General features: G+C 41.2%; 3 protein-coding genes across 3 annotated transcripts; all 3 read right to left on the reverse strand.

The window, feature by feature from the left end:
• Positions 1-18,627: 18,627 nt before the first annotated feature.
• LOC134395307 (transmembrane protease serine 9-like) lies at positions 18,628-53,361 on the reverse strand. The gene is made up of 11 exons (XM_063121460.1): positions 53,271-53,361; positions 49,420-49,608; positions 47,948-47,957; positions 37,305-37,570; positions 33,034-33,176; positions 32,044-32,255; positions 27,622-27,743; positions 25,731-25,935; positions 20,944-21,209; positions 20,036-20,178; positions 18,628-18,867 (listed from the first exon to the last, which is right to left on the reverse strand). The coding sequence occupies exons 1-11, from the start codon at positions 53,359-53,361 to the stop codon at positions 18,628-18,630; spliced, it is 1,887 nt and encodes a 628-aa protein (XP_062977530.1).
• Positions 53,362-69,065: 15,704 nt separating this feature from the next.
• Positions 69,066-109,261, reverse strand: LOC134395308 (transmembrane protease serine 12-like). The gene is made up of 5 exons (XM_063121461.1): positions 109,186-109,261; positions 102,831-103,032; positions 96,981-97,246; positions 89,429-89,571; positions 69,066-69,335 (listed from the first exon to the last, which is right to left on the reverse strand). Exons 1-5 carry the CDS (start codon positions 109,259-109,261, stop codon positions 69,093-69,095), a joined length of 930 nt encoding a protein of 309 aa, XP_062977531.1. The 3' UTR covers positions 69,066-69,092.
• A 253-nt stretch (positions 109,262-109,514) lies between these two features.
• LOC134395309 (transmembrane protease serine 12-like) lies at positions 109,515-120,079 on the reverse strand. Its single transcript, XM_063121462.1, has 6 exons — positions 119,977-120,079; positions 118,381-118,588; positions 114,033-114,298; positions 111,524-111,660; positions 110,176-110,355; positions 109,515-109,601 (listed from the first exon to the last, which is right to left on the reverse strand). Exons 1-6 carry the CDS (start codon positions 120,077-120,079, stop codon positions 109,515-109,517), a joined length of 981 nt encoding a protein of 326 aa, XP_062977532.1.
• Between the last annotated feature and the right edge of the window lie 1,163 nt (positions 120,080-121,242).

Raw genomic sequence — 121,242 nt, forward strand, 5'->3', positions numbered from 1 at the left:
TCTGGAGGGCCACAGGTTTTCTTTCCCTGGCATAGATATTTTGATTCCAATGAACCTAACTTATAAATAAATTTTAGAACTGTTACTCACAATTTATTCAACTACTGACATCAGTTAAGTCTTGTGAGAAGCGGGACATACTAAAACAAATGACAGTACTTACCCGTAGAGAAACATAGGATAGTAATTGTCCATAGGAAAACACAGGGCAGAGAAATCATACTTGCCCATAGGGAAACCTAGGACATTACTTGCCCATAGGGAAACCTAGGACAGTACTTGCCCATAGGGAAACCTAGGACAGTACTTGCTCATAGGGAAACCTAGGACAGTACTTGCTCATAGGGAAACCTAGGACAGTACTTGCCCATCTAGCTGGCTTTGCTCCCATCTCCCTTTCTCTTGGGTCCTATTTCTTCGCTCTCAGGCCCAGTGCTCCTCCATCCTTCTTTCTCTTAGCTCAGGGATGGGGAATACTGGGGGCTCTGGGGACCACTTTTGCTTTCCCCCCCAACTCCCCCATGGGCTGCACGGCTACTCATGCCTCACCATTGAATCCTGGTGTGTGTGTGGCAAAATAAATTGGCAACTTGCCATCAAATTTCAGCAACATACTGCTACTGAGTACAAAAAACATGAACTTCAGTTTGTTCCTCAGCTAAATTTCACCTTTTTAGCACTCCAGCAAACCATCAACTTTTTTTTGTTTCCCACAACCATTCCTTCTCAATTGTCATTTTAGATGCCTTCTCCCAGGTAAAAGGTAGCAATGCCAAAAACATCGGCTATAATGTACTTTTCCTGCTATAATGTACTTTTCCAGCCTTGCCTAACAAATAAATTCAGGACAAGATGGATTCACTAACATACGTACAAACATTGAGTACTTAAGATTTCCAAATTCAGCAAATACATAGTTATCAATGTTTTCTTTCACCTAAATTGGGGAAAGGATTTAAAATTGTAAGATACTTACTTCCATTTTTTAATGCAGTGTGCTGCTGTCAACACTGAGTTGTGATTAATTAAAGTTCCACCACATACATGGAGATATCCTACTCCAAAGCGGTAAACTTGAAGACTGACTTGCCATGGCCATGCCCCAACCTGAGCATTATGCCCACCTATAATCCGAGACCCTGGTGGTATCTCATCCACTACAGGTCTTGTGCCACATTCTAGAAATCAAAACAACAGTTCTACTGGTGAGATGCAACGCTTGTAGGTGGTTCATAAAATACAGCCTGCATTCAATAACACAGTATTTGAGAAAGATATTAAAAGCTATTCACTAAACAAACCGTAGTTTCACGTTATACACGAACCCAACTGGGTTCGTATATAACGTGAAACTATGGTTTGATTATCTATCTATCTATCTATCTATCTATCTATCTATCTATCAGGGGCTGGAATCCCCCCCCCCACTTCCTTTAGTGGCAGTCTGTCAGGACCCACATGCCAGTGGTTGGTGGGGCTGATGCCAAGGGTGGGCAATACCAAAGTCAAAGCTGGGAGTGAAAACAATGCTAACCGATCCATCCAAATATAAAATATCGCCCCTTTCCTGAAACGGTTTTGCAGTTTTAAGCAAACCAAATTTCCTTTCCCCCCCCCTCCTTTTCCATTACAGTATCCCCTTCTAGTAAAATAAGTTCACTTCCACAAAAAATTATCCCTGTCCATCTCTCACAACACCCAGCATCTCTCAACGAAGTCCCGGGCCTCCAGCTTGCCTGGAAGCTGCGCTCGGTCACGCATAATGCGGCTCAATTAGCAGGGTTGCTGCACACGGGTCTTTCCTTTGGGATTCAGCTCCACCACTTGTTGTGGTTGACCCGAGCCGTTCCCTCGGAAAGGAGGCAGCGTGGCCCCCTCTGCCGACACGGATTTTCATAGGAGACCCATCTACGTGCCTCGATATCCAGGGGGAACAGCTGGCGGCCGGGCGGAAAGGATGCCGACGCCCCCTTACTTGAGAGTAAAGCCCCACAATGTCGCTGGGATGGAATTCCAAGCCAGTCCTCCACCCCGCCCGGGATTTAGTTATCACCCCTATGGCTCCTTGGTCGAGGGGGAGCGTGCTTGACGCACTTGCGTGGCCGCGTCATCCGCTTGTATTTGAAGGTGCCGGGATTAGTAGTGTCGGCGAAGCGTGTCCCCAGTCTCTCCCCGGGAAGCCGCCTGCACTTCGTGCCGCGGCCTTGACGGCGTGCCGGCGCTTAACGAGTGAGGGAACCTGCCCGGTGCCCGGCCCACGGCGGGGGGCGGGGGGAGCCGTGCTCACCGTCTTTGGGTATCACAGAATTCAGCGTTTGCAGTGGGGAGTCACTCAGCAGCACAAGCAGCGCTAAAAAGGAAGGCGCGGCGGGGAGGAAACTACGCCGCATCGTCTGCCGCGGAAACAAAATGGCAGCCAACTTTTCCCTTTCTCCCGCCGTTTACCTCCTCGGCCAGATTGACGTTCGGCGTCACTTAACGATGGGGTCAAGAGGGTGCGTGGGTGGAGAGGGCGCGTGCGAAGGTTTCTCGTTGCGGACGTTGTCTCCCGCCTTCCCCTTTTACAGCTTTTGCTATGGGTAGCAAATTACCTGCCTTTGTTTCCCTTGGCCAAGGCGAGGCCTGGAATAGAGACGAGAATTAGATCCGCCGTGAAGCAAGCGGGAGGCGCTCTACCTCCTTCAAGTTCTCTCTGGTTGAAACCTCCCTTTTTGGGTAGCTGGTGCTGTCAACATTTTTATTAATGATTTGGACGAGGACGTGCAGGGAACGCTTGTCAAATTTGTAGATGACACAAAATTGAGTGGGATGGCTAATACCCTGGAAGACTGAAACAAACTTCAAAGTGATCTTGATAGGCTGGAGCACTGGGCTGAAAACAACAGAATGAAATTTAATAGGGATATATGCCAAGTTCTACACCTAGGAAAAAGAAACCAAATGCACAGTTACAAGATGGGGGATACTTGGCTCAGCAATACTACAAAGTAGAAGGATCTTGGAATTGTAGATCACAAGCTGAATATGAGTCAACAGTGTGCTGAGGCATCAAAAAAAGCAAATGCTATTTTGGGTTGCATTAATAGCACTGGTTCCCCTCTATTCAGCACTGTTTAGGCCTCATCTTGAGTATTGCATCCAGTTCTGGGCTCCTCACCAAGGATGCAGACAAGCTGGAGCGTGTTCAGAGGAGGGAAACCAGGATGATCGGGGGTCTGAAGCAACTGGGCATGTTTAGCCTGGAGAAGAGAAGATTGAGGGGAGACATGGGGGGGGTTCTACACTATTGCTTTTAAAGCGCTTTAAAGCACTTTGAAAACGTTTTGAAACCTGTATATGCTGTGCGTCCTGGGCCCCAACAGTTGTCAAAACTGTTATACAGCGCTTTAAAGCAATAGTGTAGATCCCCCCATGATAGCACTCTTCAAATACTTGAAAGGTCACACAGAGGAGGGCCAGGATCTCTTCTCAATCCTCCCAGAGTGCAGGACGTGGAATAATGGGCTCAACTTACAGGAAGCCAGATTCCAGCTGGACATCAGGAAAAAATTCTTGTTAGAGCAATACAACAATGGAACCAATTACCTAGGGAGGTTGTGGCCTCTCCCACATTAGGGGCATTCAAGAGTCAGCTGGACAACCATCTGTCAGGTATGCTTTAAGGTGGATTCCTGCATTGAGCATTGGACTCGATGGCTTTATAGGTCCCTTCCAGCTCTACTATTCTATGACAATGACATAGGACAACTTAACGACAGAGGTGGATGAGGGGAATAAGAGTTGGAAAATAATTTTTATCCCATTTTAATGCCATTAAGGGGGCACTGATGGAATGTAATTTCAACCTTCAGAAAAGGATTTGGGGGTATTTTTAAGTAATATGTCATACTTACGCTTCCAGATAATTTTTTTGTTCCTCGTCGTTCTTTTTCACACATTCACCCCTCTTTGTTTTTTCTTCATCATACCTAGTTCATTAAATCTTCACATACCTTTCTTTCCTCCTTTTTAATGCTGAATTTTATTCAGTACACACAGGAAATCATATTTAACAAATACAATTAAAGTGAACAGATGCAAAAGAAGGGCCTTCAGTGCCTTTTAATAGTGCTATTGAAGAGGAAATAGCTAAGCCTGGTCAAATTTCTTCGATCTACACAGCGATTATGACTGCAGCCAAATCTGCACCAGGGACTGACATGGGATCCAGTCTCTGCCAATTTCAGCTACAACAACCAACAGATCAAGAACCAGTGAAGTCAAGACAGAGCAAAATATTGAACATCTTTTCATCTCATTTGAAAAGCCCTTCCAGTATTTACTGCTGAATTGCACAACTGGCAGCACACATATTCCTGGATTAAGTCCTTTTGACTTTGATTTTTTTAAAAATAAAAATTACGCATAAATGCAACTAAAAATTTTACATCAAAGTCATCCAGTTGCAAACCCAGTCATATAACAAACAGTATTATTATCATCACATATTAGATAAGGGAGCAATCCTATGGTCCCTTAGACAGTGTCTATGGGGCCATAGGTTATTTAAGATTCCAGGTTCCAAGGTCAGAGATAGTACTCCAACCTTGGGTCTGGAAATCCGTGCTCCCTGGCCCCTCGCAGCTGGCAGGGAGAGTACTACACTGGCTGCCTCTCTGAAGTTGCAAAACTATCCTCAGAGAAGGGGGAGGGGAGAGGCCAGGTTATGTGAAGGCCTGGAAAAATTAGGGGGAAAACATTTTCTCCCGTTTTTTTCTGAAAAATTGAAAAAATGGATTATAGAATGTTTTATTTTAGCAATAACATGTTTAAGACAAGCAGAGATTTACTTCTCCAAATTATTTCTAAAAACTATGTACAGTATCAGATTATTACAATTTCTGTGCACCAAGGACAAGCAAGTCCTAGGTTGCAAACTGAGTCTACAACTCAAATGCAAGAGCAAGATGCACTTCTGCCTCTAGGGGGCACTGCCATTGAAGCAGAGACTGAAACTGATAGCTCAGAAAATGAGTCTCATTAAATGTCATGCATATTCATTGAATCTTGGTACCCCCTTTTTCTCAGTTCTTTTTATGGAAATGGGTGCTTTATGTCTGCTTGACACTGTGGAGGACTAGCGGAGACATAAATAATTGTCTTTGTTATGAATGTTGATGTTTTTTTCTGCAATTTTTTAAAAATTATTTTTTTGCCTGCTTCTCATAAACTGGCAAAACCAAAGAGGTTCCCTACAGTTCAGGAGCTTGTTGCTCCATTTATTACCAAAAAAAGTAAAAAATTTAAAAAGTAAATTCAATTTGTAATAATTGTTTGAATACACTGTACTTTTAATATACCAAACATAGTAATTTTATGCCAAACCACCTTGGACATAATTACATTTTATGTTCCTAACGTAACAAAGTAACTTTTAATCTGTAAAAAATGCTAATATTGCATTTACCCCCAATTTTTCCTAAAATTTCCATTTCCCCCCCGAACCCCCCTCCCCAGGAAAAAAAGTTTTTTTCCCCATGGGTTCAAAATTTCTGGAAATTTTACATGTCTAGTTATATCCTTAATCTTCAGCCTTTTTCCCTCCCCTTCTGCAGCACCCCTGCTAGATGGGCAAAAAAGCCTGTTTAGCAAAAATGCAGTGGGAGGAGCAGCGGAAGCAATGATGGCCTCTGCCACTCCTTCTGCTCTGCGGTGGATGCTTGCAATCTCTCTCAGCTTTGCCCACCAGGGTTCTCTGTCCAACAGCCAAGACCTGGGGGGCGGGGAGGTGGAGTGGCAGTGTTCTATAAGGATTCCATCCCCCTGACCAGGTGCCCTGTCCCACAGTCTGCGGGGTTCGAATGTGTGTATCTGAAGGTGGGTGCCCAGGACAGAATAGGGATTCTGTTGGTGGCACTGTTCAACAGTCTCCCTTCCTGACCTAGTCAGGGTAGTCTTGGGTTTGGTGTTGGAGTCCCCTCGGCTTGTTGTGCTGGGGGATTTCAACATCCATGGTGAGGCTGCCCTGTCGGGAGTGGCTCAGGACTTCATGTCTGCCATGACAACCATGGGGCTGTCCCAAATAGTACCTGACCCCACCCATGCTGCTGGGCACACTTTGGACCTCGTTTTCTGTGCTGGGTGAGGTGACAGTGATCTGATAGTGGAGGAACTTTCCACAGTTCCATTGTCATGGACAGATCACTCCTGTGGTATTTAGACTTGCTGGCATTCAGAACCTCTGCAGGTTCCTGATGACTCTTGGGGATTCCCGTTGCCTCAGCAGGCGATTCTGTTGAAGCTCTGGTTGATCTCTGGAATGGAAAAATTATCAGGGCAGTGGACACAATTGCTCCCGAGCGTCCTCTCACGAAATGGAGCTACAACAGCTCCCTGGTTTTCATCGCTGGTGGCGATGAAACAAGTGATGGAGACTACAGTGACGTTGGTGGAGAAGTCAAGAGTGAATACGACTGAACATGGGCTAAAGCCTATTTGAAGGCCTACTCTGTGGCAATATGGCCAGGAAAGAAATTATTTTGTCACTATTGCATCTGCGAAGAGCCATCCAGCAGAACTGTTTTGAGTGGTCAGGGGCCTGTTACATACTGGCCCCCAAGAGGAGTATTCAGACCTTTCAATAGCCAGCTGTGACCAATTTGCCCAGCACTTTGCAGATAAAATCGCTCTGACTTGGATGATATAGTTGATGCAGACCCAGTGGACAGGCACCTGCTTGTCCTGTATTACTGGATACTTTTCAATTTGTACAACCTGATGATGTGGACAGGATCCTTGGAGAGGTGAGAGCCACCACATGTATGCTAGATCCTTGCCCTTCCTGGCTTATAAAAGCAGCCAGAGGATTTGATGAGTGGGTAAGTGGAGTAGTCAATGCCTCCCTTCTCCAAAGCAGGGTGCCAACCTGCTTGAAGGAGGCAGTAGTAAGACTTACATTGAAAAAGCCCTCCTTGAATCCCACCATACTGGAGAATTACCAGCCAGTCTCCAATATTCAGTTTTTGGGATATTGCAGTGTATGGTAGCCTCTCAACTTCAGGGATTCCTGGATGAGACATTATCTAGATCCATTTCAATCTGGTTTCAGACCTGGTTATAGAAGAGAAACAGCTCTGGTTGCCTTGCTGGATGCCCTACGCTGGGAACTGGACAGGGGGAGTGTGTCCCTGTTGGTTCTGCTGGACTTCTCAGCAGCGTTCGATACCATCGACCATGGTAGACTTCTGGGCTGCCTTGCTGGGATGGGATTTGGAGGCACTGTTTTACAGTGGCTCCATTCATTTCTGGAGGGGCAGACCCAAAAGGTGGTGCTTGGGGACTCCTGTTCAACTTTTTTTGCTTGCTGCCAGCCTGCTTTGGTATGCCAATTTCACCAAGCACTACATGCCAGATCCTGAAAAGCAGCTCTTAGTAAATCTAGATGAAAAATTTTCATTGTTTTTGTTGCAACAAACATGGTGATCCCTCCAGAATTCGTAACTAATATGTACTGGGACAAGGAAAATACAGTGTTTACTTCTTGTTGGAGAACCAGCAAAGGGAATAATTATTAAGGATGCAATCCTATGCATGTTTAGACAAAAAAGAGTCATACAACATAGCTGACTGGGAAATGCTGGGAGTTGTAGGGCTTTTTTCTATCTAAAAATGCATAGGATAGCACCCCAAAACTTTCCCCCAGATCACTTAAGCCTCCAAGTTTTCAACCACTGTGGAACTACTTGCAGGATTGATGCTTGAAAAATTAACTCTTACTTTTAGCTACTCATACTACTTTTCCTAAGTGTGATCAATTTGGAGACAGGGACTGAAGTAAAATTGCACTGGAATTTTAAAGCACTACCTCCATATTCAACTGCAAAATGTTTTAATTTTTAATTTTTTTATTAAAAATAGGATAATAAGGTAAATTTTGCCATTTCTTATGTACATTGCTTTTCCATATCCTATAACATCAAAATACATATTTAGGACAGCATCATTTGACTTCTGTAAAACATCAGTCTTCTGTCTTGAGGAAAAACATTTCTATCATTTGCCAGATAACTGTTTTTAAGTTAATGTTTCTTTTCTTTTTAAAAAAAGCAAAAATTGTTCTATCTCTTGTTTGAGCACATTTTTAAAAATATGACCTACACTGTCATTTACAGCCTATAAAATGTAACTGAAAAGCACCTGTTGGTGTTTTTACATTTTTAAATTACAGCTGAAATGTATTTTTAATCAATTTGTATGTATAAAACAATAGATACAAAGTCTACTGGTTGTTAAAGTAATGAATTGATAAAGATACTTGTTTGCAAGAGAAAGCAATTAATTTGAAAAACAATCTGAGAACATATCAGTTCAATATGAGAGTTTACCTCTTCACAAAAAGTGAATAGCTGCCAACCCCACAATCAAAAAGATGAAAACACATTGATTGCTCACAGTGGTGTTTTTGTCTACAAAAGCAAGTGAATTTAACCACCCTCTGTAATTAGCTGTACGTACATAGATTCCTGGACGTTTTGGTTGGCCACAACTAAAACCAAAGCTGGCGATTCCTATCAAATAGTATTTGAAGACACCTGGAAAAGAGCACATCAGAGGTCCACCGCTATCACCCTGGAACATGAAAAATATAGAATGGCAATTTGAGTGTTGCTCATGGTATTCTGAAGTTTGATTTTGGTTGCTACAACATTGGATATAAGCTATATTTTTCTCTTTTCCCTTCAACTCCCCTCTTCTTTTGTCTATTTTTTTTTTAGATGGCAAGCTTGTAGACAGAAATTTGTATTTCTGTCTGTACAGTTCCTTGTGCATAATAGGCACTTTTATAAACAATAAATGAGAAATATAAAATTATAGTATCACTTGAATCTTACATAGATATCTCTAATGTTAATTTTATCACATGAAGTGATGTCATCTAATTTCTATTTTCCAAATTTACTAAGTATTTTGCTGCTACTTGGACATACTACTGGATCACACAATTTGGCTACGAAATCACATGGCAGCTTGTTTTGGCAGTATGCTTTAAAGTGGAAGTATTTAAACTTTACCTGGCAGATATCTATCTGGCTACCTGTAGAGAGAGCACAAAGCATATTCCATGATACTGCCCCTGAATACCAATCAACTTTGTTACAGGTGGATAGTGGAATAATATTGATTTCAGCTTGCTGTAAAATATGTTTTCCTCTACCTGTAAAGAAAATGCAAATACAATACAAATATTGCTGATATTGACAAGACTTGGCCCAGTCCATCCCTCTTGAGTGTATTGCCACGTGTTGAGTTTTCCATCACCACACCAAGGAGTTTTCCAGTGGGAGACCTCCTCTGCCTATGGACCTCCCTTTCCAACAGCCCATCAGTTGCCTTCTCCAGGAGCTTAGGATTTCTCCTTTAAAGTATGTCTCATTCTGTGTGATTAAAAACAGCAAAACCTTTGAACACAGGAAAACTGCCCAGTTTGCTCATGTTTAGCCAATAATGAGCCTAGAAGCCAGGATGAATGGTATTTACACCACTGAAGCAGAGCACAAAAATGGATCCTAGTTATATAGGGCAGGATACAAATGTTTTAAATAAATAAAATTAAATAAATATGTTTGACAATAAATATGCTATCTTTTAAAGTTCAGTGCTCATAAAAGTAATGAGAGAGATGTTTTGTACATTTTGGGTTGGATCCAAACTAAGGGCAGTATCCAAAACTCCATTCTGCAAGCTCCACTGACATGCTCCATTCCAGAAATGAGTGTTTTGGCTCATTTCTGGTTGTTTTAGGAAGTGTTAGTTTCCCATTGCACCAGTGGTGGAGTCCAGTGAGACATGGGCAGCATTGGATACTGCTCTAAGTTAGTCATACTTAGTTCCCGCTGAAATCAATAAACTTAAATTAGTCATTACTAACTGTGCACATTGATTTTAATGGGAACTAATTGTAATGAACATAGTCTGGATCTAACTACATTTTTAGGTGTATAAGCAAAACATTTCAGTGTACATCTAAAGATCTAAAGTGTGAGTGCAATAAACAAGTATATTACTTTGGTAAATACATTAGAGAGCCATGACTGGCAGCAGCCCCCTGACAATTGCCCATTCCATGGCAAAGCTGTGTTTTCTTCTGTAGTAAAGTGTGAAACAGCCCTAAAAATACTTTCAAGAAAGAAGTTTTCTGATATTGCTAAACTAATTCCCACTCTTAATAATAGATTCGTTTAAAGAAAAAATGAAAAAAAATTACCTTTCTTCTTTATGAATCCCCATCGACTTATGTAGCATTGCGTATTAGTCATGGGAAGATTAACATCAGGTAAGCAGATGGGTTGGATATAGTCATTGAATTTGATAAAGTCCATTAGTTTGAACAAGGCAACATCATTTTCATGTGTGTTATCTTTGTAATTAGAATGGAACAAGATAGCCCTGACTCGGCACTTTACAGATTGGCGCTGTTCTCGATAAAGATCATGCAAGCCAAGCACAGCCCTCCAAAAGTCTGGGTTTCTAGGACAAAATAAATTCCATACAGAATCAGTATTCAGAGATGTTTTGCCTCTTGCATCATACCCTGATGAAAACCAATAAGCATGGAGCCATACTCACAGAATTGATGGGAGTCTGGCAAAGATGGCTTTAGATAATAAAAGCTATATAATGGGATAAGAACATTTACAGTTGTGTGAAAAATAAAGTACACCCTCTTGGAATTGTATGATTTTACATATCAGGACATAATAACAATCATCTGTTCCTTAGCAGGTCTAAAAATTAGGTAAATACAACCTCAAATGAACAACAACACATGACATATTACACTGTCATGATTTATTTAACAGAAATAAAGCCAAAATGGAGAAGCCATGTGTGAAAAAGTAAATACGCTCTTACTGCTTCCATAGGAATTAAGATGCTAAGTAGCAGAAAGGTGCTGCTAACCAAATGCCCATAATTAATTGATCATCAGCAAGTATGACCACCTCTATAAAAGCCAAAGTTTTTTCAGTTTGCTGGTCTGGAGCATCCAGGTGTGTGTTAACACAATGCCAGGGAGGAAAGACATCAGCAATGATGTCCGTGATGTCACTCAGGTGACCTCAGTGGCACGGAGTGCCTTCTACAAACTCCGGTTGGTGGCCCAGCTACGCCCCTATCTAGACAGGGATAACCTGGCTTCAGTTGTCCATGCTCTGGTAACCTCCAAGTTAGATTACTGCAATGCACTCTATGTAGGGCTGCCTTTGAAGACGGTTCAGAAGCTGCAGCTCGTGCAAAATGCAGCGGCCAGATTGATTTCGGGAACCAGAAAGTTCGACCATATAACACCTGCTCTGGTCCGCTTGCACTGCCTGCCTGTATGTTTCCGAGCCCAATTCAAGGTGCTGGTTTTGACCTATAAAGCCTTACACGGCTTGGGACCACAATACCTGATGGAACGCCTCTCCCGACGTGAATATACCCTGTCACTACATTATTATTATTATTATTATTTATTTATTTATATAGCACCATCAATGTACATGGTGCTGTACAGATTACACAGTAAATAGCAAGACCCTGCCGCATAGGCTTACAATCTAATAAAGTTGTAGTTCAACATCTAAGGTCCTCCTCCGGGTGCTACTCCGAGAGAGGCTTGGAGTGTAGCAACAAAGGGACAGGGCCTTTTCGGTGGTGGCCCCCCGACTGTGGAATGATCTCCCTGACGAGGCTCACCTGGCACCAACACTGCTATCTTTCCGGCGCCAGGTTAAGACTTTCCTCTTTGCCCAGGCATATGGTGGCACAACTTAATCACCCACATGTTTAGTTTTTTTAACGGTTTTTAATGCTTTATGTGTGTATGTTCTGTGTTTTAGAATTTTAAATTTTGTATACTCGTTTTTATCTCAATTTTAGAATTTCTGTAAACCGCCCAGAGAGCCCTGGCTATGGGAGCAGTATATAAGATTTTATATACCTTTTAGATTGTAAGCCTGTGGGCAGGGACTGTCAAGAAATACTTTTGTAAGCCGCCGTGAGAGCCTTTTTTGGCTGAATGGCGGCATAAAAATCCTTAAATAAATAAAAATAAATAAATAAGTGCAATCAATCAATCAATCATAATAATAATGATCTTAGAGAAGCAATTGCTGCTTCCCATCAATCTGGGAAGGGTTATAAGGCCATTTCCAAACAATTTAAAGTCCATCATTCTACAGTGAGAAAGATGATTCAAAAGTGGAAAACATTCAAGACTGTTGCCAATCTTTCCAGGAGAGGACGTCCCAGCAAAATCACCCGAAGGTCAGACCGTGCAATGCTCAGAGAAATTGCAAAAACCCCAAGAGTTACATCTCAGATTCTACAGGCCTCAGTGAGCATGTTAAATGTTAAAGTTCATGACAGTACAATTAGAAAAAGACGGAACAAGTATGGTTTGTTTGGAAGGGTTGCCAGGAGAAAGCCTCTTCTCTCTAAAAAGAATGTGGCAGCACGGTTTAGGTTTGCAAAATTGCATCTGAACAAACCACAAGACTTCTGGAACAATGTCCTTTGGACAGACGAGACCAAAGTGGAGATGTTTGGCCATAATGCACAGCGCCACGTTTGGCGAAAACCAAACACAGCATATCAGCACAAACACCTCATACCAACTGTCAAGCACAGTGGTGAAGGGATGATGATTTGGGCTTGTTTTGCAGCCACAGGACCTGGGAACCTTGCAGTCATTGAGTCGATCATGAACTCCTCTGCATACCAAAGTATTCTAGAGTCAAATGTGAGGCCATCTGTCCGACAGCTAAAGCTTGGCCGAAATTGGGTCATGCAACAGGACAATGATCCCAAGCACACTGGCAAATCTACAACGGAATGGCTGAAAAGGAAAAGAATCAAGGTGTTGCAATGGCCCAGTCAAAGTCCAGACCTCAACCCGATTGAAATGCTGTGGCGGGACCTTAAGAGAGCTGTGCATAAACAAATGCCCTCAAACCTCAATGAACTGAAGCAACATTGTAAGAGTGGGCCAAATTTCCTCCACAACGATGTGAGAGACTGATAAAGTCATACAGAAAACGATTACTTCAAGTTATTGCTGCTAAAGATGGTTCTACAAGCTACTGAATCATAAGGTGCACTTACTTTTTCACACATGGCTTCTCCATTTTGGCTTTATTTCTGTTAAATAAATCATGACACGGTGTAATATGTCATGTGTTGTTGTTCATCTGAGGTTGTATTTACCTAATTTTTAGACCTGCTAAGGAACAGATGATTGTTATTATGTCCTGATATGTAAAATCATAAAATTCCAAGAGGGTGTACTTTCTTTTTCACCTGACTGTATGTCCAGATAGATACAGAGAAGTAATACTTATCAAAGCATACTCAAAATGTGCAATTATCATTCCACTTCAAGAATTCCCTTCAAACAACAAATCTGAAATTATACAATGGCACACTTCTTTAAAGTTTTTAAAGTAATTTTCTTACATGTGCCATTCAGTGGTAGAGGACACTATTTATTCCCAGAGGAAATTCTGTTCAGAATACAGGAAAGCTGTTCTTGTCAGAAAATAAAATAGGAACAGCAAGACAGATGATAGTGTAGAAAGTTGTCCACTAAAACAGCACTAGAAATACCAAGGCCAGGAACCAAAGAACTGCAGAAATAATTCTAGGCTTTGGGCTTGTTTCTTGAGCAGCTGTCCCAACTTGCATTTATTTAAGAGTCAGTTTGGTTGGGGGTTGGGGAGGAAAAAGGAGACAGAAAGAAAATTGGACTGCTGAACCCCTTTATAGCTTATAATACATGTCCTGGAAGCGCAGATTGGGGTTGGTGAAATGGATGCCATGAGGTTAAAAATGTCTATACAGGGAGATTTCAGGCTGGAGGAAGGGAAAAAGGACACCTCATGTCACTCCAACTGCCCAGAAACCACATTCTGTTATATATTAATGGCAGCTCAGAACTTGATCTCTTTAGTGCAAGATAGGACAACAGGAGAAGGTTTCAGGATGGTGGGAAAGGTGTCCTTTTTCCTTTCCCCTCTCCAGAAACTATTATCATTAACACTACTCAGTAAGTCCCGGTTAGCACTGCACCAGACTGGCTGAAGCTCTAAACAAGGATAGCCAAGCTAGGGGATGAGAATACACTGCAACATGTATATAGAGATTTCCAAAATCTGTGCATTTTTATCAACACACTTTTCTCACATCTAAAACTGATAGGAAAATATTTAAAATGGAAAGATACATACTTCCATGTTTTAAGGCAGTGTGCTGCTGTCACCACTGAGTCGTTAGCAATTAAAGATCCACTACATACATGGTGATATCCCATACCATTTTGGTAAACTTGAAGACTAACATGCCATGGCCATGCCCCAATCGGAGCATCATCGCCACCTAAAATGTGAGCCCCTTTTACGTTCTCATCCATAAGAGGTCTTCTTCCACATTCTAGAATTCAAAACACAGTTAAACCGTTGAGATACAATGTAAGTGTCCCATAGACAGCCAGCACTCAGCAACAATACATTTAAAGTAGACTATCATTGTTTGAAACAGATCAGTTTGGTATAGCAGTTCTGTTACTAGACCAAATAATGCAAACCTGAAGGACTCTGTGGACCTCTAAAACTGCAATCCTAAACACACTTTCCTGGGAGTAAAACTCAGTGAACTCAATGGACTTACTTCTGAGTAAACATGAATAAAATTGTACTTTCAATCAACAACCTATCCTATTGTTACTAGCAACCAGGGGCAGTTGAAGCAGATGTCTTCAGCCTTAGAGGGACTGGGGGGACATCGCCTAACCCAGGAGGTCATAATGCTTCTGGACGGAACTTTTATTGTGTAATCTCCTTGCCTCATTTGGGAATTTTATGGGTTATCCAAAATGTCTTCTTTGCCTTCCATTTGTAACCCTCTTGTACTTTCCCACTGCTTCTTCTATCAGAATAGCTGTACAATGTTACTCCACTTCTGAATTCTCTTCATTGGCTTCCAATTCACCTCAGAATCCAATATAAGCTTCTCCTGTTGACATTCAAAGCTTGTCACAGTCTAGCTCCTTCCTATCTTTCTTCTCTCATCTCACACTATTGCCCTGCTCGTGCTCTTTGCTCATCGGCAGGGTCTTGCTATGTACTGTGTTATCTGTACAGCACCATGTACATTGATGGTGCTATATAAATAAATAATAATAATAATAATAATAATAATAATAATAATTGAATGCCATGTTTCTTACCCGCCCAAGGGCCTACTTGTCTTGCTCAGCTTCGTCCATTTTCTCTCGCTGCCCCTTATGCCTTGAATTCTCTTCCAGAGCATTTGTGGATCATGAGTTCAATTACTGTTTTTAAAGCTCAATTGAAAACTTTTTTTTTCCTACAGCTTTTAGAACTTGACTTTGTTCTTACTTTCACACTGTTAGTTTTATTGTCCCCTGTGCCTATTTGGTGCATTCTCTTCCCTTTCTTATTGTTTTAATATGATTTTATTAGAATGTAAGCCTATGTGGCAGGGTGTTGCTGTTTTATTCTTCTACTATGTACATTGATGGTGCTATATAAATAAATAAATAAATAAAAAGTTCACTGCATCCCTCTTGCAAGCTGGGACTGTGCTGAGACTGCTTTCAACAGTCCTGCCATGTAGTCCGCTGTTAATATTGTTTTTAGTTGTCTAAATTGTTTTCAGTTTTGGATATTTAAATGTTTATGCTGTATTTTTAATGCTGTATTTTATTATCTTATGAATTTACTATAAACTGCCCCAAGAGGTATAGAAATTTAAATAATGATGATGGTGATGATGCAAAGGCTGGGCTAATGCTGAGATAGTACAGTTTTCCACTCAAAAATCCCTCCACACAAAACACATCTCAGATTGCAGCATAAGTCAATCTAAATTAAAAAAAAAAACCTCAGACTTTCTTACAGCCCAAAAGGAAGAGATCAGTTGCATGAAGTTTGAGTTCCAATGCCTTACATGCAACTAGTGTATTTAAATGTTCAGAAACTTTTTAAAAATCACAAAGTAAAGCATATGTTAGAAAGAGCAGGGCCAATATATTTGCTGCTACTTTTGGAGTGTAGAGACACCAGCAGTGTTTCCAGATGACTTTTTATTGTACCATCAGCCTGCTTTGTTCAAGGAATTTTATGGAAACCCAGACAATGTTGCCTTCCACTCATAACTTTCCCATGTTTCCTCATCCTTCCACCCCCATTTTTTTTAACTACTGAAAGTCCATTAACGGGAAAAATTGACTAAATAGCCTCAGTGTCTCTAAATAGAAGACATCCGTCTGGAAGCACCTCCACTTGCCCAGTTAAATTGTTAGGATTCTCCATTGACTTCTATGGGGAAGATATGTGTAAATCAGAATTTCAATGGAATTTATTATCTTTGCTGCCTAACCAGCAGCTTTGTTCAGGATGTTACTTGTTCTGCAAGAGACAATTAAACGAACATTCTAATAGGCTGAGCATCCACTAATTCTCTTTGAATGATGATTTTTCCCACCCCACCCCATCCCCGCAAGCTCGTTCGTGAGAGCCTATAGAAAATAACAGAGAAATCGAGGAATGTAGTATAGCCGTCACTGGACTGCAGTACGTCCACGCAGAAAAAAAAGTTACCAGCACAGGCGGTTTTAAAAAGCAGAACAGTACAATCCTATGAATGTCTTCTCAGAAGTATGTCGTACTAAGTTTAATGGACATTTCCAGGTGAAGGGGAAAACTATACTAACCCTATAAACTTGACTGCTGCCTTGATACGAGAAATACCATTTTCTACACGCAACAAGGCTTCCTTAGAAACAGCACGATTGCGGGTCGAGTCCCAACCCCCCAAATAGGAGAGGGGCTGGGAAGCTTTAGCTCTCCGATGGAAATGTTTCTTCGCTGCTTTAGCCCCTCAAACACCGCTTCTAATAGCACAGAGCACCCTGGGACACCGAGGAGGGCGGCGGCGAGCAGGGCTTACCGTCTTGGGGGAGCGGAGCGGATAGGGCGTTGGACGGGACTGCAGCCGGCAGCACTAACAGCGCCAAAAAGGCTGCGGGACAAAAACTCTGCTCCCGATGCATCGTCCGTCGAGGAACCAAAATGGCGGCCGGCTATATTCCTCTCCGTGTCGCGCCAAAGGACGGCGGGCGGAAAATGGTGGTTGGAAGAGCGCGCGCGAGAGAGAAACACGCTCTGGCGCTCGCGCTTTCCTGTTTCCAGCCTTTGGACAAGGCAGGGGGCAAGGAAGACGAGTAAGGACACCGAATGAGGGGCAAATCTGAGAAGCGGAATGGGCGCGACCTCCTCCGAAACTTTCTCTTTTGGACACCATGGTCTGGGCAGCCCAGGACAAAGCCAAAAAAAAAAAAAAAGCCTCTGGAAGTTTCAAAAATACAAGTGAGATTAAATGAGCTAAACAGTAGTTGGAAACAAAATAGTCCCCCCCCCCCAACAGTGGAATACTATTAAGTACACATTCACTGAATGCAATTGTAATCTTTGGTGTACTTTTAAATGTTAAGAGTGGGAAACGGCACTGAGCAATTAAGATCAAACTGTTGGAAAAGTGCCCTCCCTGAGGCAGAGTTGCTACGGTAGTTGCTAATGAAATGTTGCAAAATGTCTATGAGAAGCCATTCCAAAGATAAGCAAAATCAAGTGAATGTTTTCTTGAAGAACATTCAGTACCTATCTCTTTGTGTTGATGCTTGCCAAAAGAATATGCCATGTATTCTTTTTCAGCTAGAAATTTCCTGTTGTTTGGTGTCTACGCATGTTACACCAGAGAAGACAGTGTATAAAACCTAGCTACCTCCCTTGTGAGGTAGGCACATGCTTTGCAACAATTAGTTCTTTGTGTCCCTTTATTCTGCAGAATAAACGTTTGACCCATACTTCATCTCCTCTCCTCGTGTGCTGAATTGGACTTGTACACCACGGAACAAGCAATTTTTGTAACAAAACTATCTAAACTCCAATTCTTCAAGCACTGTGGAACACTAGTGGATCTATCCTCAAGGCATTTTGCTTGCAGGAATGATACCTGGGGGAAAATAAACTCTTACAGGTCCTCCCTCTCCTCTCCAAGACACAATCGAGAGTTAAGAAATATAACACTGGAATTTCAGAAAATTTATTTACGTTTAATTGTTTAATATTTTTTTATATAGTTTGGATCCATCATAAGCCCATAGGCTGATGCTCTCCTTTAGTTTGTGGGAGGCTTCTGAATCCTACTGGCTGAAGGAGAGGAGATTTTTGACAATTACCTCCACCCCTATACTTTCCTGTCTCCCCCCTCCCACTCCCCCTCCCAACACACACACACACACACACACACACACACACACACACACACACACACAAACACACACACACACACCCTGCTAGGAAAGACTGGAACCCCCTCCAGAACAGTGGGAAAGATGGTGCTGGGGTGGGTACTTTAAATTCACAGATGAAATATATTGTTGAATGAAACTAGGAGGTGTAAAGCAATAGATAGCAAGTTTATTGACTGTTAAATGGACTTTATTAAATATCCTTGTTTGCTGGAAAAAGCACTAAGTTTAAAAAGCAATCTAAGAGCATTCTAGTACAGAAGAAGAAGCGTTTTCCCCTATAGAAGAGGGTGAAAGATTATGCACTCTACAGTCAAAAATATAAGGACACGGCAAAGGCTCAAAGTGGTGGTTGTAGCATGTAGATGTGAATATATCCAATCTCTGTAATTATCTGTACGAAGGTAGATTCCTGGATACTTTGGTAGGCCACAGCCAGCACCAGAGCTGGCGATTCCTACCAGATAATATTGGGAGGTATTTTGGAAGTAACACATGAGAGGACCACCGCTGTCACCCTGGAACATGAAAAATACAGAATGACAAGTTCAGTATTGTACATAATGGATTGTGGACCTATAAGTCTTGAGTTATACCTCTCATATCAAATGTAAACACTGCTTTCTAGGAAATGTGGATGAATTTGGAAAGATTGAATTAGGTAATCTTACAGTGCCTCCAAAAGGTTGCTTGTAATACTCGATCAAAGGTGTTCTGGGAATTCCACCTGTTTCCATGTTGCCTGTTTTGGGTGGAACAGAGTGGCCCAAGTGTTCTGAATAGAAATAAACACCCTTACTTTGGAGTAAAGTTTTTTTGTTTTTACTCCTACCTCCAACTCCCAGTTACTTCTAAATTATCACCAGTGAAAACATGGGTATTAAAAATAATTGTGACAGTATAAATCTCAACTGGAATTATGATTTAACTGCATTTTTTTCAAAACTGTACTAGAAATAGAGCTTTCTGTTATCTGTAGCACTTTTTCTTTTTTTAAATTGCAAGCCTACTGTGAAAGACATATTTTCTAATTTGTAGACATTTTTATAAGCAAAAAATTGTATTAAAAAACATTAATTATGGGGTTGGATCCAAGATCTGCCTTCCCTGATCAGGCTCTGTTCACGGAGGGATCCTTTACTCCACCTGCACTACAGTTCACCCCATTTAGCAGGTTCCCCCAACAGTAGCATTTTCAGGGGTCTGAAAAGGTTGCTGTGGGGAGAAAATGGTGGAGAAGCCCACTTCCACCAGCCCAGGTGCACACACACCTAAATCATCAGTGTTCTTGAATTTTACTTTGAAACTACTAATGAAGTGATAACTATTACCCCTACAGAGGGAGATGCAAGGGGAAGGAAGGTAATTCCACCAGCTCTGCTGAAAGATACCCCTCAACTGTAACCATCAGTCATTACAACAGGCTGTTCAGAGGGAGATAAGAGGGGAAGTGTGGTCATTCCACCAGATTTTTCCTCTTCCTTTCCCTTGTGTGTCATGCCTTTTAGACTAAGTCTGCAGGCAGAGACTGTCTGCTGTAGTGATTGCATGTCAGCAACTCTGGGACCCTATTTGGCTGAGAAGATTGATAAAAATTCTTTAAATATAGATGAAAAGCATGCCCAAGCAACTATATGAGAGAATGTTGTTGCAAAATATTTTAAAATGGAATGATTTAAATTTTACCTCGCAGCTATCTACATGACCACTTTCAGAGCCAGCACAAATCATATGACTTGATATTCTCCCTTTATACCAGTCACGTCCATTACAGATATATAATGGAATGATGTTTACTTTCGCTTCTTGTAATATATTTTGAAATTTACCTATAGGAGAACACAAAAGGTTGTGGTAAGTATGTTTGTGTTCACGATTCTCTAACAAAGTGAGCTATCTGCAAAAAAGCAGATAGGTCCAATACAATTTTCTAAAAAAATCTATGTCTGTTAACAAATACCAAGGGTGCTTTTAATCAGCTTCAGCTGATTCACAAGTTGTGTCCTTAATTCCTATCTAGAGAAAGTGCACATTGCTACAGTCATACATGCCATGATTACATATAGACTAGACTACTGTAACATGTTCTATGTGGGGCTGCTTTTAAAGATAGTTCAGAAGCTTCAGCTGGTGCACAATGCAACCACCTGGTTGCTTTTAGGGGCAACATGATCAGAGTATCAAACTCCCAATTCTGTCCTAGTGTGTTTCTGAGTGCTGGTGAATTCCTTAAAAACCCTATACAGCTTGACCAGGTCCTGCTCATAAGCTTGCTGGTAGTCTATTGGATTGGTGGCACAAAAGAGAAGCTGTTCTGGATCCAATATTTTTAAATAACCATACAATCTAAATACATGAAGCCATCTATCTTTTTCATGTTCTGGCTATAAGAGATGCAATAGAAAACTTTACTTTGCAGTCAAAATTTTAAAGGTACAATTACCAACGATATAAATCCATGTGTGGGTTGATAAACATAATGCGGATGCAAATCAGCCCAATTCAAAAAATTCCATCACTATGTGAAATAAACATGAACCTCAGCAAAAATGTTTTCTGACATCAATAAATTAACAGAAAAATGAAATATTTACCTTTCAGCTCTTTCTTTCCCCATCCACTTATGTAACATGAGTTATCATCAGTCAGTAGATAAGAAATGGCAGGTAAGCAGATGGGCTGAATGTATTCATTGTACTTGACAAACTTCAGTAGTATAAACAAGGCAATGTCATTTTCATAGCTGCCCCACTTGAAATCAGAATGGATCACGATATTTCGCACCCGGCGATTTATAGTATGAATGTTCTGTTTATCAAGCTGATGCAAGCCAATTAAAACTCTCCAATACTCTGGGTTCCTAGAACAATAAGACCCCTTGCAGAATGAATTAGTACCCCTGAATTGCTATTTCAGAGAAATTTTAGACCTGAGAGCAACACCAAAGCAAGCTAAAATATGCAATAAAAATTCCACTTCAATATAATAAATTCCCTCAAACAACCTGGAGTCCATTATAAAATCAATATCCATAGAGTTATCTTCAACAAAAATAACAATGTTGTAAGTAGTTTTCCTATAAGGAGATTCCTATTATTGAGATGACTATGGATATTGATTTTATGGCAGCATTTATTCCTCATGAAAATTCTATTGAGAATCTGAGAATGTTGTTCTTTTTGGAAACTGGGATATGGATATCAAGTTGAGATAATATAGAAGATGATTCTCTGAAACAGCATCACAAATATTAAGGCAAGGAACCAAAGAACTGCAGAAATAATGTATACTCAACAGGGCCTTTGATCTTGTGTTTCTTGAACAGCAACTGACCCATGTTGCATGATGAAAGCTTTTGAATTTCAGTGGAAACGTTTGCATGAACACCTTCTGTATAAAGTTAAGGATTCCATTGAACTACAGTGTTAACATTCAACATGGTGGAACCCACCACTACTGTTTGCATTTCTTCTAAATTTGGACCAACAGCGTTCAAAAGAGAAGTGCTACGTGAAGCAGCTGTAGTCACCAACATCTTTATCTCCTCAGAATGCATCTGGGCCCTGACATAGGGCCGTGGGGCCATTCCTGGAAAATTGAGATGGCAATGTCTGCTACAGCTGCTTAACACAGCACTCCTTTTTGTAGTTACTCTTATTCGCTTGAAAATCCAAACACCCACTCCAAATTTCAATTCCTGGGGAAAACACTGTCCAAAACACTACCTTCTCCAATATAATAAGCACTTAGCAGGAAGCATTATGCATTTACAGATTTGTCTGACCTTGGTATTAACTGCAGGTATGAATGACCAGAGTAATTTTGTGGATTACGTAACAAATTTGTAAAGACCAAAGAAACACATTATCTGTAGTTCCCCTATAATCCTAGAGCTTTGAGCCCTTGATTTAAATATAGTTTATGCCTCAGTAGGTTTTTAGAACTAGTGTTCATAAAGAGATGCTATTGCTAACATTGAGAGGCCCACCAGAAGAGTGTGCACAGAACATTGTTATCAAGGTAGGCTGTAGTTGAGGAGGCAGGTGAATGCTAAATCAAGCTTCCCTTCTTAGTAGCTAGCTGCCTTTGCCACATCTTCCTTTCCATGATATCCACTTCATCCAGTCCTTCCCTCTCAGACGCCATGCTCCTCAGTCTCTCTTTCTTTTAAAGTGCTTCCAGACAGACAGCTCCTAGTACTACCTGTCAAAATACATTGTGCAGCTATTCCATATTTCCTTCTTTAATGTATTTTCTGTGGTAGGGTGATGTGAAAACATGGGTTATAAATGGAAGATGACATTGCCTGGACCTCCTGTAAAATGCTATGAATGAAACCGTGTGATCGCATAATAAAAGCTTCACCTGGAAGCATCTCGCTTCCTAATCAGTTCTTTTCTTTAGACCATTTCTGCCCACTCCTTCTTCCTTACCCCCTTCTTTCTACCTTCTTAGTCTGCCCCAGGGGTCCTGAAATAGCTTTCCTTTCCTCCTGCTCCCTCCACATGTCCTTCTCTCATGATCTGCCAGTTTTACTAAGCTGAAGTAATTTACAATAAATCCATTTGGTCTGGATAGAAGGAGGGGCTTGATCTACTGGCTTGAGATGATAAAAGCACAGAGACTGCAGTCAGATAATCTTTCTATGTCCCCCCCACCCCCACACAGCTGTTCCTAAAGGCAATGTCATTTTGAGGGCTTTATCCAAAACAAAAGAATAGCAGATATCCAAAATAGCTAGTAAACTCTCAACTTTTTAATGTTTCTAATTTCCAATTCTCTTGTACATGACCTGGAAAAGACACACTGAAGACAATGTGAAATTACAAACAGATGTAAGCATTCCTCAGCATAATTCCCTCTAATAGCAAACAAGGATGACTGAGTTCCACCTGAAGTAAAGATAAAGTCATACTTTCTACATATTTAATATGAAAAACTAAGAACATCAACATATTTAAATTTCTACTTATTTAAATCTGCCTCTCATTTTCATCTAAATATGGAGGCTATTTTAGAGTAGATGAGGGCAAACAAGATGAAGCAGGATCTAGACAAGACAGAGGTACTGTGGATTGGAAAACCAGCTGCTCTGGATGGAGGTTTACAATTGGTCTTAGGTGGGGTTGCACTGCCCCTAAAAGACCATAGACAGGAGTGCATTTTAACAGCTTAGACTGGTATGCCAACTACACTAGTGACATCCAGAATGGCCTACTGTAATGTGATGTACATTTGGCTTCAGCTGGTACAGAATGAGACTGCCTGACGGGGATTATTTGATTTCACCATATAATGCTTATACTGCACCAGGTTACTGGTGTGTTTCTGAGCCCAATTTAAGTTGATGGTTTTGACTTTAAAGCCTTGAAGAGTTTGAGATAATATTGTTTGAAAGACCACCTTCACCCATATCACCTTGCCCACACTTTAAGATCAGCAAGAGTGGCCCTCCTCATTTGCCCATCTGTAAGAGAAACCAAATGAAAGAGGGTTTTTTCTGCAGTGGCTCCACATCTAGAATGTATCCTATGTAAACCACCCAGAGAGCCTCGGATATGGGGCGGTATACAAATGTAATAAAAAACAATAATAATAATATGCCATCAGGGGTTTGCCAGACCCCTTCATTGCAAGCTTTTAAGAAGGCCCTAAAAAAAAAACCATTTAACTTTGGCTGATGTGTGTGCTGTTGTTGCTGTTTTTATCATTGTTTTCATTGTGTTTTTGCTGTTTTACTTTTTTTTTTACTGCTATTTAAGACTATCTGTTTTTATTGTGGGTTACCAAAAAAAGAGAAAGTCACCACGGTGATTGCCTTGAGCCTCACCCTATAATTGAACTTCCCACCCCACATTTTAAAAGCTGCCACCACCAGAGCAGTCCCATTTCTTTAATGTTGAAGCTCTGCATCCCATTAATGCAGGGACAGGAGGATGTGGGATGGCAGGACCTGACCTGACTGTTCCAAGGAGGTCATCTTCTCTCTCTCCAGTGCAAGTGAGTCTCCCCACTGTTATCTTAGATCAGAGATAACAGCAGTTCTTCTGCTGGTGCACACTAGCAGGGGTATCCCCATTGTCATCCCCAATAAGAAATCAGAGATAACAGCCGGGGGGGGGGGGGGGAGGGCTCTGAGGAAAGAAGCAGTTCTGCCCTCTGAAGGAATCCCAGAAGGTGCTGCATGTTGCATTGGGGTGCCTGACAGACTGGATCCAACCTGTGCTCTGGAGGTTAGACATCCCTGCTGTATGGCCCTTTGTCTGAAGGACATGTTGGTCAACACATATTTGCTGATCTTGTAAAGTGGAGGGACTGACACCAGTGGGGATTGCTGCATAGGTCTTTTGAGGATTGTGCTGGTTTCCCTGGCAGCTGAGTGTACAGTGATGCCTAGCTGGAGGGCATCCCTGGAAATGCTAGGCTTGGGCAATATGAACAGACTGTCCAAATTCCTGCTCAAACTCCTAACAACTTATAATAAATATCGAAGAGGTATGTATTAAGGTTTAGTAACTCCTGTTCCTGAATTATACTGGAAAGTAGTGGGGGTGGGGAGTGATCCCTTTTCTTATCTCCAGGTAACTCATCCCACTGAGACCTTTAGTTCTAAATAGCACAATAGGGATAGATTTCAGAAGGATGGAAAAGACGGCTCCCCCCCCCTTGAAAAATCCCCTCTTTGAACAAGGCTGGCTGAAGACCTGGGGGCTGTCTATACATGGGGAAAGCCCCAGGGTGGCTCCACAGTGGTGCTGTGTTGTTTATATGATGCAGAAGCCACTGCAGAGCCATGCCAGGGCTTTCCCCCAAAGCTCCGAAATAAAGAAGTTGGGGACTTACCCCGTTTTTCTCTGGACCGAGGCCATCAGTCTGGAGTCGCAGTTGGGCAGATGGTGACCCCCTAATTGGTCACCATTTGCCCAGACGGGGGGAAGGGGGTGGGCCAGTGAGCCGCTGGAATGCCTCCGCGATTCCTCCAACGTGGGGAGAAGGAAACGCTTGGCAGGAAAAGCCCCAAAAGGTAAGGTGAAAAAAACCTGGGGTGGGACGCGCAGACATGCAATGGTGCTTGTGCAGCAATGCGCGGCAGAGCATGGAGCAGCAGTGAACAGGGCAGCAGCTCCTCTTCCAATTGATGGATGCAAACCCTGTGCTCGTGCCTTCGAGCACAAGTGCAGGGTTTTGGGGGCTCATGGGGCCAATGTGAAAGAGCCCCCTGAATAAGAACATGCCATTTAGGGCTAAGGATACATTGAATCAATTTGTTTCAAACTACCACCTGAAAATCAAAATTCAGCCAATGTTTTCTTAATCACTGCACTTTTTTTCACAGCTAAAATGCCCCCCCTCAAAAGATTAAGAATTCAAAGATACATACACCCATTTTTTAATGCAGTGTGCTGCTGTCAGCACTGAGTTGTCAGCAATTAAAGATCCACCACATTCATGGCGAAATCCACCTAATTCAACGCGGTAAATTTGAAGACTAACTTGCCACGGCCATGCACCGAGCCCAGCATCATGTCCACCTACAATCCGCATGCCTGTTCGTACCTCATCCATAGCAGGCCTTGTTCCACATTCTAGAAATCAAAACACCAGTGTGAGAAGCAGCATTTGTATGTATCATAAAAAACAAAGCCAGCATTCAACAACAACGTATTTAAAGTAGGCGCTTGAAGTTTTTGTTTTGAACTGATTAGTTTGGCATAGCAGTTCTCTTACTGAGCCACTGTCTGTTGGAGAGATGAAGCAAACATGAATGATTCTGAATCACCAACCCTCGCTATCAGAAGTTGCTCCAAAAGAATTCACAGCTTATTTGATTTAGGGGGATAATACAAGATATGTTTTAAAGATGATGCCCTAACTTAAAACAGTGTGCATATTAACTGGGACTTGTTTTCATCTTGCCCTGCCTCCATGAACAAGACCCCATTATCCTTACAACAACCTCTCAGGCTGAAAGAGGTGCACAAAGTCACAGCGAGCTTGCAGATTTCAATCCATCCCATCCCAATCACTGTCCAACACAAACTTAATCACTACACCACATTAATTTGCACATGCTTTGTTTTTGCCTCATTGTTCACATTATGTTGAAGTCCCTAATAATGCCCAATATCAACAGCACCTACTTTGCTGCAAATCTGCATGAGAGGACAACCTGCTGAATTACCTGACATACAAAAGACTTCCTCCTTCTAGTTTAAGTGACTGTACTGAATGCTTTCCCTCATTGGGACTCACTGGATTCAACAATATCAAGTATTAATTACAAGACGGATGAGTAGAATAGATGTCACTCACCACTAAGAATCTATCAGCACACGCTTTTTGGTATCACATATGAGAACTATTAACTTCACCTGGAAATTCTATATCTGGCAACTGCGGTTGTACAAATAGCAGTGTCCATCTGAGTAGCCTCCACCTGGAAGCACCGCAGGAAATGGCACCTCTAAGTGAGTGCTGCTGGTGCCATCCTGAGATGCTGCCTTAAGGGGCTGCTGTTAGTTTGAACTGTGCAAAATGGAGAGCTAAGCAATGTCCATACATGATAATGTATACTATTTACTTTTCTATACAAAACACGTGCATGCCTGAACATTAGCGTAAAACAACTCTAATGACAGAGCTACTTTCCGCTTGGTAGGGCGCAGCTTCCAGGCAGCCTTGAGCTCCAGGACCTTTCCTTTCAGACCTAAACTCCACATGCTGTGGTTAACCAGAGCCCATCTGCTCACTGAGGTCATCCGAGGGCCTGCTCCTGGTGGTTCCACATAGATCCATCCTCCAATTGGAATCCACCAGGGGAAGAGCCTTCAGCGTGATGAACCCCTCCTGTGGAATTCCCTGCCTCTGGAGGTCAGGCAGGCTCCAACCTTGTACTCCTTTCGGCGCCTCCTGAAAACATCTTTATTCCAAGAAGCCTTTCTTTAACATGCAGCCTTGGATTTCTGTTTTTGCTTCTTTTAAATTTTGTTTTAACTGTTTTATTCTGTTTTTATTTTCATTTTATCTTGTACACCGCTCCAAAATTTTTCAATGGGGAGCGGTATATAAATATTCTAAATAAATAAATAATAAATAAATCTGCTGGGAGAGAGTCAGAGGCACAGGTAAGAAGCTACACCACGATGATTTTGCAAATATATAGTTAACACTCGGCGTCGTAACGGAAGTGGGGTTGTGTCTTACACAACTGCATGCCCAAAACATCATCTGCTTGTATTAAAGTCTGCCAGGATGTGGTTTTGTGAGATTACCATGCACAGCACTGCGTTTCGTGCTGCAGGGAGGTGTGCTGGTGTTTAATGAATGAGGGAACCTGTCCAGGTTGGGCTCCTTCGACACTGTCCGTCGGTGCAGAGCGCCCAGACCCAGCACACTGCAAGGGGCGTGGGAAGGGAAGCCATACTCACTGGCTGAGTTCGGGCGACACACTGATCAACCAGGGGTGGGTGGGTAATAGGAACAAAATGGAAAACAACCATTGATTAGCGTGTCGTCCGAACTCAGCCACTGTCTGTAAGGATCAGAGACATCAGGACGTCAGATGGGGTTCCCCCGAAAACCACAAGTAGCACCCAAATGGAAGCAGGTGCAGGGCAAAAATATTGCAGCAGCATCCTCCAAGGAAACAAAATGGCGGCCAGTTTCTTCCACTCTCCCCTGGCTTTGACGACATAGATGAACACATGTCTGGGCAGGACAGGAGCGTGTGCGCAGCAAAGGTTCAAGTTTCGTCAGGCTCAAGTTTCCTGTTTACATCTCATAATGGTCTCGTTAGATCAACACACTGAGGCTGGGTAGAAATAGGTAAGATGGGCGCAACATACAAATTCTCTCAGGGCAAAACTTCCTTTACTGAATACCTTAGTTTGGGTAGCTCTAACAGAAGCGACAGCTGCAGGTGAAGACAAGCAAGGGCTCAATGACGCACAGCTAATATATATAAGGGAGTCACATACATTTAAGGCTGAAACAAGGGGAACAGCTGGAGATGATAATGACAAACTGAAGGATTTCTGTGCTGTTTCCTTCCTGAGGAAGGGCTCAAGGTAGCTCAAATCAGTAATAAAATTCCCATGGACAGCTGGTTAGCCACTGAATGCACAGAATTCTGGACTAAATGGACCTTTGATCTGATACAACATGGTGCTTATGTTCTTAATTAACCAATCAAGTATAAACAACATTACGAAATATTAAACCAGCGGAGATCAATTGTTAGGATTCTCCATTTTATTGTACCATCAGCTTGCTTTGTACAAGGAATTTTACGGAAACCCAGACGATGTTGTCTTCCATTCAACTTTCCCGTTTCCTCATCCTTCCACTCCCCCCCCCCCTTTGTTTAACCACTGAAAGTCCATTAACGGGAAAAATTGACTAAATAGCTGCAGTGTCTCTAAATAGTAGCACTAGGAGACCTCCGTTTGGAAGCGCCTCCACTTGCCCAATCACTTAAATTGTTAGGATTCTCCATTGACTTCTGTGGGAAAGATATGTGTAAATCAGAATTTCAATGGAATTTATTATCTTTGCTGCCTAACCAGCAGCTTTGTTCAGGATGTTACTTGTTCTGCAAGAGACAATTAAACGAACATTCTAATAGGCTGAGCATCTACTTAATTCTCTTTGAATGCTTATTATGATTTCTCCCACCCCACCCCAACTCCGCGCCCGCAAGCTAGTTCGTGAGAGCAGCCTATAGAAAATAACAGAGAAATCGAGGAATTTAGTATAGCGGTCACTGGACTGCAGTACGTCCACGCAGAAAAAACCAAAGTTACCAGCACAGGCGGTTTTAAAAAGCAGAACAGTACAATCCTATGCATGTCTTCTCAGAAGTACGTCGTATTAAGTTTAATGGACATTTCCAGGTGAAGGGAAAAAGTATACTAACCCTATAAAGTCGACTGCTGCCTTGATACGTGAAATACCATTTTGTACACGCAACAAGGCTTCCTAAGAAACAGCATGCTTGCGAGTCCCGCCCCCCACAAAATAGGAGGGGGGCTGGGAAGCTTTAGCTTTCCGATGGAAATGTTTCTTCGCTGCTTTCTTTAGCCCCTCAAAAGGCTATGGCTCCAAAACGCTTCTAATAGCACAGAGCACCCTGGGACACCGAGGAGGGCGGCGGCGGCGGCGAGCAGGGCTTACCGTCCTGGGGGATCAGAGCGGATAGGGCGTTGGACGGGACTGCACCCAGCAGCACCCAAAAGAGAAAGGCTGCGGAGCAAAAACTCTGCTCCCGATGCATCGTCCGTCGAGGAACCAAAATGGCGGCCGGCTATATTCCTCTCCGTGTCGCGCCAAAGGACGGCGGGCGGAAAATGGTGGTTGGAAGAGCGCGCGCGCGAGAGAAACACGCTCTGGCGCTCGCGCTTTCCTGTTTCCAGCCTTTGGACAAGGCAGGGGGCAAGGAAGACGAGCAAGGACACCGAATGAGGGGCAAATCTGAGAAGCGGAATGGGCGCGACCTCCTCCGAAACCTTCTCTTTTGGACAAAGCAAAAAAAGAAGCCTCTGGAAGTAATACTTGATCAAAGGTGTTCTGGGAATTCCACCGGTTTCTAAATTGCCTGTTTTGAGTGGAACAGAGTGACCCTGATAGACCCAGGGAGAGATTTCATCTCTCTGATTAATGTAATGTGCCAAGGGTTAAAGATGGCTTCTCTGCCAAAGGGTAGCTACAGGTGGCTACATGTCAGGTTTGCCTTCCTTAATGGTGGACATCATGTGCTAGCAGACAAAGGGAAAAACTTTCAGCCAATAGAGCATCTAATGTAACCTATGACTCATTGAGATTGTGAACCTTACCTGAAAATTGAATGTAATTTAATTTGCTAATCCAGAACTGACCAATAGAAAGGTTAGAAAAAGACTAACACCCTCTTGTAGTCAGGGCCTATATATACTGTGAGATTCATTTGTTCTTGGTGCCTCCATTTTGTAGAACAGGAGAGCACCTCCATACTGCAGTATCGGAAGTAAATGGATTAAGTGTATTCTTTAGCCTCGTGTGTTTGATTGACTACTAACACGCTGGGGTAGCGAGCCTTTAACCCCTGATTTTGAGAGACAACAACCCAAGTGTTCTGAATGGAAATAAACACCCTTACTTTGGGGTAAAGTTTTCCCCCCTGTTTTTACTCCTACCTCCTCCTCCTCCTCTCCGCTACTTCTAAATTATCACCAATGAAAACATGGGTATTAAAAATAATGGTGACATTTTAAGAGCTCCATCAGACAAGCGTTTTATTGTACGCTGGTTGCTGGCACTCATGGATTTTTGCGGGGCCCTCTCACAAGGTTGTCTGCGCCCCATGCACCTCCCAACCCTTCAATTGAAAAGCTGACTACCCTAGACTCACTGTAATGAAAAGGCTTAATTCTAGTTTATTTACTTTACTATTCACATCAGTAGTTGCAGAAAGTAATGAATGGCTAGTTTTTAAACAAATACGTAGCTGTTTCAAGTTACCTCATTTATTTATGGGCAGGTCTAAAGTTATTGTTAGTACGTAGATACAGTCTATGCACGTTTACTCAATAGTAAGTCTGTGTTTGGTGACGTGTGTGTGTGTATCTCACAAATCTTTACTGCTGCTTAGAAGGAAATGTGTGTTTTCCTTTTTACAGAAGAATCAGCAGAGTGTGGTATAGTGGCTAAAGTGTTGGACTGGGAGTCTGGAGATCAGGGTTCTAGTCCCCACTCGACCATGGAAGCTCACTGGGTGATTTTGGGCCCAGTCACAGACCCTCAGATCAACCTACCTCACAGGGTTGTTGTTATGAGGATAAAATGGAGTGGAAGAGGATTATGTACACCGCCTTGGGTTCTTTGGAGGAAAAAAGACGGAATATAAATGCAATTAAATAAAAAATAAAATAAATAAAAATAGCATTTAACTTTGTAATACTTAAAGCCCCAATTCTTACTAATGTGTAAATGCTTGCAGGAGTGATACTTGGAAAATCCTCTTATTTACAGGTCCTCACAGTTTTTTCCTCTAAGATACAATCAATTGAGAGTGAAGGATTGAAGAAATATTACACTGGAGTTCCATACATGATATCTGTATACAACTGTAATACAATAAAAATGAAAAATGCCATGTAAAGTATGGAAACATTTAGCAGCTATCGTGTATATAGTCTTTATAACCTAAAATAAAGTAATAAATATTTTTTGTTTGAATTCAATCAATTATCAGTACTGTACTTGTAGTACAACCATTTTCAATGTGTGTGTTTTTAAATGTTCATTCTCATATTTTAGCCTACTTTAAATTTTGTATACTTGTTTTTAGCTCATTTTAGAATTTCTGTAAACCGCCCAGAGAGCTCTAGCTATGGGGACAGTATATAAATGTAATAAATAAATATAAATACTTTGCAGAAGACGGTTGGCATTACATGATTTACAGCCCATAAAAAATACCTATGTAAATGATCAGTTCCTGTTGGGTTTAGATTTTAAATTACAGATGAAATGTATTTTTTAGATGCAGTGGGGCCTGGGACAGGATAAATTCTTTTGATAGTTAAAGATAATGAATTCTAGTAAAGATACTTCATTTCAAAACAGAAAGAAATACAGTATAAAAACAATGAAAAACCGTTCTGGTACAATGAAAGAAGAATTTGCCTTTTTATAGAACAATATGGAAGGTTACCCACCCCACAGTCAAAAGGATCAGGAAAAATTGAAACTCCACAGTGGTAGTTTTAGCAAGAAGATGTGCATCTATCCAACTTCTGTAATTAGCTGAACGAACATAGATTCCTGGATTTCTTGGTCGGCCACAGCCATATCCAAAGCTAGTGATTCCTATGAGATAAAACCTGGCAATATTTGGGAAATAGCACATCAAGGGTCCACCGCTGTCTCCCTGGAAGTTGAAAAATATAATACTGCCATGTTCATGATATTCTGAAATTTCAGGATGCTGAAGGATTGTAATCCAATAAATCTGAGTTATGTTCACATGAATTGACAAAAGAAAATAGGAAACAGATAAATCTGGAAAACCTGAATTGGGTAATGTTGCAATAATAATGATGATGATAATATACAAATTATTTCTTACCCGCCTCTCCATTCTGATCGAGGCGGGGAACAACACTTGGATTGCTGCACCTAGTAGTAGTTAGTTTACAAAATTTGATCATTGCTGTTCTGGAAATAACAGCTAGTTCATTATGCTTACCCTGCAAATAATACGACAGACCCCATGTATGTTGATCCATCCATTCTTAGCTATCAGAACAAGGCATTATATATATAGGTGTTGAGAAGAAGAGCCCTCACCCTTTATTTCTAAGTCATCAGTTTGGATTGAAGCAAAGTGCTCCAGATGTTCTGAATAGAAACAAAAGAAATCCCGACTTTTATATAACACTCCTCTGATTTCACCTCCTACTTCCATCCGTCAGTCACTACTAAGATCTTAATTTATGCAAACAATTAAAAATATTTGTGACTATTTAGAAAATTAGTGTTTCCCTATTTCTGCAACAGATTTTGTTACATAAAGCAATAACCACAATTTTTTGCTTCCCAAATTTAAAAGCTACTTTTGACATCCACAGGTAAAACAGTTTCCCCAAACAATTGCATGAGAGGGGGTTCTAGTGACATGTTCTAAAATGGAGTTATCTCCATTTTACCTGACAGCTATCGACATGTCCACTTGCTGAGCCGGCACAAACCATATTCTTCGTTAGTTGTCCTCCATACCAGTCAATGTCATTACACACGTCTTGTGGAATAATTTTTACTTGAGCTTCTTGTAATATAAATTTGCCTGTACCTGTAGAGAAAACAAAATACTGCTGGAAGTATGCTGATAACATTTGGGAACAAGGCAATATGCAAAAATGCAGGATAGAGGCAGCACTTGAACCACTGTTAACTCTCCTACGCCAAACGCATTAGACTTGCATCCTATCTGTAATCTAGAAAATCTATGCACAATCCTATGCACATTTTGACAGACAAAAAGTCCTATAACTCCCAGCATCCCACGCCCAGCATGGCTGATTGGGGCATGCTGGAAGTTACTAGCGTGCATAGGAATACAACCTGTGGCTCAAGAATCTTTCCACTCTCTTGGAGCTGTGGCACATTGTTTTGCAGCCAATACAGACCCCTGGTGCATATGACGAGGCCATTTGCTCTGTGCGCGCGGGCAGTTCTTATTACTTTATTTGTATTGTAGTCAACTACTGTATGTTTTTAGAGTCTATTTGTGCTTTTTGTATTGTTTGTAACCAAAGGAACTATTCAGATTACCTGCTTCAGGAGCATTCCACTGAAACAGCGACAAAACACATGAAATTTCAAAATGAAAAATTAGTTAATATTTTGTATTGTATTAGTTGTATATAGTGGAAAGAGGGTGTTTTGATGATGAAAGATAATTTTTTTGCTATTATTATTGCGCAACCTGGTTTTCAAAATGGCTACCATTGTCAAGATCAGTCACATGCTAAATGAGGTTACATTTGATTAAGTGTTAACATTGTATTGTACAGTGAATTAAGTGTTGTTTTCATTCTGATAGCAAAGGTAAGGTCCTAAAGGAGCTGCCTACATGTTAAAACATTAGAAACTGTGTGTTTATTAGCAGATATATAGCTAATTACGCATATAGTTTTGCTGTCCCATACGTGACATGAAAAAGTGCACTTTTTAGGTTATATATGTTATTTGTAGCATTTAAAATGTAGTAAAGCAGATTTAAAACAAAGATAATGTTGTCTACAATGAAATATTTTCTTAATGTTAATTTTTTATTTTAAACAGTTTATACGTCCCTTTATTTATTGTCCCATACGTGACACTTATTATGCAGATAATGCATAATGAATGTGTCAACTGAAAATAAAAAGAGCACTAGTGCTGAAAGAATGAAGAAAATGAGACTAAAGAAGAAGAGGGAGAATCCAAAATTTCAAAAAAAGGAAAATGAAAGGTTAAAAGAACTGAGAAAGAAAAATATGTCTATGAGTATCAGAGATGAGTTGCAGAGGAAGAAGTATGAAAGAGATCGAAAGAGGTTGCAGAGAGCATGCAAGAAAAAAACTATTGCTGACAGTAATGCAGAAAAATATATAATAGTAAGTCCTTACCAAAGCAGATGGAGCTATGGAAAAGCTATGAATAGAATATTTATTTAGGCTGTCGTTTTAGGATCTACCTTTGTAAATTTGCCAAAATCACCAAGAAAACAGAGAGCTGTAGTCAGTGGTTTAGCACAAACAGTAGATATTAAACTAGTTAATCAAATGCATAGTTCCTTCTCACAAGGGTGTGGCATGTTAAAGAAAGACATAAACATTGTTAAGAGCTTCTTTTTTCGCAATGATATTTTATATACAGCTCCTGGATTGAAGGACTGCATGACTGTTTGGGAAGAAGGAAAGAAACTTAGACTTCAAAAACATTTTCTCACTATGTTTTTAAGAGAGGCAATTTTTGTGTTTAAAAACGGCCACCCTGAAGTTAAAATGAGTTTTGTAAAATTTTGTACTCTACATCCAAAAAAATGTTCTTCTACTGAAGGATACTCCAGTGGATCAGTGTCGATGTAAAATACATGAAAATTTTAAACTCAAGTTAAAGGGCCTTAGAATTGGAGGGGATTTTTAAAGTCTGTTTTATGTGATGACAAATTAATTTCCAACTGTTGGAAATGTGAATTCCAGTGGAAAAAAAATATTCCATTTCCTGAAGAGCCAACAAAGCACGTCACATGGAAGCAGTGGGAAAAGGATGCTGACGGAGGACTAGTGTTAAGCATGAAAGATGGTTGTGCTGGTGAATTACACAAAGATATTGTTTCAAGTTATGAAAACTTTCTGGGTCATGTTCACATAAAAAGAATACAAGCAAATGCTTTCTTAAGTGATCAAAACCTGGAAAATGTAAGAGTGCTGCAAATTGATTTTGCTATGTCTTATAGCTGTGAGTATCAGAACAAGATTCAGAGTGCCCTTTGGTCTCGAGCAACTGTAACGCTTTTCACTGCAGCTGTTTTCTTAAATGGATCTTGTAGAAACTTCCTCTTGTGCTCAGATATAACAGAGAAGGACAAACACACTGTGTATGTAATGCTGATGAAACTCTATGAGATAATGAGTGAAGAAACTGGTGTTACTCAGGACATCATTTGGAGCGATGGAGTTCAAGAACAAATACATGGTGCACGTGCTGAAGCTTCTAGCAAAAAAATACCAAAGAAAGTTCAGTTGGAAATATTTTGCCACCTCACATGGCAAAGGAATAGTTGATGGTGTGGGAGGCAATGTGAAAAGGCTTGTACGACAAAAGACCATGAGCCAAGGCAACGTCAGTGTCGTATAGAATGCAGTGGAGTTTGCACAGTTAGCAAATTAACTTGCTCCCTCAACATGCACTCTGTACATTTCCCAGAGTGAAATACATTCCCAAGTAGAGAAAGACAAGCCTTGGGAAGGAACTATCACTGTGCCTGGGATAGCATCATATCATATTGTGCAGGCTAAACCAAACGGTCTAGTTTCCTTCAAACACCATGCCCTGGAGAGTGAAGAATCTGTTCCTGTTACTAGGCCTACTTCAAATGTGAAACTCAGTATAGGTGCTTGGTTAGTTATAATAAGGTGGCCTACCAAGGCAGTGTTATGGAAGTCTGTGGCATGGATGGAGTTAAAGTGAGTGTAATGGTTCCTACCAACAAACATCATTATAAGTGGCCCTACACTCCTGATTGTATTACATATTCCTTTAAGGATGTGTTTAGGAAGATTGACCCACCAACTGTGGCTTTGAAGTCTTGTCGCAGCACCATGTATAAATTTTCAGAATTATTCTAATGTAAAGGGACTTTTCAAATATTAATGCTTAAATGCTCTAACTACATTATTTGTTGATGCTAGTGTCTTAAATCAATTAAGAATTCATATTTAGTAGTCCTAAGTGAGTTTTTTATGTTGTAATGCAGACAGTGTCCCATACGTGACAGAGAATGTCCCATACGTGACATCAAAAAAACTTTTTTTGATTGAGCTAAAATGTAAAAATTGAGTCTAACATGGATATAAATGTGAGGTGATATCTCAGGAATTATCAGAAAAAAGTTGAATTAGTTTCAAGTTCACAGTTCACAGAAATGTTTAATTGAAGATAACCATGTCCACAAAGATGGAAATTCTTGTGTCCCATACGTGACAAAATATTAATAGTATCTCAAATAATTGTTTCTTGCTGAATTTAAAATTACTAACCCTGTTCTGCTAGTAATGACCATTGTATTCATATGCTGCAAAATAAATTGTTCACTTTAAACATTAGTAGTATATGCAAAAGATTCTTTGTCCTGAACTTGAGTATAAATGTCCCATACGTGACAATGGAATGCTCCTTCAGCCATTACCGTAACAAAATTGTTTTCAAAAAGTTTATAATTCAAAATACAGTTTTATACAGGTGTACAATAAAGTTCACACAAAAGCCAAACCCTTTTGTAGATTTGACAATTATAGTATGAGTATGGCACTTAGCTTGAACTGAACCTACAATAATTTTTAGTAATGATATGCAAGGTTAGATTGCAGATTGATTTTTCCCAGATGAATTCTGACACATATGAGGCAAATATCACAATTAAATTTCTAATCTGTTGAGGTAAAGTTGTAATGTGTTTCACTATTTCCCATAATGAATGCAAAATATTTTTAGTGTCTATCTAGTAATATGAAGTGTGAGTGCCCTCCACACAAAAATGTGTCAGAATGACACTCCCTCTTAAGTGTACACTCAGTGACAGACCCAGATTTCCTCCCATGTAATGTGTGAAAAAGCCATGAAAGTAGTCATGGCAAAGAAACTGCCTGAAATCACTAAACTATTTCTTACTCTTGACTATAGTTTCATTTAAAGGATAAATAAAAGATACCTTTCTCCTTTGCTTTTCCCCATCCTGTTATGTAACATGGGTACTCATCTTCAACGGAAAAATTAGTGTCCGGTAGGCAGATGGGCTGAATATAGTCATTGTATTTGATAGATCTTACTAGCGTAAACAAAGCAACATCATTGTCATAGGTTTCCGAAGAATAATTAGCATGTACCGTGATAGCTCTGACCCGGCGCGTTACAGTAAGATAGGTGCTTTTATGAAGATGATGCAAGCCAAGCACAACCCTCCAGAAGGCTGGGTTCCTAGGACAGAATAAAATTCCCTATAGGCTCATTTATTATTTTACAATTGCTATTTCACAAACTTGAGACTTGAGAGTCGTCTTGCTTTACATTATGTAAAACAAATAAGTATGGACTCAGATTCTGATTAACTAGAGAGTGAATACCAAAGATTTCTGCAGCTACCCTTAATTATGCTTAACCCTGTTAATTCTGCTCAATCTCTCATTGGCTTTTGATATATCAATCACGGTATCCTCCTGGATTGAGTCCATGGGATGGGCATTAGACACATTATATCACTGTGGTTCCAGTTCTACCTGCAGGGTTGATTTCAGAGAGTAACATTGGGTGACCATTCCTCAGAGCTTTGGCAATTGAGCTATGTGATTCCACAGGATACCATCTTGTGCTGATGACACACAGCTTTATCTCCCTGTGACATCTGAATCAGGAGAGGTTCTGCAAGTCCTGGATCAATGGGCTGGTGATAGTACTGAGGTGATAGTCATTAAAACGTAGCTCAGACCTCAACCATGAACACTGCAAGTAGTCTGTGACCAGTCTCAGCCTCAGTCCACCAGCCTCTCCTGTAGCTGTACTAAAATATGGGGTTGATAACCTGCCTTACAGACTTGTTTTAAGGACTAATGAGGTATAAGAAGCACTCTGAAGCACTCCATCAGTGCTAAATAGGTCATACCACCTCTCCTGCTTGGTTCAAAAGTTTCTTTCCAATACCAATGATTCTATCAAGCCCTTCATACCCTTAACTGTATTGTAACTAACCCTAAATACATGTAACTAAGACAGCAATCCTATGTGGATGGGTGGCAGCATCCAAATTCAGAGGCTGCTGACTATCCAATGCAGAATGGGAGGAGAGCAGTGGCTCTGGGCTCCAGCCGCCCTGCATTTCTGCTAGATGGATGAAATCACCATCTAGCAGTAATGTCTCAGAGAGGGAGAGGCAGCTGAAGTGGCCATATGAAAAGGTACAAGGGGACAGAAGAGGGTGTGGGGAGTGCAGTTTCCTGGCTCCCAGGTCAGAGCCCTGTCTCCAACCTTGTAGCTAGGAAACTGAACAATCTTATGTCCCCCTCCCAACACTGTTTGGTGCCATAGGATTGCTCTCTAAAATTATCTCATATCCTTCTCCAGTTTACCCCCAAATACATTTCCCTCTTAAACAAGCTCCCTTTAAGCCTTGACAGAATTTTGGAACCTGCCGAGTGATAGCAGAACAAAATAAACAAATAATTTAAAAAATAGAATGAAAACTAAAGTCAGTAATCGAAGTCAGATCTTTTCTGACTACCCAGTCAAATTTTAAGATGTTTGGTTGTTATTTTAATAATGTATTCATTTTATATGTTTTTAATCAGTTTTATGTATTTTTGTATTCAATGTTGTCCTCTGCCTCAATCCAGAGGGAGAGGTGGGTAAGAAATAAATTTATTATTATTTTCAACAGTAGCTGGGGGAGCTAAATAATATCCTCATCCTGGCATTCAACATCTTCTCTCCATGACTGCAGTTTTCAGCCAACTTTTAAGTTATCTATCTATCTGTCTCTCTAGAGGAGCCTTCCCAACCTGGCATCCTCCAAATGTTCTGGACCAATTCACACCCACACCAACCAGCATGGCCGATGGCCAGGAATACTTAATATTGCAATCCCAGACATCTTGAGGGCACCATGTTAGGCAGTTTGGGTAGAGCAACAACACTGGGCTAAAGCTCCGGTATCAGAGGCAGTAAGTTTATGTACACCAGTTGCTGGAGAACATGGATGGGATGTTGCTGTTGCACTCACGTCCTGCCTGTGGGTTCCTGGTCAACAACAGGTTGGCCACTGTGTGAACAGAGTACTGGACTAGATGGCTCTTTGGTCTCATCCAGCAGGGCTCTTCCTATGTTCTTGTTCTTCTATAACAGGGTTGTCAAATCTCTTTCAGCCCAATGGCCAAATTCAAAGCAGATGGGCCAAAAATACCAGCCTACTTTAGCTTAAAGCTCTTACTACCAGTAACTAAGACTTAGGAGAAGCATTTCAACCATTTAAAATGGGGGGGGGGGAGAGAGAGAGGAAAGCCAGTGTGGTGTAGTGGCTAAAGCGTTTGGATGGGTAGCTTTATCACACCTGTGTTATACTGTGCAATCACTGTGAATTGCGTGCAAAGGACTCCAAAGTTTTCCAGTTCATAATCTGCTTTGACTGTGAAGTGCTCCCATGCATCCTGCTTTAATTGTTCTATAAAGCCAAAAGACCCGCCCTATTTTGCTACTAGTTTTGGAGCAAATCATTTGTTTTCCAAGTGGTCACTGGGGGCGCAGGAGCAAGATTTGATATTCTTAAGCTTCAAATTAAATAAATGCTTACATCTGCGTAAGTTTTAAAGATAAAGACATCAAAATTGGCACAGTAATAGATATTAAGGAGACCTTTAAGCATACCAAATTTGAATCGGATTGGGTCATCCATTGATTTTTTTATATTCCCCCCCCCAAAAAAAACCTCTTTTCCTGGTATGCAAAGGATCTTAGGAGCACTGCCACCCGGGGTGTGATTAGCTAGCAACAACGACAACAGCTTAGCGCTGTAGGGGATAATTCGAGGGAAAGAGGTACGTGGGATGAAGCTTTGGGAGTCGGGAGACATCCAGCTAGATAAAACTTTTCAAACCTAGTAATTTTCCATGTCACTTTAACTGTAGAGTAGCAGTGTTTACTAGGTACTGGATTTGAAACCACTGCATGCAACCAGAGAACAAGGTGCTCTGGTTTAGATTGTTACTCTGCTTTTGAAATCAGCTTCTTCAGGTGCATCACATACTCATATCATGTTAGCTTAACTGCTCTCTCCTCACCAAAGGCCATTGGATCAGCCCCCAGGCCAAATTCTTTGTCCCAAGAGTGTTGAAACAAGTGAAATGGGAAGTGTTGAAGTTTATCCTCCATGCATCTCAGATTACCAGAGTTGAGGACAACAAGGGATTCTCTTGAACGTCTGTTGCCATGCTATTTCTTTTAAAGTAAAATTCATTTGAAAGCTCTGTTCAAAACATATCCACATATTCAGGAAGGAGGCGGAAGGAGAACAGAATCAGAACTAAATGTAATTGAGATGCCACATAATAAAGGTAAGTAATAAAAGCATAGGTACACTCCTGCAGTTCTTGCCTAATTTTAATGAATAATGGTTTACAAATTTGTCCAAAATAAATAAAATTTAGCTTTCCACAGCTTCTAAAGGGTGGCAGTAGGGATATGACCTTTTTTCTTCTTTTTGCCTGCCTTGCATATTAGAAACAGGTATTAAAACTGAGATTTGAAAGAGAATTTCTTGGGAGTGTTTCTGGAGTCACACCACCAAGTTCAGGTTCAGTGCTTTCCATGGCATAGGATCCCTTTATAAGAGTCAAATAGTTTCACATAATTATAATTAAGGCGGTCCATATGAAACTATGACAATCTCCAACTTCTGATATAGCTCAACAGTGCGAACTACAGCAGGAGTAGACAAACCTTTTGGAGTCAGGGGCTACACTGGCTCCTGAAGAACTCTTTGGAGTCTACATGAATGGGTAGGCCTGTTTTTTGGGGGGGGGGCGTGGTGTGTGGGGCCACGATACATGTACACAAACATTAAAATCCCATACCTATTCATTCACAAACATCCCAATTCATTCATACACCCTTTCTCTTTCTCACACATTCATTCATTCACACACACATCATCCCCACCTCGCCAATCAGGATTGTGTGGGAGTGTGCTGTGTTAAAGGCTCTAACTAGTTAATAACAGCAAGGTAAAAGTGATATCGAAATGACATAAGTTTACTGTCATTAAAATAGTGGGCCCAGCTCTTAAGTAATGTTTTTGTCCATCTCCACCAAAGGGATAGCTTTCCCATAAGTATGTGAGACTCCTATATCACTTTGTATCTTTGAATCACTTACATCCAAAGGAATCCAAGAATACTCTCACCTCCATAATGAACTCTGGATGTGTTCTGCAACCTAAGATGTAGGTTGGTGCTATATAAATAAATAATAATAATAAGATTCTGTTTGAATAAGTTAGATTGACTTTGGATTTTTATTTGGCATTCTATGTGTGATTGCTGCCAATTTTTGTTTTTCCTTTTTCCCTCCCACCCCAATAAGCTTCCAAAGCAGAAATATGATTTTGTTTTAAAAAGATAATTTCTCACAATAACCTTCCTTGTGTGCAGCACTGCATGGTTGGTAAGCTACCTTTTGTATTGTTAGAATATTTCTCTCTTACCTCTGATAAAAGATAAGAGCTTTTGCCTGTCTGGAGAGAGGGCAGAGTATGGGGAAGAAGTTTACAGGTTGAATGGAGAAACCCCGGTGAGTCATATCCAACCTGCAGGCTCCTCATGCCTGCTTTAACAGCTCATTGTTTTCTGGAGGTAAGCATTAAATTTGGAGGATGTGTGTGTGTGTGTGTGTGACACAAAATCCTCTCCTGCCCATAGCTATATAGCAACGAAGTACTCAGGTTCAATGCTATTAGCCAGCCATAAACCTCAGCCTTTTAACATTGTACAATACTATAGTGCAGGAGCGGGGGAAATATTGGTTTTTTTAGTCAACGGGCTGCATTCTCTCATTGGAAACTTTCCAAAGGCAATATTCCAGCAGTGGGCAAGACTGGAGCCAAAAGTAGGTGGGGCCATGGTTCAGAGACTCTTACCTCCATTGAGTGTATTCACTCTAGCTGCGATAGAGAAAGATGCGAAGTTTGCTGATATTTTTTTGCAAACAAAAGGTGTTATCACAGTTTAAGGACACATTCCAGGCAGGCAACAGCAAGTATTTCTCTGGCCTGCACTTTTGCATCACTTTTAAATAGGGTGACCATATTTGGGAAACCAAAAAAGAGGACACCTAGTGTGTGTGTGGGGAAGCAGCTTTCTGAGTCCTGCAGAAAGTACTTTATTCCCCCGCTACCTTAAAGAACCCGATTGGAGTGGAGGAGGGGAAAGGATTTCATTCTGCACCACCACCATCCGCTCCAATTGGGGCCTTTTCTATAATGTCCACGAATGACCCACTTTCCCCTTTAAGACCTCAATTGGAGCTCGGGGTGGGGGAATGATGTGCCTCAAGAAAGCATGTCATTCACTCCTGCCATGCTAATGGCAGCCTTAAAGGGGAGGGTGTGTCATTCCAGGACATTATTGAAAATTATAGAAAATCCCCCCTGACACCATGGAAAGAACAAAAACCAGGACAAATCCGGGGAAATCCTGACAGTTGGTCACCCTACTTTTAAAGCACTCTTCACTTCCAACCCATTCTGTGCATCCAGCTTTCTCCACTTGCCATTTGAATACTTTAGGAATTCTCAGCCGGACTACCCATCCCTGCTACTAACCACAATGAAAAGTTGTACAACGTTCCTTCCCTCATCTATCCAACCTCTATCCAGGGGGGAAAAAAACAGGAAAAAAAAAGGAAATGGTCCATCTCTCTATCCCCAAAATATGTTACCTTCCTCAGTGCTTGCCGCCAATACCATGGTGGCCCCCATCAGCCTCAACATTTATATTAGGTGTGACAGAACAGGACTTTGAACTTTTTCAAGTTGGCAGAAGGGTTTGCAAGTCTGCTTCCAAAAATGCAAAAGTGAAGCCAATAAGCAAGGGAACTACTGACCAACCATGAGCATTTTGGAAAATGCCTGAGCAGAGATGGTACTGAAGTGCACTTTTGACCACTTCCAAAAATGACCACCTCAGAATGTGACAAAACACTTCCTAAGCTGTTGCAAATTGCAGCCCTACAAGGACTACTAGCAAGGTTGATTGTCTGTGGCAGGGCACAAGGGAAGGGGTGGAGTTGGGGCACAATAGAGAGAGGGTGTGGCCTGAGAACAAGTCAGGGCCCACAATAAAATGTAGCATTGTAGTCAGCTGAGGGGCAGGCAGGGATGAAAATGGAGAAAGGAAGAGGGAATTAGCACGATTTGTTAAGGTCAAACACAATATACTAGAAGTAACGTAAAAAGTTCGCAACATTGTCCAAGAGGCGGCAACAAAAAATGTCCCAAAGAAAAAGAAAACCAAGAAGGCAAGATGGCTGTCTGCTGAGACACTGGAAGTAGCCCAAGAAAGAAGGAAAGCAAAAGGCAACAGTGATAGGGGGAGATATGCAAAATTCCAGAGGTTAGCCAGAAGAGATAAGGAATTATTTCTAAACAAGCAATGTGCGGAAGTGGAAGAAGACAATAGAATAGGAAGGACAAGAGACCTCTTCCAGAAAATTAGAAACATTGGAGGTAAATTCCAGGCAAAAACGGGTATGATCAAAAACAAAGATGGCAAGGACCTAACAGAAACAGAAGAGATCAAGAAAAGGTGGCAAGAATATACGGAAGATCTGTATAGGAAGGATAATAATATCGGGGATAGCTCAGACGGTGTGGTCAGTGAGTTAGAGCCAGACATCCTGAAGAGTGAGGTTGAACGGGCCTTAAGAAGCATTGCTAATAACAAGGCAGCAGGAGACGACGGTATCCCAGCTGAACTGTTTAAAATATTGCAAGATGATGCTGTCAAGGTGATGCATGCCATATGCCAGCAAATTTGGAAAACACAAGAATGGCCATCAGACTGGAAAAAAATCAACTTATATCCCCATACCAAAAAAGGGAAACACTAAAGAATGTTCCAACTATCAGACAGTGGCACTTATTTCACATGCCAGCAAGGTAATGCTCAAGATCCTGCAAGGTAGACTCCAGCAATTCATGGAGCGAGAATTGCCAGATGTACAAGCTGGGTTTAGAAAAGGCAGAGGAACTAGAGACCAAATTGCCAATATCCGCTGGATAATGGAGAAAGCCAGGGAGTTCCAGAAAAACATCTATTTCTGTTTTATTGACTACTCTAAAGCCTTTGACTGTGTGGATCATAACAAACTGTGGCAAGTTCTTGGTGGTATGGGGATACCAAGTCATCTTGTCTGCCTCCTAAGGAATCTGTATAACGAACAAGTAGCAACGGTAAGAACAGACCACGGAACAACGGATTGGTTTAAGATTGGGAAAGGAGTACGGCAGGGTTGTATACTCTCACCTTACCTATTCAACTTGTATGCAGAACACATCATGTGATGTGCTGGGCTTGACGAATCCAAGGCTGGAGTTAAAATCGCAGGAAGAAACATTAACAATCTCAGATATGCAGATGACACCACTTTGATGGCTGAAAGCGAGGAGGAGCTGAGGAGCCTTATGACAAAGGTGAAAGAAGAAAGTGCAAAAGCTGGGTTTCAGTTAAACCTCAAAAAAACCAAGATTATGGCAACCAGCTTGATTGATAACTGGCAAATAGAGGGAGAAAACGTGGAAGCAGTGACAAACTTTGTATTTCTGGGCGCAAAGATTACTGCAGATGCTGACTGCAGCCAGGAAATCAGATGACGTTTACTTCTTGGGAGGAGAGCAATGACAAATCTTGATAAAGTAGTTAAGAGCAGAGACACCACACTGACAACAAAGGTCCGCATAGTTAAAGCAATGGTATTCCCCGTAGTAACCTATGGCTGCGAGAGCTGGACCATAAGGAAAGCTGAGCGAAGGAAGATAGATGCTTTTGAACTGTGGTGTTGGAGGAAAATTCTGAGAGTGCCTTGGACTGCAAGAAGATCAAACCAGCCCATACTCCAGGAAATAAAGCCAGACTGCTCACTTGAGGGAATGGTATTAAAGGCAGAACTGAAGTACTTTGGCCACATAATGAGAAGACAGGATACCCTGGAGAAGAGGCTGATGCTAGGGAAAGTGGAAGGCAAAAGGAAAAGGGCCGACCAAGGGCAAGATGGATGGATGATATTCTGGAGGTGACAGGCTTGACCTTGGGGGAGCTGGGGGTGGCGACAGCCGACAGAAAGCTCTGGCATGGGCTGGTCCATGAAGTCACGAAGAATCGGAAGCGACTGAATGAATAAACAACAACAAACAACGTTAAAATAGGAGAGATACACACCATGAGGTTAAAAAACCTTTCTTTTCACCCTATACTACCCATCCAGCTATATCGCACTAAGACGTTTAGGGTTAAGGTTAGCAGTCAGCCCTGAATCTGAGCCCTTTATTGCTATGTAGTTGGACAGAAAAAAGTTTCAGAAGGATCAAAAAGGGGGGGGGGTGTTTTCTGCAACCACCAAAGGGTCCTTTTGCCTCTCCCAGCACCCCACCCCTGGCTCCTGAAACACTATTCCCTGTTGTGAGTTCTTTTGAGCAGCACTATAAGGCTGCTCAAAGTGAACATAAGAAGTGCCATGCTGGATCAGACCAACCAGCCATCGGCCAGGGATGAACAAGCAGGACATGGTGCAACAGCACCCTCCGACCCATGTTCCCCAGCAACTGGTGCACAAAGGCTTACTGCCTCGAATACTGGAGATAGCATACAACCATCAGGGCTAGTAGCCATTCATAGCCTTCGCCTCCAGGAATTTATCCAACCCCCTTTTAAAGCCATCCAAATTGATGGCCATCACTGCATCCTGTGGTAGTGCATTGCATAATTTAACTACGCGCTGTTTGAAGTTTTTCCTTTTATTGGTCCTGGATCTCCCACCAATCAGCTTCATGGGATGACCCCAGATTCTAGTATTTTGAGAAAGAGAGAAAAAGGTCTCCCTATCCACATTCTCCATACCATGCAAAATTTTGTACACCTCTATCATGTCTCCCCTTAGTCTCCTTTTTTCCAAGCTAAACAATCCCAGTTGATGTAACCTTCCCTCATAGGGGAGATGCTTCAGCCCCTTAAATCATTTTAGTTGTTCTTTTTCCAGCTCTGTAATATCCTTTTTTTTTTAGGTGTGGTGACCAGAACTGGTGTGGTTGCACCATAGATTTATATAAGGGCAGCATGATACTGGCTGTTTTATTCTCAATTCCTTTTCTTATAATGCCTAACTTGCGAGTTTGCCTTCTTTACAGCAGCCACACACTAGGTGGACATTTTCATCAAGCTGTCCACCACAATTCCAAGATCTCTTTCTTATTCGGTCACCACCAGCTCAGATCCCATTAGGTTATACTTAAAGTTGTTGTTTTTTTACCCCAACGTGCATCACCTTACACTTGCTTACATTGAACCACATCTACAATTTGGATACCCACTCTCCTAGCTTGGAGAGATCCCTTTGGAGCTCTTCACAATCCCTTTGCTTTAACAACCTTAAATAATTTGGTGTTGTCGGCAAACTTGGCCACTTCACTGCTCACTCCTAATTCCAGATCATTTATGAACATGTAGAAAAGAATTGGTCCCACTACCGATCCCTGTGGGACCCCACTATTTACTTCCCTCCATCGGAAGAATTGACCATTTATTCCTATTCTCTGCTTTCTGTTCTTTAACCAGTTACTGATCCATAAGAGGACCTCTCCTCTTATTCCATGACTACTAAGTTTATTCAGGAGTCTTTGGTGTGGGACTTTATCAAAAGCCTTTTGGAAGTCCAAGTAAACAACGTCTACCAGATCTCCCCTGTCTACATGTTCGTTGACACTTTTAATAATGCTTTCAACCAATTCACCTGAAACAGATGTCAAGCTAACTGGCATATAATTTCCCGGATCCCCCCACCCCCCCAAATCCATTTTTCAAAATTGGTATTACATCGGCCATTTTCCAGCCCTCTGGTTCAGAGGCTGAGCTTAGGGACATATTGCATATTTTGGTTAGAAGATCTGCAATTTCATATTTGAGTTCTTTGAGAACTCTAGATGGATAACATCCAGGCCTGGTGATTTATTTGCATTCAATTTGTCAATAAGGTCGAGAACGTCATCTTTTGTCACCATTATTTGCAGCAGTTCTTCAGACTCCCTTCCTGAAAACATCAGTTCAGGCACAGGCATCTGTCTTGCATCTTCTGCAGTGAACACCGATGCGAAGAATTCATTCAGCTTCTCTGCAAGTTCCCTGTCCTACTTTGGTACTGCTTTAACTCCATTGTCATCCAATGGTCCAACTGCTTCCCTAGCTGGTTTCCTGCTTCCGATATATTTAAAGAATTCTTTATTGTTGGATTTGATATTATTAGCAATGCGCTCTTCAAAATGCTTTTTTTGTATCTCTTATTGTTTGCTTGCATCTCCTTTGCACCAGCTTGTGCTCCCTTTTATTTTCCTCACTTGGGCAAGACTTTCATCTTTTGAAGGAAGTCTTCTTTTCCACAATAGCTTCCTTGACATTGCTTTTTAGCTATTGTGGAGACCTCTTAGACTTGGTGCTACCTTTCCTAACCTGTGGAATACATTTTAGCTGAGCTTCTATTATTGTGCTTTTGAGTAAGCTCCATGCATTTTCCAAGGATTTAACCCTCTTGATTCCCCCTTTCAACTTTCTTTTCACTAGTTCCCTCATTTAAGAGAAGTTTCCTCTTTTGAAGTCGTGTGAATGTGTTGGAATTCCTGGGCAATTTCCCACTTAAGTATATGTAAAATCTGATAGCACTGTGGTCACTGTTACCGATTGGTTCTACAATATTTACATCTCATATTAGGTTCTGGGCAGCACTACTTAGGATTAAGTCCAGGGTTGCCTCTCCTCTGGTCAGTTCCATGACCAACTGTTCCAGGGCACAATCATTTAGGACATCAAGAAATTGAAACTCTTTGTCATGACTGGAATATGAATTTATCTAGTTAATGTGAGGATAATGAAGTCACATGTTATTACAATAATTCTTCGTTTGGAGGCCTCCCTGATTCAATTCTCCATCTCAAGGTCACTCTGAGCATTTTGCTCTGGGGGACGATAGCACATTCCTAGCACTACATTAGTTTTGACACCTTGCATTGTCACCCACAGCACTTCTGTGGAAAAGTCTTCCCCGTTTAGGTGCTCTAGTCTACTTGACACAATGCCCTCTTTGACATAGAGAGCAAAACCGCCCCCAGTATGCCCTTCCCTGACCTTCCTGTAAAGTTTGTATTCAGGGATGACCGTATTCCACTGGTTCTCTCCATTCTACCAGGTTTCTGTAATGCCCACTATGTCCAGGTTCTCCTTTGAAACCAAGTGTTCCAATTCTCCCATTTTGGTTCAGAGGCTTCTAGCATTTGCATAGAAACACCTATACACAGTGTCCCTCCCTAGATGTCTCTGCCGTGTCCCTTTTTCCCATTGCACTTTAGCCTCTTTGATTGGCTATCATGTTCTATGCTGTACTCATGGCCTATTTGCTCCCTTTCAACATTGGGACAATCAAAAACATGTTCAGATTTATCTCCTTCAGATGATTTAACCCAAACCAGATGATTCCCAGCTCCTGTCGGCTTTCTCCCAGGATTTTTCTGAACTGCCCAGGGAGCTTCAGCTATTGGGCGGTATAAAATGCAATAAATAAATAAATAAGTTTAAAAGCTGCTCTGCTACCTTTTTAATGTTTAGCGCCAGCAGTCTGGTTCCATTTTGGTTTAAGTGCAGCCTGTCGCTCTTGTACAGGCCTGGCTTGTCCCAAAATGTTCCCCAGTGCCTAACAAATCTGAACCCCTCCTCTCTACACTGTTGTCTCATCCATGCATTGAGATTTCTCAACTGGGCCTATTTAGCTGGGCCTGTGCGTGGAACTGGTAGAATTTCAGAGGAAGCTACCTTGGTGGTCCTGGATGCTTCTCTATAAGGCTGCTCCAAGTGGTTCAAAGCCCTGAAGAACACTCCTGCATGCTGCAACAGTTTGCTCCAGGCCCCCACTTTCAATATACATTTTAAAATTAAGCAAATGTTTGTTTGATCAATACACCTTTCTCAAACCTAAAATTGAAAAAAAAAAGATTTGAGAACAGAAAAATACATACATAGATATTTTACCGCAGTGTGCTGCTGTCACCACTGAGTTGTTATTAATTAAAGATCCACCACATATATGGAAGAAGCCTAGACCAATTTCATAAATCTGAAGACTAATTTGCCATGGCCATGCCCCAAGTTCAGCATTATGTCCACCTACAATCCGCATCCCTGCAGGTATCTTAGCCATATGAGGCCTTGTTCCACATTCTAGAAATAATAAAATATATACTGGTGAGGTGTAAAGTTTGTAACAGTGAAATCCTATACATGTTTACACAAAAGTAAGTTCCACTGAGTTCAATGGGACTTACTGTCAAGCCAGTGGCTACAGGATTACAGCATAACACAGCCTGCATTCAGCAACAACACATTTGAAGTAAATGCTAAATACTTGCTTATTGTTTTATACTGAAAAGTTTGCCATAGCAGAAATGTTGCAAGTCTTAATTATCTGTTGTAGAAATGAAGCAACTCTTAATTATTTTGTAAACCTATAAATTCATTATCAGATGCTGGTCCAAAAGAACTGAGCTTGTTTGGTTGAGGGATTGATAGGGTGAATGCTCTAAGAACATTGCTATAGCATAAAACAGACTGAGTAATCATTGGGATTTTTACATATTTCATTTTGGGTTGATGATCCACATTTTTTGGAACCCGAACTAATACCTAATATAATTGGAAATTGCTTCTCTGTAAAGATGCTTAAGGTCACATCATGTTAAATCAAGATTGACAATACATGCATGTCCTAAAAAGATGGCAAATAAGTTTAAATAATAACTGAAAAATAAATGTCTTAAACCCTAGACCCAGGATTTTAGAAGCCATCTTTTTACTGTCAGAAAACTGGTACTGGTTTAACAGTGGCTCCCTGAAAGCTATGCTGTGCAAATTATGAACCTGCTTACAGCTATACAGTTATATTTTATTCTTTAAGTGCACCATAGATGTGAGGATAAATATTTTCACTTTGGAATCCAATTTAAGGAAGTTTCTCTGGGCAAATTACTCTTGATTCATCCCTTATCTCTTAATGTTTGCAATGTTTGTGATACTATATTTTGACTACACGTGTATTTATACTTAGAATTGTTTCTGTTATCTTATAGCAACTGATGGATACCTTAATTAAACAAAGCAGTATCCAGCATCCAATTAAAGAGAAACAATTTCCTACCCTGCAAGTACTCAGTTCCCTATGGATTCCAAAGTGAAAATATATGTATATTTATCCTCACATCTATGGTGCACTTAAAGAATAAAATAATTTTCGTTGCATATTTCATACTACTGATGAAGATCAGAAACAGAATACACAATCTAGAGTTACCGTTTAGCCATTATTATGTCAAGATTTTATTAAGACCTGCAGCCATTATTTATTCTTTATACTGTCTTAAGATTTCATTAAGACCTGAACATTAGCAACTGATCTCAAGATTTGAAAACAAGCAACTGCATGAAGGATTTAAACACTAGCAATTACATGTTACAATTTATTATTATATAACTTATAATCAGTTACTGCTTGTTCAAAAATATATTAGCAATTGCATGTTTTAAAAGAGCAACTGTGTTCAAAACAATACATCAGCAATTGCATGGCAAAGAAACCAACTGTCTATTAAAGATTTACTATTGCTTGTTAAATACAGCAACTGCATGTTAAACTTTATTACACTTTACTACAAATTAAATATTAGCAATTGCTTGTTAAAAACTGTACAGTTGCAATTGCATTTTCAAATCAACAACCACTTTGTTAAAAATTGCAACCGCATTCTCTGTAAGCTATTACATTTGCATGATAAATTTGCATGCATGGATCTCATCACAATTACCCACACAGACATTGTTTGTTGAATGGGCACTGATGTTTTTTGTTTGTTTTAAAGAAGAGGATAACATTAATGCAATCGGAACTGTACAAGTCAGTGTTGCCAGGTTTACAACTGAAGACAAAATGGTTTTACTATTTTTTTCAACTGCTGAGTGGATAAGAGAGTAATGCATTTAGATTTCAGCACTCTTACTTTGCTGCTAGTTTGACCTTAGTTTTTATGTTTTATGTAGTGTTTTACTTATTGTGACAGTTTTTATCTTGCTTTTATTATTTATTTGCAGAAGTTGGGTTATTAGATGGTTTATAAGAGCAATAAATAAGATACCCTACTCCTGAATAGCCTCCCTGGAAATCTGGACTTAGGAGGGGAGAAAAGAGATCTGGAAAAAGGAGAAGGAAGAATGTATTCCCTGAATGCTGGCATCCAATTTGTGAAGTACGATTTGCTGGAAATCAATGTTATATCTGATTGTACCATAAAGTTGGGAAAGTCTCATCAGAAGTAACTCAGAAGTAAGTTCTAGTACTCAATGGGCTTTCTCCTAAATAAGTATGCAGATGGTTGAAATTGATTTCCACACTGAGCTGCTCAAATGAAAAGGACCATAAACCAAAATACATTCATCTTGGTGCATTTCAACTCAGAAGCAAATGTCCCATTTACTGGTAATTAGCATCACAATATATAGGTAGGATTTTTTTTCTCCTGTGGTCAATGTTATAGACAAATTCCTGAAAACATAACAGCAGTTATGACTGGAAACACAACAACAAACATGCAAAGGTTACCGTGATTAGCTTTTAAACCTGTTGTACTGTGCCAATTAATATAAAATACAATCCCCCATCCCCATCTGATAAAGCATACCTAACGCCATAAAATCAGTCTTCCCCAACCTCATGCCCTTCAAATGTGCTGGGTTCCAACTCCCATCATTTCCTGCCAGCCAGGCTATTGGCCAGGAAGCCTGGGGATGGAGTCATATTCCAACACACCCAGGGGACACAGGTTGGAGTGCACTGCCTTATACCTTAATTTGTTTCTTAGTTTTGAACATGCTAGAAGATGCTTTATTGTTTCTATTTAAATGTTAAATTTTAAAAGTAAAATAAATAAATCACATTTCCTTTGTGACCTAAAACATGAGTGCAAGGTAGCAAATACTACTGTCTTTGTTGCTGTCTTGTTTCCAGGTGAACATTGTACACCCCATTCACTTCTTGTTGTTTCCTTTTGGACTCTGTGGTGAATCTATTGGCAATCTATAGTTCTTACAGTGCTTCTGATTAGCCCAAATAAATTTCACAATTCATACACCTAAATGAGAATTTTCTCTCCCTCCTTGTAGACCAGACTAACCCAGCTGGAACCCCAAATCAACTCATATGAACCCGCCTTCCCTAAGCAGGCACTCTTCAGCTGTGTAGGACTACAACACATAATATCCCCAGCACATGGGCAATAAGTATGCTGGCTGAGTGATGGGAGCTGTAGTCCAACACAGCTGGGCAGCACTTCCTTTGGGAAGGCTGCACTAATTATATACACTCACCCCAGGTATGCTTGAGTTAAGTTGTCCCACAGCACTCAGTCAGAAAGAACTGTTTGTGAGAACAGCATCGCTCTGACTTGTAGTCAAGATGGCCTTTTACCCACCGCCCTTGCACAATTACAGAGGCCATCTGGAAGCCCCACTGAAGCAGCACCTCCACGTGAGTGCTGCTGTACCCGCCCTGAGCTGTTTCCTTAAGGCCTGCTGTTCGTCGGCTGGGGCATTCTGGGAGTTGTAGTCCAACACATCTGGAGCGCTCCAGGTTGAGGAAGGCTGTACTAGAGGGTGCCGAACTTAGCAGTTCTGGCGAGCGTTCCCCCCGCCCCATCATGCAGAGACCTCCATGCGCAGGCGCGCTTAGTTCCACGTCCTGCGCTTAACGGCCCTACTCAGTCTGGGCTCCTACGACGCTTTCCGCAGGTGCAGAACGCCCAACGCACCGCGGAGAGCGGGGGAGAAACCGTGCTCACCGTCTTTAGGTATCAAAGAGGGCCGGGCTTCACCCAGCAGCATAAGCAGTGCCAAAAGGGAAGCATCTGCGGGGCGAAAACGTTTCTGCATCGTCCGTCGAAGGAACAAAATGGCGGCCGCTTGTCCTCGCTTCTCGCATTTTCCACTGCCTGAGTGCGCTGAGTTTTACGTCACGACCGAGGAGGAGGGGGAGGGGAATGATTCCACGTTTTCGCGCGCGGCCGCCGGCCCGCCTTCGTCTTCTCCCGTCAGTCCGCTGAACAGTCGCTTTCACTTTGCCAAGGAACTGGAGCTAATGCAATGCTCGGGAGAAGATCGGTGAGGCGGGCAGAAGGGATACGAGGCTCAACCTTCCTCTGTTGAACGCCGTAGGTAGGGCAGCCCAGTGTTGACATTAATCAAAGCAATGACTTCAGTTCCCCCTGCGTTTACTGTCAAACGGGACCTAGAACGCCACTGATTGGGGAGCCTAATGTGCAATACCAGGAGAAAACATACTCTTGTCCATACGTTTATCAAAAAGTCAGTCTTGCTGTGTTCAGTTAGGCTCATTTTCTAGTAAGTATGTTGAGGATTCAGGTTGTATCAGGTTAAAAAAAAAAAACTAATTTACTGCTGCTTTGTTTTGTCTGTGTTGATTCCTGAAAAATTATTTATAGGTCCTCACTCTTTTTAATCTAAGATGCAATCATTTGAGAGTGAAGGAATATTACATTTGTTTTAAGCATGGTATCTATACAAATGTAAAATGTTTTATTTGAAAAATGTTGTGTAACGTCTAGCAGCCTGTGGTATCTAGCATGTACACAGGTCCTTTATGTTCTGAAATAAATATTTAAGATAGTTTTGTGTGACTTCTGTAAATCATCAGTCCTATACTAGGAGGTCAACCATTTCTATCATATATTAATAGATCATTTCCATTTTTTTTAAAAAAAGTTCATTCTCATAATGTAGCCTGTTTTGAAGAATGATTGTCATTATATAATTTACGGCCCCTAAAACATGTCTGTTGGGTTTATATATTTAAACTACAGATTAAATATATATTTAATATAATTGATGTGCGAGAAGGGGGAGAGGTTAAAGTCTATTGCAGGCGGGACATACTAAAACAAAGGACAATGCTTGCCCATAGGGAAACCATACTTGCCCATAGGGATGCATTGAAAAGGGCTTGTCCATAGGGAAACATAGGCCAGAATTCTCCATAGAGAAACCATACTTGCCCATAGGGATTCATTGCAAATCCCTTGCCCATAGAGAAACATAGGAAAGAACTCTCCATAGAGAAACCATACTTGCCCATAGGGATTCATTGCAAATCACTTGCCCATAGAGAAACATAGGAAAGAATTCTCCATAGAAAAAACATACTTGCCCATAGGGATTCATTGCAAATCCCTTGCCCATAGGGATCCATGGGACAGAATTCTCCATAGAAAAATCATACTTGCCCATAGGAATTCATTGCAAATCCCTTGCCCATAGGGATCCATGGGACAGAATTCTCCATAGAAAAACCGTACTTGCCCATAGGGATTCATTGCAAATTGCTTGTCCATAGAGAAACATAGGAAAGAATTCTCCATAGAGAAACCATACTTGCCCATAGGGATTCATTGAAAATCGCTTGCCCATAGAGAAACATAGGAAAGAATTCTCCATAGAAAAACCATACTTGCCCATAGGGATTCATTGCAAATCCCTTGCCCATAGGGATCCATGGGACAGAATTCTCCATAGAAAAACCATACTTGCCCATAGGGATTCATTGCAAATCGCTTGTCCACAGAGAAACATAGGAAAGAATTCTCCATAGAAAAACCATACTTGCCGATAGGGATTCATTGCAAATTGCTTGTCCATAGAGAAACATAGGAAAGAATTCTCCATAGAAAATCCATACTTGCCCATAGGGATTCATTGCAAATCGCTTGTCCATAGAGAAACATAGGAAAGAATTCTCCATAGAAAAACCATACTTGCCCATAGGGATCCAATGCAAACCGCTTGCCCATAGAAAACAATGGGGCAGAATTAGCCATAGAGAAACCATACTTGCCCATAGGGATTCATTGCAAATCGCTTGTCCATAGAGAAACATAGGAAATAATTCTCCATAGAGAAACCATACTTGCCCATAGGGATTCATTGAAAATCGCTTGCCCATAGAGAAACATAGGAAAGAATTCTCCATAGAAAAACCATACTTGCCCATAGGGATTCATTGCAAATCCCTTGCCCATAGGGATCCATGGGACAGAATTCTCCATAGAAAAACCATACTTGTCCATAGGGATCCAATGCAAACCGCTTGCCCATAGAAAACAATGGGACAGAATTCTCCATAGAGAAACCATACTTGCCCATAGGATTCATTGCAAATCGCTTGTCCATAGAGAAACATAGGAAAGAATTCTCCATAGAGAAACCATACTTGCCCATAGGGATTCATTGCAAATCTCTTGCCCATAGAGAAACATAGGAAAGAATTCTCCATAGAAAAACCATACTTGCCCATAGGGATTCAATGCAAACCGCTTGCCCATAGAAAACAATGGGACAGAATTAGCCATAGAGAAACCATACTTGCCCATAGGGATTCATTGCAAATCGCTTGTCCATAAAGAAACATAGGAAAGAATTCTCCATAGAGAAACCATACTTGCCCATAGGGATTCATTGTAAATCGCTTGCCCATAGGGAAACATAGGAAAGAATTCTCCATAGAAAAACCATACTTGCCCATAGGGATTCATTGCAAATCGCTTGTCCATAGAGAAACATAGGAAAGAATTCTCCATAGGGAAACCATTCTTGCCTTTAGGGATATATAGGACAGGATTTAATATTTTCAATAATTGTTTCTATAGTATAAAATGGAGGGAATTCTACCTCCTGGGGTGATTTCTGTAGGTGTGAGAATTGCTGCTTTAGAGAATAGTTTCCCAGACCACAATATTATTATTATTATTTATTTATTTATTTATTTATATAGCACCATCAATGTACATGGTGCTGTACAGAGTAAAACAGTAAATAGCAATACCCTGCCGCATAGGTTTTCTCTCCTGAGAATAGCTAGCACTTCTTCCATTGGAAGATCTCTTGTCCGACCAGTCATATATGGGTTGTTGCATGAATCCATACCAGTATCATGACTGTCTCTCATCTCTGTACTTGTTGGCATGCTCTCACAGTGATAATGAGAAGGTCCAAGAATGATGTTAGGTGCTGATAGTTGAAAGGATGGTAGGAGGTTGAGAAGAGTAAGATCAGAGGTTCTGCAATGAAGTAGAAACTGCAAACAAGCCTCCAAAGTTTACATTAAGTCTCATCCTGGGTTCCAGAAACTGGTATGATGAAGACTGACTCCACCCAGTAGGGGGAGTAGCACTATGAGTCTGTCTAAAGCTTTGCCTTGTACTGTTAATATGTTTTTTGTTGTTGTTGTTGTTTTAACATTTTTATACTGCCCAATAGCCGAAGCTCTCTGGGTGGTTCACAAAAATGTGTTACTGCCTCTTTAAGAGAAACCAACTGGAACTCTGGGGAAACAAGGTGTGGTTGCCTGTTTAGATCTCTGTTAAGCTGTTGGAGGGGCTTTAGTGTAATAAACATTTGATTTGTTTGTATAACCCTGGATTATTATTATTATTATTATTTATTTATTTATTTATATAGCATCATCAATGTACATGGTGCTGTACAGAGTAAACAGTAAATAGCAAGACCCTGCCTCATAGGCTTACAATCTAATAAAATAAAATCATAGTAAAACATAGTAAAACAATACGGAATGTAGCACAATCTATGGAACAATCCAATAAACAACTCTCCATTGCTCTGCAGTTTCCCAGGATGCCTTCACTTCCGTGTTACAAAGTAGCTCTCTTGCGACTCCATATTATACTGACTCCATTTTTAGGCAGCAAAAAAAATAAAGGTGTCTTCATTCCCCCATCTCAAGCAAAGATGGGATAAAGACAAAGGAATAGGGGTTGAGGACAATACAAATGTTACATGGCAAGAATGATACCTGGTAATGCACCTGATAATGGACATGCAATGCGGTCCTATTGTTGAACTCCACCCTGCACCCCTGTTTTTAAAAACAGTAATTAGTATGTAAGGTCATCTTTTGTTAACAGAATGTTTCTGGCAAGTACAGCCATCATCCCCAAATACCTTCTTGTGTTCTGTGTTTCTCACAAGAGAGGCAGCATCACTTCGACTTTTAATGAGCGGTGATGTCAATGCTTTTCTCTAAATTTCTCCCAAAGATTTGAGAGTCAGTCTCCACCTCTTCCCAGGGGTATGGGGCAAAAAGTTTGCAATGGATCCCTATGGGCAACTATGGTTTCTCTATGGAGAATTCCGTCCTATCATTCCCTATGGACAAGCGCTTTGAAATGGATCCGTATGGGCAAGTATGGTTTATGGAGAATTCTGTCCTATATTTCTCTATGGACAAGCGATTTGCAATGAATCTCTATGGGCAAGCGATTTGCAATGAATCCCTATGGGCAAGTATGGTTTCTCTATGGAGAATTCTTTCCTATGTTTCTCTATGGACAAGCGATTTGCAATGAATCCCTATGGGCAAGTATGGTTTTTCTATGGAGAATTCTGTCCCATGGATCCCTATGGGCAAGGGATTTGCAATGAATCCCTATGGGCAAGTATGGTTTTTCTATGGAGAATTCTGTCCCATGGATCCCTATGGGCAAGGGATTTGCAATGAATCCCTATGGGCAAGTATGGTTTTTCTATGGAGAATTTTTCCTATGTTTCTCTATGGGCAAGCGATTTTCAATGAATCCCTATGGGCAAGTATAGTTTCTCTATGGTTAATTCTGTCCCATTGTTTTCTATGGGCAAGCGGTTTGCATTGGATCCCTATGGGCAAGTATGGTTTTTCTATGGAGAATTCTTTCCTATGTTTCTCTATGGGCAAGCGATTTGCAATGAATCCCTATGGGCAAGTATGGTTTCTCTATGGAGAATTCTTTCCTATGTTTCTCTATGGACAAGCGATTTGCAATGCATCCCTATGGGCAAGTATGGTTTTTCTATGGAGAATTCTTTCCTATGTTTTCCTATGGGCAAGCGATTTGCAATGAATCCCTATGGGCAAGTATGGTTTTTCTATGGAGAATTCTTTCCTATGTTTCTCTATGGACAAGCGATTTGCAATGAATGCCTATGGGCAAGTATGGTTTTTCTATGGAGAATTCTGTCCCATGGATCCCTATGGGCAAGGGATTTGCAATGAATCCCTATGGGCAAGTATGGTTTTTCTATGGAGAATTCTTTCCTATGTTTCTCTATGGACAAGCGATTTGCAATGAATCCCTATGGGCAAGTATGGATTTTCTATGGAGAATTCTTTCCTATGTTTCTCTATGGACAAGCGATTTGCAATGAATCCCTATGGGCAAGTATGGTTTCTCTATGGAGAATTCTTTCCTATGTTTCTTTATGGACAAGCGATTTGCAATGAATCCCTATGGGCAAGTATGGTTTCTCTATGGCTAATTCTGTCCCATTGTTTTCTATGGGCAAGCGGTTTGCATTGGATCCCTATGGGCAAGTATGGTTTTTCTATGGAGAATTCTTTCCTATGTTTCTCTATGGGCAAGCGATTTGCAATGAATCCCTATGGGCAAGTATGGTTTCTCTATGGAGAATTCTTTCCTATGTTTCTCTATGGACAAGCGATTTGCAATGAATCCCTATGGGCAAGTATGGTTTTTCTATGGAGAATTCTTTCCTATGTTTTCCTATGGGCAAGCGATTTGCAATGAATCCCTATGGGCAAGTATGGTTTTTCTATGGAGAATTCTTTCCTATGTTTCTCTATGGACAAGCGATTTGCAATGAATGCCTATGGGCAAGTATGGTTTTTCTATGGAGAATTCTGTCCCATGGATCCCTATGGGCAAGGGATTTGCAATGAATCCCTATGGGCAAGTATGGTTTTTCTATGGAGAATTCTTTCCTATGTTTCTCTATGGACAAGCGATTTGCAATGAATCCCTATGGGCAAGTATGGATTTTCTATGGAGAATTCTTTCCTATGTTTCTCTATGGACAAGCGATTTGCAATGAATCCCTATGGGCAAGTATGGTTTCTCTATGGAGAATTCTTTCCTATGTTTCTTTATGGACAAGCGATTTGCAATGAATCCCTATGGGCAAGTATGGTTTCTCTATGGCTAATTCTGTCCCATTGTTTTCTATGGGCAAGCGGTTTGCATTGGATCCCTATGGGCAAGTATGGTTTTTCTATGGAGAATTCTTTCCTATGTTTCTCTATGGACAAGCGATTTGCAATGAATCCCTATGGGCAAGTATGGTTTTTCTATGGAGAATTCTTTCCTATGTTTTCCTATGGGCAAGCGATTTGCAATGAATCCCTATGGGCAAGTATGGTTTTTCTATGGAGAATTCTGTCCCATGGATCCCTATGGGCAAGGGATTTGCAATGAATCCCTATGGGCAAGTATGGTTTCTCTATGGAGAATTCTTTCCTATGTTTCTTTATGGACAAGCGATTTGCAATGAATCCTTATGGGCAAGTATGGTTTCTCTATGGCTAATTCTGTCCCATTGTTTTCTATGGGCAAGCGGTTTGCATTGGATCCCTATGGGCAAGTATGGTTTTTCTATGGAGAATTCTTTCCTATGTTTCTCTATGGGCAAGCAATTTGCAATGAATCCCTATGGGCAAGTATGGTTTCTCTATGGAGAATTCTTTCCTATGTTTCTCTATGGACAAGCGATTTGCAATGAATCCCTATGGGCAAGTATGGTTTTTCTATGGAGAATTCTTTCCTATGTTTCATAGAATCATAGAATCATAGAATAGCAGAGTTGGAAGGGGCCTACAAGGCCATCGAGTCCAACCCCCTGCTCAATGCAGGAATCCACCCTAAAGCATCCCTGACAGATGGTTGTCCAGCTGCCTCTTGAATGCCTCTAGTGTGGGAGAGCCCACAACCTCCCTAGGTAGCTGATTCCACTGTCGCACTGCTCTAACAGTCAGGAAGTTTTTTCTGATGTCCAGCCGGAATCTGGCTTCCTTTAACTTGAGCCCGTTATTCCGTGTCCTGAACTCTGGGAGGATCGAGAAGAGATCCTGGCCCTCCTCTGTGTGACAACCTTTTAAGTATTTGAAGAGTGCTATCATGTCTCCCCTCAATCTTCTCTTCTCCAGGCTAAACATGCCCAGTTCTTTCAGTCTCTCTTCATAGGGCTTTGTTTCTAGACCTCTGATCATCCTGGTTGCCCTCTTCTGAACACGCTCCAGCTTGTCTGCGTCCTTCTTGAATTGTGGAGCCCAGAACTGGACACAATACTCTAGATGAGGCCTAACCAGGGCCGAATAGAGAGGAACCAGTACCTCACGTGATTTGGAAGCTATACTTCTATTAATGCAGCCCAAAATAGCATTTGCCTTTCTTGCAGCCATATCGCACTGTTGGCTCATATTCAGCTTGTGATCTACAACAATTCCAAGATCTTTCTCGTTTGTAGTATTGCTGAGCCAAGTGTCCCCCATCTTGTAACTGTGCCTTTGGTTTCTATTCCCTAAATGTAGAACTTGGCATTTATCCCTATTAAATTTCATTCTGTTGTTTTCAGCCCAGCACTCCAGCCTATCAAGATCACTTTGAAGTTTGTTTCTGTCTTCCAGGGTATTAGCTATCTCACCCAATTTTGTGTCATCTGCAAATTTGATCAGCGTTCCCTGCACCTCCTCGTCCAAATCATTAATAAAAATGTTGAAGAGCACTGGGCCCAGGACTGAGCCCTGCGGCACCCCACTCGTTGCCTCCCCCCAGTTTGAGAAGGTTCCATTGATAAGTACTCTTTGAGTCCGATTCTGTAGCCAACTGTGAATCCACCTAATAGTTGTTCCATCTAGCCCACTTTTAGCTAGTTTGTTAATCAGAATGTCATGTGGTACTTTGTCAAAAGCTTTGCTGAAGTCAAGATATATGACATCCACAGCATTCCCACAGTCCCCAAGGGAGGTTATCCTATCAAAAAATGAGATCAAATTAGTCTGACAGGATTTGTTCCTGACAAATCCATTTTGGCTTCTAGTAATCACTGCATTGATTTCAAGGTGTTTACAGATTGACTTCTTTATAATCTGCTCCAGAATTTTCCCAGGGATGGATGTCAGACTGACTGGTCTGTAGTTCCCAGGTTCCTCCTTTTTGCCCTTTTTGAAGATAGGGACAACGTTAGCCCTCCTCCAGTCGTCCGGCACCTCACCCGTCTTCCATGATTTTGCAAAGATAATAGACAAAGGTTCTGAGAGTTCTTCCGCTAGCTCCTTCATTACTCTTGGATGCAGTTCATCGGGCCCTGGGGATTTGAACTCATTCAAGGAAATTAGGTGTTCTTGGACCATTTGTTTATCAATCTCAAACTGCAATCCTGCCCCCTCAACTTCTGCTTCACTTTTTCCAGGGGAGTCATAGACCCGCTTTTGGGAGAAGACCGAGGCAAAGTAGGAATTGAGCACTTCAGCCTTTTCTTTGTCGTCTGTTATCAATTTGCCATCCTCATTAAGCAGTTGAACCACCATTTCTTTCCTCTGTCTTTTACTACTCACGTATCTGAAGAAAGCCTTTTTATTGCTTTTAGCATCCCTCGCTAATCTCAGCTCATTCACAGCTTTAGCCTTCCTGACGCCATTTCGGCACTTCTGCGCCACTTGTCTGTACTCTTCTTTTGTAGCCTGGCCTTCCTTCCACTTCCTATATGTATCCCTTTTTGTTTTCAGTTCATCAATAAGCTTTTTGTGGAGCCACATTGGTTTCCTCTGTTGTCTTCTTTCTTTTCTCCTTGTTGGAATTGTTTGTAACTGTGCCTTTAAAATTTCATTTTTTAGATACTCCCACCCATCCTGCACTCCTTTTCTTTTTAGGCTCCCTTGCCACGGGACCTTACTTATTATAGTTCTGAGTTTATTAAAATCAGCTTTCCTAAAATCCAGAGTACGTGTATGGCTACGCTCGACTTTTGTCTCCTTCATAATCAAGAATTCAAGTATGACGTGGTCACTTTCCCCCAGAGTTCCCGTAACTGCCACTTTATCCACTAAGTCATCCCTATTGGTCAATAACAAGTCAAGGATTGCCGATCCTCTAGTTCCTTCCACCACTTTCTGTAGGAGAAAGTTATCACCCATACATGTCAGGAATTTCTTGGAAGGGCCGCTTTTGGCAGTAATGGTCTCCCAACAGATATCAGGGTAATTGAAGTCCCCCATCACTACTACATCACACTTCCTTGAAACACTGGCAATTTGTTTCTCAAAAGTTTCGTCCTCGTCTTCTCCTTGATTGGGTGGTCGGTAGTAGACTCCGATTATCATATTCTTTTTATTCCTAGCCCCATTTATTTTAATCCAGACGCTCTCGACGGGGCTCCCAATCTCATCCGCCTGTATTTCTGTGCAGGGATAGGTATTTTTAACATATAGTGCAACTCCACCTCCCTTTCTATTTCTTCTGTTCTTTTTGAACAAGTTATATCCTTCAATTGCTATATTCCAGTCATGGGAGTCATCCCACCAAGTTTCAGTTATACCTATCAAGTCGTATTTGCCTTCATGTAATAAGAGTTCAAGTTCATTCTGTTTGTTTCCCATGCTCTGGGCATTAGTATATAGACATCGAAGACCATGTGTTTTATAGTCTGGCTTTGTTCCTACCTTGTTGCAGACACTATTTTGGGACTCTGTTGGAGCTGTTCTCTGTACTGTGGTGCATTGGCCTTCATCCATTGTTGCCTCAAAATTTACGTCTCCCACCCCCGCAAGATTCAGTTTAAAGCCCTCCTGATGAAGTTCTTCATGCTGTGGCCGAACTCATTCTTCCCAGCCCTTGTGAGGTGCAACCCATCCCTTGCCAGCAGTCCATGTTCCAAGTAGCGTAGCCCGTGGTCCCAGAATCCAAAACTCTCACAACGGCACCACCTTCGAAGCCAGTCGTTCATCCGGAGTATTTTTCTTTCCCTTTCTAATCCTCTTCCAAGAACCGGGAGGATGGATGAGAAAACTACCTGTGCCCCAAAGTTCTTCAGTTTCCTTCACAGAACTTCAAAGTCTGAAATGATTTCTTCGTAGCTCTGCTTGGCGACATCATTTGTTCCCACATGGATGAGAAGAAAGGGGTATGTGTCCGTGGGCTTTATGAGCTTCGGTAACCCTTCAGTCACATCTCTAATCTGTGCTCCAGGGAGACAGCACACCTGGCGAGTCCATGGGTCTTCACGACATACTTGGGTTTCAATCCCACGCAGCAGGGAGTCTCCCACAACGACTACTCTTCGCTTCTTCTTGGTTGACCTACCTTCTGTCTCTTGGTCACTGTTGCATGGTGCCTCCTGTACTTCTTCCTCTGCAAACTGTCCTTCAGTCTCATTCCCCAGAAGCTGAAAGCGGTTGCTTAACTGCAATGGCTCCACCGGTGCAGAACGCCCTCTAATTCCTCCTCTCCTAACTGTCACTCTTTTCCAGGGAGTTTCCTCTTCATTGGCTTTCCTCCCCTGAGCATACTCCACTTCTGCTTCAGCTGGCTGTTGTTCTTCAATCTCATGTGCTTCTTGTTGCTGTTGCAGTTCCACCGTTCGGTCTAAGAACTCCTCGACTTCTCTTATTCCTTGGAGGGTGGACACTCGCTGCTCAAGTCCTCTCACTTTTTCTTCCAAAAGTGCCACCAGCTTGCACTTGTTGCAGGTATACGCCATGTTGAGCTCAGGCAGAAACACGAACATTGCACACCCTTTGCAGGTCACTACCTCTAGGGACTCCTTTCCATCCATAATGTCGATTTCTGCTTTGGTTTTTTTCCTTTTTGATTATAGTAGAATTGCCTTTGCTTTGTTGTGTCCTCTCTGGAGGTACACAACTATATGAGGATGTCTTAAGGGAAAGTAATCTTTTGGGGTTTTTTTTGCTTTTGTTTGGTGGTGGTTTTGTGGGTTTTTTTTCTCTTTATGCTTTTCTTTTTTTCCCCCCCACCTCTTTTTTTTATTTATTTATTTTTTAATTTTTTTTTTTTTTAGAGGCCTCCCCCTTGGTCTCCCCTTCCCCTACACTCCCCCTGTCAAACTCCTGTTTGCTCTTCCTGTTCGCTCGCTCCCTGGGAATCTGGCTTACTTTTCTAGCTCCTACTTGAGCTGGGCCAGCTGCTTTTCCCTGCTTCTGCTCAGCTCCAAGTCAGGAACCAGAATGAGGTCACTGAAAGGCCAACAACAATCAACAGCAATTAGGCACTGATTGCTGAGACCAACTGACAATCAGGCCACTCCCCCTTCAGCTCCTGCAGCAACTATAAACACCAACCTCTCACTCAGCACTCAGGAGCACACGGCCTCTTTGAGTTGGCAGCCTCCTGGGTTTCCTTGAGGCTTCTCTTGTTCCCCTTTCCTTGGTTTCCCTACGGGCAAGCGATTTGCAATGAATCCCTATGGGCAAGTATGGTTTTTCTATGGAGAATTCTGTCTCATGGATCCCTATGGGCAAGGGATTTGCAATGAATCCCTATGGGCAAGTATGGTTTCTCTATGGAGAATTCTTTCCTATGTTTCTCTATGGACAAGCGATTTGCAATGAATCCCTATGGGCAAGTATGGTTTTTCTATGGAGAATTCTGTCTCATGGATCCCTATGGGCAAGGGATTTGCAATGAATCCCTATGGGCAAGTATGGTTTTTCTATGGAGAATTCTGTCCCATGGATCCCTATGGGCAAGGGATTTGCAATGAATCCCTATGGGCAAGTATGGTTTCTCTATGGAGAATTCTTTCCTATGTTTCTCTATGGACAAGCGATTTGCAATGAATCCCTATGGGCAAGTATGGTTTTTCTATGGAGAATTCTTTCCTATGTTTCCCTATGGGCAAGCGATTTGCAATGAATCCCTATGGGCGAGTATGGTTTTTCTATGGAGAATTCTTTCCTATGTTTCCCTGTGGGCAAGCGATTTGCAATGAATCCCTATGGGCGAGTATGGTTTTTCTATGGAGAATTCTTTCCTATGTTTCTCTATGGACAAGCGATTTGCAATGAATCCCTATGGGCAAGTATGGTTTTTCTATGGAGAATTCTGTCCCATGGATCCCTATGGGCAAGGGATTTGCAATGAATCCCTATGGGCAAGTATGGTTTTTCTATGGAGAATTCTGTCCCATGGATCCCTATGGGCAAGGGATTTGCAATGAATCCCTATGGGCAAATATGGTTTCTCTATGGAGAATTCTTTCCTATGTTTCTCTATGGACAAGCGATTTGCAATGAATCCCTATGGGCAAGTATGGTTTCTCTATGGAGAATTCTGTCCCATTGTTTTCTATGGGCAAGCGGTTTGCATTGGATCCCTATGGGCAAGTATGGTTTCTCTATGGAGAATTCTGTCCTATGTTTCCCTATGGACAAGCCCTTTTCAATGCAACCCTATGGGCAAGTATGGTTTCTCTATGGGCAAGTATGGTTTCCCTATGGGCAAGCATTGTCCTTTGTTTTAGTACGTCCCATTGCAGGCAGCCTTTTTCAACCCGTTAAGTCAGATATTTTGGACTACAATTCCTAGAATTCCTGACCTTTAAAAAGAGTAGTATGACTGACAATACTTTGACTGGGTTCACACAATACACCAACCCATGAGAGTTGAAGTTTTTCTGAAGAATAAACCATCGTCAGCCTCAGGCAGCATGGCTAACAATCAGGAATTCTGGGAGTTGTCCAAAACATTGGGAGGGCACTAGGTTGGGGAAGGCTGTCTTACAGCACTGCAGAATCTCATTGCAATGGAAATTTTCACAGCCAAGTAGATGGGGAACTGGATATTTTAGGGGTCATGGGGCTAACTGGTCATGGCTATGGGTGTGTGAGGGCTGAGCCATGGGCAGCAATCAAGCTGACAACTGCGTGCCATACTGATGAGCCCTCAGGAACAAAGAGCAACCAGAAGGCAAAGACCAGCGAACAGACCAGGAGTTAGGACCAAAGAGTAATCAAGGATAAAGGACTGTTCTAGAGCTCAGAAATGCCATGTTTCTTGAGCAAGGCTCAATTGGAAAAGGAAGGTATTTCTACTCTTTCCTGCCCAGAAAGATCCAGTAGCCATCTTGGTAGACACAAATCAATCCAGAAAGTTCTTCACAGAAAAGCTGCACTGATGTGGCTAGCTACATGGGACAGCGGTCAGCTGTTTTAGACAACATGAAAAACATGGCCTGTGCTTTTAAAATAAAAATACTTTTTTCTTTCATCTTTTAGGAGTCTGATACAGAGACAACAGTTCAGCCAAATCTTAACACCATACAAAACTTTTTAGGACTGTAATTGATGAGAGGGATTACTTCTTAAATATTAAACTTGTTGAAAGTTATATGTAAAATCTGTTTTTCAGGTTTGCACTATTCACTTTAAAATGCTATTCAGTCAAGCTTGCAATCACATAGAGTATGGCAATTAAACCTGGTATCTGAATAGGAAGTGCCACAGCTTGGCTGAAATTTCTGCATGAATTGGAAAAAATAAAATATGAGTTGCTATTATGAATTATTTTATATCCAGAAAGTTTTTAAAAAACCCTCTTACATATGGGGCTAAATAGATTGGCAATAAAAAAGCAAATCTGCAAACTTGAGATTCCACCCAAACAGAAGTTAGGGTTGGTGACTATTAGTTGGTATGATATATAGGGCTGACATGTTACATTTTTAACAAAGGAAAAGGAGGAGTAACAGACCTTACATATGACTCCTTTGTTTATTTTATTTACTTCTCTTTCAACAACCCTGTAAGGCATAATTGTCTCCTGAAATCCCATTATAGTACAGTTGTAGTAGTGGTGCAACCTCGTGGAATTTTAAAGGCATAGTGTCTATATTTGAGATCTACTGGCTGATCTAGGATCTGGTAGAAGCCATGCAATGCTCGCAGAACTTAAGATATACTGCTGTTATGTCAGATACACTGGCAGAGCAATTCCGCCAGTGAATATATGCTAGTGGAGTGGCCAAAATGGGGCTGAGATGTGGCCAAATCATATATCCCTTTAATCTAGACGTGGAAAACCACGGGTCCATTGTTCAAATTCAGTCCATAGGTGTTCCCCATCCAGTTTCTTCCCCAGACCCCACTCCTTACTCCTTCCATGCCCCAGCATTGAGAAGAAAGGGCTTATGTCTGGTCTGCTGCCCATTGGAGTTAGACCCTTTCCCCTTTGTCAGGGCTGGGGTTAAGGTAGATGGTTAGAAATGAACTTTTCCCCTGCTCAGTGCACTAGGTTGGGAAAATGCCCTCTCCCAGCTGACCTCTGGATCAGCTAAGGTGGTTGGGTTGGGCTGGGCTGGTGCGTGAAAATGGTTGAGGGGGACAGACATGCCAGCAATGGCTTCATCCACACTGAGAAGTAGCCCTAGCCATTACTGTCATGTGGCCCCCAACATCCTAAATTTGGCCCGCAGGCTGAAAATAGTTCCCCACTCCTGCTTTTAATCCACTACAATGTGCCTTTCAGGGGTGGAATTCTATGCCACTCCCAGACCTGGTGTAAGGAATTTCCTTGCCATTGAGCAGTATCCAATGGTAGTCCTACTTAAACTAGGCCCATTCACTTCAATAGTTCTACTCTGTGTAGGAGTAATACCAACTGACGTCAAAAGTAAGGTTAAACACACCCACCTGCCACTCCACCCATATTGTAACAACAGAGCATAGGATATGGTGAAATTCAACACCTCATTAGAGCACACCGCTACCAGTATATAAACAAACACACTTAAGAGCTCACAAGGAGGAATTCTAGTGAGATGAAACTATTAGGAAAATGGCACCTTGCACAACAGGGGAACTCTGCAAAAAAGATGACATTTTGTAAAATGTTTGTCTCCTGAGCACACATGGGTACATATTGCTAACACCTCTTCTTTTAGAATCTTAACAGGTACTGCCTCTGGACTTTAGGCACAAACACCCAATAACAATCTTAGTTCCAACAACACAAGTAAGCAAGGGAAGAAGGAACACATGTCCTTTGCCATGTATAAATATGTGTCTTATCTTAACTGTATTGCTCTAACAAACTTCCTGCAACATTTTGATGTTAGTTCCACTTGTGATTGTAATCATTTTGTACCAAAAGAAAAATATGATAGGAAAAGCAGTATGGGGAACAATTATTGATACTGAACTTTCACATACTTAAAAGATCAAATTCTTCAAATATTGTGGAAATACATCAGCAGGAAGGATGCTAACATTAATTATTTATAGTTCTCAGGTGAGAATGAAGGACTGAAGAAATATTACACTGGAATTTTAAACACGATATCTGTAATATATGTTTTATTTTTAAAATGCTACAGAAAGTATGGCGATGTTATGTGCATTTCTTCTAGTATGGGATAGGATCATTGAATTCCATAAAATTAGTACTCTCCTGAAAAGAAAAACTTTTCCATCATATACTAAATTCTCATTTTTAGTACATGCTTTTTAAAAAGGTATTTTCTTTTAATCCATTTTGAACAGTACAATAGACACTATGTAATTTACAGCCCATAAATATACATATGTTACAGAACAATGCCTTTTAGGGTTTACATTTAAGGTTATAGTTTAAATAGGTTTTTCAACCTAGTTTGAACAAAGTAAATTAAAGCTTTCAAAGCATTCATTGTTGTTAAAATATAAATTGCTAAATATACTTGTTTGCAAGAAAAGCAATACATTTAGAAAAGCGATCAAAGATCATTCCACTACATTGTAAGAAGAGCTTTCCTCTTCATAGATTAAGATGGAAGGTTACCCATCCCACAGACAAAAAGATGAAAATACACTGAATGCTCACTGTGGTTCTGTTAAATAGAATAACATTTGAATCTACCCAACTTCTGTATTTACCCACACGTACATAGATTCCAGGAAATTTTGGTCGGCCACAGCCAATACCAAAGCTGGTGATACCTATCAGATAATATTTGCTGTCATTTGAAAAACTGCATGAGAGAGGTCCACCGCTGTCTCCCTAGGAAATGAATAAGATAAATTGAGTCTTGCTCATAATATTTTAAAATTCTAGGCTGTAGAGAGATATTGACTCAATAATTCTGAGTTATGCCTGCCATGAATTGTAAAAAAATAATACTGTTTTCTAACTGAAAAAATCTTTTTGTTTGCCTTTACGGCAAAAAATGTAAAGCAGATAACTATACCTGAATTGAGATTTTCAGGAAGGGAGGCTTAAGAACTTAGTCAAACAGTGGTGTCAAGAGATGGCTCCAGCTGGTATTCATCCTAGATATCTTAAAGAACTCAAATGTGAAATTGCTGATTTTCTAATGAAAATATGTAAAACATCCCTAAGATTAGTCTCTCTACCAAGAAAGTGGCAAATGTAGCAACAATTTTAAAAAGGGGATCCAAGTGAAATCCAGGAAATTACAGCCCAGATAACTTAACATCTCTTCCAGGTAAATTGGTAAAAAGTGTTATTAAAGACAAAACTATCCAGCACATAGAAAGCCTTTGGGGCAATTTAGCCCCCACCCATCTAATTTAGCTGCCCAGCCCTGCATGTAGCAATGTGCTGTGTCACTAACCATTTACAGTTCTATGAGAATGTCAATAAACATGTGGACAGGGGTGATCTGGCAGACATTGTTTACATAGTCTTCCTAAAGACTTCTGACAAAGTCCCTCACCAAAGAGTCTTGAGCACACTTTGCAGTCATAAAATAAGAGAAGTCCTCTTATGGATCAGTGACTGGTTAAAGAACAGAAAGAATAGGACTACGTAGCCCAATTATCCAAATGGAGGGAAGTAAATGGTGGGGTACCCCAAGGATCTACACTGGGACTGGTGTTTCTTAACTCGTTCATAAATGATCCGGAATTAGAAATGAACAATGAGGTGGTCACATTTGCTGAAGACACCATGTTATTTAGTGTTGGTAAAACAGAAAGGGATTGTGAAGAGTATGTATAAATGTATAAATATGTGTCTTATCTTAATTGTATTGCTCTAACAAACTTTGAATTGTAAAAAAATAATACTGTTTTCTAAGAAATATAAATGAATCTGGAAAGCCTGAATTGCATGATCAGGCTTTGGTAGGTCAGCTACAGTGCAGTCCTTTACATTACTCAGAAGGAAGTTCTATTTTCAGTGGGGTTACTTCCAAGCAAGTGGGTATTGGGTTGCAGTATTACAAAAATATTATTAATGTTCTGGGGATTCAAGTTTCAGTCTCAGTAATTGTATCCTGAAATTCATGCTACTGATCTAGATATGCATGATGATCTATCCAACATTAGGTATCATAGCAAGGTACCATGTATTCAGGTATTGAAGAGATCTTCAATCTCTTTCAAAATTGTCTCATTTGGATGGAGACGTAGTGGTCAAAAAGTTCCAATTGGAAGAAAATAAAAACTTTTCTTTAAAACTACTCTGCTTTTACCATCTCATTCCTCAGTTACTGCTAATGTCTTCATTGAAGCATACCTGTATTTAGATATTAAAAATAATAGTGATTATAAATGATTATGATTGGAAACATCAGCTCACTGAGTGCAAAGAGGAGCTCTGGTGATGTAGAGCCTCATCCTCAGTGACATCAAGGTAAAAAGAAGTGAAACACATATGCAAATTAAGCACCCCTGCAAGTTTAATAACAGTGACTAAACTTGCCTTTTCCTAGTTAATAACTTAGTTTTTCAGGTGAAGAAACTCAGTAATACCAACAAAAGAAACAGATATGCAGGTAGAAAGCCAACAGGGCTGTGGAGGCTCTCCAGTTTATTGCACTGAGTGTCACCTGTATATCTGCCTGCTGGACTGAGGTTGTGGTTTGGTTCTTGTGTTGTCTTAAAGCCAAGGTTGCAGACCTGGAGAAGCTGAGAGGCAGAGACCTTTGGGGTCCTGACAGGGGCATCCCAATCCCTTGGTTACAGCTCCCCTTTGATCACAGAGAATGTGGATCTCATGGAAAGGGGGTTATGCCAAGGAAATTGGAAACAATCCCTTAGAAGGGGTTCTTTCCTTGGAAGATGACCAGATACCTCTCTCTTTGGGGTATTCTTCTGGAAGACAAAGGGCTTGTGGTACGGCAGATCTGATCATTAGATAGATACAGTAGCTGGTTTTGTGATGGGTGTGTAGGATGCATGCTATGAAGGTTGCAGGTATCATGTGTCCTCTTGATAACTTTGTAGATAGGGTTGCAGTGCCAATGACTTGTGAGAAACCAAATTTAGGTTGCTAGGTAGGAGCTGAAAGAGTTTTAATGCATAGTTGAGGTTATGGTGTGGCAAGGAGGAATTTAGATCGGTTAGTTGATGAGAACATTTTGGGACAACCCAGGCCTGTACAAAAGGAACAGGCTCCACTTGAACCAGCATAGAACCAGACTGCTGGCGCTTAACACAGAACTGAACCCTAGGTAAAAGCTAACAGGAACTGATAAGCATCTGGTTTGGGTTGAATCATCCCTAGAGGATGAATGTGAAAGTGTTTCCAATTGGCCAACTGGGGAAGGGGAAGAAATAGGACATAAGCATATGGTAAAACATGATAACCAGTAAGAAGCCTAAGGGCCTTAGTGGAAAATGCATATGCCAGAAACATCTGGAGAGGGACACCAATAAAAACAAATCTTTGAATACAACAGACACAGGAAACTGGCTAGGGAGGCAGTTGGACCATTGGTTGACGGAGGAGTTAAAGATGTATTAAAGAAGGATAAAGAGATGGCAAAGAAACTGAAAAAATGTAAAGCAGATAACCATACCTGAATTGAGATTTTCAGGAAGGGAGGCTTAAGAACTTAGTCAAACAGTGGTGTCAAGAGATGGCTCCAGCTGGTATTCATCCTAGATATCTTAAAGAACTCAAATGTGAAATTGCTGATTTTCTAATGAAAATATGTAAAACATCCCTAAGATTAGTCTCTCTACCAAGAAAGTGGCAAATGTAGCAACAATTTTAAAAAGGGGATCCAAGTGAAATCCAGGAAATTACAGCCCAGATAGCTGAACATCTCTTCCAGGTAAATTGGTAAAAAGTGTTATTAAAGACAAAACTATCCAGCACATAGAAGGCCTTTGGAAAGGCATGGAAGGGGACACTCTGGCCTGCAAAGGTTCCTAATCCAGCCCACAGAGCCTTCTTAAATTCCTCCAGTGAGCAAGGCCTGATCTCTGGAGGAATCCCCACTATTAACTCAAAGCTCGGATCAGAGATAACAGTGAGTGCGGCCAGCATGGGACTTGGCTGGCACTGGGAGTGGCAACTCTTCCCAGGCCTAGATGGGGTCAATGTGCACTGTGTAAAGCCAGTGACTCAGCCTACACTAGAAGAAGTGGCTGCTTCTTCCAGGATTGCCCGAGTCCCTTTCTCCATCCTAGACATGGAACTGAGAATGCCCAGAGAAAGGCAATATACACAGGGTAATGATATAGGCAAGGATGGCCATGCCCACTGACATCATTTGGCCAGTGGAGAGCCTGGTGAGGGGCAATTTAGCCCCCACCCATCTAATTTAGCTGCCCAGCCCTGCATGTAGCAATGTGCTGTGTCACTAACCATTTACAGTTCTATGAGAATGTCAATAAACATGTGGACAGGGGTGATCTGGCAGACATTGTTTACATAGTCTTCCTAAAGACTTCTGACAAAGTCCCTCACCAAAGAGTCTTGAGCACACTTTGCAGTCATAAAATAAGAGAAGTCCTCTTATGGATCAGTGACTGGTTAAAGAACAGAAAGAATAGGACTACGTAGCCCAATTATCCAAATGGAGGGAAGTAAATGGTGGGGTACCCCAAGGATCTACACTGGGACTGGTGCTTCTTAACTCGTTCATAAATGATCCGGAATTAGAAATGAACAATGAGGTGGTCACATTTGCTGAAGACACCATGTTATTTAGTGTTGGTAAAACAAAAAGGGATTGTGAAGAGTATGTATAAATGTATAAATATGTGTCTTATCTTAATTGTATTGCTCTAACAAACTTTGAATTGTAAAAAAATAATACTGTTTTCTAAGAAATATAAATGAATCTGGAAAGCCTGAATTGCATGATCAGGCTTTGGTAGGTCAGCTACAGTGCAGTCCTTTACATTACTCAGAAGGAAGTTCTATTTTCAGTGGGGTTACTTCCAGGCAAGTGGGTATTGGGTTGCAGTCTTACAAAAATATTATTAATGTTCTGGGGATTCAAGTTTCAGTCTCAGTAATTGTATCCTGAAATTCATGCTACTGATCTAGATATGCATGATGATCTATCCAACATTAGGTATCATAGCAAGGTACCATGTATTCAGGTATTGAAGAGATCTTCAATCTCTTTCAAAATTGTCTCATTTGGATGGAGACGTAGTGGTCAAAAAGTTCCGATTGGAAGAAAATAAAAACTTTTCTTTAAAACTACTCTGCTTTTACCATCTCATTCCTCAGTTACTGCTAATGTCTTCATTGAAGCATACCTGTATTTAGATATTAAAAATAATAGTGATTATAAATGATTATGATTGGAAACATCAGCTCACTGAGTGCAAAGAGGAGCTCTGGTGATGTAGAGCCTCATCCTCAGTGACATCAAGGTAAAAAGAAGTGAAACACATATGCAAATTAAGCACCCCTGCAAGTTTAATAACAGTGACTAAACTTGCCTTTTCCTAGTTAATAACTTAGTTTTTCAGGTGAAGAAACTCAGTAATACCAACAAAAGAAACAGATATGCAGGTAGAAAGCCAACAGGGCTGTGGAGGCTCTCCAGTTTATTGCACTGAGTGTCACCTGTATATCTGCCTGCTGGACTGAGGTTGTGGTTTGGTTCTTGTGTTGTCTTAAAGCCAAGGTTGCAGACCTGGAGAAGCTGAGAGGCAGAGACCTTTGGGGTCCTGACAGGGGCATCCCAATCCCTTGGTTACAGCTCCCCTTTGATCACAGAGAATGTGGATCTCATGGAAAGGGGGTTATGCCAAGGAAATTGGAAACAATCCCTTAGAAGGGGTTCTTTCCTTGGAAGATGACCAGATACCTCTCTCTTTGGGGTATTCTTCTGGAAGACAAAGGGCTTGTGGTACGGCAGATCTGATCATTAGATAGATACAGTAGCTGGTTTTGTGATGGGTGTGTAGGATGCATGCTATGAAGGTTGCAGGTATCATGTGTCCTCTTGATAACTTTGTAGATAGGGTTGCAGTGCCAATGACTTGTGAGAAACCAAATTTAGGTTGCTAGGTAGGAGCTGAAAGAGTTTTAATGCATAGTTGAGGTTATGGTGTGGCAAGGAGGAATTTAGATCGGTTAGTTGATGAGAACATTTTGGGACAACCCAGGCCTGTACAAAAGGAACAGGCTCCACTTGAACCAGCATAGAACCAGACTGCTGGCGCTTAACACAGAACTGAACCCTAGGTAAAAGCTAACAGGAACTGATAAGCATCTGGTTTGGGTTGAATCATCCCTAGAGGATGAATGTGAAAGTGTTTCCAATTGGCCAACTGGGGAAGGGGAAGAAATAGGACATAAGCATATGGTAAAACATGATAACCAGTAAGAAGCCTAAGGGCCTTAGTGGAAAATGCATATGCCAGAAACATCTGGAGAGGGACACCAATAAAAACAAATCTTTGAATACAACAGACACAGGAAACTGGCTAGGGAGGCAGTTGGACCATTGGTTGACGGAGGAGTTAAAGATGTATTAAAGAAGGATAAAGAGATGGCAAAGAAACTGAAAAAATGTAAAGCAGATAACCATACCTGAATTGAGATTTTCAGGAAGGGAGGCTTAAGAACTTAGTCAAACAGTGGTGTCAAGAGATGGCTCCAGCTGGTATTCATCCTAGATATCTTAAAGAACTCAAATGTGAAATTGCTGATTTTCTAATGAAAATATGTAAAACATCCCTAAGATTAGTCTCTCTACCAAGAAAGTGGCAAATGTAGCAACAATTTTAAAAAGGGGATCCAAGTGAAATCCAGGAAATTACAGCCCAGATAGCTGAACATCTCTTCCAGGTAAATTGGTAAAAAGTGTTATTAAAGACAAAACTATCCAGCACATAGAAGGCCTTTGGAAAGGCATGGAAGGGGACACTCTGGCCTGCAAAGGTTCCTAATCCAGCCCACAGAGCCTTCTTAAATTCCTCCAGTGAGCAAGGCCTGATCTCTGGAGGAATCCCCACTATTAACTCAAAGCTCGGATCAGAGATAACAGTGAGTGCGGCCAGCATGGGACTTGGCTGGCACTGGGAGTGGCAACTCTTCCCAGGCCTAGATGGGGTCAATGTGCACTGTGTAAAGCCAGTGACTCAGCCTACACTAGAAGAAGTGGCTGCTTCTTCCAGGATTGCCCGAGTCCCTTTCTCCATCCTAGACATGGAACTGAGAATGCCCAGAGAAAGGCAATATACACAGGGTAATGATATAGGCAAGGATGGCCATGCCCACTGACATCATTTGGCCAGTGGAGAGCCTGGTGAGGGGCAATTTAGCCCCCACCCATCTAATTTAGCTGCCCAGCCCTGCATGTAGCAATGTGCTGTGTCACTAACCATTTACAGTTCTATGAGAATGTCAATAAACATGTGGACAGGGGTGATCTGGCAGACATTGTTTACATAGTCTTCCTAAAGACTTCTGACAAAGTCCCTCACCAAAGAGTCTTGAGCACACTTTGCAGTCATAAAATAAGAGAAGTCCTCTTATGGATCAGTGACTGGTTAAAGAACAGAAAGAATAGGACTACGTAGCCCAATTATCCAAATGGAGGGAAGTAAATGGTGGGGTACCCCAAGGATCTACACTGGGACTGGTGCTTCTTAACTCGTTCATAAATGATCCGGAATTAGAAATGAACAATGAGGTGGTCACATTTGCTGAAGACACCATGTTATTTAGTGTTGGTAAAACAAAAAGGGATTGTGAAGAGTATGTATAAATGTATAAATATGTGTCTTATCTTAATTGTATTGCTCTAACAAACTTTGAATTGTAAAAAAATAATACTGTTTTCTAAGAAATATAAATGAATCTGGAAAGCCTGAATTGCATGATCAGGCTTTGGTAGGTCAGCTACAGTGCAGTCCTTTACATTACTCAGAAGGAAGTTCTATTTTCAGTGGGGTTACTTCCAGGCAAGTGGGTATTGGGTTGCAGTCTTACAAAAATATTATTAATGTTCTGGGGATTCAAGTTTCAGTCTCAGTAATTGTATCCTGAAATTCATGCTACTGATCTAGATATGCATGATGATCTATCCAACATTAGGTATCATAGCAAGGTACCATGTATTCAGGTATTGAAGAGATCTTCAATCTCTTTCAAAATTGTCTCATTTGGATGGAGACGTAGTGGTCAAAAAGTTCCGATTGGAAGAAAATAAAAACTTTTCTTTAAAACTACTCTGCTTTTACCATCTCATTCCTCAGTTACTGCTAATGTCTTCATTGAAGCATACCTGTATTTAGATATTAAAAATAATAGTGATTATAAATGATTATGATTGGAAACATCAGCTCACTGAGTGCAAAGAGGAGCTCTGGTGATGTAGAGCCTCATCCTCAGTGACATCAAGGTAAAAAGAAGTGAAACACATATGCAAATTAAGCACCCCTGCAAGTTTAATAACAGTGACTAAACTTGCCTTTTCCTAGTTAATAACTTAGTTTTTCAGGTGAAGAAACTCAGTAATACCAACAAAAGAAACAGATATGCAGGTAGAAAGCCAACAGGGCTGTGGAGGCTCTCCAGTTTATTGCACTGAGTGTCACCTGTATATCTGCCTGCTGGACTGAGGTTGTGGTTTGGTTCTTGTGTTGTCTTAAAGCCAAGGTTGCAGACCTGGAGAAGCTGAGAGGCAGAGACCTTTGGGGTCCTGACAGGGGCATCCCAATCCCTTGGTTACAGCTCCCCTTTGATCACAGAGAATGTGGATCTCATGGAAAGGGGGTTATGCCAAGGAAATTGGAAACAATCCCTTAGAAGGGGTTCTTTCCTTGGAAGATGACCAGATACCTCTCTCTTTGGGGTATTCTTCTGGAAGACAAAGGGCTTGTGGTACGGCAGATCTGATCATTAGATAGATACAGTAGCTGGTTTTGTGATGGGTGTGTAGGATGCATGCTATGAAGGTTGCAGGTATCATGTGTCCTCTTGATAACTTTGTAGATAGGGTTGCAGTGCCAATGACTTGTGAGAAACCAAATTTAGGTTGCTAGGTAGGAGCTGAAAGAGTTTTAATGCATAGTTGAGGTTATGGTGTGGCAAGGAGGAATTTAGATCGGTTAGTTGATGAGAACATTTTGGGACAACCCAGGCCTGTACAAAAGGAACAGGCTCCACTTGAACCAGCATAGAACCAGACTGCTGGCGCTTAACACAGAACTGAACCCTAGGTAAAAGCTAACAGGAACTGATAAGCATCTGGTTTGGGTTGAATCATCCCTAGAGGATGAATGTGAAAGTGTTTCCAATTGGCCAACTGGGGAAGGGGAAGAAATAGGACATAAGCATATGGTAAAACATGATAACCAGTAAGAAGCCTAAGGGCCTTAGTGGAAAATGCATATGCCAGAAACATCTGGAGAGGGACACCAATAAAAACAAATCTTTGAATACAACAGACACAGGAAACTGGCTAGGGAGGCAGTTGGACCATTGGTTGACGGAGGAGTTAAAGATGTATTAAAGAAGGATAAAGAGATGGCAAAGAAACTGAAAAAATGTAAAGCAGATAACCATACCTGAATTGAGATTTTCAGGAAGGGAGGCTTAAGAACTTAGTCAAACAGTGGTGTCAAGAGATGGCTCCAGCTGGTATTCATCCTAGATATCTTAAAGAACTCAAATGTGAAATTGCTGATTTTCTAATGAAAATATGTAAAACATCCCTAAGATTAGTCTCTCTACCAAGAAAGTGGCAAATGTAGCAACAATTTTAAAAAGGGGATCCAAGTGAAATCCAGGAAATTACAGCCCAGATAGCTGAACATCTCTTCCAGGTAAATTGGTAAAAAGTGTTATTAAAGACAAAACTATCCAGCACATAGAAGGCCTTTGGAAAGGCATGGAAGGGGACACTCTGGCCTGCAAAGGTTCCTAATCCAGCCCACAGAGCCTTCTTAAATTCCTCCAGTGAGCAAGGCCTGATCTCTGGAGGAATCCCCACTATTAACTCAAAGCTCGGATCAGAGATAACAGTGAGTGCGGCCAGCATGGGACTTGGCTGGCACTGGGAGTGGCAACTCTTCCCAGGCCTAGATGGGGTCAATGTGCACTGTGTAAAGCCAGTGACTCAGCCTACACTAGAAGAAGTGGCTGCTTCTTCCAGGATTGCCCGAGTCCCTTTCTCCATCCTAGACATGGAACTGAGAATGCCCAGAGAAAGGCAATATACACAGGGTAATGATATAGGCAAGGATGGCCATGCCCACTGACATCATTTGGCCAGTGGAGAGCCTGGTGAGGGGCAATTTAGCCCCCACCCATCTAATTTAGCTGCCCAGCCCTGCATGTAGCAATGTGCTGTGTCACTAACCATTTACAGTTCTATGAGAATGTCAATAAACATGTGGACAGGGGTGATCTGGCAGACATTGTTTACATAGTCTTCCTAAAGACTTCTGACAAAGTCCCTCACCAAAGAGTCTTGAGCACACTTTGCAGTCATAAAATAAGAGAAGTCCTCTTATGGATCAGTGACTGGTTAAAGAACAGAAAGAATAGGACTACGTAGCCCAATTATCCAAATGGAGGGAAGTAAATGGTGGGGTACCCCAAGGATCTACACTGGGACTGGTGTTTCTTAACTCGTTCATAAATGATCCGGAATTAGAAATGAACAATGAGGTGGTCACATTTGCTGAAGACACCATGTTATTTAGTGTTGGTAAAACAAAAAGGGATTGTGAAGAGTATGTATAAATGTATAAATATGTGTCTTATCTTAATTGTATTGCTCTAACAAACTTTGAATTGTAAAAAAATAATACTGTTTTCTAAGAAATATAAATGAATCTGGAAAGCCTGAATTGCATGATCAGGCTTTGGTAGGTCAGCTACAGTGCAGTCCTTTACATTACTCAGAAGGAAGTTCTATTTTCAGTGGGGTTACTTCCAAGCAAGTGGGTATTGGGTTGCAGTATTACAAAAATATTATTAATGTTCTGGGGATTCAAGTTTCAGTCTCAGTAATTGTATCCTGAAATTCATGCTACTGATCTAGATATGCATGATGATCTATCCAACATTAGGTATCATAGCAAGGTACCATGTATTCAGGTATTGAAGAGATCTTCAATCTCTTTCAAAATTGTCTCATTTGGATGGAGACGTAGTGGTCAAAAAGTTCCGATTGGAAGAAAATAAAAACTTTTCTTAAAACTACTCTGCTTTTACCATCTCATTCCTCAGTTACTGCTAATGTCTTCATTGAAGCATACCTGTATTTAGATATTAAAAATAATAGTGATTATAAATGATTATGATTGGAAACATCAGCTCACTGAGTGCAAAGAGGAGCTCTGGTGATGTAGAGCCTCATCCTCAGTGACATCAAGGTAAAAAGAAGTGAAACACATATGCAAATTAAGCACCCCTGCAAGTTTAATAACAGTGACTAAACTTGCCTTTTCCTAGTTAATAACTTAGTTTTTCAGGTGAAGAAACTCAGTAATACCAACAAAAGAAACAGATATGCAGGTAGAAAGCCAACAGGGCTGTGGAGGCTCTCCAGTTTATTGCACTGAGTGTCACCTGTATATCTGCCTGCTGGACTGAGGTTGTGGTTTGGTTCTTGTGTTGTCTTAAAGCCAAGGTTGCAGACCTGGAGAAGCTGAGAGGCAGAGACCTTTGGGGTCCTGACAGGGGCATCCCAATCCCTTGGTTACAGCTCCCCTTTGATCACAGAGAATGTGGATCTCATGGAAAGGGGGTTATGCCAAGGAAATTGGAAACAATCCCTTAGAAGGGGTTCTTTCCTTGGAAGATGACCAGATACCTCTCTCTTTGGGGTATTCTTCTGGAAGACAAAGGGCTTGTGGTACGGCAGATCTGATCATTAGATAGATACAGTAGCTGGTTTTGTGATGGGTGTGTAGGATGCATGCTATGAAGGTTGCAGGTATCATGTGTCCTCTTGATAACTTTGTAGATAGGGTTGCAGTGCCAATGACTTGTGAGAAACCAAATTTAGGTTGCTAGGTAGGAGCTGAAAGAGTTTTAATGCATAGTTGAGGTTATGGTGTGGCAAGGAGGAATTTAGATCGGTTAGTTGATGAGAACATTTTGGGACAACCCAGGCCTGTACAAAAGGAACAGGCTCCACTTGAACCAGCATAGAACCAGACTGCTGGCGCTTAACACAGAACTGAACCCTAGGTAAAAGCTAACAGGAACTGATAAGCATCTGGTTTGGGTTGAATCATCCCTAGAGGATGAATGTGAAAGTGTTTCCAATTGGCCAACTGGGGAAGGGGAAGAAATAGGACATAAGCATATGGTAAAACATGATAACCAGTAAGAAGCCTAAGGGCCTTAGTGGAAAATGCATATGCCAGAAACATCTGGAGAGGGACACCAATAAAAACAAATCTTTGAATACAACAGACACAGGAAACTGGCTAGGGAGGCAGTTGGACCATTGGTTGACGGAGGAGTTAAAGATGTATTAAAGAAGGATAAAGAGATGGCAAAGAAACTGAAAAAATGTAAAGCAGATAACCATACCTGAATTGAGATTTTCAGGAAGGGAGGCTTAAGAACTTAGTCAAACAGTGGTGTCAAGAGATGGCTCCAGCTGGTATTCATCCTAGATATCTTAAAGAACTCAAATGTGAAATTGCTGATTTTCTAATGAAAATATGTAAAACATCCCTAAGATTAGTCTCTCTACCAAGAAAGTGGCAAATGTAGCAACAATTTTAAAAAGGGGATCCAAGTGAAATCCAGGAAATTACAGCCCAGATAGCTGAACATCTCTTCCAGGTAAATTGGTAAAAAGTGTTATTAAAGACAAAACTATCCAGCACATAGAAGGCCTTTGGAAAGGCATGGAAGGGGACACTCTGGCCTGCAAAGGTTCCTAATCCAGCCCACAGAGCCTTCTTAAATTCCTCCAGTGAGCAAGGCCTGATCTCTGGAGGAATCCCCACTATTAACTCAAAGCTCGGATCAGAGATAACAGTGAGTGCGGCCAGCATGGGACTTGGCTGGCACTGGGAGTGGCAACTCTTCCCAGGCCTAGATGGGGTCAATGTGCACTGTGTAAAGCCAGTGACTCAGCCTACACTAGAAGAAGTGGCTGCTTCTTCCAGGATTGCCCGAGTCCCTTTCTCCATCCTAGACATGGAACTGAGAATGCCCAGAGAAAGGCAATATACACAGGGTAATGATATAGGCAAGGATGGCCATGCCCACTGACATCATTTGGCCAGTGGAGAGCCTGGTGAGGGGCAATTTAGCCCCCACCCATCTAATTTAGCTGCCCAGCCCTGCATGTAGCAATGTGCTGTGTCACTAACCATTTACAGTTCTATGAGAATGTCAATAAACATGTGGACAGGGGTGATCTGGCAGACATTGTTTACATAGTCTTCCTAAAGACTTCTGACAAAGTCCCTCACCAAAGAGTCTTGAGCACACTTTGCAGTCATAAAATAAGAGAAGTCCTCTTATGGATCAGTGACTGGTTAAAGAACAGAAAGAATAGGACTACGTAGCCCAATTATCCAAATGGAGGGAAGTAAATGGTGGGGTACCCCAAGGATCTACACTGGGACTGGTGCTTCTTAACTCGTTCATAAATGATCCGGAATTAGAAATGAACAATGAGGTGGTCACATTTGCTGAAGACACCATGTTATTTAGTGTTGGTAAAACAAAAAGGGATTGTGAAGAGTATGTATAAATGTATAAATATGTGTCTTATCTTAATTGTATTGCTCTAACAAACTTTGAATTGTAAAAAAATAATACTGTTTTCTAAGAAATATAAATGAATCTGGAAAGCCTGAATTGCATGATCAGGCTTTGGTAGGTCAGCTACAGTGCAGTCCTTTACATTACTCAGAAGGAAGTTCTATTTTCAGTGGGGTTACTTCCAGGCAAGTGGGTATTGGGTTGCAGTCTTACAAAAATATTATTAATGTTCTGGGGATTCAAGTTTCAGTCTCAGTAATTGTATCCTGAAATTCATGCTACTGATCTAGATATGCATGATGATCTATCCAACATTAGGTATCATAGCAAGGTACCATGTATTCAGGTATTGAAGAGATCTTCAATCTCTTTCAAAATTGTCTCATTTGGATGGAGACGTAGTGGTCAAAAAGTTCCGATTGGAAGAAAATAAAAACTTTTCTTTAAAACTACTCTGCTTTTACCATCTCATTCCTCAGTTACTGCTAATGTCTTCATTGAAGCATACCTGTATTTAGATATTAAAAATAATAGTGATTATAAATGATTATGATTGGAAACATCAGCTCACTGAGTGCAAAGAGGAGCTCTGGTGATGTAGAGCCTCATCCTCAGTGACATCAAGGTAAAAAGAAGTGAAACACATATGCAAATTAAGCACCCCTGCAAGTTTAATAACAGTGACTAAACTTGCCTTTTCCTAGTTAATAACTTAGTTTTTCAGGTGAAGAAACTCAGTAATACCAACAAAAGAAACAGATATGCAGGTAGAAAGCCAACAGGGCTGTGGAGGCTCTCCAGTTTATTGCACTGAGTGTCACCTGTATATCTGCCTGCTGGACTGAGGTTGTGGTTTGGTTCTTGTGTTGTCTTAAAGCCAAGGTTGCAGACCTGGAGAAGCTGAGAGGCAGAGACCTTTGGGGTCCTGACAGGGGCATCCCAATCCCTTGGTTACAGCTCCCCTTTGATCACAGAGAATGTGGATCTCATGGAAAGGGGGTTATGCCAAGGAAATTGGAAACAATCCCTTAGAAGGGGTTCTTTCCTTGGAAGATGACCAGATACCTCTCTCTTTGGGGTATTCTTCTGGAAGACAAAGGGCTTGTGGTACGGCAGATCTGATCATTAGATAGATACAGTAGCTGGTTTTGTGATGGGTGTGTAGGATGCATGCTATGAAGGTTGCAGGTATCATGTGTCCTCTTGATAACTTTGTAGATAGGGTTGCAGTGCCAATGACTTGTGAGAAACCAAATTTAGGTTGCTAGGTAGGAGCTGAAAGAGTTTTAATGCATAGTTGAGGTTATGGTGTGGCAAGGAGGAATTTAGATCGGTTAGTTGATGAGAACATTTTGGGACAACCCAGGCCTGTACAAAAGGAACAGGCTCCACTTGAACCAGCATAGAACCAGACTGCTGGCGCTTAACACAGAACTGAACCCTAGGTAAAAGCTAACAGGAACTGATAAGCATCTGGTTTGGGTTGAATCATCCCTAGAGGATGAATGTGAAAGTGTTTCCAATTGGCCAACTGGGGAAGGGGAAGAAATAGGACATAAGCATATGGTAAAACATGATAACCAGTAAGAAGCCTAAGGGCCTTAGTGGAAAATGCATATGCCAGAAACATCTGGAGAGGGACACCAATAAAAACAAATCTTTGAATACAACAGACACAGGAAACTGGCTAGGGAGGCAGTTGGACCATTGGTTGACGGAGGAGTTAAAGATGTATTAAAGAAGGATAAAGAGATGGCAAAGAAACTGAAAAAATGTAAAGCAGATAACCATACCTGAATTGAGATTTTCAGGAAGGGAGGCTTAAGAACTTAGTCAAACAGTGGTGTCAAGAGATGGCTCCAGCTGGTATTCATCCTAGATATCTTAAAGAACTCAAATGTGAAATTGCTGATTTTCTAATGAAAATATGTAAAACATCCCTAAGATTAGTCTCTCTACCAAGAAAGTGGCAAATGTAGCAACAATTTTAAAAAGGGGATCCAAGTGAAATCCAGGAAATTACAGCCCAGATAGCTGAACATCTCTTCCAGGTAAATTGGTAAAAAGTGTTATTAAAGACAAAACTATCCAGCACATAGAAGGCCTTTGGAAAGGCATGGAAGGGGACACTCTGGCCTGCAAAGGTTCCTAATCCAGCCCACAGAGCCTTCTTAAATTCCTCCAGTGAGCAAGGCCTGATCTCTGGAGGAATCCCCACTATTAACTCAAAGCTCGGATCAGAGATAACAGTGAGTGCGGCCAGCATGGGACTTGGCTGGCACTGGGAGTGGCAACTCTTCCCAGGCCTAGATGGGGTCAATGTGCACTGTGTAAAGCCAGTGACTCAGCCTACACTAGAAGAAGTGGCTGCTTCTTCCAGGATTGCCCGAGTCCCTTTCTCCATCCTAGACATGGAACTGAGAATGCCCAGAGAAAGGCAATATACACAGGGTAATGATATAGGCAAGGATGGCCATGCCCACTGACATCATTTGGCCAGTGGAGAGCCTGGTGAGGGGCAATTTAGCCCCCACCCATCTAATTTAGCTGCCCAGCCCTGCATGTAGCAATGTGCTGTGTCACTAACCATTTACAGTTCTATGAGAATGTCAATAAACATGTGGACAGGGGTGATCTGGCAGACATTGTTTACATAGTCTTCCTAAAGACTTCTGACAAAGTCCCTCACCAAAGAGTCTTGAGCACACTTTGCAGTCATAAAATAAGAGAAGTCCTCTTATGGATCAGTGACTGGTTAAAGAACAGAAAGAATAGGACTACGTAGCCCAATTATCCAAATGGAGGGAAGTAAATGGTGGGGTACCCCAAGGATCTACACTGGGACTGGTGTTTCTTAACTCGTTCATAAATGATCCGGAATTAGAAATGAACAATGAGGTGGTCACATTTGCTGAAGACACCATGTTATTTAGTGTTGGTAAAACAAAAAGGGATTGTGAAGAGTATGTATAAATGTATAAATATGTGTCTTATCTTAATTGTATTGCTCTAACAAACTTTGAATTGTAAAAAAATAATACTGTTTTCTAAGAAATATAAATGAATCTGGAAAGCCTGAATTGCATGATCAGGCTTTGGTAGGTCAGCTACAGTGCAGTCCTTTACATTACTCAGAAGGAAGTTCTATTTTCAGTGGGGTTACTTCCAGGCAAGTGGGTATTGGGTTGCAGTCTTACAAAAATATTATTAATGTTCTGGGGATTCAAGTTTCAGTCTCAGTAATTGTATCCTGAAATTCATGCTACTGATCTAGATATGCATGATGATCTATCCAACATTAGGTATCATAGCAAGGTACCATGTATTCAGGTATTGAAGAGATCTTCAATCTCTTTCAAAATTGTCTCATTTGGATGGAGACGTAGTGGTCAAAAAGTTCCGATTGGAAGAAAATAAAAACTTTTCTTTAAAACTACTCTGCTTTTACCATCTCATTCCTCAGTTACTGCTAATGTCTTCATTGAAGCATACCTGTATTTAGATATTAAAAATAATAGTGATTATAAATGATTATGATTGGAAACATCAGCTCACTGAGTGCAAAGAGGAGCTCTGGTGATGTAGAGCCTCATCCTCAGTGACATCAAGGTAAAAAGAAGTGAAACACATATGCAAATTAAGCACCCCTGCAAGTTTAATAACAGTGACTAAACTTGCCTTTTCCTAGTTAATAACTTAGTTTTTCAGGTGAAGAAACTCAGTAATACCAACAAAAGAAACAGATATGCAGGTAGAAAGCCAACAGGGCTGTGGAGGCTCTCCAGTTTATTGCACTGAGCGTCACCTGTATATCTGCCTGCTGGACTGAGGTTGTGGTTTGGTTCTTGTGTTGTCTTAAAGCCAAGGTTGCAGACCTGGAGAAGCTGAGAGGCAGAGACCTTTGGGGTCCTGACAGGGGCATCCCAATCCCTTGGTTACAGCTCCCCTTTGATCACAGAGAATGTGGATCTCATGGAAAGGGGGTTATGCCAAGGAAATTGGAAACAATCCCTTAGAAGGGGTTCTTTCCTTGGAAGATGACCAGATACCTCTCTCTTTGGGGTATTCTTCTGGAAGACAAAGGGCTTGTGGTACGGCAGATCTGATCATTAGATAGATACAGTAGCTGGTTTTGTGATGGGTGTGTAGGATGCATGCTATGAAGGTTGCAGGTATCATGTGTCCTCTTGATAACTTTGTAGATAGGGTTGCAGTGCCAATGACTTGTGAGAAACCAAATTTAGGTTGCTAGGTAGGAGCTGAAAGAGTTTTAATGCATAGTTGAGGTTATGGTGTGGCAAGGAGGAATTTAGATCGGTTAGTTGATGAGAACATTTTGGGACAACCCAGGCCTGTACAAAAGGAACAGGCTCCACTTGAACCAGCATAGAACCAGACTGCTGGCGCTTAACACAGAACTAAACCCTAGGTAAAAGCTAACAGGAACTGATAAGCATCTGGTTTGGGTTGAATCATCCCTAGAGGATGAATGTGAAAGTGTTTCCAATTGGCCAACTGGGGAAGGGGAAGAAATAGGACATAAGCATATGGTAAAACATGATAACCAGTAAGAAGCCTAAGGGCCTTAGTGGAAAATGCATATGCCAGAAACATCTGGAGAGGGACACCAATAAAAACAAATCTTTGAATACAACAGACACAGGAAACTGGCTAGGGAGGCAGTTGGACCATTGGTTGACGGAGGAGTTAAAGATGTATTAAAGAAGGATAAAGAGATGGCAAAGAAACTGAAAAAATGTAAAGAAGATAACCATACCTGAATTGAGATTTTCAGGAAGGGAGGCTTAAGAACTTAGTCAAACAGTGGTGTCAAGAGATGGCTCCAGCTGGTATTCATCCTAGATATCTTAAAGAACTCAAATGTGAAATTGCTGATTTTCTAATGAAAATATGTAAAACATCCCTAAGATTAGTCTCTCTACCAAGAAAGTGGCAAATGTAGCAACAATTTTAAAAAGGGGATCCAAGTGAAATCCAGGAAATTACAGCCCAGATAGCTGAACATCTCTTCCAGGTAAATTGGTAAAAAGTGTTATTAAAGACAAAACTATCCAGCACATAGAAGGCCTTTGGAAAGGCATGGAAGGGGACACTCTGGCCTGCAAAGGTTCCTAATCCAGCCCACAGAGCCTTCTTAAATTCCTCCAGTGAGCAAGGCCTGATCTCTGGAGGAATCCCCACTATTAACTCAAAGCTCGGATCAGAGATAACAGTGAGTGCGGCCAGCATGGGACTTGGCTGGCACTGGGAGTGGCAACTCTTCCCAGGCCTAGATGGGGTCAATGTGCACTGTGTAAAGCCAGTGACTCAGCCTACACTAGAAGAAGTGGCTGCTTCTTCCAGGATTGCCCGAGTCCCTTTCTCCATCCTAGACATGGAACTGAGAATGCCCAGAGAAAGGCAATATACACAGGGTAATGATATAGGCAAGGATGGCCATGCCCACTGACATCATTTGGCCAGTGGAGAGCCTGGTGAGGGGCAATTTAGCCCCCACCCATCTAATTTAGCTGCCCAGCCCTGCATGTAGCAATGTGCTGTGTCACTAACCATTTACAGTTCTATGAGAATGTCAATAAACATGTGGACAGGGGTGATCTGGCAGACATTGTTTACATAGTCTTCCTAAAGACTTCTGACAAAGTCCCTCACCAAAGAGTCTTGAGCACACTTTGCAGTCATAAAATAAGAGAAGTCCTCTTATGGATCAGTGACTGGTTAAAGAACAGAAAGAATAGGACTACGTAGCCCAATTATCCAAATGGAGGGAAGTAAATGGTGGGGTACCCCAAGGATCTACACTGGGACTGGTGCTTCTTAACTCGTTCATAAATGATCCGGAATTAGAAATGAACAATGAGGTGGTCACATTTGCTGAAGACACCATGTTATTTAGTGTTGGTAAAACAAAAAGGGATTGTGAAGAGTATGTATAAATGTATAAATATGTGTCTTATCTTAATTGTATTGCTCTAACAAACTTTGAATTGTAAAAAAATAATACTGTTTTCTAAGAAATATAAATGAATCTGGAAAGCCTGAATTGCATGATCAGGCTTTGGTAGGTCAGCTACAGTGCAGTCCTTTACATTACTCAGAAGGAAGTTCTATTTTCAGTGGGGTTACTTCCAGGCAAGTGGGTATTGGGTTGCAGTCTTACAAAAATATTATTAATGTTCTGGGGATTCAAGTTTCAGTCTCAGTAATTGTATCCTGAAATTCATGCTACTGATCTAGATATGCATGATGATCTATCCAACATTAGGTATCATAGCAAGGTACCATGTATTCAGGTATTGAAGAGATCTTCAATCTCTTTCAAAATTGTCTCATTTGGATGGAGACGTAGTGGTCAAAAAGTTCCGATTGGAAGAAAATAAAAACTTTTCTTTAAAACTACTCTCCAGTTTATTGCACTGTATTCTTCTGGAAGACAAAAACTTCCTGACTGTTAGAGCAGTACGACAATGGAACCAGTTACCTAGGGAAGTTGTGGGCTCTCCCACGCTAGAGGCATTCAAGAGGCAGCTGGACAGCCATCTGTCAGGTATGCTTTAAGGTTGATTCCTGGCCTTATAGTGTCCTTCCAACTCTACTATTCTATGATTCTATGTACAAAGTATGTATGTTATGGAGAAAGTGGATAGGGAGGTTTTTCTCCTCTCTCATAATACAAGAACCAAGGGTCATCCCATGAAGCTGAACGGTGGGAAATTCAAGACAAATAAAAAGTATTTCTCTACACAGGAGCTAGTTAAAGTATGGAATCTGCTACAAGATGTAGTTATGGCCACCAATTTCAATGGCTTCAAGAGGGGATTCACTAAACTTGGAGGATAAAACTATCAATGTTATTAGTCATCTTGGCTATATACTACCTCCAGTATTAGAGGCTGTATCTGCATGCTGCTGAGGAATGAGACCAGCAGAATGCTATTGCAGTCATGTTTCACTTGTAGCTCTCCCACATGCAGATGGCTGCCCACTGTGAGAACAGGATGCTAGTATCACTTTAATTTTACCATGATACATCTAATGTCCCATTTTACCACATAGACTAAAATCAAGTAATTTCTATTTCAAAACCTAACAGTGTTGTGCTTCTTTGGTATACCAAGTAACCATGTGACAGAATGTTTGGGCAATATATTTTATCTCAATTTTACCTGGCAGCTATCAACATGTCCACTTTCAGAGCCCGCACAAATCATATTCCATGCTACTGACCCAGCATACCAATCAAATCTGTTACAGGTATATAGTGGAATAACGTTGACTTTAGCTTCTTGTAATATATAGTTGCCTCTACCTGTAATGGAAAAAAAACAACCAATATTTTGCTGGAAGTATGCCTTGGGTCTTGGGTACTCTTGAGCTTCTTTCTGAAAAACTTCCATGTTTGTATTGGCAATAAATAAATAATTCATTAATTCATTGCCACCCTCTAATAACTGTTTTCATAACATTGTTATGTTAATATCTGAGGTGGCATTATTATGAAAGCAGTTTAGGGGCTATTTTATCACTCGAGAGATTTCATAGCATACGTCACAAACACTAACAGGGAAGAGAAATGAATTAAAATTATTAGATTTAAGTAAAATAACGATCAATTTGCAAAACAAGTCATAAATACTATAAATTCAGAAACAAAAAATTATAATTACTAAGCAACAACATATGAAAGTTAAAAGAACAAAACAGAATTGTGAGTTAAACATAAAAATGGTAATAGAGTATATAAGAAAAAGCATTTTTCAGAATTAAAAAAACATTCTACTTACTCACTGGATAAAACATAAATATGACAATATTTACAAAACATTCAACTTAAAAAATTGAATGTTTCAAACACCTCTTAATCAAAAAATATTTCCTGAGGAATAACATGAAGTCTAAAGAATTTGAAGAACAAAGCATCTGGTACAGATAAATATACTGGGAACATTTATAAAAGTTTTTGAAGAACAATTCCTTCCTTGTTAAAAAAAATCAACCACATTTTGGAGGACAACCCTGTCCCAGCAAACCTCAAGAATAATCTTAATTTGGCATACAGATTTCAAGACAACTAAGAAAATAATCAAATTATTGTGATCACGCTTACTAAATGGACCAAACGTAAATTGTCTTGGCTCATAAAAATTGCATCAATAAAGTTGGTGATGCTATCTAAATAAAATATTTTTCCACATTCTTCCAATTCATCTATCAGAAAAATACTTGGATAAGTGGCAAAAACTATTTGCAGTTTATGAAAAAAAAAAACTAGACTTGTTAACAAAGCATTATTTATTTATTGCATTTATATCCTGCCTTTTTTCCACGGAACCCAAGGCAGCATACATAATCCTTCTCCTCTCCATTTTATCCTCACAACAACAACCCTGTGAGGTAGGTTGGGCTGAGAGTCTGTAACTGGCCCAAAGTCACCCAGTGGGTTTCCATGGCCAAGTGGGGACTAGAACCTAGGTCTCCCGACTCCCAATCCAACACTTTAGCCATTACACCACACTGGCCTTCCAACAGAGTGAACACGGAGGCCTGGAAATTCCACCTGTGAAGCTTTATTAAGCAGCATATAAATTCAGGCAAGTTGTACAATTTCTGGATATCTAGTCCAGAAACTTCAACTGGTACAAAACAGGGCAGCGCGGTTACTAACAGGGACTGGCCAACGATACCACATCACGCCACTCCTTTTCCAGCTTCACTGGCTGCCAGTCCAGGTCCAGGCCTGATTCAAAGTGCTGGTATTTACATTTAAAGCCCTAAACGGCTTGGGACCAGGCTATCTGAAGGAACACCTCCTCCCATATGTACCTGCCCAAACCCTAAGGTCATCGTCAGGGGTCCTTCTCCGTGAGCCCCTGCCAAAGGAAGTGAGGCAGGTGGCTACCAGGAGGAGGGCCTTCTCTGCTGTGGCACCCCAGCTGTGGAATGAGCTCCCCAAGGAGGTTCGCTTGGCACCTACATTATATCCTTTTAGACGCCAGATGAAGACCTTTTTATTCTCCCAGCATTTTAACAGTCTATAAATAATTTTTAACTTGATGTTTTAAATTTGTAATTTTGCATTGCTGCTGTTTTTATCTGGTTGAGCTTTTATATTGTATTTTATATTATGATTTTATACTGTTGTTTTATACTTTGAATGGTTTTAATTTTTGTGAACCACCCAGAGAACTCCGGCTATAGAAATGTAATAAATAAATAAATAAATAAATAGTCAGAAAGCTCCTGGACACAATTAGAGGCCATAACTAGATGACTCTTTATCCAGGGGCAATCTCCGGGATCGTCCCTGTGTGTTCACATGATGCACAGGGGATCCCGGGATCAGGGAAGGATGATCCATCCCTTGCCCCTGGATATGTCCGTACACTTTAGGCCCGCTTTTTCTGCAATCTCAGGCTGATCCTGAGACCACGGAATATGTGGGTGGGCATTGCGGTTTGTCTCTGCTCCTCGCGGTTACTTGCGAGCTGGGACCTGCGCCCATCGGGAGTTGGGTAGGGGGAGCGGGGAAAAAATTAAAATAAAAAACACTTACATTTTGAGCATGAACGCTAGTGCGCTCCTTTCTCTTAAAAAAAAAAAAGGTGGGCACAATGTCCTCTCTCTTCGAGGTCGTCGCGCGCCACATGTAAACAGGGGGAGATCTCATGATAAAAATATTGCGAGATCTTCACCCCTTCGTCGCACTAGACCGGTAGGTCTAGCTGAGTCCAGAGAAAGGAAGGAGTTCCAAAGAAGAAATAGAAGGCCTAATTTAAAGAAAATTAAGATTAAAATGTATTAATTTGAAAACCCCTTTTTGAAACACACAATATTAATATGGCATTAATAGATAGCTAAGTTCAACCTAGATTTGTCCCAAATAATAATAATAATAATAATAATAATAATAATAATAATAATAATAATTGCACCTCTCTTTTATAACAAAGAAAATGTAAACAGTATGAATTCTGGAAAGAAAAAGGCCTGTGACTGGGTCTGTACAAATGATCACCCACAAAAGAGGGATTCAATTACAAACTCAGTTACAAAATGTTAAACTCAAGTTAAATCAAGTTACCCATTTTTTTCAGGTATCCTGAGTGTAAGAGCACAAACAATATGCCCCCAATACAGTTTGAATCTCCATTCACATCAGACACTAGGAGTAAAAGGAGTAACCTCATTATTATACAAATATTTGGTGGGTGTGCAATTTAGCAATCTGGAAGTGGTTAAATAAGTGTGGAGAAAGTATCTAGGCAGGGTAATCAATGGAATTCAACTGAATAAAATATGGAAACAAGCTTCAATGAAATAAATTTCTTCTAGAATTAAGGAAAATAGGTTAAAGATCATTCATAGAAGGTATCTCACACCAAAAAAGTTAAGTTACATTTACAAGACAACTTCACTAACTTCATCTACAACTCGGATAGTTCGCCCCTCTCAACCCCAACCGTGGCTCACCTCTTTCCTCCGCTACCTTCGCTCTTGTTCCCGGGCAGCCGAACGCCTGTGGCGTAAGACCAAGGACTGGGCGGACTTTGTCCACTACAAATTTGTTCTCTCCTCTTTCTCTTCTGCCATTTCACTGGCCAAACAGCAGCACTACTCAACGTTGATCCAGTCAAATGCTAAGCACCCTCAGCGGCTCTTCGCGCCCTTCAATTCTCTTCTGAAGCCTAATCCGCCACCTCTCCCCGCCTCCCTGTCTGCCAACGACTTTGCCTCTTTCTTCAGTGCTAAAATCCAAACTATACGCTCCGATCTAGCCAACTCTGCTCCGCTTCCAGCTCCTGTCCCTCACCTGTCAGTTCCTCCTTCAACTCTCTCGGCATTCCCTTCAGTCTCAGCTGATGAACTGTCTAAAATACTGCGCTCCTCGAAGCCTTCCACTTGTTCCCGTGATCCGATTCCCTCTCGCGTCTTTATTAATCTTATCCCCGCTATCCTCCCGTCCTTGCTTCACATCATTAATTCTTCTCTGTCCTCTGGTTCATTTCCTTCTGCTTTTAAACATGCTACAGTCTCTCCCATTCTCAAAAAACCCACTCTTGATCGACTATCCCTGTCTAACTACCGACCTGTCTCCCTCTTGCCCTTTGTCTCAAAGATCCTGGAACGTCTGGTCTACTCTCGTTGTCTTGACTTTCTCTCTAATAACTCTGCTCTGGATCCCTTTCAATCTGGCTTCCGTCCTTTGCATTCCACTGAAACAGCCCTTACCAAGATCACCAATGATCTTCTTACTGCCAAGTCTAAAGGCCATTATTCTGTTCTTATTCTCCTTGATCTAACTGCAGCCTTTGACACGGTTGATCACGATCTTCTCTTAGATTCCCTCCACGACCTTGGACTCTGTGGCTCTGTCTATAACTGGTTCGCCTCCTATCTAGAGGGTCGCTCTTTCAGCGTGTCGGCTAACGGCAGCTCGTCCTCCTCTTTTCCCCTTCAGTTGGGGTTCCGCAAGGCTCGGTGCTTGGCCCGTTGTTGTTCTCTCTATACATGCTGCCCTTGGGCAAGCTCATTCAATCTCACGGCCTCCAATATCACCTGTATGTCGATGATACACAATTATATCTTTCATCTCCGGAACTTTCTCCAGATGTTCACGATCGTATCTCGGCATGTCTTTCAGATATCTCAGCCTGGCTGCTTCATCGTCGTTTGAAACTTAACATGGCAAAGACTGAATTGCTAGTTTTTCCTCCTAAACCTTCTCCTCACCTCTCATTCTCCCTTACTGTCAACGATGTCACGCTTACTCCGGTCAAGGAAGCTCGTAGTCTTGGCTTTATATTTGACTCCTCGCTCTCCTTTACTCCTCACATCGAGGCAGTAGCTAAATCCTGTCGTTTCTTCCTGTATAATATTGCCAGGATTCGACCATTTTTGTCTGTCTCTTCTGCCAAGACTCTCGTTCACGCACTGGTTATCTCTCGGTTGGACTACTGCAACCTTCTTCTCTCTGGCCTTCCTTCGTCTCACATCAGTCCGCTGGTCTCTGTCCACCACTCTGCCGCTAAGATCATCTTCTTGGCCCGCCGCTCTGACCATGTCACTCCACTTCTGAAATCTCTTCATTGGCTTCCAATTCACTTCAGAATCCAATATAAACTTCTCCTACTGACCTTCAAAGCTCTTCACTGCCTAGCTCCTGCCTATCTCTCCTCTCTCATCTCACACTATCGCCCCGCTCGGGCTCTCCGCTCCTCCGATGCCATGCTTCTCGCCTGCCCAAGGACCTCCACTTCCCTTACTCGGCTTCGTCCTTTTTCTTCTGCTGCCCCTTACGCCTGGAACGCTCTTCCAGAACACTTGAGAACTACAAACTCAATCACTGCTTTTAAGACTCAGCTCAAAACTTTTCTTTTCCCTATAGCCTTCAAATATTGAGTTTGTTCTGACCTTACACTGTTGGTTTTGCCCTACCCTGTGCCTGTTTACACTTCCCTGTGCCTGTTTGCATTCTCCTTCCCTCTTTATTGTTTACTACAACTTATTAGATTGTAAGCCTATGCGGCAGGGTCTTGCTATTTACTGTGTTATCTGTACAGCACCATGTACATTGATGGTGCTATATAAATAAATAATAATAATAATAATAATTAGAGAAACTGTACGGAGGTGGGCACCTTTTTGCATATCTGGAAGTCATGTGGGTCTATTAAGAGAATTTCGGAAGGAGATATTTAGGAAAGCTGCAATAATCACAAATCAAGAAATATTCTTTTCTCTGGTTCTGGGTTGCTCTCTACATATGATAATGAAAACAGAAATTGACGAAGTAAAGACCTGTTAACATTCTTCCGGCCAGCAGCCAGATTAGAAATAGCTGACTTGGAAAAGCACGCAGCAGCCAACTACTCAACAGTGGAGAAACAGATTGTTGTCAACAGCCCTTAGGGAGAAGCTGTCTAAAAATTGGAAAGGCTTCTAGGAACAATTCTTATGTAGATGATGTTTACATTATATAGAAAGACTGTATAGATTGTATGATTCAACACAAAGTACAGCAACCATTTCAAACCCATGGAGTACTAGGGAATGATTTATTAGGATTCCTGAATACAAAATATAATGATCCGATTCATTTATCAAATTCACTTTTTATGTGAATACAAATAGTGTTCATGTAAACAAATGAACTGAAGACTATTCAACGATATTACTTTGTATTGCTGCATTTTGCAAATACTTTAAAAGATAACAACGAATATTGGAGTCTCCTCAGTCTGACACATCATGTGCAAAGTCTAACTGTATTCTGCAGCCCGTGTCCACAATTCCTTTTAGTATCCCCCCCCCCGCCTAAGTATTCTGGTTTATGCCCAGGATGCCTGGAATTATTATTATTATTATTATTAATAATATACCACCCCATAGCCGAAGCTCTCTGGGCAGCTTAAAAAACAAATTAAAACATTAAACAAATATACAAAATTTAAAACAATAAAAAGCATAAAATACAAACAAAAACAGATAATATCTGTTTAAAACAACTATTCTGGGGTCATTTAAAAAACTCAGCATATGCTGTTAAATGCCTGGGAGAAAAGTCTTGACCTGGCACTGAAAAGATAACAATGTTGGCACGAGGCGAGCCTCTTCGGGGAGATCATTCTATAATTAAGGAGCCACCACTGAAAAGGTCTTCTCCCTTGTTGCCATCCCCTGAGCTTCCCTGGGAGTAGGCACCTTAGATGTTGAGCGTAGTGTATGGGTAGGTTCAAGTCGGGAGAGGCATTCCATCAGGTATTGTGGTCCCAAGCCATGTAAGGCTTTATAGGTTAAAACCAGCACCTTGAATTGGGCTCAAAAATGTACAGGTAGCCAATGCAAGCAGGCCAGAGTCGGTCTTATATGCTCAAACCTTCTGGTTCCAGTTATCAATCTGGCCCCCTGCATTTTGCACAAGCTGCAGCTTCCGAACTGTCTTCAAAGGCAGCCCCATGTAGAGCGCATTGCAGTAATCTAATTTGGAGGTTACCAGAGCATAGACAACTGAGGCTAGGTTATCCCTGTCCAGATAGGGCTATAGCTGGGCCACCAACCGAAGTTGGTAGAAGGCACTCTGTGCCACTGAAGCCACCTGAGCCACAGAGATGGTTCTAAGAGAACCCCCAAGCTACAAACCTGCTCCTTCAGAAGGAGTGCATAAGGGAGTTAATAAAGGGACTCTCTTATTATTATTATTATTTATTTATATAGCACCATCAATGTACATGGTGCTGTACAGAGTAAAACAGTAAATAGCAAGAGTCTGCCGCATAGGCTTACAATCTAACAGATCAACCTGAAAACAAGTAGGAATGTGTGGAATTAGGATTAACTGAGTTAGGAAAACAAAACAAGTAACGTGGAAAAGTACAAGAAAAGGTCAACTAATCTAGAAAAAAACGCTTTTCAGTGCTTTAGCCATTCTTTTAAAACACACATACACACAACCACGGAGAGGGCAGGAAACCACCAGATGATCAGTGGTTGGGAACAAAACTAGGGAAATGTCTGAATGCCTTGGTGTTGTATGGAATGGGGAATGGCTGTCTGGAAATGGTGAAGTGGGAAGGATTCGGCCCATGGCCAAGATGTTCAACACCCCTGATGTAATAATGACTGCAACAATTCTAAATGTAATCCTGGCAAAGAAGCTTTCCGAGATCACTGAACTGATTATCTTAATTAATCAATGTAAAGGAAAAATAAAAGATTTACCGTGTTCCTCTGCGCTTCCCCATCCAGTTATATAACATGCACTGTTGTCAATTAAAAAACGGGGAGCATTAAATAAGCAGATGGGCTGAATATAGTCATTGAAGATGATGTAATCTGCAAGTTTAAACATGGCAATATCATTTTCATAGGTGTCCTTCTGGAAATCAGAATGGATCAGGATAGCTCTGACCAGGATAGCTATAGTATGAGACTGGTGGAGAAAAATATGATGCAAGCCAGTTACAACCCTCCAAAGAGCTGGATCCCTAGAAGAGAATAAAATTGCTTGTAAAGTCAATGATAACTACGTAACTTTTACTTCAGAGTCTTTAAGACCTGAGTAGTCTTACTCCTCACCTTTTGCAAAACCAGTAAGCACAGAGCCAGACCCAAAATAGATGCAAGAATTTCCCTCAAAGAACAAACTTGGAATGACATTATGGCAAATACTTCAGGAATATAGCAATGATTTAAGTAGTTCAATTTAGTGCGAGGTGATGCTAGTTTCCTCACACAGAAATTCTATTCAGAATCAGAAAAAAAAATCTTTTTGGAAGCTACAATATGGGCATCAAGTCAGGATCATAGAAGATTGTCCACTGAATCAGCATTGTAAATATTAAGGCCAGGATTCAAAGAACTACAAAAATAATTCTACACTCTTACAAAGACTGTGGGCATGTGTTTCTGGAGCAGCAGCTACCTAATGTTGTATGGTAAACCTCTTCTGAAACAAACCAAGTGTGGTTGCAGAAACAGTTTGTCCCTTAACATTGGCACCTGCTATTCAAGATAAAGAATCTCAGTGTGCATGCCATCGAGTTAAGAAATATACCTTAGAAACAAGAAAAGCCATAATTTCGAAGGGGAAGGAGATAAATGTCATTTTGATTTGCATACTCTAAAATGAGTTAAATAACTTTCCATGACATGAGATGCTTTCAAAATCTGACATCATATTCAAACTTCAAAAAAAGAAAAGAAAAGGGGGGAAGTTCAGACTCCAGAGGACTCCCCCAACATCAAAATAAGAAGTGAAGGATTGAACAAGTCATTTGGCATTCGTGAGATGACGGGTAAGTCCACTTCAGTGAGTCCACTAAAATATTGTCCATGCCAGCGATATGGAGGATAGTAAGGGTGATCCCTCAAGGGAAGGCCCAGTTGAAAGGGAAGGCCCATGCTGACTCTTGAATAATCAAGTCCATCTTACTTCTTATACATGAATAACGTGGCTATTTGTACTGTGCTGATTCTGTTACTTTTGAGTCGGCATGAAAAGACTGTTTTGTGTGGTCTGAGGATATTGTTATTTTTATTGTTAGTATTTCCAGCATGCAACTTCTTTGCTGAGGGAACTGCACTGGCTATCTATTCGCTACCAGGCCAGGTTTAAGGTTCTAGTACTAGTGTACAGAGCCCTAAATAACTTAGAACCAGGATACCTCAGAGAAAGCTTTCTCCCCTATCAACCTGCCTGGTCACTGAGGTCATGCTCCTGGTGGTTCCACATGGACCTGTGGTCCGATTGGAATCCACCAGGAGAAGAGCCTTGTGTGGTAGCCCCCCTCCTATGGAATTCCCTACCTTTGGAGGTCAGGCAGGTGCCAGCCTTGTATTCCTTCTGACGCCTCCTAAAAATGTTCCAGGAAGCTTTCCCTGAATGACCAACCGTGGTTTTATTTTCACTTTGTTTCCTTTAAAAATGTATTTCAATGTGTTTTTTCTTTTATTATATTTTTCACCACTCCAAAATTCTTGAATTTTGGTATATAAATATTGCAAATAAATAATAATAAATTATCTCCCAATACACACACACATACACAGAGTTTTGAAGGCATGTTCTGTCTGGAAGTTCTGCAGCTTGTGCACCGTGTAATTGTGTAAACACGCCCCTTGCTACTTCCACCACCTAATGATCTATGGCCAGCTTATTATTATTATTATTATTATTAGTAGTAGTAGTAGTAGTAGTAGTAGTAGTATCCCAACGCTGGGCCTCAAGGTGACCTTACAAAGTTTAAAACATACATTGGGGGGGAAAAACACATAAACATTTAAAATACGCAACAAAATTATAAGACATTAACATAGATGGAGGGCCAGATTATTCTCCAAAGGCCTGCTGGAACAAAAAAAGTTTTAGCCTGCTTCCAAAAGCCCATCAAGGAGGGAGCCAGCCTAGCATCCCCGGGAAGAGAGTTCTAAAGCACTGGAGCAGCCACCGAGAAGGCCCTCTCCCATGTTCCCACCAAGCATGCCTGTGAAGATGGTGGGACTGAAAGAAGGGCTTCTCCAGAAGATCTCAAAGCAAGGGGAGGCTCATAAGGGAGAATACGGTCTTTCAAATAACCTGAACCCAAGCCATATAGGGCTTTATAGGTCGTAACCAGCACTTTGAATTGTGCCCGGAAACAGACTGGAAGCCAGTGGAGCTGCTTTAACAGGGGAGTTGTATGCTCCCTGTAACCAGCTCTGGTCAACAATCTGGCTGTAGCTCTTTGAACCAGCTGGAGTTTCCGAAAACTCTTCAAAGGCAGCATAGGATCAGTAAGGACTCCCAGTGAGGACATGGTACTTCAGGGTTGTGCAACCCTTTTCCAAACAGCTAGAATCCCAATCCCCAAATCAGGCTTTCTACTGAACAACACCACTTCCGTCCTCACTGACCTCAGCTCATTCACCCTCATCCAGCCCATTCTGAAACCAAGGCAACATTCAAGGGTTTTGTCTACCTTCTTGGTGTCAGGTAGAGTTGGGTGTCACCAGCATATCGGTGGCACGTTACTCCAAGACTCTGAAGGTCTTGGAGTAAGTAAACCCTGGATGTCCCACAGGGTTTTATCTTGTCCCCCAGCAATTTCATGTAAATATTAGATAATGTGGGGGACAAGATAAAACCCTGTGGGACATCCAGCCCCACTTTCTGGAGATGGTGCAACAGAAAGGACTGGAAACACTGCAAAACACCCCACCCAAGGGCCAGTCCTGCCAGGTAGGCCAGAACTATACCATAGGCATATTGGGATATGTTGGTCTAATATTTACAACCTTATTTTAGTTATTGCCAGACTGGGCTTCTGGCCAATAACCTTATAACAGAGTTTTGCAGCGGTTTCCAGCAAAGTCAGTACAGACACAGATTAAGACTGAGACTTTCAGTAGGTTTAAAGAAACCTTTACTGGCATATAAAAATATAATTTAGTTATGGCAATCACAAATACAAATACTTACATACGGTCAGTCAATACAGCTCTGATACATAGATGGAGTGAGTTAGTTACATGTACATGGGAATACAATCCTTTTTATAGGCTAACTGTACAATGATGCAACTGCTTGCAATCCCTTAATTGAAACAATCAAGTCACCAATTATTCAATTATGACATCAATGTCCAGGTGCAACATTGACCTTTAAGTTTTCTGCTGAGTCTTCTGATTCCTCCAGCTCCTCAGCAATTAGTAAATCCCTGGAAACATATCTACCTTCTTGGTGTCAGGTAGAGTTGGGTGTCACCAGCATATCGGTGGCACGTTACTCCAAGACTCTGAAGGTCTTGGAGTAAGTAAACCCTGGATGTCCCACAGGGTTTTATCTTGTCCCCTAGCAATTTCATGTAAATATTAGATAATGTGGGGGACAAGATAAAACCCTGTGGGACATCCAGCCCCACTTTCTGGAGATGGTGCAACAGAAAGGACTGGAAACACTGCAAAACACCCCACCCAAGGGCCAGTCCTGCCAGGTAGGCCAGAACTATACCATAGGCAATGATACTGAAAGCAGCTGAGAGGTCCAGGAGAACTAATAGGGCCATGCTCCTCTCATCCAGTTCCTGGAGCAGGTCATCCACCAAGGTAATCAAAATCTGAGTCCTATATCTCAGACAAAAGCCTGATTAAAATGGATCCAGATGCTTCTGCAGTTGCAACGACAGCAACCTTCTCAATCACCTTAGCCAAGGATGATACATTTGAGACTGGCCTATAGCTAGTCAGATGTCCTGGGTCAAGGGAGGATTTCTTTACCAAAGGTCTTATTATTGCCTCTTTTAAGCAAGAAGGAACAAGCCTCCTTTCACAAAGAATCATAGAATCATAGAATAGCAGAGTTGGAAGGGGCCTACAAGGCCATCGAGTCCAACCCCCTGCTCAATGCAGGAATCCACCCTAAAGCATCCCTGACAGATGGTTGTCCAGCTGCCTCTTGAAAGCCTCTAGTGTGGGAGAGCATTAATCATTTCCGTTAGTCATGGTATCATGCCCACCATGTCAATTAAATCCACCAAGAAGGGCAAGGGTTGAGTTCAGAGTGGTGGCCCCCATTACTCCAGATATACTGTCCACATCCTCAAGATCTACAAGCTGAGAAGAATCTAAAACAACCAAACAGTTGCAGAGATTATAGTATTCTGACCTGCCCCAATATTGGAGCCCCATCAAGGCAAATCCAAGCAATTTTATCCAAGCTAAAACGTATACAATTGACATTGCATTTTTGAGCTTTACTATATGGCAGAATTTTGTGACCTTTCATGTTTTTTGTGACAAAAAAACATGAAAGCAAAACAGAAAAAAGGGGACCCACTTGATGGAATACTGAAAGCTGAGGGAGTAAAAAGTAAAGTAAAAAGATTCTTTTTAAAAACAGAATGCCAATAAAAACTGTGGCTCTTCAATTAAAGAATGTTTCCAAGAATAGAACTGTTTTCAGGAGCTGCTGGAAACAACACAGTGGAGTTCCACAGAAAGAGGGCCACCACACTGAAGGCTCTTCCCCAGTGGACTCCAATCAGGCCATAGGTCCTTATGGATCCACCTGGAGCACGCTCTCTGATTACCTCAGTGATTGGGCATGTTAGTAAGGGAGAAGGCGATCTCTCTGGTATCCTGGTTCCAAGTTGTTTAGGACTTTGTACGTTAGTACCAAAACTTTAATCCTGGCCCAGTAGTGAAAAAGCAGCCAGTGCCGCTCCTACAGCAAAAGAGTTGCATGCTGAAAAAGGGCAGCTCCTAACAACAGCCAAGCTGCTGTGTTCTGCACTAGCACAAGCTTCCAGAGCATCCATAAAGGCAGCTCTACATAGAGTGCATTGCTGCATTCAAATTCAGGTTAATAGCACCTGTACCACTATGGCCAAACTATCCTTGTCCAGGAGAGGCTGTAGTAGGTAAAAGGCACTCTGAGCTGCCATGGCCACTTGGGCCTCCAGTAACAGTGATGGATCTAGGAGTACCCACTGTTCCCTTGGCCTCTTTCACGCATAATATCCTTGGTTACTGCTTCCTCCTTCCCCCATCCATTTTGATTTTATTCAGATGTAGTCTATTCCTAATGGTTTTCCATAATGCAAATCGGTGTAAAAAGACAGGAAGATGGATCAACTGGCTTCTGACATAAAAACAAGAACACTGGCTGCCTATCTGGACAGCTTTTTGTGGTGTTTCCCTCAGCCATTTGAACTCAATTGTCATTTTGGATTCCCGCCCCCAGGTAAAAGTTAGCAGATGCCGCAGACAGAGACTATGGCCACAGCTAGACCTAAGATTTATCCTGGGATCATCCAGGGTTCGCCCCTGCCTGAGCACTGGATCCCCTGTGTGTCACCTAGATGAACAGGTTTGACCCCTGGATGATCCAGGGATAAACCTTAGGTCTAGCTATGGCCTATCTTTCCAGCTTACCTGAAAAAAACAGTTCAGAAGGATAAGGCTGATTGACAAACGTATGTAAAAATATTGTTTTTTGTTTACAAATGTCCAAATTAGATTAATGCATTGTTATTGATACTTTTCTTTCACCTAAAATTAACAAGAAAGGGTTTAGAATTGAAAGGTACGTACGTCCATTTTTTAATGCAGTGTGCTGCTGTCAGCACTGTGTTGTTATTAATTAAAGCTCCACCACAAACATGGTGATATCCTACACCAAATCGGTAAACTTGAAGACTAACTTGCCATGGCCATGCCCCAACCAGAGCATCATGTCCACCTACGATCCGAGTCCCTGTGGCTATGTCATCCACAAAAGGCCTTGTTCCGCATTCTAGAAATCAAAACACAGTTATACTAGTGAGATGCAATGGTTGTAAGTTTCCTATAAAACACAGTCTGCATGCAGCAACAATACATTTAAAGCAGATTCTATGAGGGATTGTTTTATACTGATCAATTTTGGCATAGCAATTCTGTTAGTGATTCAGCATCTGTTGGAGAGATTATACAAGCCTGGACTCTGTAAACCTTTGAATTAGTCACCCTAATTGTCAAGTGTTGGTCCAAAAGAATATTCCGGTCTGCTTGACTTGCGTGTCCTAACTTAAAATAGATTGCACAAGCTTCATATGGCTGGATTGTTCATGTTATTTGTAAGCCCTAAGGTGGAGGAAAATAGATCTGGCAAGAGGAAGAAGTTGGGGAAAGAAATTTGTGCCCATGAGGCTAACAGTGGGAAGTTTTAGCTACATCTGTAAGTATTTAAGTATCAGCTATATTGATCCGCTGAGATTGAGTGAGTTACAAATCTAAACAAGAACGTCTTGGTCCTGTTTAAGTCATAGTAAAATGTCTGACTAATGATTAGGATCACACTTTATACGTTAAGTTCTCTCCCCCTTGGAGAATTTTATGAAGAAGGATACATGAAAAACATAATAGAACTATAATCATAAACTCAAAAATCCAACAATTAAAAAAATTCTTACTGATGATAGTTTACTGGATGGTATTTTATTATTAAAAAACCTTAGCATTTTAAAGCCAAATTTATTTTCCAAAATTGAAATGCAGTTTTGACCTTTAAAAGCATGATTTTTTAAAAAAAGTTCAATTACCTCACTGAAGTATTTTAAAACCGTACTTATGGGAAGTGGGGGACACACACACCAAAAACAAACAATAATTAGGAAAAACAGACAGAAAAGATCACATTACATTACAAGAATCTTGGTGATATTTGTACTTTAAAGTGTTTTAGTGCTTTTGAATTATCAGTGATGCATCTAGGGCTGGATATTGGGTCAAAAGTTCAGGGCTGCCCGAATCATCGCCCAGAGAGCAGCAGGTAATGGAGCAGCAGCACACAGATGAAGCACCAGCACTTGGGCTGGTATGGGCATGTCAGAGCCCACCAGGTCTGATATTGCAGCATTCTTTCTTTCTTATTTTAAAGCATTTGAAAGTCAGAGGGCAGCTGGCCAGGTATGTCCATAGTTACAGACGCTCATTTTTATTTCCTTTAACTGTGTGTTAACACAGAAAACAACAGCTGATATAATCAGAATATGACATATAACACTTAAGTCATTGCCTGAAGAGGACTAATGAGTGTGGCCCCGGGCTGGTTACAGGGAGCATACAACTCCCCTGTTAAAACAGCTCTGCTGGCTTCCAGTCTGTTTCCAGGCACAATTCAGTGCTAGTTATAACCTATAAAGCCCTATATGGCTCGGGTCCAGGTTATCTGAAAGACTATATTCTTCCTTACAAGCCTGCCCATGCTTTAAGATCTTCAGGGGAAGCCCTTCTCTCAGTCCCGCCACCAACACAGGCACACCTGGTTGGAATGCGGGAGAGGGCCTTCTTGGTGGCTGCTCCAGTGCTCTGGAACTCTCTTCACAGGGAAGCTAGACTGGCTCCCTCCTTGATGTGCTTTCGGAGGCAGGTAAAAACTTTCTGGTTCCGACAGGCCTTTGGCGAATAATCTGGACCTCCGTCTACGCCAAGTACTTTTAAAACTGTCATGTATTTTAAATGTTTTAATACTGGAACATTTTAATATACTTTTAACTTTTGTATATTTCTATTCATAGGTTTTTAATGTATATGTTTTAAATTGTGTAATGCTGCCTTGAGGCCCAGCTTTGAACAAAAGGCAGGATACAAATAAATATAATAAATAATAATAATGAATATACACTAGAAAAGATAAAACATGGAGTGAGATTCTTAAGGAGTCCCAAACTAGACTTTATTGGGGGGAACCTAATCACTTTCCACCCCAAAACTGTCTTCTGTTATCTATTATCTGCCTGCTTTCCTGCCTGACTAACTGAATGGAACTTCACTAACAAACATGTATACCATTATATGTGTTTCAAAGGTTTATGCATTACTGTGATTGCCTACAGTTACACAGATATGTATCACCCCTACAATAACTTATCTGTTTTGAAAACAGAACAGAATTTTTTTTTAAAAAAAAAAGTAGAGAACTGATTGATGCCCATTAGCTGCTCTTTCTCTAAGCTTCTTATCTTTTTGGCTGCCTGATTTGTATTTATTTGGGGGTGGAGTGTTGTAGCTGTAGTTTATAGCAATTCCATTTCCTTTTCTGAGGATCCTATCTGGCTTATCCTAGTTTTGAGGGATTGTACCTGTAGTTGGCCAGATTCAGATTCTACTAGTGTACTAGTGTGAGATGATGGAGATTGTCTTGCATTTGGTGTTGACTCTGGGAGTGCAACCTGCTCATTCCCCTAGGATTCTCAGTGACTTTCAATGTCATCAATCAAGGTGGTCTTCTGAATAAGCTCTCCTAACTGAAGGGCTACTTTCAAAAGATGATGTTGTGGGACCACTGCTTGGCCCATTGGCATTTATGCTATGGGATCCCACAAGCATCCATTTTGTTCCCCATATTTTCCAACTTCTACATGACAGAGTGACATCATCTGGGGCTTTGGAGCTCTATCACTCTATTATGTATGGCTGAGCTGAGGCAGTGAAAGTGCTAAATCAATGCTTGAAATCAGTAATGGATTATTATTATTATTATTATTATTATTTATTTATTTATTTATTTATATAGCACCATCAATGTACATGGTGCTGTACAGAGCAAAACAGCAAATAGCAAGGCGCTGCCGCATAGGCTTACAATCTAATAAAATCATAGTAAAACAATAAGGAGGGGAAGAGAGTGCAAACAGGCACAGGGTAGGGTAAGCAGGCACAGGGTAGGGTAAAACTAACAGTATAAAGTCCAAACAACATCAAGTTTTAAAAGCTTTAGGAAAAAGAAAAGTTTTTAGTTGAGCTTTAAAAGCTGCGATTGAACTTGTAGTTCTCAAATGTTCTGGAAGAGCGTTCCAGGCGTAAGGGGCAGCAGAAGAAAATGGACGAAGCCGAGCAAGGGAAGTAGAGGCCCTTGGGCAGGCGAGAAACATGGCATCAGAGGAGCGAAGAGCACGAGCGGGGCAATAGTGTGAGATGAGAGAGGAGAGATAGGAAGGAGCTAGACCGTGAAAAGCTTTGTAGGTCAACAGGAGAAGTTTATATTGGATTCTGAAGTGAATTGGAAGCCAATGAAGAGATTTCAGAAGCGGAGTAACATGGTCAGAGCGGCGAGCCAAGAAGATGATCTTTGCGGCAGAGTGGTGAACAGAAACCAACGGACTGATGTGAGAAGAAGGAAGGCCAGAGAGAAGAAGGTTGCAGTAGTCCAACCGTGAAATAATCAGCGCATGAACAAGCGTCTTGGCAGAAGAGACAGACAAAAATGATCGAATCCTGGCAATATTATACAGGAAAAAACGACAAGATTTAGCTACTGCTTCAATATGAGGAATAAAGGAGAGCGAGGAGTCAAATATAAAGCCAAGGCTACGAGCTTCCTTGACCGGAGTAAGCATAACATCATTGACAGTAAGAGAGAATGAGAGATGAGGAGAAGGTTTAGGAGGAAAAACAAGCAATTCAGTCTTTGCCATATTAAGTTTCAAACGACGATGAAGCAGCCAAGCTGAGATATCTGAAAGACATGCCGAGATACGATCGTGAACATCAGGAGAAAGTTCCGGAGATGACAGATATAGTTGTGTATCATCGGCATACAGATGATATTGGAGGCTATGAGATTGAATAAGCTTGCCCAAGGGCAACATGTATAAGGAAAACAACAACGGGCCAAGCACTGAGCCTTGCGGAACCCCTACTGAAAGGGGAAAGGAGGAAGACGAGCTGCCATTAGCCAACACGCTGAAAGAGTGACCCGCTAGATAGGAGGCAAACCAGTTATAGACAGAGCCACAAAATCCAAGGTCATGAAGGGAATCTAAGAGAAGATCATGATCAACCGTGTCAAAGGCTGCAGTTAGATCAAGGAGAATAAGAACGGAATAATGGCCTTTAGACTTGGCAGTAAGGAGATCATTGGTGATCTTAGTAAGGGCTGTTTCGGTGGAATGCAGAGGACGGAATCCAGATTGAAAAGGATCCAAAGCAGAGTTACTAGAAAGAAAGTCAAGACAGCGCGATCTTTGAAACAAACGGCAACAAAGAGACAGGTCGGTAGTTAGACAGAGACAGCCTATCAAGAGTAGGTTTCTTGAGAATGGGAGAGACTGTAGCATGTTTAAAAGCAGAAGGAAATGAACCAGAGGACAGAGAAAGATTAATAATATGAAGCATATGTATCACCCCTACAATAATAAGATAAGGACCGATGAATGGAGGCTCAATTTTTACAATATTCTGGCAATGTATTCTGCTGTAAATATTGCAGGGCATAAGCAGGCCTGAGTCTGGTGTGAATTTCTAGTAAAAAATATCTCAGGCTGTCAACAACGTCAGCTTTCCCCTCATATCTCCTCCCCAGTCAAATGCAGCGCTAAATTGCACACAGAGGCCATGTGGTCCACTGACTCACATGCAGCTGGGTAGAGCATTTAAAATGTTTACAAACCTCCCCCCAAATTACATTAAACCTAAAATCTGAGTTAGAAAAAGCAGGAATTCTTCCCCTTACTTCAACTGCCTTTTGGGTGTGGGGAGGCAGGACCTGCTGTTCAATCACAGCTGTTAATATCTTAGATTTTTCCAATGATTTCTATGGACGGCTCCCACTTCCATACAGGAAGAACAAATTTAAAAAGTTCTATTGAAATTGAAAACACCCAGTGGTTTAGTCCAATATTTTAGAAGTCTATGCTGATGCTAAAACAAAACCAGAAGCTTCATGCATCTGATGAAGCAGGCTCTTCTTGTCCACCAAAGCATATTATGCTGTAATAAATGTGTTATGGTGTAATAAATGTGCCACAAGACTTTGTTTTTGCTGCAACAGCTGCGCCTCTGTTGCTTTTTCTTTCTTACCATAGCTAGGAACAGGTTAAATGATACAATAGATTGAAAATAGACCCATGTGCTTCCCTTTGATGCAATTTTCTTCTCCTCACACTCCCAGAGTGGAAATGAGAGCTTCCCAAAGAATTTTTGTTTATTCGTTAAGTCGCTTCCGACTCTTCGTGACTTCATGGACCAGCCCAAAGAATATGATTGAAAAACCCAGGACATCAGTGTAGGTGTGCTTGGAAAGCAGTTTGCCCACCCAGCAAAAATGGCTTAACATGTTTTAAAAATATAAAGAAATCTTATTTTCCACATGGAATAAGACACAAGTTTGAAAGTGCATTCACTCTAGTCTTTGCTGCCATCTATTGTTTGCGGGTGGACAAGCTGCTGCCTAACCAGCTTCTTTGAAATACTGAATTTCTCAACCCTCTTAGGGAATGGGGGAGCTGTAACTTCTGCTCTAGGAAATATAAAAAGGGAACCCAGAAGCTGGACACTCTCTGACTGAATCTAAAGTTACAAGTCTACGATGCTAAGACACCTTCTCTTTGGATCAGATGATTATCACAAAACACTACAAAATCTGGAGACACTATATAGAAATAAGGAAACAAGGTTGCACAAACATCTTCCAACGCGCCCTATAATTTACTCTTTCTATATTTCTCATCACGGCAAGGGATCTGCAGCCCAGTTAACGTGTACCAATTTATTCTAGAATGGCAAGGGCTCTGGGATGTCAGCAGTACTCAGGCGGAGGCAATATTTATGAACGGTACCTCCACATACATCTCTATTCGTGGTAGAGCCATTCTGAGGGCGCCACTAAAACAGCACCTACGATCCTCCGCCACAATACGCCCTAACGCTCGCACCCACCATTCCATATGGCTCAGTTTTGGAGTGGGAATGAGCCTTACGCATTTGCACGCTCACGTCATCCGCTTGTACTAGAGGCTGCCTGGTTCAGTAATTTTGGCGAAGATTTCCACCCAATCCTTCCCCGAGGGGCCTCGGCCTTAGGAGCCTGCTCAGATCACGATCCTTCGACGGTTTTTTTCTTTCTTTTTTTTGCCGGTGCAGAGCACCCAAGAAACCGCGGAGGGCGGGAGGAAGCCGTGCTCACCGTCTGCAGCGCGTCCACCAAGGACCACGAACAGCGTCAAAAGGGAAGCAGCTGCGAGGCGACAACGTGGCCGCATGGTCCGTCGAGGAAACAAAATGGCGCCCGTCCACCCCTCCCGTTTTTTTTCTCCGTCTGAATTTCTTGCCACGGCAAGGGGAAGATTCTCTCACGTTCTCTCGCCCGTCCGCCTTCGTCCTCTCCTGTCAGGCCACTTAAAAGACGCCCCTTTCTCTGCCAGTTGACTTTGAGACCATGTCCCAATTTAAAATGTATGACCGGGGTGGGGGAGGACACGGGGCTTTGCTTAGCTCAGCCCAAAGTGAAGAAAGTCAGAGCGGCTGCTGTGATGACCCACTATATTCTGTCAAGCGCCTATGGCTCCCGGTTCCAACACAGTGTTTCACTGTAATGCTACACTGGAGATGGAAGAACAGAAGTATTTGGATGAGAAGCTAACATCTTCCCGGCCTGGTGCTTCTGCATTCACTACTAGTCCCAACTTTTTAAAAAGTGGTGGTGGTGGTGCAGGTGCTACTGCCACCTGGAAACAGCTGAGAGAAGCCAAAACCCTGCCTGCCCCTCCAAACGGGCTTATTTATGAGCAGGCTTGTGTAGGATTGCACTATAACTCTTATGGGTATGTCCTCACATATTTTTCTTTGATGCAATGTTGGTATTCAAGGACTGAAGAAATATTAAAGCTGAATATCTGCACTCAATGGCAACAAGTTTTATTTTTAAAATGCTATGTATAATATGACATTTAACATCTGTTACACATTGAATCTGTTGAGTGGAGGTAAAATAATAAATGACAATGCCTATGGACTGGTAAAATAATTTTTACTAAAGATTTACAAGAGAAAGCAATACATTTTAAAAGTAATCTGAGATCATTCTACTATGGAAGGACAGTTGGCCTTTTCATAGGACAAGACAGAAGGTAACCCACATCACAGTCAAAAAGAACAGAACACAGTGATTGTTTACAGTGGTAGTTTTGTTGAACAGTCGAACATGTCTATCTATCCAACGTCTGTAATTAGCTATATGTACATATACTCCTGGCTGTTTCGGTCGACCACAGCCAATGCCATAGCTTGTGATTCCTATTAGATAATATTTGGTGTCACTTGGGAAATAGCACATAAGAGGACCACCACTGTCTCCCTGGAAAATGAAAAAAACAATTTTGAGCATTGCTCATGGTATTTAGAAGTTTTAGCATGCAGTAGGATTGTGATCCAATAAGACTCAGTTATTCCTCTCATAAATCATCAGAAGTCAATACCAACTGCTAGGAAACACGGATGAATTTGGAAGCCTGACCTGAGTAATATTGTTTTGGTTGAATTGCACTACCTACAGACTGACCATTTACAAAACTTGATCATAGATATTCTGGGAATTCCAGATCCAGGCAGGCACCACAGGCTTATCCTGAATATCAAACTACACATCCAAAAATACAGGATGATTTAATGTTGTCTATCAAAACAACACATTAAATACATTAGGTACTAGAAAGAACTATATCTTCTATTATAGTTCTTGTCTCACCCAGTATTACTAAATTGTATATTTTAAACTTTTATTTAAAAAAACTATGCCCCACTTTTCTTTATTAAATTAACTTGAAGCTCCTACTCACAACTCATACATAGTTACTGATAGGTTCAGTGAGGCAATAAAAAGGGTATTAAAATAGTGGTGATGGGGTTTGTAGCTGAACTGGAATTTTGCCTCATATAAGCTCAAACTTATATTATACATATGAAATTATGAGATTGCTTGAATTTTATATCAATTCATTTCTTTCCCCCAAATTCCCTAACACAGGGGTTCCAAATGCAGCACTTATGGCTACTGCAGCACCTGTCGTGACCTCCAATGACTCACATAAAGCTCTGCACTCCTATCCCTTCAAAATACCTTTAAAAATAAATAAAAAGCTTAGGAAATGTTAGGATAGTCTCTCTCAACTTGCTCTTTTTCTCCCCTCTACTCTTTTGCTTTGCTATTGTCTGCTCCAGCCTCCCCCTCCTAGCTTCTAGCCTTGCTATTCTCACCCCCCTTTGCCTTGCTGTTTCCCATTCTCAGTCTCAAGCCTTGTTTTCCACCCCCACAGCCATTATGTGATTTGCTACATCTGCTGTGGTGGTGCCCACAGCAGATCTTCAAAATCCCAAATAGGTCCACAGATCTCAAAAGATTGGGGATCTCTGCCCTAACTGCTTTGGTGCTACTGTGATGTGTTACTAGCTAACACAATTTAACATAGAAAACACAATAGCATCTTTAGGCAATTTGTTTAAAAAAATAATTATCTCTAGTTTACCTGACAGCTATCAACACTTCCAGTTTCGGAGCCAGCACAAAGATGATTCCTTGAAACTGACCCTGCATACCAGTCATATCTATTACAGATTTCTAGTGGAATAACTCCTATTTGAGCTTCTTGTAATAGATAACTGCCTGGATCTGTAAAGAAAACATAAGATGCTGCTGGAGGTATTCATCTATTTCACATTCTGTAACAAGGTGAGAAATATGCGTCAGGCTCGCATCCCCCATGCATTCTAGAATATCTACTTTAGACAACAAAATAAGGGTCAAGCGTGTTTCCATCTTCTTGGAGTTGTTGCAAATTCTAGTTGGCAGCTAATACAGACTACAGTTGAATATAGAGCTGTCGATGGAATTCCATTTTTCCTTTCATCTTTCCCAAGGTGCAGCCTTTAAGTCAGCAGTCTGAGTGGCTGGATGCAAACATGGAACAAAGCTCAGACATCTCTATGATCAAGGTTACAACACATGCATACAAATGCATTAACCTGGCTATACAAAAGCCTGTGCCAGGCTTAGCAAGCACATTTAAACATAACCAAATGAATTATTCAGTTCAGTATCAGCTGGTTTGTTGTGGCTATTAGTCATAACAAAATCTATGTGCTATGTTTAGGAGTTCAAGCAGTTTCGAAATTTAATATAAAGTTGGTCAGGTGTACAAACCAAAATATAAGAAAACATTTGCATGGGTTTTTTTTTTGTCAAAGCTCTCTAGTCATTTCCAAATTTGTATTGACAATGAGATAATCTTTATTAGATTTTGTAGTGTCCATAATTTTTTATTTTAAAAACATTCTTTATAACTTTAGATAAGTCCCTCCCCGCAAATAATTTAGTATTTATAAACTGTGATACTGAGGCAACCAAGTAAATTATTCAATCAAATTTGTGCACAATATGCCCTAGCTAGATGATTAAAAGGTTTACAGCCTGGCCTGTGAGTGTTGCACACTTATAACACAGAAAAGAAGTGAGTTTTTTTTAAATACACTAACTCTCCCAGATGGAATTCTGACACAGATGAAGCAGAAATTACACATACATCACCGTTTCAAAAAGCTAAAAACTACTTATAGTAAGATTCATCTGGCATGCTCAATTGTATACCATATGAACATACACTGTAAGGTGTTCAAAAGATTAGATTTCTATAGTGCTTTCAAAGAAACAGCCCCTATTACTGAACAAAAGACATTATGCAACTATTCCATTTTTTCATCTTTAATGGGGGTTTTTTAAAAAGAAAAAAGGTGGAAGCATTGTGAAAATCATGCAACTGTGTCAAATTTACTGCAGTGCATGCCACACACATTCCGCAGCCATTTTAGATATTCAAGTTTGAATAAGAGGTTTCTATGTGATGTCCAAACATGGACACTGTGGGTTAAGCAATCCACAGTTAAACTACAATTAGTAGTTAGGTTAACTGTGGGTCAACCTGATCAGAGGATGAATATACAAAACGTTGATGGCAAATTGTGGGTTACGAGCAAATGAACCCTGTGACTGGCGGGTTATGTGTGGAATATTTATTTATTTATTTAAAACATTTGTATCCTGCCCTATATCACTAGGATCTCAGGGCGGCGTACAGGTAAAATCATACAATATAAAACAATAAATATACATAGCTAAAAACAAATTAAACCATGAATCAAGTTAAAACCAGTATATAATTTTAAAGCAATAAAAACAATTAAAACAGTTAAAACAATGTGCAAACTTGGTGAATTTAACCATTAAAAGTCTTTGTTAAAAAGCCATGTTTCCACTTGGCGCCAGAATAAAATCAGCATTGGCACCAGTCGGGCCTCCAAGAGGAGGGCATTCCACAATTGGGTGCCACAACAGAGAAAGCCCTCTCCCATGTGCCACCATAGCATATGAGTTGCGCTGGTGGGATGTTGAGAAAGGCTCCTCCAACAGATCTCAAGTCTCAGGCAGGCATATATAAGGAGAGGCGCTCCCTCAAGTATCGAGGTCATGACATAGCCGTCTTAATATGGCACAGCCATATTAAAATTCCATGAATGAGCAGGGTGATTGCACAACAAAGTGAGGGTGACAGCATAATAAAAGCTTCATCAGGAAGCACCCCATATGTTTTGATTAGATATTGAAAATGCAGCATGCTTTCAAAGGTTCAAAGTTTTTAAAGCATTCACTACCATTCAACCTGTGGGTTTAAACAGCAAAAGCTGTGAAGATTGGAAAATGTCATTATCTTTTAAAGTTTGCTGCTAAGGTAATAAGCCAGAGCTATTTCACATATTATATACTTCAGTTTAAATGCACAAGAAATAATAAAAAGTGAGAATTCACCAAATCTGTATACCATCAGGTATATCCAGTAGAGAATTATGCTTGACAAGCACTCACTGGCAAATCTGAGTTTCCCCACGTATAATGTGTGAAAGAGCTCCAAATGCACTCACTTTGAGATCATTAATCTAATTCTTTTAGTAATATGTTAGTTGAAGGGAAAATAAAAGATTTACCATGCTCGTACTTCAAACCCCATCCACTTATGTAACATGTAGTCTCATCAGTCAGGAGAACAGAAGTGTTAGGTAAGCAGATGGGCTGAATATAGTCACTGTATATGACAGACTTGCTTAGCTTAAACAACGCAACATCGTTTTCAGAGGTATGTTTGTTGTACTTAGAGTGGACCATGATAGCCCTAATCCGGCTCTTTACAGTATGAGAGTTGTGCAAATAAAGATGATGCAAGCCAATCACAGCCCTCCAAACCTTTGGCTTCCTAGGACAGAATAAAAATCCCTTTAAGAACCAATTATTATAATAGAATTGCAACTTCAGAGAGATGAGATTTGCGTTTTGCTTCATAATCTGTGTAAAACTAAAAAGCATGGAGCAAACTCAGATTAAGTAATGAGAGAATGGAATTTTTTATAGTTATCTTATTAATACAAATAACATAACTAACAAAACATTTATGTCCAGGTAGATATATACAGGAGTAACATTTGTCAAAGCAAGTTCAAAATAAATGCAATAATTCCATTTCAACTCAGGGATTCTCCTCAAACGGCTAACTTGGAATCTCATCATGGCACCCTCTTAAGTAAATATAGCAACGTAATATGTTTTCTTATTTGTGCCATTTCGTAGGAGATTGATTTGATGGTGGTAAATATCTCACATGCTATCTCACAAGCTATCTTGGCTAGAATATGGTCAATTAGAACAATGGAATAAAAAGTGGATTAAAGATAATAGAATGTGCAGAAAGATGACGAGGTTTGAAGAATTAGTAGTAAGTAAGGAGAAAGGAAAAGGAGGTAGTATAGTTTCAAAAGGATTAATGAGTGAAATATATAAAATATTGTTAGAGAAGGAGTTTAGAGAGAATACAGAGAAAGTGATTTGGGAATCAGATTTGAAGATACAAATAGGGCGACAGAGCTGGGAGGGACTATGGAAACAAAGAGTGTTGAGAAGTTTATCAGTAAGAATAAAGGAGAATTATTTTAAAATTTTATGGAGGTGGTACCTAACCCCGGTTAGATTGAACAAGATAAGTGATCAACATTCAGCAAATTGTTGGAGAGGATGTGGGGAAAAAGGAACGTATTTACATATGTGGTGGCAATGCAAATATGTACAAAGATTATGGAAGATGGTGTTCTCAGAAATTGAAGAAATAGTGGGAATGAAAATAGAACAAACACCAAAAATAGCATTGCTGTCACTATTTGAAGATATAAAGTGTGGAAAAGGAACTATAGAGCTGATATCGAGTTTGTTGGTTGCAGCACGATTGATGATAGCTAGGAACTGGAAGATCCAAGGGGAATATTCTATTGAGGAGTGGTATAAAGTAGTATGGGATATAGCCATTAATGATAAACTGACATGTAATATTAAGTGGAGAAAAGGCGTAACTAAAATAAATGAGTTCGAAGGAATTTGGAAACAGTTCCTAGTGTTCGTGTTTACTAAGGGAAATGGGAAACCACCATCAGAAGAAACGATTAGATTTTGGACTCAAGAATGATCCCGAGGTGGGGGGTGCACTTTTATGTTAAGAATGAAAATGTTGTAGTGTGATAAGGCATATGTAATAGTTTTTGATATTTGTACTCAACAATTATTCAATATGTATGAAGCAGATATTTGATGTATTTCTTTTTCTTATTGTGTTTGTTTCAATTATATTTTGGAAATGTTCATTTATGTTTATATAGTGTTGAAAATGAATAAAAATTATTAAAAAAAAAAAAAAAAAAAGAGTGGACCATGATAGCCCTAATCCGGCTCTTTACAGTATGAGAGTTGTGCAAATAAAGATGATGCAAGCCAATCACAGCCCTCCAAACCTTTGGCTTCCTAGGACAGAATAAAAATCCCTTTAAGAACCAATTATTATAATAGAATTGCAACTTCAGAGAGATGAGATTTGCGTTTTGCTTCATAATCTGTGTAAAACTAAAAAGCATGGAGCAAACTCAGATTAAGTAATGAGAGAATGGAATTTTTTATAGTTATCTTATTAATACAAATAACATAACTAACAAAACATTTATGTCCAGGTAGATATATACAGGAGTAACATTTGTCAAAGCAAGTTCAAAATAAATGCAATAATTCCATTTCAACTCAGGGATTCTCCTCAAACGGCTAACTTGGAATCTCATCATGGCACCCTCTTAAGTAAATATAGCAACGTAATATGTTTTCTTATTTGTGCCATTTCGTAGGAGATTGATTTGATGGTGGTAAATATCTCACATGGACGTTCTATTCAGAATAAAGCAGTTCTTTTCTGAAACTGAAATATGGACTAACAAGATAGATTGTCCACTGAATCAGCATCACAAATACAAAATGCCAGAATCCAAAAAATTCTACTCATTCACCAGATTTGGGTTTGTGTTTCTTAAGCTGCAGCTGCCCAATGTTGCATAGCAAACCTCAATCTAAGCGGAGATACATAACTAGTTTGTGATTCAGCATGGGGGCTTGCTGTTCAAATGAAAGAACATCATTGAGCATGCCACACAGTTCCTCACAAACTGAAAAAGTCATAATTTGAATGAGGAAGGAGAGAAATGCTATTCTTACTAGCATGCACTAAAAAGGGTAAACTAATCTTCCATGCCATTATATTTTTTTAAAAAAATCTGAAATTATAGTTAAAAAGTAGAGGATTTTACTACTCTTATCATGGTAAAAGCTTATTTCATAATAAAGGGTTAGTCTTTAATGAGCATTAGACCCTATTAGTTCAAGCCACTTCAGCTTCCTGTTCCCTGCCCCCAAAATAATTAGCCTCCTTAAAAGGTGCCACCTATTAGCCTTTTGAAGCTGCTTGATTCAAGCAAGAATTAAATTTTCTATAAATTTTGTAATCCCATACTGCAAACAAAATGCAATTTTTTCTAATATAAACTCAGCAGAATTCATTGTGAATTTGCAGATTGTCAGATGTTGATACTATTAATAGCCTGAGTAAGCTATCCATGACTTTACCGATTACATAGAAATCTGCAAAAGCCATAAAAACAAATTCCTACATAGTGCTATAAATCTACTAGAGCTCATGGTTTATACAGGGGTTCAGAAATGACACAAAACACTTTGCTGCCTGAGAAGAACAAGATGTCACTCTGCCCGCCCTTCCGGATACAGAAGCTGACTTGAATGGCAATTGAATCTTACTTCAATGCTGGCAACAGGACAGTGTCCTCTGTTACAAACTATGTGGCATACACACTTCTGTACTACAGTACCCTTGCTGTTACTTCCCTTAGCCCTGCATAGCTTAACCTAAGTATGTTTTCAAAATTCGTACTCACAAATGATGTTACTACTGGCATTATTTAAGAAGCCACCAAAGGAATATATACTGAAAGTGAGTGGCCTACACATGAGTAGGCAGAGAAGTACAAGCCTCAACCTCCTTTTTCCAACTGCTAGCTTTCTTTGCTCCATCTTTCTTTCCTATTGCCTTCTTAGTCCCTCTTCTCTTAGCCCTCAGTCCTGTCCTCTACGTAATCTGTTCTTTTCTTTGGGCCATTTTGAGTTTGATTTAAAACTTCAAATTTCAAATAAATATGGATAGAACGAAAGGATTGGTCTACTAGTTTCTGGGAGGGGGAGGGAGCACAAAAACTGCACACCCAGATAACTTTTCTGTGGTACTTTCCTCAGCAATTCCTAAAGTCAATTGTCATTTTAGAGGCTTGCTTCCAGATAAAAAGTGGCAGATATCCCAAATGCAGCCATAATAATAATAACAACAACCATTATTATTATTATTTATTTCTTACCTGCTTCTCCCTTTGGATTGAGGCGGGGAACAACATTAGTAAAAGAATCAATACATCTTAAAAATTCTTGATTTTACATTGATCTGGTAGGCCTGCCGGAAAAGGCTAGTCTTCAAAGCTGTCTTAAAATCAGTGTTAATTTTACGGATCTAATCCGGCAAGCCGTTCCACAATCTGGGGGTGACAGAAGAAAAGGTCCTCTGGGTAACTGATGTCAGCCTAGTTTTGGCTGACTGAAGTAAGTTCTCCACAGAGGACCTGAGTGTGCGGTGCGGACTGTATGGGAGAAGGCGATCCTGCAGGTAACCTGGACCCAAACCATGTAGGGCTTTAAAGGTAATGACCAACACTTTGTACTTTTCCCAGAAACTAACAATGTCACACCTCTACTCCTGGTCTAGCAAAGCAAGTGCGGGGAGAAGTTGGAATCAGAAATATATTAACAAAAATGGAACAAATATATTTCCAAATTCAGCCAATGCATTTTGATATATATAATTTTCTCAAATCAAACATTGACAGAAAAAGATCTAGACTTGAAGATACGTACAACTTTTCTGTAATGCAGTGTGCAGCTGTTAGCACTGAATTGTTATTAATTAATGATCCACCACATACATGGAGATATCTTAAACCTATACCAAAGTGGTAAATCTGAAGACTAACTTGCCACGGCCAAGCCCCGAGCTGAGCTTCACGTCCACCTACAATACGAGACCCTGTTTTTATCTCTTCCACAACAGGCCTTGTACCGCACTCTAAAAATCAAAAAAGTTACACTGGTGAGATACACTACTTATGAGTGTTCCACAAAGACACCCAGCACGCAGCTGTAAAACATTGAATGTAGATCCTAAGAGCCTTTGTTTTAAACTAAATGGTTTGGCATAAGTTACTGGACCACCTTTTGTTGGATTGTTTATGCAAGCCTAAAGGGCTTAATATCAGAAATTGGACATTTATTTATTGCCCTTTTAGGTTGCCAAATAACTGAGCTTCTCTGGGTGGTGTATAGATTGTTTTTAAAAATTACAAAATGAAAATAAAACAAGGACATTAAGATAGTGCATGGTAAAACCAGCAACAAGGAATAAAAACGATGCAGCACACAATAAAGCCAAGAAGTAAACACAGCAACAAATATAAAACTGTGTGAAGACCTAAACGCACTAAAATTGTTCTTTAAATGTCTGGGAGAATTTTTTTTTTTTTAAAGGTCTTCCCCTGGTGTTGGAAAAAACAGGGTAGTAAACCTCTCTGGGGAGGGTATTCCACATCAGGTTGCTTGACTCAGAAGTAAAGTTGATGCATGCTTTAAGGATGACGCCCTAACTTAAATCAAATTTGGTAATTAATGACCAAATTAATTACCCAAAATTAACAAATCCAACTCCCTGGAATGGCAGGGCTATTTTTTGAATGTTCAAAAGTTCAAGATTAAATGTTCCATGTAAAATAATATGTGACACTTTTTGCTATAATCTTTGGTTTGTGTATGGACAGGCAGCTGACAAATCACAGCTAGTTAAATTTTCTTAACTGATTTGTGTATGGTGCGCGCGTGGAAATCCACGTGAAGCAACCTTGCTGAGTGAGTCACTTTCCGCATGGGAAAGCGTAGCTTCTAGCTTTGAGCCCCAGGACCTTTTCTTTGGGAGCTAAACTCCACCACGTGCTGTGGCTGCCGTAGTCGTTCCCTAGGAAAGGAGGAAGCGTCCTCACGTGCCTTGATCTCCAGGATAAACAGTTGGCGGCCAGGCAGAAAAGAACCCGACGCCCCCGTTTTTGGGAGTAGAATCCCGTAATCTCAGTGGGACGGATTTACAAGGAAGTCCTCTACTCCCCCTGCGCTTACACTGGTGACCCCATATGGTTCATTCTTGGAGCGGGAACGTGCCTGACGCATTTGCACGCCCACGTCATCCGCTTGTGCTAGAAGGTGCCGGGATCAGTAGTTCTGGTAAGGGTTTCCCCCATACACACAACCCCTCCCCGGGAAGCCGCCACCATTGCGCAGGCGCAGTTCGTTCCGCGGCCTTGGCGGCTTAACGAGCGAGGGAACCTATCCAGGCCAAGTTCCTTCGACGCTTTCCGCCGGTGCAGAGCGCTCCACACACCGCGGAGGACGGGCGAAAGCCGTGCTCACCGTCGGTAGGGATCAGAGAGGGAAGGGCGTTGGAGCGGGCTTCAGCCAGCAGCAGAAATAGTGCCAAGAAATAAAAGGACGCTGGGCGAAAGTATGGCCGCATCGTCCGTGGAACAAACAAAATGGTCGTCTAGGTCTGCGTCCCGTCTTCCCCCTCGGTTACAATGACGTTCGCATCACGTGACGTGTGAATGGGGTGGGTGGGTGTCCACCTTGACTGCGCGCGCACTACTTCCTTTACATCTTTCGTAATGGGTGGCTAAATATCCCTTTGGCCCTTATATATATATTCAATGAACAAAAAACCTACGGTTTATAAAACAACGTTAAGGCCCTACACTTTTCCACCAAGCACCAAAAAGCGGGGAAATTGGGAGTTAAGGCTCGCCAGCCTTAACGCCACATCCTCCCTAAGGAGGCAGAAAGTACCAGTGAAATTCTCATTCTGCCAAAGCAGATAAACCATGAGGACAGGATGGAGAATAGGATATGCAGAGGTGACTGTGGGGTTGTGGAAAACTGATGACGAACAACTTAGAGCCACCTACTTCTTTTTTTGTTTAGAGCAGCCCTTCCCCAACCTGGTGCCCTCCAAAGGTGTTGGACTGCAACGATCGATCATTGCAAGTCAGTATGTCCCATGGTCAGGAATGCTGGGACATCAGGATGGGGAACGTAGGGGGCGCCTCCAGGCAAGCCCCCCCACCTCACCCCGCTTACCTGCTCTGTCGTCGTTGGGCCCGGCCTTGAACAGAACGCCCTGGTGCACCCAGAAGCAAGGCCACACTTGCAGCCTTGCTTCTGGGTGGACCCAGGGGCTCAATTCAAGCCTGGGCCAGGTGACGACGGAGCAGGTAAGAACCCCCACACACACACCTGGCCCCTTACCTGGACCTGCTGCTACCGCTGCACAAAGTGCAGCAGCTCCAGCCAACCCCCCTTCTGCCTGGCCCCTTACCTGGAGCTGCCACTGCACAAACTGTTGCGGTGGCAGCTCCAGGCAAGCCCCCCCTGCACCCCACCACTTACCTTCTCCGTCATGGCCTGACCCATGCTTGAATCGAGCCCCTGAGTCCACCCAGAAGCAAGGCTGCAGGTGCGGACTTGCTTCCGGGTGGACCAGGGCACTCGATTCAAGCCGGGGCCCAGCGACAACGGAGCAGGTAAGTGGGGTGGGCTGGGGTGGGGGCTTGCCTGGAGCCGTTGCTGCAGTTTGCACAGCAGTGGCAGTGGATCTAGGTAAGGGGCCAGGCAGGAGGGGGTTGC

The sequence above is a fragment of the Elgaria multicarinata genome, chromosome 3 (genome assembly GCF_023053635.1).
Source record: "Elgaria multicarinata webbii isolate HBS135686 ecotype San Diego chromosome 3, rElgMul1.1.pri, whole genome shotgun sequence".
NCBI classification, from domain to species: Eukaryota; Metazoa; Chordata; class Lepidosauria; order Squamata; family Anguidae; genus Elgaria; species Elgaria multicarinata.

Coding starts and splice junctions, on each gene's coding strand:
- LOC134395309 (XM_063121462.1), bottom strand. CDS start 120,079: ATGCGGCCATACTTTCGCCCAGCGTCCTTTTATTTCTTGGCACTATTT. Junction 118,589..119,976: donor CTCTCTGATCCCTACCGACG/GTGAGCACGGCT, acceptor TTTGATTTTTAG/AGTGCGGTACAAGGCCTGTT. Junction 114,299..118,380: donor CACTGCATTACAGAAAAGTT/GTACGTATCTTC, acceptor ATTCTGTCCTAG/GAAGCCAAAGGTTTGGAGGG.
- LOC134395308 (XM_063121461.1), bottom strand. CDS start 109,261: ATGCGGCCACGTTGTCGCCTCGCAGCTGCTTCCCTTTTGACGCTGTTC. Junction 97,247..102,830: donor CACTGCATTAAAAAATGGAC/GTACGTACCTTT, acceptor ATTCTCTTCTAG/GGATCCAGCTCTTTGGAGGG. Junction 89,572..96,980: donor GGGAAGCGCAGAGGAACACG/GTAAATCTTTTA, acceptor TTTCCATTACAG/GTAGAGGCAACTATATATTA.
- LOC134395307 (XM_063121460.1), bottom strand. CDS start 53,361: ATGCAGAAACGTTTTCGCCCCGCAGATGCTTCCCTTTTGGCACTGCTT. Junction 32,256..33,033: donor GACATGTCGATAGCTGTCAG/GTAAAATGGAGA, acceptor TTCAACTTCCAG/GGAGACAGCGGTGGACCCTT. Junction 18,868..20,035: donor GTCATGTAGATAGCTGCGAG/GTAAAATTTAAA, acceptor TTCATGTTCCAG/GGTGACAGCGGTGGTCCTCT.